Source organism: Ascaphus truei, chromosome 3, assembly GCF_040206685.1.
Source record: "Ascaphus truei isolate aAscTru1 chromosome 3, aAscTru1.hap1, whole genome shotgun sequence".
In the NCBI taxonomy this organism is placed as follows: domain Eukaryota; kingdom Metazoa; phylum Chordata; class Amphibia; order Anura; family Ascaphidae; genus Ascaphus; species Ascaphus truei.
In genome coordinates, this window is record NC_134485.1 from 78,787,573 (window position 1) to 78,915,523 (window position 127,951).

The 127,951-nt window shown below is 42.2% G+C and overlaps 2 protein-coding genes across 2 annotated transcripts; both read left to right on the forward strand.

Moving 5' to 3' along the window:
* The first annotated feature begins 4,409 nt into the window (after positions 1-4,409).
* LOC142490652 (uncharacterized) lies at positions 4,410-15,755 on the forward strand. Its single transcript, XM_075593068.1, has 4 exons — positions 4,410-4,710; positions 6,100-6,177; positions 6,541-7,002; positions 15,751-15,755. Exons 1-4 carry the CDS (start codon positions 4,434-4,436, stop codon positions 15,753-15,755), a joined length of 822 nt encoding a protein of 273 aa, XP_075449183.1. The 5' UTR covers positions 4,410-4,433.
* Positions 15,756-33,057: 17,302 nt separating this feature from the next.
* Positions 33,058-121,510, forward strand: PAFAH1B1 (platelet activating factor acetylhydrolase 1b regulatory subunit 1). The gene is made up of 11 exons (XM_075594369.1): positions 33,058-33,538; positions 61,296-61,515; positions 82,464-82,548; positions 84,129-84,203; positions 92,885-93,091; positions 101,308-101,476; positions 103,975-104,077; positions 107,911-108,139; positions 110,967-111,068; positions 112,301-112,457; positions 116,217-121,510. Exons 2-11 carry the CDS (start codon positions 61,484-61,486, stop codon positions 116,288-116,290), a joined length of 1,233 nt encoding a protein of 410 aa, XP_075450484.1. The 5' UTR covers positions 33,058-33,538; positions 61,296-61,483; the 3' UTR covers positions 116,291-121,510.
* Positions 121,511-127,951: the final 6,441 nt, after the last annotated feature.

The following is a 127,951-nucleotide window of genomic DNA, read 5'->3' on the forward strand; positions in this document are numbered from 1 at the left end:
GACTGGGGCAATGAGATTAGCATTACAACAAAAGGAAACATGTTTTTGGGGGTGCTTAAAGACAATTATATTACACAAATTATTGAGGAACCAACCAGGAGAGAGGCAATACTGGATTTGGTCATATCAAACAATGTAGAAGCAATAGCAAATATTCAAGTCCTGGAACATTTGGTTAACAGTGATCATAACATGGTCTCATTTGAAATTAATTATCACAAAACAGATTACTTGGGTTCAACAAAGACCTTAAACTTTAGAAATGCAGATTTTAATAAACTGAGGACAAATCTCCAAGTAATACATTGGGATGATGTTTTTGCAGGGAAAAATGTAGGAGACAAATGGGCAGTCTTTAAAACATTGTTAGAAAAGCACACTCATCCTTGGGTAATAAGTATAAAAGAAAGAAGTCAAAACCAATGTGGCTAAATAAACAGGCAATGGAGGAAATGGAAAAGAAGAGGCAGGCATTTAGATTCTTTAAGTCAGAAGGGACGAAGGCATCGTATCAAAATTATAAGGAATGTAACAAAAATTGCAAAAAAGGGCAATCAAATTAGCAAAAAATGGATAATGAAAAAAGAGTTGCAATAGAAAGTAAGATCAACCCTGTTCTTTAAATACTTTAATAACAAAAATAAATAAAAGGACACTTTCAGTGGGCAGGCAGATTATTGGAGATAAGGAAAAAGCAGGGATATTAAACAAATTCTTTGACTCTGTTTACCAGGAAAGAATCAATTTCAATTGTAGTGCCGCAGGAGGAAGCCACAACCTCCATATTAATGAACAATTGGTTAACTGAGGAAGAAGTTCATAGGTGAATTGAAAAAATGTAAGTAAATAAGGCACCTGACCCGATGGCATACATCCAAGAGTTCTCAAGGAGTTAAGCTCAGTAATAGCCAAACCATTACATTTAATATTCAAGGACTCCATTTCTCAGTACCACAAGATTGGCGTAAAGCAGATGTGGTGCCTACATTTAAAAAGGGAGCTAGATTACAACCGGGGAATTACAGACCTGTAAGCCTGACTTCAATAGTGGGGAAACTACTTGAAGGTTTAATACGGGATAATATTCATGAATAACTAATGGAAAACAAAATTATTAGTAATAGTTAGCATGGATTTATGAAGGATAGATCATGCCAAACTAATCTTATTTGTTTCTTTGAGGAGGTAAGTAGAAATTTAGACCAGGGTAATTTAGTTGACGTGGTCTACTTAGATTTTGCAAAGGCTTTTGATACGGTTCCACACAAGAGGTTGGTGTACAAAATAAACCAAATTGAACTCAGTAATAATATATGCACCTGGATTGAAAACTGGTTGAAGGACAGACAACAGAGGGTTGTCATAAATGGAACTTTGTCAGGTTGGGCGAAGGTCGTGAGTGGAGTACCTCAGGGACCGATACTGGGACCCCTGCTTTTTTTTTTTTTTTTACGTATATATTTTTTTATTTTTCAGGAAACATTGTAACATATAAAGGGGGGAAGGGAATGGGGGGAGGGGAGTACAGAAAATAAAAGGGTTATGAGGTGGGGGGGATAGGGCAGTGGGGTAACATCCATCACTGGCTTCATGCAGGAAGCAAACATTCCATGATACTTGTCACATCCTATGCTAGGTCTAGATCTACCTAACCTTTAGTAGTTGTTTCTGGTTTCCTTACTATTTTATGGCTCCTATTGGGTTCTTCCATATGTAAGTCTCCCAGGGGTCCCATGTTGTCAGGAAGGTGTTGTATCTGTCGTGTATTAGGCTTGTAAGTCTCTCCATCGTCATTATGTAGTTTATCTTGTGCAATACCTCATTGATCGGGGGGGGGGGGGGTCGTTCTGTTTCCAATATCTTGCTATTAGAGTTTTGGCTGCGGAGAGGATCTGCGTTATCAAAGAGTCTATTTTTCTCTCAAGTCCGTCAGTCGGTTTTAGTAGGAGTACTGTTTCTATGTCCCATGTTAGCTCTACCCCTGTTGTCTCTTCTATTAGGCGTCTAATTCTTCCCCAGAATAGGATGATTTTGGGGCAGGACCACCATATATGTTTAAATGTGCCTATTTGACTGCAATTACGCCAGCACATTGGGGAGGTTAGCTGGAAAAAGGAATGGAGGCGGGCTGGTGTGTAATACCATCTGTGTAGGACTTTCAGGTTTGTTTCTCTGATTAGGGAGTATCGGGAAGCTTTAGCTGTCCTTTCGTGTATTTCTGCCCAGTCCTCTCCCTCTAGGGAGTTTCCTATATCATGTTCCCAGTCTAGAATATTTTTGCTTGTTTGGTCATCATATTGTTTTAAAAGTACCTGATAGAGTTGGGCAATCGTCCCTTTATTGTATTGACCTCTTTGGAATAGGCTCTCAAAGTTGGTGAGTGGCCTATTCCAAGTGTCACTTGGTTGAATTGAGGAAACATAGTGTGCCAGTTGTATGTATTGGAATATTTGTGTGGTTGGGATGTTGTATTCCTCTCTTATTCCCATGAATGATTTAACTTTTCCTCCTTGTTGCATGTCTCCTAACTTAGAGGGCCCTTTCTCGTCCCATTGCTTAAAAATATTTGAGTTGTGAGCTGGTGTGAATTCGGGGTTGGATCCAGTGGGTGTTAGGGTTGAGGGGATGGAGGAGATTTGCCTGTGTTTGCAGTTTTTATCCCAGATGTTTAGTGAATGCAGTAAGACTGGATGGGCTCTATAGGCTGTTTGTCTGTTCCCCTTTTTTACCCATAGAAGAGACGCTAACTCCTTTGTCCCTGCTTCCGCTCTCTCTATATCCACCCACGGTTTTTTCCCTGGGGCTGCGGACCAATAGATTAGCGGACTTAGGGCCTCATGCAGTAAGCGACGATTATGTGAAATCGGCAAGCTTATCGATTAGTCATGTTATTGGCGTTTTTCCCTCTCCGTATGCAGTAAGTGCCGAATACATTCAAAATCAACCCGAAAACAAATCCGCCCACTCTCACGATGATGAGCCGATCACACACAGGTGTATCGGCGTGCGTGGCGGGGTGCAGTTAGGTTGCACAATCACAAATCTTGCTGAATCAGGCGAAACAAGCATGTTTTTGATTGCGCGCCATATTTAAAGGCAACGTGTACTGCTAATCATTCTCTGTGTTGTTGGGAGTGAGAGAGAGAGAGAGACGCACAGAGCTGGACGATTGAACATTTGCATATTGACTGAGAGACTTGTTGTGTATTGGGTGAGCTTTGTCCTTTGTTGTTTTGTTTACATCTTTGTCTTGTTTTATATGTGGAAGTGGGTCGTGTGATTGCCTGTACATTTATTGTCTGTTTTTTGTGAGTGCTGGAAGTATGCCCGCAAAGCGTGGGAAGAGTGATGCTGGTGGGAGTGGGAGTGCTACTCGTGGGAGTACGCGTCGGAGTGAACGTACTGTTCAGGGGAGTGATGTTGCTGGTGCACCGAGTGGTGTTGCTGGGAGTGGGAGTGCTGTTGCTGGGAGTGGGAGTGCTGTTGCTGGGAGTGGGAGTGCTGTTGCTGGGAGTGGGAGTGCTGTTGCTGGGAATGGGAGTGCTGTTGCTGGGAGTGGGAGTGCTGTTGCTGGGAGTGGGAGTGCTGTTGCTGGGAGTGGGAGTGCTGTTGCTGGGAGTGGGAGTGCTGTTGCTGGGAGTGGGAGTGCTGTTGCTGGGAGTGGGAGTGCTGGTGCTAGGAGTGTGAGTGCTGGTGCTAGGAGTGGGAGTGCTGGTGCTAGGAGTGGGAGTGCTGGTGCTAGGAGTGTGAGTGCTGGTGCTAGGAGTGTGAGTGCTGGTGCTAGGAGTGGGAGTGCTGGTGCTGGGAGTGCTGCTGGTGGCGCAGTTGCTGATGGGGTGGATGGTGGTGGCGTGCTTGCTGGTGGCCAGCTTTTGGAGGCTCTTCCATTGGAAGAAGGAGAGTCCAGTCAGCACCAGCCAAGCTCTGACCCTAAACCTGCTCGGAAAAAACGTGTGGAGAAGCCACGTAATCCTCGCTTCAATGACCAGGAAAATAGGGCTCTTGTCACTGGCATTCTGGAGCACTATGACAGTATATATGGACATTTAGTAGGTAAGTGTAACTTTACATTTATTATTCAAATACATGTGATCCTAGGTCATCTGAGTTTTGTTCATATGCAAATATGGGTACACAATATCTTTCTATGTTCATTAGTGTGGAAACACAGCTTTTTATCATGCCTTACAAGGACAAATAAACACAGGCGGTCAATTTGCCAGAACTGCATACAATATGAATGCAACCTTGCTTACATGTATAGGTTTAGTAGTGAATGCTCATGTGCTGCACATATTACACATAAAACAGCATGTTTGCTATCACTTGGAACAGCTAGCAGTGTAGGAAACTGGTGCTTATATTATTATTCATTTACCTCATATCTTTTATATGTTTTTCAAGGGCGGACAAGTGCAGCAAGCAAAAAAGAAATGTGGGACACAATAGTCATTGGTGTCAATGCCTGTGGGAATAGTGTCAGGGACAAGTATCATTGTCGGAAAAGATTTGATGATATTAGGTCCAAATTGAAAAAGAAAATACAAGACCAACGCGTGCATGCTACTGGCACTGGAGGTGGGCCCACACCACAACGTCTCATATTGACTCCATTGGAGGAGCTGCTTCGGCCAAAATTACTTACCGTCGTCGTGGAAGGCTTGGCTGGTGACCGTGACATTGGAATTTATCCGTCACAATTTCCAGCAGGTGATAAATATTACTGTACTAGGCGTGTCGTTGCTTACAGTTATTTTGCATATTTACACTGCTTTTTATACTGTCTTCACAATATAAGCATACCTGCATCTATATATGTATATGTCTGATTCTGTATATATATATCTCAAAATAGACATATATGTAGTAGTCCTACTAAAAGCAGTAACTAATATAGCACGTGCCATTGCGTGCTCATTTACATGTGAATTCCCAAAATGCATAGCTGCAGTGGAAGCAATTGATGGTGGGCGAAGATGGGGAACAACAGGGTAGTACACGTGTAACACATGTTCATGAGAAATTATTAGTAGCTACAGGTACAGAACAGAAATATGTATCATATTATTGTGTATTTTATTGATTTTACTCCGACAAACATGACATTACTGCCTATTTTAAGCATGCATCAAAGAAATTGCATGTAACGGCCTACAAACATCCCTGGCACTAACACATCTATAGTTGCTTATGAAAAGGTCCATTTTTGCTTTATGTCATATACAGACAGCATAATGAGGCACACGTATCATATGTTATGTCATTGTTTTCATAACTTAAACACTGCAGATGACTACTTAGCTCATCTACCATTGTGTTAAAGCAGCTGCAATTAATATCTCATCACAGCATACACTTCAACAGAGGGGGTGGGGTTCAGCACACACACTAATTACAGCCTCATTTCACGGTCAACTTAGTTCACACCATTTGCACCTGTTTCAAGTCATTGAAAGGTGTGGCTGATTAGGCTTTTTGGGGAAGGGAATACCTTTCTTACAACCTGAATAGCACAACTGAAGTTAATCACACTCATTGGAAAGCTTAACTCTAGCTACTAAATGCCCCAACAACTCATTACTTATCAAAGCGTACGTCACACATTAGTTCACTCATATCTATAGTTGAACTACTATGAAAGACACATTATCACACACTGCATGTGTTGTCTTGTTGAGTCACAGCCACATTCAGGTGTGCCACATCTTCGATTAATGTACCACACATATCCTCTACCAAAAACAACACTTTTTGCAATATGACCACCTTCATGATAACCATTGTGAATGGTCATCTCATGATAGTTATGTACATTATGATACTGATATCACTACACAACATATGATTTTTATGTACTCATTTAATCTATTTATCCTCACGCATTACTGCAGAAACATAGTATGTTGTATGTTAGGGAACTCAAAAATTCTAAGTACACAGGCATGTACAGTGTTATTACAACTATTTATGTTCACTTTCACACACATTTTCGGTTAAGGAACTGATGTTGTTAGTTAATCATAAATACAGAACATACAATAAGTGTTTGTTCAATATTTACACATGTAAATGTAAAACTTATGTTATTGTTATATATAGTTGCCCCTGGAGGACATGTGTCACCTGAGATGGAACAAGTGTCTTCACCTGGGTCAGCCAGCTCAACACTACTAGAAGGTGAGTGTATCATTTGCTGGCCATATAATATGTGCTCTTCTATATGTTATGTTGTCATGTGCATTATTTGTTTTGCACATCTTCTTTAAATAGGATTACTTAGTGTCAGTGAAAATTAAGTGTAAGGCAACATGTATTGTGTTAGTGATGTTAATTATCATGTAGGACTTCTGAGTTTAGAGCAACTTTTCATTCATTCATATTTCATACTGAGTCCAAACATTATTCGTAAGTCAAGGTAGTTTTTAATGAGGTTATAAAACGTATGCTAACATGTTAGGTGTTACTTAGGACACAGTACAATTACATAGTAACACAGCATACATTAACATGCCATTTAATAATGTGTACATTTCTTTTTAGAACATCATGGTGATGAGGATGATGAGTATGATGAGGATGACGCCACAGAAGAGACTGAAATACAATCATGTGACCATGAAGAGGTGCCAATAGAAACTGTTGTACCGCCAAATCGTCCATCAACTTCCACATACGATGCAATTGTAGCTTCAGAGGGAAAAATAGTGGACGCAGAAAATCGTCGCCATTCAGACATGATGACAGTGCTGGAAAGGATGATTGGACTGCAGGAAGAAACAGTATCACAATTGGCACATCTCCACAGAGTCTTCATTGAAGTGCCTAAACAGTTGCAAAAAATCAACACCTCATTCGAAGCATTAGTTGTTCAGCAAACACAAGCTAATTACTGGAGAATGACTAATGTACCACAATTCAACACCTCCCAGCCAGGATCTGTTCATGCAGGTCAGTTTTCACCACATTCATCTGAGATTCATTCACCAGGCCCAAATGTTACCGGTCAAGTAGCAGACATTGCTGTGCAGGTTCCTGATGACATCCTACCGCTGCCATCTCTACAAATTCAGCAGCAGACACCTACAAAGGAGGCGACAAAAACAAAACAAGACACACATGAAACAGACCAACCATCACTTGTGCAGTGTCTACCAACTTGCTCACATGTGTCACTGGGCACAAGCCCTGTCCGTGAACAGTCACTACCCAAAAGCCCTGTAGGTGAGTCGCTGCCCAAAAGCCCTGTAGGTGAATCGCTGCCCAAAAGCCCTGTAGGTGAATCGCTGCCCAAAAGCCCTGTAGGTGAATCACTGCCCACAAGCCCTGTAGGTGAGTCACTGGCCACAAGCCCTGTAGGTGAATCACTGCCCACAAGCCCTGTAGGTGAGTCACTGGCCACAAGCCCTGTAGGTGAGTCACTGGCCACAAGCCCCGTAGGTGAACAGTCACTGGCCACAAGCCCTGCCCGTGAAGTGCCAGAGGCCACTCAAAGTGGCTCTGTTGTGCCTAAAGTTGGTGGCAAAAGAAAAAGGAAAATTCAAGAGACAACAAGCAGGCCTGTTACTCGCTCGCAAAAGGAACAAAAAAAATAAATGTTATAATTCAGAAAATATGTGTTTGGCCTTGTTTTGTTGACTTCAGATTATCTAATTACTATTGTATGTATGCTGAAGACTGTGTTGTTTCCAAACTTTCAACTATGTTCTTGTACACGTGAAGTTTTGGAAATGTTAACACTCATAATTAATTGTGTTATAAATATTTATGTTGTAATCGTCTGTTCAGTAATGGTCCACCAGGAGCCAGTTGCTAAGTTTAGAGAAGCTGCCATTGACTTTGCAGCAAAACATTGCATTTGGGTGTGTTAATTGATGTAAGAATTGCATATGCATATTAGTCACATGCAATTATTAAAACACCTAAGTAAGTGCAAACATCTTTCTTGTACGTGTACAGCAGGATTATGTGTAAATTATTACTTACCTTTGCCTTGCTTGGCCATTGTAATTTTGTCCTTTAATCAGTTGTGTGTTCGTTTCTATAACATCTCACAATGTATAATAATATATATACACACACACACACACACACTGAGTGAGTGTGAGTGTGAGTGTGTGAGTGTGTATATATATATATGTATATATATGTGTATATATATATATATGTGTATATATATATGTATATATGTGTATATGTGTATATATATATGTATATATATGTGTATATATATATGTATATATGTGTGTATATATATATATATATATATATATATATATATATATATATATATATATATATATATATATATATATATATATATATATATAGTACTATATAAACTGGTATACACAAACTAATACACTTCATGCTTCCTTGTGAAAGCACACTATTTTAATAATACAGGCCTAATGTTTGAGAAATATCCTAAGTATGAGACTCTAACAGTATTGTGCTTAAACAAATGTTTATTACTTAATTCAATCATGTTTCTCACCATTTAAATAGGTTTCATACAAGGTATACTTAATGCCATCAATGTTGTGTGTACTCCTGCAATATAAAAAAAAAAAAAAAAAATTATATATAAATATATATATATTTTTATAAGAGATATATTTATATATATATATATATATATATATATATATATATATATATATATATATATATATATATATATATATATATATATATACACACGTATTTAAACTCATGCAGACAGGGAGTTAACCAGACTTTCACATACACACAGAAATGTAAGCGGGGAAAAAACATTTCTTTTTGCAGGTGTGTTTTTACTGATATGCCTGGCTAAGAAATATTTTCACACACTGGTCTTTGTTAGTTTTCAAAAAAACACTATGTGAACGCATTCACAGTCTAGGGATGTTTTTCACAAACGAGATAAAAGAAGGAGAAATGTTTCTCCCACAGTCCCATATCACGAACCACAACTGTTAACCCAATTAGACAACCAAATCCAATTGGCGTTTGAAATAAGGAGTCAAAGTAGTTACTTTTGTTGACCTTGACAAGGAAAAACAGGAGTTTGTTAGCCATTCAGCACATTCATTTTGATGAGCAAATAACACAGACCTGCACACAGCTTTTGTGCTACTCAGACATGGCTGATGAATTCGTTAACAATATTAATCCCCTTTTAGGGTATAAGTACATGATCTGTGAAGCCATCTTGAACAGTCGCGGACAGAAAGCAAGCACACGCCAAATCGATGATTTCATTCGAGCAAAATATCCTTATTACCAAGACCGTAAGCATGCACGGAATTTTAATTCCTCAATAAGATTCACTTTATCAAGTAATGACTTTTTTGAACGTGACCAGGATAAGCTACAACACACCTATGGTTTCTGGAAGATTGCCCCGGAAAAACAATTTATCCTGAAAGACGGCACTTATATTGTCGTGAAAGGCATATTTATTCCTAATTTCAATAGCAATGTATCCGCTACTACTGATCCGTTTGAATCGATACGTGCTGCAATATCTGCAGCCTCCATTCCTGAAACCCACATTGTACAAGAACAAAAGTACTATGATTATGTACCAAGCCTTTCAGCTGAAATTGCATTGGAATGGGAACCGGAAGAAATGAACCTACCTCCCGACCAATTATTTGAAGAAAGCAGTGGCGATTCCTATGAGCGCATCCTGGAGGAGATATGTGCCATACTGGATTCAGCGGTTGGGTTAAGCGTGGATGAAAATGGCTTGCATTTCTGGAGCGACCAGTTGCAGCCAGGCGAAGAGTTAATTCTAGAAGAATGGTAAATATAACAATCGTTATGCGTTGACTCTGCGTTTAAATTTTTTTTTTTTTTGTAACCACCATTTTCACTTTCAATGCGTGGATACAGCGTAACATTGCAGACTGCATAACATGTAGCGATCACAAACAAATTGTTTCCTAATACAATATAGTAGGACCTGAAAGAGTAGTACACATTGCTGACGGAATAAATATACGTACTTTCCTATCCCTTTAAACATATTAGCAACATTTTACCATTACTCTAACACATACCTGTTTTGTTATCATGCAACATCTACAACATTGAAAACCGGGTCCACCACGTATGACGTGGGACCCTTGTCATGGGCCAAGGCGTCCTTAAAAAGGATTAGTGATGTAAGTCCCGCCCCCAAGCGACGTGCGCGCCTCAAAGCCTATTGGCTGTCATGTTTTGTTATAGTAACGGTAACTGCAGTGTGTGATGCGTGCGGCTCAGTGTTTGTAGGCGTACCCTGGGCGTTAGCCGAATGTTAATTGAGTGGGAGGAGTGTTAGCGTGCGTTTCACGCTGGCTTAACATGACGTCACACGTATTGCATTTGCGCATTGTGTTATCGGCCGTGCTTTCTGTTCAAACACGTCTGTTTAAAAAGAATACAGATGTACTCGTTTAGAACGAATGTAGTTTCGTCTTCATTGTATTTGAAATAAAGATGTTATGTTTACTGGTATTTTCAACATGTATTGAACGCACAACGTACGCTTTGTTTTGCGCATGCGCTAACAGTTAGTGGAGCCAAGCGTGAAGTGCGTGCGCACACAAAGATGTGCGCGCACATCTTTCAGTATACAGGCAACGTTCACATCATATACATAGTTATGCCTGCTACAAATTTAAAGAAACATTACATACTGATGTACACTTGTAGTTCTAACATATAAGTGAGTGACGTGTGTATGTACACAATCATATAGAGCTGTGTAATGCGTTGTCACGGATACATATATAGTAAGGTGCCATATTTGACCATCATATGTTTGCTGTATTTCAGAGATGTCGGGGAAGATACAATCGGATCAATGTATGATTTCAGAAGAGTCTACCTTTATATGAGATGATTGTGAGGAGGAGCCACCGACTACTATACTACATATGGAACTAATTTTATATTGCTTGCAGCGCTTATTAACAAACAATTAAAAATGTGATACCCTTATGCCTATATTGCATAAGCACTTAATTAACATAATGATGTTGCAAAAGAGTGCCTCATGAATTTTTCTTGAGTGTTCTTTAATGACTACTAACATTTTATGACATGGTGTGTTTTATATATAACAACCATTCCCACTCTGCTAACACATTTGTGTATTCTAATATGTAATGGAACGTATGACTGTCGAAACTATGTAACAATAATAATAATAATATGAGCATGTTCATGTATAGGGCTGCTAGTTGTACGCAGCGATTTACAGACACATGTTTCAGCCTGAGGTCCCTGGCCCGTGGAACGTACAAATGTTTTTTTGCCGCATGAGGCACAGGGAGATAAAGTGACTTGGCCAAGGTCACAAGGAGCCCACACCGGGAATTGAACCAGACTCCCCTGCTTCAAACTATCAGTGCCAGTGTGTGTCTTTACTCAGTGAGCCACTCCTTCTCCCAATGTAAAGGACACTTACAACCAAGTAGCCATTTATTTTTAAAATCTCTTGTTACATGGGTATGTAGATAAAATGGTTTGGGACTGTAGCAAATAATGTTACTGGCCAGATGTTATGGTCCCCTCCAATGCATGATGTTCTGAATATGACATCACCATCATGTTATGAAGTACGTTTCTGTGTATATTTCATTAACCTAACTAACTATAGTTTACTGTGTTTATTAATCGTTTAGAAATACATAGTATAGTCAATATGATGATATAAGCTACCATAATAAAGCTGGTGTTATCATTTGTCGGTGTTATACATGGATCCTACACCAATTGATAGAGACACAAACAGTTGTCTTAAAAAGTGTGTCTATGCTAGTGATGAATGTGCTCCCGTAAGTAAACAAATAAGTACAGTTATCCCCTTTTCTCCAACCACCTCTATATTACATTAATGGAAATTATAAGGAAACATACATAAAATGTGATGAAATGTGAGTAATCATTTTGTAATACAATGCACATGAAAGCTCAAGAGTAGCTAAATGCATATACATGATACAGAAAGTACATATATGTAACATTTGTGTTTAAACCAATATGTTGGGTTTTTAGTTCCAATAATTATAGGAAGATTGAGGTAGGCACATCTTATGAGAGATGTCAGCAAATATACATACCATGATCAGTCATACTGGAGATATACCTATAATGCAAAGGAACAATATATAAATTGCAAACATTGACATGCCATCTTCAGTACCGTAAACAACACAGCAAAGTGTGTATTTGGTGTTAAATGTACAACACCATGTATATTTCATGACATTCAAAATGTAAATCAGCCTGGTGTACACATCATATGGATGTACATGTTACACTGCACCAATAACATTGTATGTAAGCATACTAGAAGCATGAATGATTATGGGCATAATATGTGTTTTGTCTTAGCATAAGGAATAACACAATGCTACAATATTATTGCTTTGTTACCCAAGTTGTATTCACATACACACAACTAAAGTACAATTGAAGAGGGATTATATAACCTGTGCAACAATAACATACCGGTGCCACATCCCTTTGTGCACACAGCAGAGAAAAGAAAGGTGTGCAACCCATATTCATCTGTGTCCTAACAGAAGGTTATATAAAGAAACATTATTGTTAATATAACATAATTAAACTATAAAAGTAGTACTAGGAACATATGAGTTTGTACTTACAAGAAAAAAATGAATTGATGAGATTCTGTCGTGTCTGGCCACCACTGGCTGTTTGTTCATTTTCAGCAGCTACATGGGTGGGATGCTCGTCTACCAAAGCCTCAGCTAGGTCTGACTGTACATTGTGCCTGAGTGCAACATTGTGCAAAATGCAACAGGCAAGGATAATATCAGACACTTTTTGAGGCTTGTATAGAAGAGCCCCACCAGTTCTGTCCAGACACCTAAACCTGGTCTTGAGTAGGCCAAATGTCCTCTCTATAACAGATCTTGTAGATATATGGGCTGCATTGTACCTGTCCTCTGCTTCAGTTTGAGGGTTTAGCACCGGAGTCAAGAGCCACGGCCTAATTCCGTATCCTGAGTCACCTATAATGAATGGAGCACACATAAGCTGACATTAGTGATCAAATTGTACAATGCCAACATTCCTAAATCAACATGTGTTTTGTGTTAGAACATGTAAATATGTACTCACCCAGCAGCCAACCAGGTTCAAAATGTCCCTCTTCGAACGCATGGAAGACTGAAGAGTTCCTCAGGATAGAGGAATCGTGACTGGAACCAGGGAACTTGGGTACCACATGCATTATCCTCATCGTCGCATCACATACCACCTGTACATTGAGTGAATGGTAGTGCTTCCGATTGCGGTACACATGCTCACTCTGACTAGGTGCAATCAAAGCAACATGTGTGCAATCGATTGCACCCAGCACAGATGGTATCCCTGCTATATTATAAAAGCCAGTCCTGACTTCCAGCCACTCTGTCGCCTCTGTAGGAAAATGAATATAATTCCTAGCGCGTCTATTGAGTGCATAGAGAAACTGGGTCAAGGCCCGCGAGAATGTAGATTGCGAGACCCCGCCCACTATGCCCACAGTTGTCTGGTATGACGCGGAAGCAAGATAATGTAATGAGCACAGCATTTTAACAAGCCCAGGGACTGCACGACCTCTGGCTGTGAAAAAATCTAAATCCCCCCTTATCTCCTCATAAAGAGCTAAGATTGCTGCTGAACTCAAACGATAGCGACTTACAATCTCCTCCTCACTCATCCCATCTAACAGGGTTCTCTCCCTGTACAGACGCGGACGAGGCACAAGTTGTCTCCTCTGTCTTCTCCTCTGATCTCCTGTCCCTCTACCTGTCCCTCGGCCTGTCCCTCTCCCTGTCCCTGTCGTATCCGCGTCACTGTCACTGTCCCTCGGTGTGTCCCTACCTTGCCCTATATGATTCTCTTGATCATCAAGCATGTCATAGAAAAGAATGTTCCTGCGTCTCCTAAACATTCGCAACATTTTGAAATGAGTAGCTGTGAATGAGCAGGTAATGTGCGTCCTTTAAATAGGTATGTGATGATGTCAGGTGACATAGTAAAATGCAAGGTGTTACATTAACATAATAAAGTACTTCTGTGGCAAGCTGTGTGCACTTGTTGTTCTAAGTATTTGTTGTGTGTATTCTGCAGGGAATGATGATATTTGGCAATGATGTGACGTGAAGCTTTGTACAAAGATTGCTTGCAAATAAATAGTTGCATGTGCAATGCATGTAACACTTGTGAACGCAAGAGTCAGTCATGTAATGAGACAAAAAGGCTGAGATTGACGTGGGAAAAGTTTTGTGTAACATGTGTAATTATCCATGTTATTGTGACATGTTGGCAACAATGAATAGTCGTGTGCATATGCATGCATTTGTGTAAGGAGGATAGTTGGTATAGAATGAGTTTACAAGGTGTCCCAATGATGAATTACTGTACATGTGTGTATAAGTTAGGTTGAAGTGCTTGTAATGCAACGGTTACAATGTAAACATGCAATGTGATTGAGCGTCCAATAAGTGACGTCATGAAAATAGGGAGGACCCAAAAGTATATGTAAACATGAGAAGACAGATGTACATGAACGTTTAAAGATGCGTGTCACATTACAAGCATTGTGTAATGTAAAGGAAGATGAATATACTGTGTATGAGTGACATGTGTGACATGTGTGACATCATGTAAATAATTGTCGCTGAGTTGAGTAAAATGTGTGATATGATGTGAGGTTCTCCTTTAAGAGTGTAGTATAGTATTTTCCCTTGCCACATCATCACATGATGAGTAATGTGACCCGCAAATGCTGCAAACATGTAAAAGTCGAATGTTATGCAAATAAGACACATCAGCTGTGACACAATGCAGGGAATGCCCCCACACTGTAATGCAAATCCCCCTTGTATTGTGAGCAATGAAACGTAAACAGTACTATACTGTTATACGTCCCCGCTCCATTGACTTCCATTGATGTACAGAATATTTTTTTTTTCTAAGTGCCGTTCCGGCAGCCTTAGCGATCGTTCTCCCGTCCAAAATGCCAACTTTAGTTGGCGGGAGAAATCGGCCATAACATCTCAATTTCGTAGTGCCGATCAGCCCCGATAAGCTGTTTTTTTTTGTTGAATCCAGCCGATTTAAAAAAGTGGCGATCAGTGTCGAAAACAGGCTTATCGGCAGGCGACTGGCCATAACCAAATTATCGGCTCCGAAACCTGGCGATATGAAGCACTTATCGGCGCTTACTGAATCTCAAACCCAATTTTGGCTATAACATGGCCATATTTCCCTTATCAACGCTTACTGCATGAGGCCCTTAGTCTAGCCGCTTCATAGTACTTTGCTAAGTCTGGTTGGCCCAGGCTGCCTCTTGCCTGGGAGAGAGCCATCAGTTTCTTCTTTATCCTAGGTTTTCTACCGTTCCATATAAATTTAGTTATCTCTTTTTCCAAATCCCTTATTACATAGGTTGGAACCGTTACTGGGAGCACTTGGAATAGATAAAGTATTCTAGGTAGTAGGTTCATTTTCACTGATATTATTTTACCCGTCCACGATATCTGGTATCTTGACCAGGATTCCAGGTCTTTTTTCAGGTTTTTAATAAGATTCGGGTAGTTTGCTCTGTACATATCATCATATGTTCTCGTAATGTATATTCCTAGATATCTCATCTTGTCTGACATCCATTTTATTGGGAATTTTTTCTTTAGTGCGCTTTCTAGTTCTGGAGGTATGTGCAGGCATATAGCCTCTGATTTTGTGTTGTTCACTTTAAAGTTTGAGAGTGTGCCAAATTCGTCTAGCGTGTCAAATAGGTTTTTTAATGAGGTATCTAGGTTAGTCAGGGAGAGTAAAGTGTCATCCGCAAATAGCGACACTTTATATATGTTGTTTCCTATAGGGACACCCTCTATCCCTTGGTTCTCTCATATTCTTGAGGCTAATACCTCTATGCACAAAGCGAATAGCATTGGGGAGAGTGGACACCCTTGCCTGGTACCGTTAGAAACTGCGAATGGTTCTGATGTTTAACCTGAGGTGCGAACTGTGGCTATTGGGTTGGAATATAGCGCCTTAATGCCTTTAATAAAGTTTACATGTAGGCCCATCTCTCTGAATACCCGGAACATAAAGGGCCAGGCCACTCGGTCAAAAGCTTTCTTAGCGTCTAACCCTAGAATCAGGGTAGGACGTTGGTTTTTGTTACTGTTGTGGATAATGTTGATTACTCTCCTGATGTTATCAGAGGCCTGCCATTCTGGGGTGAACCCCACTTGGTCGGGGTGTACCAAGGAATTTAATACTCTGTTCAACCTGGTTGCTAAAATTTTGGCGAATAGTTTTATGTCTGTATTTATCAGAGAGATGGGCCTATAACTGGAGCATAACGTCGGGTCTTTTCCTTCCTTTGGTATTACAATGATAGAGGCCTTTAGGGACTCTTTTGGTGGTGCTTCTCCGTCTAGGATCTTATTGAACCAGCGGATCAGATATGGCTTCAACGTGTGTTCGAATTTCTTGTAATAGAAATTAGTGAACCCGTCTGGGCCCGGGGCTTTGGAATTCTTGAGGGATTTAATGGCTGCTGAGACCTCCTCTGCTGTTATCGGGGTTCCTAGTTGGGCTGATTCTGACTCGTCTAGTTTGGATAGTTTTGTGTTTTTTATATATTCGTCTAGCTTTGCTTCGAGCCTCTTGTTAGCTTTATAGGGGTTTGTCAAGTTGTATAAGTTACTGTAATACTGGACAAACTCTTTATTGATTTCAACCGGATTGAGTGTTAGGCTATCTTGTTTGGTTTTTATGCTGTATATATTGAGGTTTACTGTTTTATTGCGGAGTTTTGCCGCCAATTGCCTGTCTGCCTTATTGCTTTTTTCGTAAAAGATCTGGTTTGTCCATCTCATTGCTTTTTCAGTATCTTCAATCAGTATATTTTTAAGTTCCAATCTATCCTTGTCTATCGCTGCTCTAACTATGTCCATTGGGCCTTGTTGGTAGGTCTCCTCGTTTTCTCTAATACTATTGTTTAGTTTATTTATCCTTTTGTTTTTCTCCTTTTTCCTATGGGAGGCAATACTGATTATCTTGCCTCTGAGCGTAGCTTTATGCGCCGCCCATAGTGTACAGTCGCTGATTTGCCCGTTGTCATTTATTGCGAAGTAGTCCTGTATAGCCTTTCCTATAGCTTTTTTAGTGTCTGGTAACCTGAGCAGTAGGTCGTTCATTCGCCATTGTGTGCCCGTCGGTCTTTGGTGTAGGTCTCTTATGATTAGTGTAACCGGGGCGTGGTCTGACCATGTTATATTGTCTATTTCTGCCTTTATTATCCTCTCCGCCAGTTCACTAGATACAAATATATAATCAATGCGAGTGTATTGTTTATGCGGGGGTGAGTAGAAAGTAAACCCTTTGGTTATGGGGTTCATTAGCCTCCATGCGTCGACCAGCCCACCCAGTCTTATGCTTTGTTTTAGAGCGGTTGAGCTTTTCCGTCTCCAGTATTGCTCTTTGCCCTTGAGCTTCGCCTGATCTTTATTGCAGTCTATAACTGTGTTAAGATCCCCTCCAATTATTAAGTAACCCTTATATTGGCTTATCATCTCGAAAGCCTCATTAATATAGCTTTCTTGATCTGTGTTGGGGGCATAAAGGCTTACAAGTGTTAGTTCTATCAGTCGCCCGGCCTTGTCCCTCTTTATTTTTTCTACTACAAAGGGGATACTATTTCTAATCAGGATGGCTACTCCTGCTTTTTTGTCTGTCGCTGGTGAGTGATAAATTTGGTGAAAATGTTTGTCTTTTAACCTAATCATGTCTGCTCTATTCAGGTGTGTTTCTTGAATCATGTGTATATTGCTTTGTCTGTTTTTGAGGTCTCTGAACAATAGTCTCCTTTTCATGAGAGAGTTCAGTCCTCTGACATTCTGCGTTGTTATTTTTAGTACTTTAGCCATATGTTGGTTTAAAATTTCGTGCGCAGGTGTTTGCCGGAGGGAGCTTGTTGTTAGGGGGTGCCCTGTAGAGATTTTTCGGATTGCGGGACCGTATCCCAACTATTGTTTTGGTTGTGCCATGTTGTGTGCCTTTAGATGTACTCCAGTGTGGATGTTGAAATCCAAAGATTCCTGCGGTGCACAGCAAAATAGGGTAGAGGACCAGCAAGGTGTAGTTTAAAAATATACTTTATTGAAACAGCATGGTACAGGGGACACACACTCTGACGCGTTTCGGACTGGTATAGTCCTTAGTCATAGAGCTGATCCGCGCCATTCATCCCCACTGATTTAAAGGGCTAAGCCCGCCCCCCTACGTCATCGCGCTCCCCGTTTTTGGCGCGAAAATCGCTGATATGTGATCTAATTGGCTTGGACTCCCAGCGCATTATACTAAGTGTCTTTTTGCTGCATTTATAAAGCACTGGGTCTCATTACTCTACCTGCGGGCCGATACAGTTTCCTGTTACCATGATATGTGGACTCATACTCATTATTGTCTAAAGGTTCAGATTTGGATTGAGCACTGTGATTGGGACTCATGCCCCAAACCACCGACTCCAGTGTGGATGAACTGGGGAGAACATTGGGGGGGAACAAAAATAACCTTGGGGAATTTTAACGTGGAGAGGGGTAGTGCCTTCTGGTGCTTTGGGCCTTTGACTCTGCGTTTGGGGTGTCGGGGACATACAGGGTCAAGAAAAAAGAGGGGAAGTGTGTGTGGGGTGCAATGTGATACTTGCAGTCTGGAGAGTATTGTTTGTAAACTGTAAACTGTAGTCAGCTCCACTTGGATTTCCGGCGGCTAGTCGTGTTGTTGAACAACCTACTTTTCTGCTATGACTGACTGGAACTAAAACACAGATGTGGTGGGGGGAAATACAACAATCAAACTTCTCGGTCAAACATGTTAAACAGTTTTAAGCACAGTAAATATAAAAAAAAAAATCTTTCTTTTTTTTTTTTTTCAACTATCTGAGCTAGATCAAATCTATGGAGGCTTAATAATGGCTTAAACCTTATGCTCTCAGTTATCTAGTTGTACTGTGTTTTTTTCTTTCTTTTTTTTTTTCTTCCTTCCCTTCTATAAAACCTTTTTCCCTCCCTCCTCCCGCTAGTTCGTGTCTTTGTATTTGGAACAGCATACAGTTTCGGGGCTGGGGATTACAGTTGAGGTAGGAATGTCTCTCCTATACTCTCGTAGTTTTGCCGTGTTCTGGTTGTTAAGCCTCAGCTCTTGGGGCTTGATGGGTTATCCTGGGTTAGTTGTCACCCTGGACCACCTTTCGCGTCTTGGTCGCGGAAAAGCTTTCCCTGTATCTCTTCGTAGTTCTTCCGGGATCTCCAGTCCAAGCGCTGTGATGAATTCTGGGCCTTCCTCCGGGGTTCATAGGGTGGCCTGTTTGCCTTTGTTGGTGGCTTGGAGACGGAAGGGAAGCCCCATCTATACCTGACGTCTCTGCTTCTCAGGTCGCCTGTGATGTTCTTGAGTTCTCGTCTTTTGGCCATGGTTGTTGGCGAGAGGTCCGGGAAAATTTGCAGTACCGTGTCCTCAAAGGAGATTTTATCTAGGTTTCTGACTTTGGTAGAGATTTCCTCTTTGGTAGAGAAATAATGGAACCTTGTGATTACGTCTCTGGGCCCTCTGTTTTCAAATTCTCTCGGCCTGTAGATTCTATGGGCTCGGTCGAGTTCCAGCTTTGCTTCGGCGATTTCTGGGAGTATGCTCCGAAAAAGTCTGTTTAGGTATGGCTTGATTTCCTCGTTAAGGACTGTCTCCGGGATGTTGCGAATTCTAAGATTGTTCCACCACGATCAGTTTTCTGCCTCTTCTTGGGCGTCTTGAAGGCGGGAGATCTGTTTTTTCATTTGGGTTATGTCCTCATCTGTCGCCGCTTGTCCTTCGGTAACTGTCTCCATGGCCTCCTCCAGTCCTGTCGTCCGCTCCTCTACCTCTAAGATCTTGGTGTGTAGGCTCTTCATTGCGGTTTGTAACTCCTCGTGAAACACCTGTTTAATTTCTTTAACCCAGGTTTTTAGTTCTTTCCTGATATCTGGGTGCCTATCTGCGTCTGACCCTGAGTCCGGGTCTGAGCGATCTTGGGCTTGTGCGGCTTTCTCTGTGCCCGTTGGTGTGGGCGCCACGTTCCTTCTGGAGAAGAACGTGGAAGATTCTGGCTTCCCTGTCTTTTTAGGAGGGGCCATGCCGTCTGTGTTCAGCTATGGGGTGTAGAGAGCAATCAGGTCCGGGTCTTCCTCTTCAATATTGGTTGCTGGTTTATCTTGGATATGGGGAGCTGAAGGTGGTTCTTGTCTGTTTTTTCTGGGCTCACAGCTATCTCACATATGCACCCCCACACTTGGGCATTCTGTTAGTCCATGGGACTAGTTGCTTGGTTCTCTGTTTCGTCTCCTTGGGTGGAGGGGGTAAGCGGGAGGGGCGCGGGTGCGCATTCGCTCTGCTCTTTGTTTGTTATTCGTCTTTTCCGCTGTGCGAAACTTGGGGGGCTGACCTTCTCCTAGGTAGGTAGGTGGGTAGGTATTGGGGCTGAGTCGGATTGGGGAGAGAGTGTGTTTGAATAGTTTTTACCAAGCTCTGTTTTCCAGTTTTCAGTCCCTGAATTTATTTGTGTGTGCTTGTACCTTTAATTCAGGCCAGCGGCGGCCATTTTGGATCCGGCTGGGACACTGCTGCGTTTCAGGCTAGAACGCATGGTACCTCTCCCTCTCCACCTCCTCGGAGCTCCCCCTTCCCCTCTCTCCGCTCCCACCGCTGCTCTGGGTCCCCTCTTGTATCCTGCAAGCCCCTCGCCGATCTCCCCCTCGAGGGACTGCACACCTTGGTTGGACGCAGGTGAGCTAGATAGCTCACACACCAGGCGGCGCCATTTTGCAAGCCTCGGCGGGAAAGCAGGGATGCGCCGCGTTTTCAGGAGAGGGGCTACTATTACTTGTGGTAGGTGCCGGGATTGACCAGCCTCCGTGTCCGCGGCTGCGACAGGGCTGCTCCCTACCTTTTGGCCGTTTGCCGTGGTTAGGATCGTCCCTTTAGATGAGCTGCGCGGTCCCGGCGGCCATCTTGGTTTCACCAGGGAGAGGGGAGCTGTGTATGATCCGCTCAAGTAAGGCTTTTTCTCCCCTTTTGGGTTGATGTGTGGGGCCAGGGACCGAGTTATCTGCACTGGGGGCTTTTGGGCAGTCTCCTAGGGGGTTTTCCCTCGGTTTTAGTGGGGTTCCTGAGGGTTTCTGCAAGTATGTTTGCGGAGCTATACAGATCTATGACCAGCTCGTTCAGCTCCTGGCCACGCCCCCCGGGACCCCTGCTTTTAAACTTGTTTATTAATAGTTACATAGTAGAGGAGGTTGAAAAAAGACATGCGTTCATCAAGTTCAACCTATGCTAAAATTAGACAACAGATACTTTATCCTATTTCTATACTTCCTTATTGATCCAGAGGAAGGCAAACAAAAAACCCCAGTGTCATATCATCCAAATAAATTCCTTCCTGACTCCAAGAATTGGCAATCGAATTATTCCCCGGATCAACATTCTTCCCATGTTTACTTATTTGGTATATCCCTGAATACCTTACTTTTCTAAAAAAGATGTCCAACTTTTTTTGAACAAATCTATTGTATCTGCCTTCACAGTCTCCATGGGTAATGAATTCCACATTTTAACTGCCCTTACTGTAAAGAACCCTTTCCTTTTTTTGCTGGTGAAATTTCCTTTTCTCTAACTTTAAGGGATGCCCAAAAGTTCTTTGTACTGCCCTTGGGATGAATAGTTCTTTTGACAGCTCCCTGTACTGTCCCCAAATATGTTTGTATATAGTTATCATATCCCCTCTTAAACACCTCTTTTCTAATGTAAATAAATCTAATTTAGCTAGTCTCTCATAAGTTAGATAGTCCATGCCCTTTATTAATTTGGTGGCTCTTCTCTGCACTCTCTCCAATTCCATAATGTCTTTTCTAAGGAGTGGTGCCCAAAATTGTACTCCATATTCAAGGTGTGGTCTTACTAATGCTTTGTAAAGGGGCATAATTATGTTTACTTCCCTTCCATCCATTGCCCGTTTAATGCAAGATAAGATCTTGTTTGCCTTTGCAGCTACTGCATGACTTTGCTAAGCCTGCTGTCTACAAGCACTCCTAAATCCTTCTCCATCAAGGATTCCGCCAATTTATCACAATTTAATTTGTAAGTCACCTGTTTATTCTTGCTTCCCAAATGCATAACTTTAAATTTATCTGTATTAAATCTAATCTTCCCTTTACCTGCCCACATTTCCAGTCTTTCCAAGTCCTTCTGGAGAGAAATTACATCCTGCTCTGATTCTACTACCTTACACAATTTAGTATCATCAGCAAAGATGGAGGATTAAGATTAGTATTGCTCGCCATGTAGAGTATGACGACAGGTCAGTTACTTATAAATGATCTGACCATTACGTCATTTGTTCTAAATTTCACTCCAAGCATGCACCAATTTGCACGATTTCATATTCTATTTCCTAACAAAAATCCTGGGAAGGGCACTCCCTCCCAAGACTCCTCCCCAGATATTTTACAAAACAGAATATAAATTGGTTTATACTTGGAGTGAAATTTAGAAACTATTATGTAACAGTCAGGTAATTTATAAATAAAATGTTTCCTCACAAACGATTCTCGCGCACGTCGCACCTTTCACCATTGTGTCCAGTATTTTTGGATAAGCCACCTGGCAACCCTACCCCTGTCCCACGGACTCACTATTATCAGTCCTGCCCATGAAACATGTGACTAGGGACCGATAATGGTGACCAAATAAAATATTTATCCCTTTCTTTCAGCCACGCCACCCCCCTCTCTATCTCTCTCCCTTCTCGCGCTAAGACCCTCTAAAAATATTACACAGGACCAGAATCGGCAACAGAGGGGAGCCATTGAAGGGCCCTGAGGCCAGGTGTCAAATTTGGGCCCGACTTCCTGATGCTACTGGCCCAGCGTGGGCCCTGCCCCGGTAGTACCTGCCTAATTCCTGCACTCCCAGGTCACCTACCACTATTATCCACACCCCACAGTATCATCCACTGAACTGTAGTAATTATTTACAGCTCTATTAGCCAGAGCTGGCTCATAGCACAGTATGCTATTGAACAAATACATATTAAACCAAACATTTTAAAAGCAGCAGTCCGCTCTGTTAGCCATTTTTTGTGTACAATTTTTTACTTACTTTAACAGATCTTCTTGTCCTTTTGTAAAACTGTTTTTATTTTAAAAACCTGATGCTTAGCTCAGGAGATATAAGTATAACCCATGGACCCCCATCCAATCGCAGATCGGGCCCCCTAAGGTGTTCTGAGGTCTGGCTACATGACTTAGTGTGGTGCATACCTGCTGGCAACAGGAGGGCCTGCGCCTCCCGCAGTGACATGGGGGAACAACAGGACAGGTTACTGGGGTTGGATGCATTCGTTCTTCTTCAATGGTGCAGAGCCTCCATCTGTAGTAAGCCCCAGGAATATGGGGTGGAATCCCTACCACAGAAATCCCCCTCCCAGGGATGAGAGATTCCAGTCTCACACGCTGATCCTATTAACAGCAGACTCCTTTATTCAGTCTCCAGCAGCAGACAGGTAAAGTTGATATAAATGTCCACTAGCTGTTGTCCTTTGTGATGGTCCCTGCCTCCACTCTGGACCCAAGGGCCATCCAGAGTGGGGCTAGCTTTTCCCTCACCCCCTAAGCAGGGTGAGAGGTATTTGGTCCACCTCACTACCTTCTATCAGCTCCACTCATAAGCTGCTCACTCCTCTCCTCCCTAACACTAACTCAGACTGTCTCGGACTCAGAGAGAACTCACTAAATAGGAAATGCACTGCTCTTTATATCAGCAGGCACCGCCCCTGTGTCTCTTGATTGGACACAGAGTCAGGTGACCTACCTCCACCATTCAGGGCAAGTGCTTGAAGTGGGGAAAACCCATGATAACTCCTGGCAACCTGCCCTTAGCAGGAATTATACCAGGAGGAGGATAGAACTATAGCCCCATTTCTTACCAGGGCTACATAAGCATTTGAATAATTAAGTGTCTGTGAGGTTTAAAATAAGTTCCTCCCAGAGCACATTTGATGCTAAAGTAACACCCAAAGTTAGAAATTGAGATATTTGTTTTTTAACATTAGAAAAGTGTTAAAAAAATAAAAGCAGGACATGCTCACGGGGACAGATATTAATATTATACAAGTTAAACTCACACAGGCTTCTGAAAAGAATGCTGTTTTAACATCTAGAAAATTCGACATACACTCAAGGTGTTCATGAAAAAATAAGACCATTTACACCATCAACATTGAGGTCTTTTACAGTTTTCAGGCTCACTGAACTCATGAAACTAATTCATGTGACAATCCAATGGACTAATTCCCAACCATCAAAAATAAAGCCATGAATGTATAAATATAATACTGTCTTGGCCACATAATGGACAAATATTAAAAAAAAAAAAAAAAAAAAACGTGATGCAAAAATAAAATAAGAGGCATCAAAAGCGACTTAAAACAGAGCCCGCTGGCTTACAGTAATCTGGAGCCATCCATGTCCCTGCACAACCCATTATAAACGTTGATTGGAGCCCATAAACCTCTTTGGCTAGTAAAATAATCCTCATCAAATTGTAGAAATCTAATGATTTTTTCTTCTATTTTCATGACGCGAGTCATCCTCATGTCCTTTGATAAATTGCCGCACCCGCCTCGTCGCCAATCAGCCGGCCGTCTCGCGCTAAGGTAAATTATTAAGAGGTTAACTTTATGGGTTTTAGGGTAAGGGATAAAGAGTTAAGGTTAGGGATTTTAGGGTAATAGCTCCAATTATGGGTTTTAGGATACAGGGTTAAGGTTTAGATTTTTAAGGTAAGAGGTTAAGGGTTAACTTTTTATGGTAAGGGTTAAACTGTTTAGGGTGAAGGTTAGAATTAGGATTTTAGGGTAAGGGGTTAACAGGTTAGGGTAAGGACGTAACGTTGGGGGCTCAACTCTGTCCCATGCCGCTGAGAATTCCACCTTTAAATTCCAAAAAGGGCTATCTGTCGCCCATATAAACATCTGGAGCCTGCTGCCCAAACTGGACGAACTAAGGGCATGGTGCCTTATGCATAAACCCAAAGCCATCGTTCTCACAGAAACATGGCTAACCCCTAAAACCCCTGATGCAAATATCGCCATTCAGGGATACTCCATTTTTAGGAGAGATAGGTCAAAGAGAGGAGGAGGGGTGTTATTTTATATTGCAGACACATTACAGTTTACACTGTTAAATTGCCCCCCAAGCCCACCCTCTTTTGAAATTCTAGTTGGCAAAATCTGCCTCCCCTTTTCTAAGCCAATCTTGCTCGCTGGTATCTACCGCCCCCCTAAAGCCCCTCTACAATCCCTGACTGATATCACCCAATTTCTTGGCTCCATTTCCTCTCTGAATGAGAAGAGTGAGCTGCTAGTTCTTGGGGATTTCAACTTCAATTGGCTTGACCCTAAAAACCACAAAATCCAGATACAACTCAAGTCACTTAACCTATCACAACTCATTTCCCAAGCCACACGGACAAACCTGAAATCGCATAACCATTCCTTGCTAGACTGGATTCACTCCTCAAACCCCAGCAGAATCCAATCCTCTGGCATCCTTCCTGATATTTTCAGTGACCATGCAATAGTGTACTGTGTAAGGAAAATTAAACCGCCCCATTCAAGCCCTAAAGTTCTCCTCACTAGAACATTTAAAAACTTTAACCCACAACAGTTTCTGGATGACCTTACCAACTGCCCATGGCACAGAATCGATTTAATTCCCGACCCTGATTCTGCGCTCGACTATTTCCAATCCGAGTTCTTAAAACTCTGCGATACCCATGCTCCACTACGCAAAATAAGGGTACGGGGGCCCACCTTCCATGGGTTAAAACTGACCTTATTCCACTCTACCAGCTCAGTGATACCTTGTGGAAAAACTACAAAGTAACTGGCACTACCAAGGATCTCAATCACTACAGATGCATGTGGAATATGTGCACAAGGCAAACAAGGCACGCAAAAGCACAATATTACTCTGACCATCTCCACCAAAATACATCAAACCCAGCTAACTTCTGGAAGGTTATCAACAATATATTCCAGCCTCCTAACCATCAACAATCCAAGTAATATCACTAAGACTATTAGTCTGACAAACCCCACTGACATTGCAAATGCATTCAATGATTAGTTTGTGGGGTGTGCCACTAACTTATTAGCGAAACGCAGCCCAAACCACAAATCTGAATCTCATCCTGGGAGTACACACATAGCTCCACCCCCTCCCAACACTGCCCACAATTTTCAATTTGGCCCAGTATCTGAAGAGGAGATTACACAAGCACTCCTCAAACTAAAACTAAGCAGCCAATGCGGACCTGATTTACTACAATCTAGGTTCCTAAGACTTGGTGCCCCAGCCATTGCCAAACCAATTGCTTCCATAGTCAACTCTATCCTGTCTGCAGGCCATATCCCTAAGGCCTTGACCCCACTGCCTACTACACCGTCCGCTGCACGGACGAGAGCCTTCCCCTCAATGGCGCCGGGCCCGCTGCGAGGGGGGGCCGCAGCACAGGGGCGAGAGTTGCTCCTGCTCTCAATAGAATTGAGAGCAGGACTCGCAACGAGCGATACGGCACGCCCCCCGGCGGTTCAGACAATGAGGGCGAACCTGCCGGGTGACGTCATGGCAGCGCCCCCGTCTCTCCCCCGCCACGCCCCCCCGGTCTCTCTTCCTGCAGTGAGCTGCAGACCAGGGAATCGGCTGCACGCGCCGCCAATCTCGCGGGCGCGCGTTGCAGAGGAGTTATTGGGGCCTTAGCCTAAGACCTGGAAAGCTGCCAGAGTTGTCCCAATCTTCAAAAGTGGGGACAAAAACACTGTCTCAAACTACAGGCCAATGTCACTTCTCCCAATTCTATCCAGAGTCATGGAAAAATGTGTCCACTCCCAATTAAGCGATTTCTATACCAAGACAAATTTTCCTAGTCAATTCCAATCTGGCTTTCGCCCCAAACACTCCACCGTAACTACCCTGCTAAAAGTTTGCAATGAAATCCAGTGTGGAATGTAACGGGGACAACTCATTGGTGCAGTATTCCTATATTTTGCAAAGGCTTTTGACACAGTTGATCATGCTATCCTGCTTAACAAACTCCAGAGCTCTGGAATAGGGAAGCATGCTTTAAACTGGTTTCAGTCCTACCTATCAGGAAGATCCCAACATGTGTCCATCTCAGGCTCTAACTCCAACCCCCTGGATATCACCTGTGGTGTCCCGCAAGGCTCTGTTCTGGGGCCCCTACTCTTCTCAGTGTTCATTAATGATCTTCCCACAGCTTGTAAGGAAGCCTCAATACACATGTATGCAGACGACACAATCCTATATGCACACAGCCATAGCCTCTCTGACCTTCAACACATACTTCAGTCTGACTTTTTGAGACTCGAAAACTGGATTTCTCAAAACAAACTGTTTTTAAACACTGACAAGACGGTAACAATGGTGTTTGGGACCAAGACTAAATTTGTAAAGCTTCCAGCGACTGAGCTCCTGATTAGAACCAACGCTAACACCACCCTAACCCCTGTCACTAGTTTTAAATACCTGGGCTTATGGTTTGACTCCCACTTAACATTCGGAATGCACATTGATACCCTGACAACCAAGACCTATGCCAAACTAGGGGTAGTTTACAGGAACAAATCCTCCCTAAGGCCCAGGACATAGTGAACCGCTCCCATCCAATGGGGCTGCAGCTGGTCCGGCATTGTAACTACAGAGCCACCAGACCAGCAGAGATGTGTGTGTATGTGTGTGTGTGTATGTGTGTGTGTGTGTGATGTATGTGTGTGAATATATTTATCAAAGTTGCACAATGTTAATAAATAATTTATTCTCACAACATGTCTTTTTTTTTAATTTTTAAAATATTATATAACACACACACACACACACACACACACACACACACACACACACACACACACACACACACACACACACACACACACACACACACACACACACACACACACACACACACACACACACACACACACCACTTCAAAGTAACACACACACACACACCACTTCAAAGTAACACACACACACACACTGACAGCTACCAAGTGACACACACACACACACACAGTGATACCCGCCTCCCAAGCGCGCTTGCTGTCTCCTCTGCCAGGACAGCAAAAAGCTCCTGGTAGAGCGAGTGGCAGCAAGCATCAGCACCAAAGTGTTTACTATGTCCCAGGCCTAAGTCTCCTGGTTAGAAAGCGTATCTCACAGCAGATGCTAATGCCAATTATTGACTATGGAGACATAGTATATGGCTCGGCACCTCAAACCCACCTTAGTAAACTTGACACCCTCTACAATTCAATTTGTCGTTTTGTTCTCCAATGCAACTACAACACACATCACTGCGAAATGCTCAAAGAACTAGATTGGTCATCACTAGAGTCTAGGCGCAAAGTTCACCTTTCCTGTCTTGCCTTTAAATTCTTCATGGGCAAGCTACCCAGCTACCTGAACAAGCTCCTCACCCCTACCATATGCAGCACCTATCACCTGAGATCAGACTCCAAAAGACTGCTCATGGTATCAAGGCTCAACAAAGTATCCGGCCGTTCCTCCTTCTCCTACCGTGCACCCCAAAACTGGAACAACCTACCAGAGACTCTCATATCCACCACCAGTTTAAGTTCTTTCAAATCTAAGGCTGTCTCACATTTTAATCTGGTCTGTAACTGTTTCATACGCCCATAATATATATTTTCTTTAACTGTGCACGCAATGTCTTGCATATAATGTATACCGTGTTCATTTATGTAACTGTATTTGTAACCATGTATTATTTGTCTTACTCTGTGCCCAGGACATACTTGAAAACGAGAGGTAACTCTCAATGTATTACTTCCTGGTAAAATATTTTATAAATAAATAAATACCTTCGCGACAAGTCATCCTAGACACATGGCAATATTCAGTCCTTCATCCTGTTCAGGGTGCTGGATCGGTGCAGACTGAGTGTGGATATGCAGATAGAATAATGATGGGTGCCAGGAAATTTTATAGTACAAACAAGAGCGTTATTCACAGCCGTTCATAATGCTCTACATACAAGGACATTTTTCACATTATACATACAGTATTAACTGGTGGCAAATCATAAAGTTACTCTGTGCTTCTATTGGTTAGAATGACAACCTCCTGTATAGCGTCAATAGTGCCCCATCTCAAGTGGGCCCCTACTGGGAATACACTCTGCTTTCTGGGATCAGCATCCCCCTACTGTGTACTGCATACTTTGTCAATGCATATTAGATAGTGAGTTTACTAAAGACCTTCCGCTGGGGCCGATCCGATTGTGCTCCGGAGCTAATACTCTGAGAACTCCTGCTAATAACATGCTCACTCCTCTTCCCGCATGAGAACAATCTTCGGCCATTACAATAGGCTCTAACTATATAGGGCACGTTACTTAACTGAAACCAATAAACAGGGGAAGGACACTCTTAATATACATATCTATACACTTAAACATATTTACAGGACTCAGTGAGACTCTCTGCCAGAACTTTTTGAAAAAGTACAGAAGTGTACGAAACGCGTAGGAGAGCTGTGTACCTCCTTTTTTTACTTATGATTCAATTAAACTTTTTTGTTTTGGATCCTACTCCCTTGGTTGTGCGCTGCCTTTTCCTTTTTATTTCGTACATTGAAGCAACTACAGCGGCTGGCACGCCACAGAAAGGCCTCCTGAAGTGGGTCATCAATTTCATGACAAATGTGAGTACCTTCCTGATTGAGGATTATATTTGTGGCAGGGTCTTCCTCTGGGCTCCCCTTAGTCCCCCTCACCTTCACTGTGGGTGGGGCGTGCGGCTGCTGGCGGAGGAGTGTGCACCAGGTGAACGCCGGTAGTGTGGGGAGGGGTGCGAGCAGTTGCAGAAGGCGAATGCATCACCGGAGGTCCCGGCGGCTCCCTCTGCAGGGCGCCACCATCTTGGCTGCAATTGCGACGTGCGAGCGGCCATTAGATAGAGAAGGCTCTGCGGGGACTACAGTCCCCAGCATGCATAGGGGAGGTAGTCAGGTGCACCAGAACAGCAAATAGGGCTGCAGCTTCCCCTGCAAGGGGAATATAGATACTTTTTCGCGCTCTGCAGCCACGTTAGTCGGAACTGGGACGCCATCAGGGTAGGGTGTATGTGGCGCCTGCACTAGGCCAGAGACCCCCATTAGGCTCCATCTAGGCCCTGACTCCCCTCAGCTTGTGGTTGCTGCAAGGAGAGGGCCATAGATAGGGACGCTGCCCTGTAGTACTAGAGTGAGGGACACAGCCAGGACGCAGCTGCATCCTGATCTCAGGTGATCTGGGACCAGATCTACTGACTGGGTGGGGGAGACAGTGTGTGGGTGAGTGGGTGGAGACAGTGGGTGAGGGGAAACAGTGGGTGGGTGACATACCTTGAGCGGGTGTGAAGTTGGCAGCTGGGGGGGGGGGGCACGAGCCTTCCCGGGCTGTGACAGGAAGCGCGCGCAGAGTAAGCTTGGTTGGCGCTTCCACTCCGTCCCAGGTTGGGAGAAGGGGGAGTGGCCGAGAATGGCGACATGGTGCAGGAGGAGGGCGCGGGGGAAGGCTGAAGGCGCGCTCCGGGGAAGGCTGGAGGCTCCCCGTGTCTCCCCACTGGCCGCCCCAGGCGACAGAGCTCTTTGATATTGTGAGAAACTTCGCACGAAACATGTCAGAGTGAACATTTTTTTTTTGCTGTTTATGTGCCAATAAATTTATAGTTTGCTGATCCAGAGGATTTCTCGGTCTGTTTCACTGACGTAGGCAGCTGCACCGCCTTCTTCTCTCCATTTGTTCTTTGCCAGCACCTTGGTAGGAGCACGCCGACAGCGCCAGGATCCCACACACCAACAGTGAGTCATGCATTGATTTGTTCCGGTTTCTTCTTGCAAAGTGTTCCTCAGTGAAGAAGTTATAGAGGGGCCGGATACCACTGTGTTATAGAGTGTGGCTACGTGGGATTTCTCTTACATTGCGTTGTATATACGTCTCAATATTATATTTGTGCCTGATCTAGTCTGAGTAGCGTCGCTGAGGGAAGTGGTGTCCCCATTTCTCCTGTGAGTCACAGGTAACGCACCACACACGGTAGCCGTCATATCTCCCAGGGGGTGGGGAAAATGCGCTACACATGTTTATATTTGCAACATACTAAAACTATATAATTGATTACTCAAATCATAAAACAAGTATACATAGCCATGCCTGGTTTGGCTACCAATCTGCCCTCCCTGTCATGCAAGTCCTTGTAACAGTGCAGGCAGTGACAGGACCAATCATGGGTTTTCCCCACAGAAGGCGCTTCCTTGAGTGGCAGAGGAGGAGGTGGGACTAGGCCTGTGTTCTGCCCAATGCTGGGTTCAGACCTGGTACCCTCTTCCCTTGTACTTAAGGGGCTGCACACTAAATTGTTTCAGTGCCTCTCCCGGCTTGACAGAGGCTGGTACACACAGGGGTGTCTGTGCATTGGCACCTTCTGTTCCTCTTCCCCTTGGGGGAGAGTGAGTGATACCATTCCTGTGGTTCTGCTAGAGGAACAGGGAAGAGTAAGGACTGCTTCAGATACCCTTGGTCTGGGGTGTAGGTCCAGGGACCATCAATAGGTTGAGGACCTGTATGTGATCTGTATTGGGCAGAACCCTGTGTTTACTGTGCTGAAGCAGGAGAATAAAGAAGTTCCAGTTTAATATACACCAGCCTAGTGTGCAATCTTTCTGGGGGGAGTGGAGTAGTTCTTTTGCAGGAGATTGCCTTCATACATCTGGAGCCTGCAGCAGATGGAGGCGCTGTACCTAAGGCAAAGTCCCCGCTAGCGCTGATCGGGCTGCGCTTACGGAGGAGACTTACATATATAGATATATGTAAGTCCCCGATCATGCGGTGCGCGTGCACACACGCTCAGCCGCAATCGGTGCTTAGCAAAACAAAAAATCTATACTTACCGCGCGCTCAGCCGGCCCGCAATGCCCCTTTCCTCCCCCGGTACCCCGTACAATAGGACACCCGGCGCTCATGCTTAGAGCGCTCTCCAAGCATGGCGCACTCAGCGCTAGCGGGGACTTAGCCTAAAGAGATAAGAGATCAGAAATGTACCCCTGAAGCCTGCCCTGTTCTCTCCAAGAACACTGGCGGAGACTCAAATCTAGTGTGAGCCAGCAGGTACCCACCATCAGACACCGTGTAATGGCAGAATCTCCCAGAGGGTCGGGGGAAACACCGTTACATATATATTTTATTTAATATTTTAGGGCTTATACTAATAATATGCGTCAACATTGAATTGTAAGGTGTGCTTTGCTGCTGTGTTTTTTTTTTGTGCTTTCACAAACTTTATAGTGCCAAACATCAATATTCTAACTGAAATTATTTTTTTTTTGCTCCAAAATATCACAGTTGTTGGGTCTTTTGTGGGTCAGAGGACAGGCTTGAAGATGTTCCAGCCCATGCTCTATAAACAACCCCTGTGCATAACTCTGACAGGCTTTAGAGAAGAGCAACAAGCCAGGCCTAGGTATCCGGTTACTAAGCAACGAGACACGTGTGACAGTTCGCGCGCGCCCGGCTGACGTCATAAGAGCATTGTTACACGCACTATTTGTTTAGTAATTATCAATACGGTATTTGTCACATATATATATATATTTTAATAACGCGTTACCATGCTCATCCAATTAATTTCCCCTTCCTGTTCCTATGAACGGCAATGGTTTCAATCGTATAACAATAACAGCTTCCCTCCACCACCCCCTCTCTTGAACGCCCAGCCGCGCGCGCCTCTATTTTTTTGTTTGTCACCGACGGCTCGCGGGACAGCGCGCTGACATCATAAGGGCGCACGCGCACTCCGCCCTTCCTGCGTCACTCGCCATTGTCATCTCCCCCCCTCCTCCCACTCCCCCGGCGTCCACGCCTTGGCAGCATTTTCTTCCCCCGCGCATGCGCACTGCGCCAAGCCTCTCCTTCAGCCGCCGGCCGGTCGCTGGGTTGCTTCCTCCCCTCCTCACAGCGGTTGATATGACGTCATCGCGCTTCTGAGCTCCGTTCGGTGACAGCGCGGCTGCCCAGAGCCCGGCGGGAGGGACGCGCGAGGAGAGGCGAGACACGGGCACAGGGCGCGGGACACGCACACAGGGGAAGGAGGAGGAGGATTACACAACAACAACAACAATAATTAATAAGAGAAGACCCCCCCCCCCAAAAAAAAACATAAGCTCCGCCTCCTGCGCCTGACCAACCTCCATCTTGTCTACCATTACTCCCCTCTACGCGAGGCAGGATACCTCTCCGCCCTTCCCAACACCTTTCTCCAGAGGAGCCGACCGCGGAGTGAGCAGCAGCAGCAGCGGGGGGCAGGCATCACCCTCCATCTCCCCCACCTTCTCTCCACACCGTGTGGTGGTTGTGCTTCCTCACGGTAAGTCCCCCCCCCCTTTCCCATAGTTGTATATGTGCATTGTAACCGTAGATGATGGAGGCTGGGGGAGGTGTCGGGCCCTGGCTTTGACGATGTGGCTGCAGCCCTGTGCGCCTCCTCCCTCCTTCATCTTCTCTCTCAAAATGGCGGCCGGCGGCCGTTACTCCACACAGACCGCGGGGGGGCAGGGGAGGCACCGGGGTCATATGTGAACCCCTCGGGGTGGGGGGGAGGTCCGGTTGTATTGGGATTGTCACACGAGCCTGGGTGCTTTGCTCGCCGTTTCTTGTCCTATGCCTGGCTGCTGCATGGAAGGGGTGTCAGGTTAGGAACCCCAGGCTATTTTAGAGGTATTGGAATAGGCAATGCTGATGGGGTCTGGTTAGTATTTCTGCTTATGTAGTAGACTGTAACAGGCCACGTTTTTGGCTCGTGGTATGTTTTTACTGTGGGGGGAGGGGAGAAATGCCCTGTTGGTGTCCTATAATAGGGAGTGTGTATAGGTGTTGGTGGCCATCATGCATGTTTATTTAAGTTGGATGGTGTAAATAGCAGGGGTCTCTTGGGATTCGCCTGCAGAGGTGCCTTATTGTATCTGCTTTCAACACAAGGCCACGGGTGGTATGTGCTGCCATTAGCTCTGCTGTCATCAAAACACACGGATGCGATCAGGGAAAATCACCCTTTTTTTTTTTTTTTTTAAGTAAATTCTAAAAAAAACCTCGCATTTCACCTTTTGCAGGTGAACGTGAGGCCTACAATAAGAGTGCATTTTGTTCCAGCTCAGATAATTGTCTATTGACTTGAAAGGAACAGGTACCAGGATTGGGATATTGCATCAAGGACATGGAAATTTGACACATATGTTGAATGTCAAGTTTATATTTCAGTGGTTCAAAAAAAAAAATCTATTTTTTTTTTAAAATTTATTTTTTTCTAGAATCATCCATATGTACACTCATGAAAAGGCGACACCCATATCCTAATGATCCGGTCTGGGAGAGATGTCTGAGTCGCATTCTCTGCAGTGGATGTTGGGGTGTGTGTGTAAGGGTTGCATGTATTTCTCAGCTGTGAAGTGCCTTTTTGGTCTTTCAAGGAGTGGCAATGTACTAGATACAAATTCTCATTCTTTTGTATTTTTTTAAAGATTTTATATGCTGTAAAAATCAGATTATCCTATAGATGAATTGTGCGAGGGAGGGAGTGGGAGGCGGCTGATTCATGGTGAGGTGTGTTTGCCGTGCACACCCTGTTTTTATGCATTGGTTATATCACCTGTTCATGCAGAGGATGCTGTCAGATCGCCCTGTGGATGCTCAGAGCAGGGATGGTTTGTTATTTAATAAACCATCCTTCAGCGTTAGTCGTGGGGGAGGGAGGATCTCTTCTTAGGAGGTATCATTTTCTTCAGTGAATTGGTCTAGATCAATCTACATGTTTATTAAGAATAATTCGTTCCGACTTGGAGTATCTTGTGCTATTTCAAGTAAATATGATGCTTTTAAAGCTTAGCTGGTCCCTGTGGTTTTGTCGGGATCATATTGATGGAGTCTGCGTGCAGCCATCAAGCAGAGAGGAGACTGGGTGGAGTAAAGGCAGAGGCTGCGAAATGGCTCGGTTACCACCAACCTCTTGTAATATCCTTACATCTCTACTAACCTAGAACATTGGTTTTTTTTCTTCCATGTTTGTCTCTACAGGAAGTAGATATGTTGGCAAATGTTGTGGTGCGGAATAGGATTTGTGGGTGTCCTTTATGCAGGGTTGAGCAGGGAGAAAGTGTCAAGTCACTGTTAAAATTGTAGTGTTTTTTGGTCTCTTAATGCCTTTCTTGAATGCACTTGTTAATGTTTTAACGTGAGAACTGCTTTGCAAACCACCTTTTAAGAGGCTTATTTACAGAACATTTTGGGCAAGAGCTTATATAGTATGTAACTCTCAATGGAGTTATTTTTTCCTGGTTATCTGTGGGAATAGGTAAGGTGATGGTAGCTCTATGGGAGGGTGTTTTTTCCTGGCTGTTTTAAACAAATAATTTTCATATAAAAATAACCAATTAGGTTGGCTTTGTACATTTTAATAAATTGTTGTATTCCATTTAAAAATGACTAGCCATCCTCTGTTTAGTATGGTACATGTGAACTTTGCTTTCAATTTATCCACACTATTGCTGAGTGATTAATTCACTTCCTGGTTGTCCCATGGACTTTACAACAATGCATCTGTGCAGTGGTGACCTGCTTCTTTGTGAAATAATGTCTGTACAAAGGTGTCATTCTGAGTTTTATTCTTTTGTGCCATTTCAGCGATGATCTAATAAATGCATAATGCTGAACTTCTCGGTGGCAAGGAATTGCCCTCAGTTCTACAATCCTTCTTTTTTTTTTTTTTTTTTTTTTTTTTGCCCACAATCATAGTTGTTAAACCTACAACAATTTTTCTGAATATTAATTGTTCTCCAGATGTCACAGAATAGGTAATATTTTGTTTTTAAGAATTTTATTTTGTGTTGTCTAACTGCTCCGTCCAACCTATTTTAATAGTAATGTCTGGTCATTTACAGATCTGTTTATAAATCCTCTCATTCTTTGTCTTATTGCATGCCACTCCTCTAATGCAGTGCCTATCTAATGCTTTGAAAGTTCTGTATTTCATCAGTGTAGTTTGAAATGCCTTTATTGTAACTGTCAATCTCATTGCATTCATTGAGGTATTTGTGAGTCTTAACCTTCCATAGTATTTACTTACTGTGCCTGTTTTGTTTCACAGTTGCCTGTTAATTATGCACCAATAATACATTTTCTTATTTAACTAACTGAAAAATGCAAAAGGAGCGTTATACTTATTAAAACCTAACTTGGAATTGTTTTTGTCCAATATTTTTTCTTTCTGTAGTTTTTTTGTTTTTTTTCAGACACAAAGGATATTTGTGAAGCCTGCTTAAGCCATCATTTTTTGTGGTCTGTGAAATTGTCACAGAGTTTGTCTTTGTTCAGTTCATGTGCATAATAAATACTACTACTAAATATTATTATTATTATTATTATTATTATTATTATTAATAAAAAAAAAGCCAAAACAATTCTTTGAGGTTAACATAGCTATTTCAATAAGGTCATTTAATTTCTAGGATATTCTGTTTTTAACATGACCTGATATTACAACTTGCTAATATTCAAGCTTACTTGTAATGTTTAAAAGCATCTTTGGAACAATCATGTACTTTTGCAGTTCTAAGAATTATTAAATTCCTTTTAAACATTTTAATAAAAGTCTTTCACGACTATATTTTTCTATATCCTTTTGTTTTCTGTTCAAACTGAAATAACTATGCAAACAAGTTGGAATGTAATTGGAGGGGTAAACCACTCCATTATTTTGGGTTGTAGGTGGCCATAAAATGGATTCACCAATCTTATGATCTCAAAAATATTATTAGTGGGAGCAGTCCCACTTATTTCAGAAATTGTACAACAATGTAATTTGCTCCCTTTAAAAATAAACTGTCCTTACAATAACAACTTCCTCAAATGTATTGTTCCCCAAGCATAACACATTTATTTTAAAAATTCCTTTTGCGTTTTTTTGTTTTTTTTTGTTACTGTTTCATTTCTTGTCAACAATTTGAACACATCCATGAGAATCAGCTCTATCTCTGGAATGGAAAATGGCATAATTATGATAACATGGTCTAGGAAAGTAGCATTAATACTTTAAAAAGTACCAACATTATCTGAGTTTAGTGTCTCTCTCTCTCCCTCTCCCCCCTTTCCCCCCTATTCCCCCTCTTCCCCCTCTAATCCAACTGGTCCATTAAAGCAGAATTTCCTTAACCCATTGGTTCCCAATCTGTTTTGGCTGAACAAAACCCAGTTGCAGGTGACTACCAGCTCATGGCTTTAATGCTTTCTGCACCTTTGGCCTAGGTTTGGACAATATACCGATATTTAGTAATATCGCGGTAACAATCTCCCGGAATGCCGAAATGGGAGATGACAATTATCGCAATATTACGGAATGTTGGTGGTCAGAGGTGCAGCTTTGAAGCTGCCACTGTGCTCTGACTCTTTTTATGACCGAGTCCCCCCATCCTTCCTGCTTCTAAACACAGACTTAAAGGGATGGGGAGGAACATCGGCAGCATGGGGAATGAGCATGTGAGCAGCGTGCTGCAGCAGGGAAAGGTAGGAACTACTCTCCCTTTCCTTTTTGTTAAGTCCATCCTCCCCCTGGGCACTTAACGCATCCCTGCTATGCCACATTTCACCATTTCTCATACTAACATTTCCGTCACACTAACATCCTCCACATCCTATTACTCACCCTTTATGAAAAAGTTATACATTAATTCAAACAGATTTTATTTGACCATTTTTAATTCTCGAAATATCGGTTTAATGTATCTTTTACATTTTATAAATGAAATGTGTTTCTAAATGGAGGGAGTATCTCTGGGTGAGAGGGATTGGACGGGGTGATTTTTGGGTGATGGAAGCAGTGTAGGTGATGAAAGGTGAAGTGCAGAGATGAAAAGGGGTCTGGGAATGAAGGGTCCTTTGTTCTCCAAAAAATATATTTTTTCTTTTTAGATTTATTAGAACACATTTGATTTAGATTTACTAGAACATTTTCAGGCTTATTTTAACAAATTTATCGTGATACATTTCTAAATTGTTGTTATTGTGGTTGAAATTTTTTATATCACACAACCCTGGCTCAGACTGCTCAGTATATTTTTTCGCTTTCACTCTAAATGCAAACAGAAGTAATTTGTTTGAGTCTTTCATATTACTTTCCTCTTCATCCTGGATCCTTCTTTAAGATCAGTAGAATCAAGAGTCATTGTTTTTCTGTTCAAAACAGTTTGTGTACTTGCGCGCTCCTCTCTCGCTCTGCTGCGGGGGGAACCCGGCCGGCGCTGGTTGGGCCTCTCGTTGCCGGCCGGCATCTCCCCAGCTGCTTGCCTCATTATCCCACGCCGGGCAGTTCTGTGACATCATCGCGCTCCAGAAGTTGCGGCGCACACTAATGGTGCACGTCGGCATCAGAAAGACCTAGTGTGGGACAGTGCAGGCGGTAGCCTCGCAGCTCTGGAGATGCCGGGCGGCAAATGGAGGCCCAACCATCGCCGGCCAGGCCCCCCTGCAGCACACAGTAAGAGGCAGCAGCCGGGGAGCGGCAACCTGCAAGAGCCGCATGTAGGTGCTGGAAGAGCCACATGCCGCTCGGGAGCCGCATGTTTCCGACCTCTGCCCTAGACTGATACAAAAATAAGAGTACCTGCAGCACTCATAAACAGCTATGACACTAATAGTGGTCAAACACAAAGCAATTGAATGCAAAGAGAGCAAACAAGTCTCATAAACAGCATATTACACAGGTCACTATCGAGATGCACTCCTCTTGCATGCTGGATGGTGGGGTGATGAGCTGCAGAGCAGCGTTAGATCATTTCTACATCACCTTCCTACTAACGAAGATGTTGTCCAAGCTGCCGAAGATCATTCAAAGGCGTCTGCATGCAGCGCTATCACATTGCCTTAAGGCATTGATCGCACACATAGACCGCGACAGCAGGAGGTGGCGCGCGTTGCGCAAGAAATCAGTTGGAACTAATTTCTTGGTGCGGCAGGCAGGTCACGTGAGTTGTTTGCCCAATTAGGGCAAATCAGCTGAGTGATGTCACACGCCCCCCATGGTGCGTCTACCATGTCCAAAAAATGCACCCGCTTCACGCGGGTGACATCACTGATGCGCAGGCTGTATGGACACAGCCTAAGTATTCACAGGTTACATTGTCGCTACGGGGCACCTTTTTTCCTCCTGACGGGAAGAACCACTCTTATGTGGGAACGGGCCCAGAAGGTCTAAGTGCCTGAGACGTAGCCACCCCCCATGATTTTTTGGGGGTTGTGTTTTTTCTTTTTTGTGTTGTCTTTTTGGCAGTGTGTTGCACTTTTTTCCACTTTATTATGATATTTGTAGTGTGTGTTTTTCTTGTCCCCCCTCCTCCTGGTTATACCCCTCTCTGGGGAGTATTTGTCTGAATAACTGCATCTTGATAGCTGCCTGTTTAATACGCTGTTTGAGATTTGTTTCCTCTCTTTGCATTAAATTGCTTTGTTTGACCACTATTGGTGTCAGCTGTTTGAGTGTTGCAGGTATGCTCTTATTTTTGTACTTTAAGATCACCTCTAACCAGGGATGGAAAAATCCTTGGTGCCTACCTTTTCCGGCCTGACCCTGATAGTGCTGATTTACCTGTCACTGCTGCAACTGGCAGCAGTGCGCTCAATCATGCTTTACTAGAGCAAGCAGAAAGCATGACTGAGCACCGATGTATTGTCATCACTGCTGCTTAGTCTGGCGGAGAGAGGGGAGGGAGACGGTTGAGGTGAGAACAGCGCTCCGGGACCACGTCCTTGCAATTAAGGACGCAATTGCAGTACTGGCGCGCGCCATCGCGGGTGCTCATTTAGGATGTGCGACGGCGATGCGCAGCAACAAAGCTACCAAAATCTCTGAAGTCAAGGGAATTTTAGATTTACAGTGGCACGTGAGGAGTGGTTCAGCCAATGAGGGTGAACCTCTCACGGCCATGCCCCCTGTCGCTCTCCCTTGTTCTCCTGCACCAGAGTGCAGGAATCGCAATAGCGTCGGCTGACGATCGTGTAGCTCTGGGCGCATAGTGTGGCGGGGAGGGGGTGACGGAGAAGTTTGTGTCATGCACACTGGCTCCTAAAAAAAATTCTGTTATTTCTAATCCTCTAACCAATATATCCTTACATCCATTTTTGTGTACTTGACACATATTGGTGCAAATCTTTTAATGCTATGGTCCATTCATGGAAACATTTTATCCCATGAGGAAGAGTTTAACCCTCCTGCTTTAACAGCTGGAAGTGTAGTGGTGTTACACATTCCAGAAATATAAAGCAACGAAATCGTAACATTAGTTCAGATGGTATTTGTTCTCTAGACAAAAAGTATACATTTTTGTTTATTGCGACAATGTAACCTTGCCATGTTTTGGAAAATAATTGCCTGAACTCTTAAAGTTGGTGTATTAAAGCTGCAGTTCAGTCTTTTTTTTTTTTATTTTTTTTTAATTAATTTTTTTACTTCAATAGTTTTGTGTGCAATCTCTAATTACCTAAAGAACTGTATAGCTGCAGGTCAATTCGTTCTCCATGTATTGATAGGTCGAAATTTGGTGACATAATTAGTGAAGGGATCTGTTTATATTCTGCTTGTCTGTCAGTGGAAGCTCATGAATATTCATGCGCAATCCTGCACTGAAGTGCTAGAGGGAGGGCAGGGCTGACAAAGGGGTGTGCCAGGGCTTGTGACAGGACATGAAGGGGCAGTGCCTTAGCAAATGGCTGTTAAAATAGAATACAAGAAAATTGGTCTTTAAAAGTTGTTTTTTTTTTAAAACAGAAAATGCTAAAAGTATTTTTTCTTACTACAGAACTGATTTATTAAAAAAAACACACGCAGGATATTGACTGAACTGCAGCTTTAAATTGGGGAACATTTTCTCACAAATTTGCCAGTTTGTCCATTTCTTAGCAGTGAATCTCCCATCTACTGAGTAGCTTGGACTGCTTATTTTGTGGTTCATATTTTTAGGTGGTATTACTATTTGAAGCAATAACAATCTTTAGTTTTCTGTACCACTTGGCTAACAAAAAGAGTGTGTGTGCCGGGCATGCGTGTTCTAAGTGAAACTTCTTTGCGTTTTGTCACTGAAATTGTATTTTGATTTTTATGAGTTTGACTGAAAGACGTGGCATTTAGATACTTTACAATCCAAAATATGTATCTAAATGCCGTTACACTCGTCTTTCAGTCAATCAAACTCATAAAAATCAAAATACAAATTCGGTGACAACGCAAAGAAATTTGTGCTCGGCACACCCCGTCCTTCTTTTTTTTTTTATTTTTTATTATAAATGGTAGATGACTTTTTTTTGTTGCTATTTTCACTTTCATATATGTACTCATTCCTTTTTTCCTCTAATTTCCTACTCAATTCCTCTAATAACACTGTTCCTTTTGTTTACACTCTTTCAAACTACCCCATCCCCCGCCCCCCCCCCCCCTTCACCTCAGACAGACAGAAACTCTCACACCATTCTGAACTGCATGATGAGTTTCCTGCACCCCAAAGCATCATTGGAACTGTAGTTTGTCTCTGCTATATATATTGTTTTTTTTTGTTCAGCTGGAGCTGAAGGAACTTTTGTTGCGAGCGTTTTCATCTACATGAAGGAGTTTTAGTCCTATGAGAATTAGGTAGGTGCCAGCAAAGAAGTTTCACTTCAAAAAAAGGCATTTTGAAAATTGTTAAACAAATGTAAGTGGTCAATAAAGCAAATCTATTTGAAATTACAATGTCACCTTGGTAGTGTTCTTGAAATGAAGGTTTCTTCTCACTGGGAACTAGAAATGACTTGTTTCCTGTTGGTGCCCTCATCTGGTTAATTGGTTAATAGTCCTTCTCAGGACACCAAGCAGTAAAGGAGATCCAGCCTTTAGAACTAGTGGTGCATTAAAGCTGCAGTTCAGGCAATATCCTGCATGTGTTTTTTTTTTTAATAAATCAGTTCTGTAGTAAGAAAAAATACTTTTAGCATTTTCTGTTTTAAAAACAACAACTTTGAAAGACCATTTTTCTTGTATTCTTCTATTTTAACAAGCATGCTTGTCCCTATAGCAACGATTTACATTCCTCATATTTAAAGATGTCGTCAAACTTTGCCGATCAATAGACGGAGAACGAATTGGCCGGCAGCTATGCAGTTCATTAGGTAATTAGAGATTGCCCACATAAAACTATTGAAGTATAAAAATAAACTAAAAAAAAAAAAAGACTGAACTGCAGCTTTAAGGTCTTGCTGAAGGCGGTGACACTATATAAAAGGGAAGGGCTAAAGGAAGCCATCACTAACATCTTAATATATAAAATCGAAAGGTTAGTGCTATCTGCGGTGAATCTGATTGGTCCTCAGCCTCTGGCCAATCAGATTGGTGGGTCTGACGTCACCCAACTGCCACTCTCTTCCCCCTCGGCCACACACCACACATACACACACACACACACACACGCCTCTCTCTCCCTCCCCGGCGCTCAGCTCTCTCCCTCCCCGGCGCTCAGCTCTCTCTCTCCCTCCCCGGCGCTCAGCTCTCTCTCTCCCTCCCCGGCGCTCAGCTCTCTCTCTCCCTCCCCGGCGCTCAGCTCTCTCTCTCCCTCCCCGGCGCTCAGCTCTCTCTCTCCCTCCCCGGCGCTCAGCTCTCTCTCTCCCTCCCCGGCGCTCAGCTCTCTCTCTCCCTCCCCGGCGCTCAGCTCTCTCTCCCTCCCCGGCGCTCAGCTCTCTCTCTCCCTCCCCCGGTGCTCAGCTCTCTCTCTCCTTCCCTCCCTCGGCGCTCAGCTCTCCTTCCCTCCCTCGGCGCTCAGCTCTCTCTCCCTCCCTCCCTTGGCGCTCAGCTCTCTCTCCCTCCCTCGGCGCTCAGCTCTCTCTCCCTCCCTCCCTCGGCGCTCAGCTCTCTCTCCCTCCCTCCCTCGGCGCTCAGCTCTCTCTCCCTCCCTCCCTCGGCGCTCAGCTCTCTCTCCCTCCCTCCCTCGGCGCTCAGCTCTCTCTCTCCCTCCCCCGGCGCTCAGCTCTCTCTCTCCCTCCCCCGGCGCTCAGCTCTCTCTCTCCCTCCCCCGGCGCTCAGCTCTCTCTCTCCCTCCCCCGGCGCTCAGCTCTCTCTCTCCCTCCCCCGGCGCTCAGCTCTCTCTCTCCCTCCCCCGGCGCTCAGCTCTCTCTCTCCCTCCCCCGGCGCTCAGCTCTCTCTCTCCCTCCCCCCGGCGCTCAGCTCTCTCTCTCCCTCCCCCCGGCGCTCAGCTCTCTCTCTCCCTCCCCCCGGCGCTCAGCTCTCTCTCTCCCTCCCCCCGGCGCTCAGCTCTCTCTCTCCCTCCCCCCGGCGCTCAGCTCTCTCTCTCCCTCCCCCCGGCGCTCAGCTCTCTCTCTCCCTCCCCCCGGCGCTCAGCTCTCTCTCTCCCTCCCCCCGGCGCTCAGCTCTCTCTCTCCCTCCCCCCGGCGCTCAGCTCTCTCTCTCCCTCCCCCGGCGCTCAGCTCTCTCTCTCCCTCCCCCGGTGCTCAGCTCTCTCTCTCCCTCCCCCGGCGCTCAGCTCTCTCTCTCCCTCCCCCGGCGCTCAGCTCTCTCTCTCTCCCTCCCCCGGCGCTCAGCTCTCTCTCTCCCCCTCTCCCCCTCTCTCTCCCCCTCCCCCTGCGCTCTCATATCTCTCCTTCCCTCTCTCCCTCTCCCCCGGCGCTCTCATATCTCTCCCTCTCTCCTTCCCTCTCTCCCTCTCTCCTTCCCTCTCTCCCTCTCTCCTTCCCTCCCTCCCTCCTTCCCTCTCTCCCTCCCTCCCCGGCGGGGGGACAGGCAGTAGGCAGGCGGCGCCGAGTACCTAAGATGGCAGCGCCCGGAAGGACCCCTTCCTCCCTCGCGGCGCCCGGAAGGAGAGGTGACATATGTGTGTGTGTGTGGGACACTGTGTGTGTGTGACACTGTAGGGTGGGGGGTGGGGACCCCCCCCTCCTGTCCACTGTCGCCCCCCCCCCCCCCATATAGCGGAAATTTAACTCACGGGCAACTCTGGGTCTCTCAGCTAGTTGATACTAAAGATGCAACTGTCATTAAGTCTCTTTATTTTTTTAATTTTTTAAATAGAATTCAAATTACAACAGGATTCGCTTCCTTTTCCCTTTCTAACTATTTTAGTGCTTTGTTGAAGTAGTTCTTAAATGACTTAAACTGCATTTTCCCCATATGGTTTCATGTACATTTGCATACTTGGCTTATCTGTAAGCATCTTGATACATTTTTATAAAGCAGCAGTGGTATGGCAAACAATGTCATTATGGGTACATGTTAGTGTTTTCATATCAACAAATTAACTGAAATTATAATGGTATTATGATGGCTTTTTTTAACAGGAATACATAACACTATTTGACAAATTCAAAATTGTAAAGTACAAGGCCTCAGGTCTCTTACTTTCTAGACCTCCACGTTACACAAGTCACTTTAAGTTGAAAATTATTTTAAAGAATTGCTTGGTATCGCACTAAAACAATGGCTGACAAATGTCTCATATTGGACATGGATTTCATGTTTCTTCCTATAGAAGAATAATTAAAATGATGGGTTATTAGCAAGTGGTGTCTTCAACTTGGATTGATCCTCCTAACATGGGTGGGAAGCAGGGCATCTCTGCTGGGAACGGTAGCTCAGGTTTTGTTGCTGGTTTAAATCCCCTGCCTTGCCCAGGCCAATAGGAATATGCAATTTACAATATTCCTATAGGCCAGCATAACGCTGGATATTTAAGATGCTCATCTGTTTATCCTGGAGGGAACCGTATCAACACTCTAACACTCTTTACAGGTAGGTAGCTCTAACAGAAGGCCCCCGAAACTGACATTACAACATTTAAGGTTCGAAGACTCCCTGCTTCCAACTTGTGTATGAAAGAAGAAAACGAGAACTGAACCTTTTAGTTCATTTGCAACAATCGTGGACGTTTCTGTGATTTACTACATTTGCCCTAGGTTACAACAGCTTGTTGTGGTGGTTTCTTTCTTGGTAACCTCAAATACAGCAGAAATGCCTGTAAAAAATACTATGACAACACTGAAATATTAGCTGTTGATTTAGAGCCTTGAATGTGGAGATTCTGGTTGACGATGAGCTGCATAAACCGTGCAACATGAAATTGTTTTACCGATTTTGACACATTTTTAAGCTGATAAAGTTGTCCAGAACCTGTATTGTCATTTCAAGTCTAAGACCTGAATCAAGCTTGAGCATTTGAGGTTGAAGTGCTCGGTGTGAATTCTTGCATTTTCCCCTTTCCATTAGTGAAACTGCTGCCTGAAAGAAAAGCACAAATACTCTGTCTATGAACTCTTAACTTTTTGTAAAAAAAAAAATTGTACGTTTAAAATGTTAAGGTACAATTCGAAGTTGCTACAGTACTAAATAGTATCTGCCTGTTGCAACAGGAATATCACGTTTGAAGCTTTGCCTGGTATTTTTTTGTTTTTGTTTACAGCCAACATGGTTTTCAATAAAATATGAATTGTTTGATTGGGTATGGTTTAGCAATCATGATGGATTGGTTTTGGTGAATGGATACATCTGTGCCCAAAATTCTTTGGAAAACCTGATTAGGCACACTTGGGAAGCTAAATTGGCTAGAACGAATGAGCCGAGCATTGCCATGGAACAGCTCTGTAAATATGAATTCCTGCAGTTGAAATAAAACCGTTTTGAACCTTACATTTTTAGTTCAACTGGCTGCTTTTGTGCCACAGCAATGACTGCTTTCTTGGTAAATGCAGCTGAATGTACCGTACTTTACTTTTTTTTTCTTTTTTGCTGAATCTTGACAATATTAAACAGTTTTGTTATTATTTGTTCAAGTGTCAAGAAGATTTTAAGAGTGCATATATACAAACTATTCATTCCCAGCAAATCTTCAGGAAATAGTTTCCCCCGACTTTCCTTGACGTCTTCTAAATGTGTGGAGTCAAATGTACATTTTTTTTAAAAACAAACATAAGCGTTGGAACCAAACTGGCAAACATTTTTCTTTTTGTCTGATCATAATTTACATTTGGGTCAAAAAATGGTTTACCAAATGTGTTCTAGTCTTTGTAGCAATTTAGTCCTTGAGTGTTTAAAAATACACATTTTCTAGACTACAGATTTTTGCTCCATATATCAATATATTCTGGATTAAACACTTCGTATTGGGAGCTCCTACTTTAGAAAATTCACAATTGGGGTCATAGAATTTTCAGAGATTTATTATTTCATAATGTCTCCTGAAAATGAAATTTTTGTAACCATGTGTCCTGTCTCCAGGCCACCTATATGTTGGTTCTGGTGCCTATGTTGCGCAGTGCTGATGGACCTGTTGGTAACGGCCGTGACTGGCAACAGTGCACTCCATGCATTACTGGCGCAAGCATAACGCTGAATCAAGTGTGCTGGGACTGGCCGTGGCGGTGACTGATGGGCCAATCGGCATTTGCCAGCTTAGTTAAGACAGCCGGTAGCAGCGAGCCATGAGAGGGAGGTGCAGACCTCTAATCTCTATTCTGACACTGCTGTCAATAAAATGACATGTACCCAGGCTAATTGTATTCAACAATGATCATATATATGCAAGTAGTAAAGATATTAATCCAATTGTGTTTATATACTTTGCAGCAATATGACACAATCTATATATGTCTATGCACACAATTTGAGAAACTACTGCAACATCTGTGCCCTAAAAGTCGAAGCGTAGAAAACAATAAAATAAATATAATTTAAAGTGAATACATGCCTCGATCAAACAGGCTGCTACATGGACGCACAGACGCGCGTCCGCAAGCCTCAGTCTGCTGGGCGATGTGTGAACATCCCCAGCAGACAGAATGACGCGATTGGGGTCGTAACTTTAAAAAAAAAAAAAAAAAAAAAAAAGTGTTTTGTGATTGGCTGTAGAAGTACACGTGACGTGGCTGCTGCTTGAAATTTTCAGTTGAAAGCTTGAGTTGCAGCCGCGACAACTCTGCACTTTGCCGCTGGGGGTTCTTTTCTGTGTGAAAACTCCCGCGGAACACAGCGAAAGAGTGGCGCACGTCGAGTTCTGTTTGGGCGAGACCTTATAAAAAATGAAATGGAAAGTCCAATAAAGAAATGGGTCCTAAAGGATATTGTTTAAAATAAAAAATATTTCCCCCAAGTCATTTAGTCCCAGAATATAATGGACCTTGACTCCAAATAAAGCATCAATGAAGATGTAGCAGCGTCTGTTAGGATCAATCTCATCCACATAGGAAATGTAGAAAACAAAACCAAGAAGCCCTTGTTCCATAGTATAAATCAATTTAATTTAAATATTTAGACGTTGTCGATTAAACACAGAGAGAAATAATCGCCATAATAGAACTTGGTATCGGGAAGCTTCAGACTGGAACCATATCATTTATTATTTTTATTTCATGCTACCATCAAAATGACACGCATGAATTAAATCTGTTTCAATTTATTTGACAAAAATAAGATGGTCCAAAACCGTAAGGACATATATTTTTATCAGTCTTTACTTTAAAATGTATGTACAGCAGTTTATATTTACATACATTGCATCATAAGTGTACAATAACTCAGTACATGATTTTATTTGGCATTTGAGGCTAGCAGTTTTTGTCTCCTGGCTTAAAAATTTTTTTTTTTTAAACTTTATTATATAAAAGTCAACCATGTAATTTCTATGTATAACAATTACATTGGAGTAATTAGAAAATGATGAGTAACATAATTAGTATAGGTTAATGTTCAAAATTGGCATCTCTTGGGCACAGGTGATTGACCAATGATTACGATCTACATGTTAAGTTCCTGAGATCTATTTCTCACATACACTTTTTGTCTAGTGGAGACAACGTAGCCTCTGGGGTCAGCCTTGTGGTGGACAATAGAGCTGCAACAGAGGCCGGCAGAATTGTTGATTTTTTTTTTTGTGACAATAGTGCTGCCATTGGTATATAGGCAATGAACCCTGAAACTTTACATTGCCAAATATCATCTTTCCGTCATATAGATTTTGCATTCATAAAATCAATATATTCGGGAGGAGGGGGTGCAATGTGAGCTGTAAGAATATACCATTGCGTATCCGTTAAGAACGTTTTTTTTCTTCCCCTCTTGTTTCCCATTGCACATTTCCTTATGTTTACCGATTTGGCCTGTCAAGTATTTTGGTTATACTCTATCAAAAATAAAGACAAAAATTATTTAAATAAACAATTATGCTGAACATTTTACGTTAAAATAAATGTTGAGGTTGTTTTGTTAATGCCAGCTATAGACAGTTACAACAAATTAAATTGGAATGCTATTGCCAATGTATACATAGGGAGTCAACCAAATATATAGTCCATGCAAATGTCTACATAGCTTCTGCAAAATGTTGGGAATAGCTTTACAAGCATTTTTCTTTTCAATTAAATAGGGTAACAGCTTGTCCGTGTAATTCCTTAATTATAAACGCTCCCTAGTTGTCCCTTAGCATTAGAGGTTCTGCCTCTCCTGATCTATTGAGTGACAGGTAGTCCCTGATCTATAAATCAGATGGGTTGTGCTTCCCTTTAAAATGAACAAACCTAACTACTTGCTAGTTTGTAACTAAATCGGTGCAACCTACAGTATGCATTGGATGCTTCAGTGGCAGCAAAAGGAGTGTGAAAATATTCTGGTTACACTTGTTTTACTAACACTATCTCATGAATGTGGCAGCAAACTGGGTGCTTGTACAGCAGCGACTCAGGTATTTTAATGATTTTTTTTTTTTTTTAATAAAATAGAAGAATAATGAGCAATGCCTCTTAATGGCATGTTTGGAGTTAAATGTGGTTGATGCCATGTTACAAAAAACATGAGTAGAAGTGTTTTTAAACTCTGGGTTGAGTGGAAATAAAATTCATCTGGGACAGGGAAAAATTGGTGAGGGGTACGTGGAGCTGAAACAGCGGCTTCTGCAGCAGAACATCTTGTCTGGGATTGTCAGATCCGCTTGTTTCCATAGTCACACTCCAGAATACTTTGCACAGCGTTGTTGTTGAGATATATATATATATAAATAATAATAATAATAATATATTTTTTTTAATTACCAGGAAGTAATACATGGAGAAGTACCTCCTTGTTTTCAAGTATGTCCTGGGCACAGGGTTATGATGATGGATACAGAGTTCATGGTTACATTAGGTGAATAGTGTTATACATTTATGTATAAAGACATTGCATGAACAGTTCAAGATAAAATGTTACGTATGTAACCGTTACAGACCGGATTAAAATGTGAGACCGCTTTAGTTTTGAAAGCATTTATACTGGTGGCGACTTTGAGAGTCTTAGGTAGATTGTTCCAGGTGTGAGTGAGGTGCATTGTAAGAGAAGGCGGAGCGGCCAGATGGGACTGTGAATAGTCCCTTGAAATCAGATCTCAGATGATGAGTGCTGCATGTGGTAGGGGCGAGGAGCGCTTGTTCAGATATGGGAGTAGCTTGGCAAGAAGTATTTGAAGGTAAGACGGGAAAGCTGAACTTTGCGCTTTGACTCCAGTGATGACAGCTCTGCTTCCAAAGGTGTTGTGCAGCAGTCGTTGTCTTTCCTGCACCGTCCTCTGCAGTGGATTAGTGGCCTCCCACGGGAATCCGCTGTATGCTTTTTTCCAGCCCTGTAAACTGATCTATAGATTTTGGAATCTTTTAATATTTTCATAGAAACAAAATGCATTGTAGTATTATTTAGATTTGGGAAAACTGTTCTGTATATTGTTTATCAAAGGGTCATGCTTTTGTTTTGGCTAAACTACTTATGCTGCCATTGGCCAAATCGATAAATACCAGATAGAACTAGTTACTTGCCTGAAAAAATATCAACTTATTAATATATGCACTGGAAACAAATTTTGATCACACGGATCATAACATTAGTTACAAACCCGTACATGTATGTCTATTTGTTCCTGCCTGGGATGAAGCAAGTAAGATGTAGTGACCTGTTTTGCCATTTAGGACATATTCATGCTTAAGGTGAATTACTCTACTGCATAAATTTTCATTATGATAATGTAATTTATTTGAAATGAGAAGCAAACCATAATTGGCTTCTGTGAATTACCCTTTTTTTGTTTTGTTATAGATGCATTAGGCTGCGGCCTCGCTGGCGCTGACCGTGCTCATGCTTGAGTGCTTGAGCGGTGACGTCACCAGTTCACCAAGAATGAGCGCTGGGTGTCCTAGCTATTTCGCAAGCGCGCGCGGGGGGGGGGGGGGGGGGAGGGGGTTGGCGGTGTTGCAGGCAAGCTGAGTGTGCTTGAAAGACAATTTTTTTTGTTTATTCAAGCACCAAGCTTGGTAGAGTGTGTGCGCGCACCGCGTAAGCAAGGACGGGACAATTTGAATTGCCGAAAATAAACTCTGCAAGCGCCGCGCGCTCAGCGCTAGCATGGCCACAGCCTTAGGCTGCGTCCAGGGTTGCAGCAGCAATACGGAGGCGCGCTGAGGCTAAGCGGGTGCTTTCCCTTGCCTTGGTTAGCGCGCCGTCCGGGGGCGGGCCAGTGACGTCACGGAGCTGGTTCGCCCTCATTGGGCGAACCGCTCACGTGACCGGCCCTGCGCTCCCTTGAGCGCTTGAATCTAAAATTCTCCTAAGACCCACGCTTCCGCACGCTTGCGGAAGCGTGCGCAAGCACCTGCTAAAGCCGCTCTCATTGCGGCTGCTGGGGTTCACTGGTAAGCACCAGTGCGCCTCAGCACGGGTCAGCGCTCATGCCCGAGGCCTTAGAGAAGTTATTTCTATTTTCTACTACTATTTATTTTGTACATGGTCATTTCTGATGTAATGAAAAGGCAGAACAGTTTTCAATTTATGGACTGAAACTAAACTAAAGCTAAACGCCTGCTTGCCAAGAAACATTAGTTGAACATTGCTTAACCCATTCACTGCTTCTTTATTGCAGTTGATCAGTGACTTCAAATTAAAATGCTACCTTTCCGTTCCATAGGGCATGGATACATTTCAATCGCCGTGAAGCTGTTATAATATACTAATATCCATGTTCTCATTGAAGAAAACCAACATTACGTTTCCTGGCTTATCAGCCTCACTTCATCTGAAATGTATGCTGAGGTGTGTGTTTTGACATTTGCTTGGTTGCCAAGCAACATCTGAACCATTTTTTGATCTTCATAATGTTCAGAAATTATTTGTCATCGCCTTACTTATCTTTTGGTTACTGGAGATCGGCAGGGCGAAGGGATTGGGAATGGGGAGGATGGAGAGATTACATCAGAGTGATTTATATCATGTTGCCCACCACTGGTCTAAGTAGTATGTAAGCGAACTTGGAGGCGGTCTACGACGTGTGGCCACTGCCAAACCGCCGCCAGGACAATGGCCGCTTGATATGTCGCCATTCCGATCCCTGCTGCTGTTGAGGTCTCAGATGTCCTGTCTGCGCTCAGATGAAGCAGTGGTGATTGTGAGAGCGGTGACATGTCAAGTGGCGAAGTGTTCTGGTGGAGCTCAGTTGGTGGTTACCAAGCATCCCATTCCAGTAGCAGGGACAATATTGGTTGCTCATAGGCTCAAGCTGTTTGTTAGCCTGTACCTCCTAATACCGCTCTAGCATTTTGTTTCGAGCAATGATTTGTCTATCTAGATGACAATCCGGATTTTCCTAAAGCTATTCTTTTCTCATGACGGAGTCCTGACTATACATAATCTGTTATATGAAGCTATACACTTAATTTTTTATTAGATATACGCACGCGCACACACTCGCCAGTCCCAAAGTTGCATGTATAGGTGATTTGAGAAGCACGTAAGCCCTTGGTACTACTGCTCTACATGAACTTGAAAAAAAAAAAAATGAATAAAGGAAGCAGGTTCTTTCTAGGTGGTCCATTGATACACACAACAGATTCACGGGAGACTTTATTTTGACTGGTCCGTTTTGGAATTTTCTACTTAAACCTCTTCAGGACCCTGATCCAAAGCCTGTTTCAGAAGCAATCGCCCAACATTTAGGCAAATAGTTTATTTACTTTTGTGTAAGAGCATTAGTTTTTTTCCAAAAACCTGCTGAGGTCGGTGGTCTCAGAGGGAGGATAAAGACCCTCTGCTGAAAATAAAATGAACTAATATCTGCAAATATTGGCGTGTGGTTCCTCTTGGCAGAGGTTCTGACTTTCTATTATCTCTGCAAAATACCAGCAGGCAAAGGAAGCCTTCCTAAGATGCGATTGGGATAATATTTAAACGTCATAGCTATAGGCATTGGCTTTCAAGTATCATCTGTAGATCACACACAGCATTCCTCTTACATGCTCCAGGGATATACTGGTTACTGTACAGAATGGGGCATTCCTTCCTTCTCTCAACCATCGCTTAAAGCTGCAGTTCAAGCTGCCGTTTAAAAATGAAAAAATAAATATTTTTTTTCCCATTCAATATGTGCATCAATAGAATCTGCACACTGACTGACAAGTGATTAGCTAAGCTGCAGATCGATCTGTTCTCCTGTAATCAATCGCTTGCTTGGCTATTTAATTCAGTTCTTGCACAGCATTTTGGGCAATGTAGTTCCTGGAATATGATTGAATGGGCAGTTACTAGATACAATTGGTCACTGTTGGAGAGAGGGCGGGGCTCAAGAGCCAGATCCTATCAGAAGGGGAAGGGGGCTGTCACTTTGGAAATGCTTCCTACATTAGAAACATTAAAAATGTCTTTAAAACATTTTTTACATTTTAAATGCTACAAGTAATTTCCCATAGTACAGAACTGATTTATTAAAAAAAAGCACACACATATAGGATATTGCTTGACCTGCTGCTTTAATGAAGCACTTATGTTTTATTTAAAAAAAAAAAAGTGTGTGCATCATCATTTTACATAGTTCTGGTATATAAGCATTTGGGACTCAATGCGCAAATATTTGACTTGATGCCAGAATTTGTTGTTTGATTTGCATATCCGTGTGTGCTTTGTTTACTTTTTGTCTTCCAATGAAAGCAGCTGAGAATTAAGGTAAAACTCCTGGTAACTTCACAGCGGGGGTGTGATTAGAATGGCTGAAAGTTGTTTAATCACTATCTAGATCATAAAGCAGATTTTTTTTTTTAATATATTTCTATCTATTGCTATCTATCTATCTTTCAGCCATGCTGTTTGCAGATGGCAGTCATTGGAATTGAGGGTAATTAAGTATTGGTTATAACGGCTTGTTACTCATACGTGGATATGTCAACACTCCTTTTTCTATTAACAATTGTTTTTGTTAATGTTCCTTCTGATAAATTACTTTTCCAGGAGCAATTCAGCTTGAAATAAATTTTTTTTTTTTTTTTAACTGGGGTTTGTTTCTCCAGAGACTATTTAAACCCTGCACTATTTTTAACCCTTTGTTCCCCCTGCTTACAGAAATGCTCAGATTCTGGTGGTAGACATGAAAACTTGCATTTAAATACAGGCTGTATTTTCCTTATGAACTCTTAGGCTGAGGCCCCAGTACCTCCGCTGTACGCGCGCCCCCGAGACTGGCGGCACGTGCAGCCGATTCCCCGGTCTGCAGGGAGCTGCAGACCAAAAGACCGGGGGGCTTGGGAGGGGGGGGGGGGGCATGGCGAGGGAGTGACGGGGGCGCGGCCATGACGTCACCTGACCGGTTCACCCTCATTGGCTGAACCACCGGGGGCGTGGCTTAGTGCTCCGTTGCGAGTCCTGCTCTCAATTCTATTGAGAACAGGAGCAACTCGCGCCACAGCGCTGCGGCCCCCCCTCGCAGCGGGCCCGGCACCATTGAGGGGAGGGCTCTCGTCCCTGCAGCGTCCGCAACAGCAGGCGCTGCAGTAGCAAGCAGGGACAAGCCCTTATGTTTTTAGAGCAGTTTGTTGCAGACTTTGTGATGTGTTCCTTTTTGAAATGTGGTCCTTTAAAAGGACAGTCTCACTTGGTGTGCAAAAATGGTCTATGAACATTTTATTAATGTAATTTGTTTCCTTGCAGAGTCCTATGAACTGTATAAAAAAAAAGTAGTGTGCACAGTAGACAAGTTTTAATTTTGCGTGTCCAAAATAGCGTAAAAATGTTAATATAAAATGTTCAGAATTGAGAGTGAAAATCAAAACGATTCTGAAATATTTTGTTTCCATGGGATCTTTCAAAGTAGAAAACAGTTACAAATGTATTTTTTTTATTTCAAAATGTGTCCATAAACAAGATTAAACTTAATATGCCAGTGCTGTAAATTCACTGTTGCAAAAAGGGTCTTGCTTAAACTTGTATGAACACTGGTGGACAATGTGTCGCCTTTATTTTTCAGAGGCAGTTAAAAGTTGCTTTTAGAACAGTGGTTTCCAACAATATTTTTAAACGTATTTTTTTTTTTTTAGGAACCCCATAATTATATTATGAAATTCTGCAGAACCCCAACTCCTTTGTGCATTGTAAGGAACCCCAACCCTCCCTAATGGTGTCTGTTATCAGATGCATTGTAAATTTGGGGATGGGGCGAGGCTCAGTGAGTAAAGACACTGACTGGCACTGAGTTTGAAGCAGGGGAACCTGGTTCAATTCCCAGTTTCTGCTTCTTGTGACCGTGGACATGTCACTTTATCTCCCTGTGCCTCAGGCACCAAAAGCATAGATTGTAAGCTCTACGGGCGGGTCTGTCTGCAAAAATGTCTCTGTAAAGCGCTATGTAAAAAACTAGCAGCGCTATACAAGAACAGACTATATATATATATATATATATATATATATATATATATATATATATATATATATATATATATATAATTAATTAATTTTTTTTGCTACAATTTTCAAATGACTGGAAAATTACAGGGAACCCTTTAGGGATGCTCCGGTAACCCACGGGTTCCTAGGAACACCTGTTGTAAAACAGTGGTTTAGAAAAATACTTTCAGCACTACTCCCTGTCTCCTTGATCTGCTTTGCACATGGAAGATTCCTCCCTGAATGCACTCAGAAAGGCCAGTAATTTGTAATATTGAGTATATATTTAAAAACCTTTTAATCACAAGAGAAGGTTAAAACATATTTGTATAGAGGGGCATGGTATATACAGTCCAGGACCAGCCCCTTATAGGCAAACCAACAAAATCTTCCTCAGTCGTAAGGAGATAATGATATTACACCACCTTAATGTGGACTGCTTCGCTCAGATAACCCCCTGTATGTAGCTCCAGAGTGGGAGGCCCATATCAGCTATGGAAATCCCAATATCAATAATTCAATAAACCTGACATGATGTAGGTCATTGAAGCTAAATCTGGAGGGGTGATTAACTCAAAGCCGAATGGTCAGATAGTATACATCTGTGTGATGTCCCTAGACCACTTATACGGTGTAATATCATTATCTCCTTACGACTGAGGAAGATTTTGTTGGTTTGCCTATAAGGGGCTGGTCCTGAACTGTATATACCATGCCCCTCTATACAAATATGTTTTAACCTTCTCTTGTGATTAATAGGTTTTTAAATATATACTCAATATTACAAATTACTGGCCTTTCTGAGTGCATTCAGGGAGGAATCTTTTTTCTGTTTGTTTACATATACCCTATCCTCTTTTGCACCAGTATTTGGCACGATTCATTAGTTACTACTGTTTTCATTCTCGCTGATGCGGGAGCATCCCCCATCCCCTCCCTTCCCCTCCTCCCACTCCTGGATTTATTAATTTGCACATGGAAGAGGCTGCACGACACTTCACACAATTAAACCTAATGACTGTAAATCGGGTGCAAAAATCGGAGGCGCCTAAAAATCCATTCCTGGCGCTTGTTTCCTGCTGTGCTGCTTGTCGTGTGATCTCCCTTCTCTGCAGGCACTTCTGTGAGTTGTAGTACTATATCTCTTCCAATAGTCTTGTATTTACAGATGGATAATCTACAAATTCCAGAAGCCTTTGTGTAAAATGCAATGACAACCAGGGATCAGCCAATGAGTGCATAGCTTTGGTAATCGCACCCCTTCCTCCCACAAATAGCTGCAGCAAGGTGCTTTGTTAATATTCACATTAAATGCATTGCAAGACTAAAATACAGCAGCTATTGTACGTTTGCAGTCACTGTTACACACACACACACAAGTTGCACATGAAGTGTGTATGTATCAATTTCTCTTTCTACATGTAAATACAAGCACATTGATAAATTAAACATACATATATTTTATCTGGCATGAAAAGATTAATTTATAGGGATTATTAATTGTTGTGCAGTCTACATTTAATATTAAATGATAATTAGGACAAATACAGGAAATATGTTAATTGGAATAGTTGCATGTATGTGTATACAGACATACAATACAGAGGGAACCCAAAAGAGATGAGTTCAAAGCACCCCACTATTTGCACTCATTACCATTATTAACAATTAGATTCTCCTTTTAGCCAAAAGTCAGATCCCTATCAGGGGAAAAGTGAGCAGCAAAAACAAAAAAGTTTTATTTAAAAAATAATTACGCATTAAATGGTTAAAAATTGTAAAATTCCCCTCGCTTGCACCTACCGTCTTACTCAGGACACAGAACACACATAGGTGAGCAGTCATATTCATTGATTTTTGATCTGTATACAGACATATCTGTAAATGTCTTGCAGACATCTACCCCCCAACCAGGGGTAGCTATAGCCCGTGCTTTAGGGGGGCAGTGTATTCAAGCAGCTGTTAGAGCGGACACCGGAAGGAAGAGACTTCCGTGCCAGACCACTAGAGCGGGTTCCTGCTCGGTCGCTGTAAGGCTGTGCCTATAGTGCTGTCGATGGCGACACGACGGGTGACGTCGCCACCGGCGAAAGTTTTATTTCGCCGGGCGGCAGCGTTGTGGGTTTCCGGCCATTTGATTGATTGGTTCACGGGCCGTCACATGAGGCGACAGCCCTTGAAAAATCTAATTTTGCCGGCTATCAGTTTTTGCGACGTCGCATTGTTGCCGTCGCGCACTAGAAGCACACACAGCAGCAATGCATTTGTTTTCGGGCGACGTCGCGTAGCCGACACTTAAAGCGCGGCCTAAGGCTGCAGCCAGGGTGACGCTGAGCGGGCGCACTTCGCGATGAAACGCATTGCTGCAATTTGTGGCCACACTGCACACACACTGCACACACTCCCAGCACTCACTGCGCGCGCTCTACCCACTGCGCGCGCTCTACCCACTGCGCGCGCTCTACCCACTGCGCGCGCTCTACCCACTGCGCGCGCTCTACCCACTGCGCGCGCTCTACCCACTGCGCGCGCTCTACCCACTGCGCGCGCTCTACCCACTGCGCGCGCTCTACCCACTGCGCGCGCTCTACCCACTGCGCGCGCTCTACCCACTGCGCGCGCACTCTAAACAGATATCTCTCTCAGACAGGTAGGTCCCCTACCGACCCCAGCACCTTAACCCCTTGAGTGCCACAATGAACACCTTAACCGCTTGAATGTCAGTGCAGAGCAATGAGTGCTGTCTCTCTCCCCCTCCCCTGACATGCATGGGGTTTAATGTAGCCCTACCTACAATAAAAAAACCTCACACCCGCACTGAAGTCATATCCCCCCTGTTACAGCCATATTAACCCCTCAGAGGATGAGACTTCCAGTGAGGGAAGCACACCCCCTCCTCCCCCTTTAGTCCTTATCTCTCCTGACACGGGGAGGTGGTGATCAGGACAGGTCCCTTGCTCTGGTGTCCTTCCTCCCTGCGGCTGCATGTCAGGACCGGTATGTGGGTCTCCCCCTCCCTGCATGTCAGGACCGGTGTGCGGGTCTCCCCCTCCCTCCCCGGTACCTGGAGGATAAGACGCTGGAGCAGCGCACCCACTCGCTGAGGTCGCACATTGCCTGGTAGCCGGGGTCCCTCTCCTTCTCCCTCTCCACGTGGTAGGCGTAGAGGGCCAGCAGGATCCCCAGCGCGCACACCGCGTACCGGGCCCCGCTCTCCCACCGCGGCACAGACACTCTCAGCACGGGCGCCGCCATCTTAACCCCCGCTATGCCGCGGAGGGCCGGTAGGTGTGGGGGCTTGGGGGGGAGGAATTGAATGCCGGTGGTGGGAGGACTCGCCGTTGCTAGGGGACGTGTAGGGCTTCCGGACACCCCTTCCTTCCCTCCTCACTCCCTCCCTCCCGATCAGGCGCGCGGCGGCCATTTTTTTTTAAATTAGCGCGACCCCGGGTCTAGCGCGGTCGGATCGGGTTGGCCCCCGAGGACCGCGCTATAACGGGGTTTACCTGTACTAAGTGTAGGCAGGTTAAAGAATGAAACAGATGTGTACTGTATGTTATGGCACAGAGGGACTAGTGTGGAAATTGCGTAGACGCGATTCTAACTTGCCGTTGTGTTGTATACATGTGGATTTGTTGTAGGAAGGGTTTCAACATTTCACCTAAGTGTTTTTATTATTACTATTTTGACTATCCACGTTTCCCTCCCTTAAGTGTGACACTTGGCAACTGCCTTTTAAAATAGTTCTTGAAAATATGGATCATGGTGGTTTTGAGCTGTTTAAATTTTAATTTATAGCTTGGGACAGGTGGTTTTGGTAAAACCACAGACCCATTTAGCTCCTTTTGAAACTTCTTAGCTGGCAGTGACCCTAAAATAAATCTCATAGGGGGAAAAAAAATGATCTTTAGGTGAAACGGATGTGAGACAGCCCAAGTGCGGAATCAGCCTGCGCACGTATACAGCACTGCCTGCGCATGCACAGATGGCATAATCAGTGGGTTTCTTACTGAACAGCAGCTAGCTACATAGAGTGTACACAATGCAGGCGCAGATCAAATAGCTCAGGGCCGCGCATGCAGACATCAATAGTTACACGCTTGCACCGTCACCGCCATTATCATGCTGCATTTACGCAAACCGTTACTGGCAAAAGCATTTACACCCAACGCCTGCTCAGAAGCCGAAACTCATGGCCACGCATAGGAATCTGACACAATTAGATTGTAAGCTCTTTGGAGCAGGGACTCCTCTTCCTAAATGTTAATTTTTGTCTGAAGCACTTATTCCCATGTTCTGTTATTTGTATTTGTTATTTATAATTGTCACATGTATTACTACTGTGAAGCGTATATAATGGCACTATATAAATAACATAAACAAGGGATTTTGCTGCACAATAATAAGATAAAGTACTTATATTCACCGGTGCGCCTGGTTCAGGAATCCCTGTCTGCACTACGAGTTTAATAAGCTATCAGATGAGAAACAGGTGCCCCACGAATTTCTGCAAAACGATTAGTCAAGTAACAACGTTTCGGCAGACCAAGCTGTTTTTCTCAAGTTTGGCTTGCTTGCAGCCAAACTTGAGAAAGGCGGCTTGGTCTGCTGAAACGTTGTTACTTGGCTTAATAAATCTTTTTGCAGAAATCCGTGGTGCCCTGTTTCTCATTACTTGCATGCATGCATGCATACATACATACATACATACATACATACATACATACATACATACATACATACATACATACATACATACATACATACATACATACATCTCACCCATGCACAGCAGAGGCTACCTGACGTATCACGTTCGCCCATCAGTCGCGCTGGCGCATACAGGCCAATGAACTCCACTGGTTACACACTGAAAACTACTGACCGTAGCGCATGCGCCGCTTGAAAAATCCATTATTCAATGCATGCGCAAATACGACCTATGGCGCCACCCCAAGCTTTAGACTATGCAATCGCACTCACGCATGCGCGTACCTCTTTCCATTCATGAATAGATAACTTCTCATGGGCCCCATATCCAACTTGCTAACGCCCCCATGTTTCGTCATTACCCTTAACAACTCAATGCACCTCACACCCACGGCACTCTGAGGAACCAGGACAACATCGTCCGTCTTAACTATTGCTTTACTAGTCATGAACTTATGTCCCACTCACCAACAACAATAATGCGAATCCAAGACTACATACCTGTCGCAGAACTATGTGGTAGTTCCTACGCTCAATACGATCACATTACTGATTTACAATAAACTTAACAGTGCTACTATACCACACACACAATATTCAGCTGAGCAGGCATACTTAATTATTTCTTTGCAAATGTAATGGCAGAAAAAAAACTCTTGTGCACAAAAACATATTCAATTGTATAGCAGACTTCACTGTTTCAATTTAATTTACATCGCCCTAATACGTTTCACTTGCACACCCCACAACCCCCCCCTTTTTTATTATTTGGGGTGTCATGGCTTTCCAGCTTTAGACCTCAACTTAAAACACAGAATAAATAAGGTATAGCGCAGTGGTGTGCAAAGTGGGGGGTGCGCCCCCCCTTGGGAACCTCATGGGGGGGCCGCGGGCGGTGAGAGGTCCCGCACTCTTCCCCATGGCATTTAATTAAAATCTGTAACTCTCTTACCTGGTCTCTGCCCGGTCTTGGGCAACATGTCACCATGGCAATGTGGCGTGAAATGACGCTGCAGGGTCATGTGACGTCACACCGCCATGGTAACGTGCATCAACTGACGGGGTGACGTCACATGACCTGCGCCGTCATTTGACGCTGAGTCTTAGGTGAGGGGACGCGAACGCTGCGGCTCCCGGCAGGGGGGCCGCAGCTCGAAGTTTGCACATCCCTGGTTTAGAGGATAGTGCCTTCCCATTTATTAGATGCTCGTTCGATTTAACCAAAACTCATTCTATCCTCCGTTAAGTACGAGTGTTGCATTTTAATGTATCATTTTCTTTAAAGCACTTTAAGAGCGCTTCACAATATTTAGTTTCTCTTTCAGGGAAATATTTATCTATAAACATTTTTGATAAATAAAATGAAAGCGAAGGTAAAATAGATGTGTAATTTAATAGATGAATGGGGTGGAGGGGGTTTAGGTGTCTAGGTATGAGTGGGGCTTTACATTAATCAGTATACATTCACAGTATTGTGCATCAGGAGCTATCTTGAAGTGGCACTCAAGTCACAGAATATTTGCACGTTCACTTTATTCACATCGGAACCATTTATGAGGACTTGAGGGTTGCTGGTATGACTGTTCACGTAATGTTTGGATTACTTCACCTTGTTTAGACTGAAGCAGACCACATCTTTCACATGGTCAAATGGAGCGCTTATTTGTTACTTTCTGTTTTCTAGGTGGAATGAACCTTCCTTGTTGAATGCCTCCAAGTTCTCTCTGGGAAGTCACCTGTGGAGAAGCGGTTTTCATTCTACTGAAGCCACTCTGTGGCAAACTTCACTGCAGATCCGGGGTTCCTTAGGAATTCTGAGCTCCTGAAGGAGGTGTCACTGTTGTATCACGTTCCTGGGACTTCACATTCATCATGGTTCTGTCACAGAGACAACGAGACGAGCTGTAAGTTGCTTTTTCTGAAACTAGAAAATGCCCATCTATGTAAAACCAAGCCAGTCCCCTTTTTTGTATAGCAGACTAGCATTGGGCGATCTACTTATATGATGGGTATACAGCAATAACAAAACCAGTATTTTTTATTGCCGTTGCTATGTTATAGCAATGTTGCAGTTATTGATGTTATGCCGTGAGAGCTAGTGATGTGTAGTTTGAGATGAGGCAGAATTGCCAATGTAAAGTGAATTGATCACCACCATCCATCACTTGAGATAGTGACAACCCTTCCATGGAGGATGATTGCTTTGCCTTTTTGTGCCCTTCTTAATCCGTTACCCAACCGCGTCTTATGTTCAGGGATAGGAACAACTAAAGGTGATTTTATTATAAAATGTAACTTTATTTAACTTTTGCTACCTTTTCCAACTTTATTAAATCTATTCTAAAATGAGTATTTAGCATTCCTTGTGTGTATTATATGTATATGACATTAACTTGCAGTCATTTCTAAAATAATAATGTGAGAATTTTAAGTGGAATGCTAGAATAAGAAATAAAAGGACATTAACTAGAGAGAACATGAAAATACTTGCAAACTAGCCGGGAAAAAAAATGCTATTTTAAGAACGGACATGTGGATGTATCCTTAATGTAACTAAACGTAAGTTTATTTTGTTTAACATTGCCTCATCTCTTCCCAAAACCTCCAAATATTTGGGAATGGTTTCTTTCTATTGAAAGACAAATGGCACCATTTGCTCTGCAATGGATTGGGTATTTTTTTGCCACCTTTCATACTGACGCTAAATCGCCATTACAAGTCGGTCACCGTAGCAAATGTTGTTATCCTTTGCTGTGTAATTTGATTGTACGTAACTCGGACGTGTTTCTGCTTTCCTCTCTTGTTCACACTTTAACAGGTGTACGAGTCTGCAAAAACATTCCACTTTTACATATGCTGAAAGAGGTTCTATAGTACATTGTTACATTATCTTTGTTACAAACATTTCCTTTTCATTGCCTTTTCTAATTCGTTCCTAGAGAGCTGCACTGGTTTTTTGTTTTTCTTTGACACATTCAGTCACAAGGTAGACATGATGTGAAAACCCAAATGAGTGCAGGGTGGGCTGGGCTTCTCTGCTCCAGGCTCCCCTTCCCTCCTTCCTGTGATTCTTTGTTCTGAGCTGTCTATTCGGTGTTAGATATTCGGTGTATGTATAATAGCAATAGGTTGCTATTAAACCTAAAAATGTAATTCCTGCGTATGGTGTCATTTGTAGGTCAACGTTTAATGACGGTGCCAAGGCATTGTGCCCTTTTATTTATATTTTAGTGGGTTTGTTTCTGTGATATTTATTAAATACATTTTGGAGGTGGGCGGCTTTATTAAATAGAACGTCCCAATATTTTCAGCTACACAAATAGACGAGGGATACTTAAAGGTACATTTGATAACACATGATTCAGCTGTTTTGATGTATGAGCCCCATAACGATTGTATATACTGGTGTAGTGTTTAATAATTTTCTAAATTGTTATTTATTATTTGTGTAGTCCCTTTGTTCTAAAGTCCATTATTTGTGGATAAGCCTTTCACTTGACACTAGTAAGCGTTTGAGATGGTGGAAACCAATGGAAAGCTTTTGGTAGTTACATTGCAACACCCACCGTAAATCAATTGGAATACTCTTGTTTTGGAAAAAAAAGATTAATCGTTTTAGTGAAAGTAGCATTTGGACTTGGGTTGAATCCATCTTTTAAGATAAACGTAGACCCAATCACAAATCTGGAAGTCGAATATTTAAACATTTTCAGTAATTGAAATTGAGAATTTTAGAAATGCTGTTATAGTGGTTCTTTTTTCGCACCCCACAATTCAGAACTGTTTTTCATTGAGGTGTAGTAAAAGAATGGAAAACCATACTGAAAAAGTATTTGCTATTATAGCTGCATCATAAGGTGCCCTTTTCACCTAATGTAGCACGTGCATTAGGAAGATATGACTTGCTGATAAACCTTGGTTGGCCCGTGGGTGTAATCTTTTTGGCTGATTGATTACTGAATAGGTGCACTATTGGAGCAGTTCACATTGTCTAAAAAATAAAAAATAAAAGTTTCTCTGGGAGCCAATATTTACCTCCATGAATGGGTCGTGAATCAACGAATCTGGGTAAAACTATTCATGAATAAAACCGCACATTCATAAGATTTGGATGCTGGAGGTTAGATTCCCAAAGAGGTTTCAGATCAAAAACTTTTAAGGCTGCCAAGGGGATGTTTATCATTACTTGTACATCTACCTGATGCCTTTTATTTTTGCAGAAACACGCATTTTAAAGTTGTATTGGAGCAGCACTCAAGCAAATTTTGTCTGTAGCTGAAGGCATCTATAAAAATATAAAATATTTTTAAAATATATTTTGAAGGTCTGTTTTGTTTAAAAGTACTTTGCAGCTTAAGTACTGTAAAATGACTGGGTTGCTAAACGGTTCATTTATGCTATAAAGTAAATCAATAACTTTGTATGTGAGGTATAGCTCTCACATCAGGTCCCTATATATTGCACTCAAAGTACATATTTTAGTGTCATGAATGTGATGTAATCAGGAATCCCATTGATCCTATAGAAAAGGGTATTCAATACACCTTATATGTACCACTTACATTATTTTATTTTTTTAATTATTTTCATTATATATTTATCAAAGACGTTTTGTGAAAATATTTACTGTGATTTTTAAAATCCCCAATAAGGGACAAACCGATACTGACGAAATATGTTTATCAAAATATATAGTATGTAGGTCTAGTAATAACGATTTTGGTATCTGGATTAGTATAGCAGGCTCCCTCTATATCTTGTAGAAGATGGTAAATAATTTACCGTGGGACATGTAGTAGCTGATAAGAGAATATATGGATATAACAATTCTCTAATTAGATCCACTAATTAGTGTTAATGGAATATACCTAGCATTTGTTGATAGGCAGTGTGCACTTTTAAGCCATTTGTCTGTATATATCTATAGATGATTCCCATAGATACAGTATCTAAAACCACATATATTGTCCGCTCTGATATTAAAGGCTAAAGATTACAGCTTAATCCTCAAATGAATACCTAGAGTATAATTGGGATAGTCTTAGTGTATTAGGGTAGATATGTATAAATAGATATCAGTAGATATATATATATATATATATATCTATATCCTTAGGTCTATTGTGTGCCATGGCATCACAATCGCATTAGTGGAAAACAAACCAATATCTTCTTTACAATGTCAGAAAGATCTCAATAGACACAATCCGACACCGATCGTCTCAATAGTCTGTGTATATTCAGCTACATATGCCACCAGTGAAAAGCGGAGACACTAGCTAATAAAACATAAACATACTGTCAGAGGGAGTCTATTTTGTCTACCACGGTGTGCAAGTATGTATCGCCATACAGCCTGGTCTAGAAGAACTTCCGGATACCGCCACCTCATGTGTTGACGTCACCGTTGTGGTGTCGCTAAAAATCCCTACGTACACTTCGTCAGGGGAGAAGTGACTTTGAGTACAATATTTAGGGACCTGATGTGAGCGCTATACCTCGCATACCAAGTTATTAATTAACTATATATTTTTCCCTGTGAACATTAGTATTTATCCATATTGACGTACTATACGGCTTTAGGAGTGAGCAGATGGGTATATACAGTAGTTTATTGCTATAAAGTAAACTCTTAACATTTTAAAAATAAAAGTATGAAAAATAGCAAGAAAGGTGGTGCACTTCTAGCTGGTCAGTGAAGGACTGAACGCAATCTTGAAAAAACGAAATTATTCAATGTCGGAAAAAACACCTCTCCAATCCAAACTCTGACGTGTTTCGTACCACACGGGGTATTTTGTCAATCCTTTGGATTTTTTCCAACATTGAATAAATTTAGTTTTTTCAAGATTGTGTTCAGTCCTTCACTGAGGCTGGCAGTGCACCACTGCCTTTCTTGTTATTTTTTTGTGACCTTACCACTGCTTAACTGGATACAGACAAATAGCTGTCATCTATACCAACACGGCACCGGAGTTGTGAGTAATTCCTCATCTGTCGGCATTTGAGCCAGTGTGTGACATCAGGTTACATTGAGTCATTCGGGGCTTGTGGGTTAGTTCTGCACCGGGAGTCTCACTTGCGAGTGAGCGCTATGGTTTTTGTACGTTCCCTTTCCCTGCCATATTTTTCCCCCGCCCCCCCACCCCCCCCCGTATTATTGTCCACATGCATATGGGGCTCTGTGCTTATTCATACACAATCGGCTTTGGGTTATACTGTATATAGTATTTTATATATTTTTTGCCTGCCACCAGTTACGGGGGCTATCCCCATTTCTTTCTATCTTTTAATTTATATATATATATATATTTTTTTTAGCGGTAGGGGTTAATAGCGTAGACTTATAGAGAAGTGATTTATTGTTTTAAGTAAACAAGTTTGTAAGTTTGACATGCATGTGATCATGCTGTAAAAGCAAAGGACCAGGAATTAATATTTTGATGGGTACTGTTTAGATAATTTTCCCTGAGAGAACTTTTCTCATAAAATCTGTATTGTGTTTTTGCACACGTTACTATTACATTGACAAAGCATACAACTGCTATTACCAAGTTAATAGGTTTATTGCAGCCACGTTAAGATATAAAGTTGTGTCTGGATTAATTTGTCAAAATGATAGAAATTCCGCATTTTAAGTATAAAATCATAAAGGCATACATTTTTACATTGTTACATCTCTGCTACTGCTTTTCTATAATATTGGACAATAGGTAAGTGTTTCTATCATTACACATGCAAGGAGGAACTTGCCAGAAGTAAGGACCCATATTGTTCAGGATTAGAATGTATGAGTGCTCTGGGTGTTTCACTTCTCATATAACTAAGTTGAGACAAAGTCCTCAAATAATTGTATGGGGAGTTGTGATCACCAAACAGATCCTTTCTAAAACCCCAATGCTGCATTGAAGCTTGTGCACTACTATCCCAGAAAAATAACACAAAGTCTGAAACTGTAAAACCTTGACACTCCCATCATGTTAATTCATAAGTTAGATTTTGGAACTTGTGTATTTTGGCCAAGAAATGGAAAGCGGTGCCAAATGCGGCCAACTAAGGGTCTTGATGTGGCCATTGGACTCTGCTCCTGCCGATATCATTCTGGTTGCTTAGGCAGCTGAAAGTGAAATTGCTTACACAAACTTGCGTACAGTATGTTAAGCTTGTGTATGTGATTTATTTGCAGATAGTATAAAGGCTTGCAAAATTTTAAATGTGTCTAAAATTACATTGCAATAATCTTCTGGCACTTCTACTTCTAACTGTTTTCTTAATGCCATTTTGAGAGTTTTAAAGCTGCAGTCCTAGCAATATGGGGTTTAAAAAAACAAACATTCTGTACTATGAGAATACTTGTAGCATTTAAAAAAAAACAACTCTAGACTGCATTTTGAATGTAATTATAATGTAACCAGCATTTTTGTTTCTATAGCAACCATTTAGTAACATCCTCTTCTGAACCTGGCTCTCTCTCTCTCACACACACACACACACACACACACACACACACACACACACACACACACACACACACACACACACACACACACACACACACACACACACACACACACACACCTTTTTGAGCCCCGCCCCCTCTCTAGCAGTGCACTAATTGTATTTAGTGACTGCCTGGTCACATGCTCTTCCCCACAGAACTTTGTCCACATTAATATGCAAATGCATTCCACTAACTGCAGAATACTCCTCTGCAGCCATTTAGTGAACCCCCGAGCCAAATCTTCGCTGATCGAGTGGCAGTTTAGCTAATTACTTATCATTGTGTGGATTGTATTGATGCACATATTAAAGGAAAAAATAATTTTTAAATTAAAAAAACAGCTTGGACTGCTGCTTTAATATAGTGTACTGAGCACCCTTTGAGGTCTCTAGCAGGTTTTGGCACACCTCCCCACTAGTGCAAGATCTTTGCAACACTTTCCGGTTTGTGATAATTTGTTGCCAATATTCCTATTAGTTTGAGTTTAACTGTAACAATAGATAGTCTCCATAGTAATATAATAGGCCACATCCATGGTGAGCACGACGGCGCCGGCAGCACGATCAAAATACCGTGCCTCTGAGGCAGGCCATAGAGCGTGCCACCGCTCAGCGTCGCGTCTACCCCATGGCCACAAATCTCTCCTGCTACAGGCATGCGTGACGCCGCGCACTAACCCTGGACGAGGCCTTACACTGACTGAAGGCTGGATTGATTGACTGAAAGGCAACAATTAGTGAACCCTGGGAAGCAGGATCTTTGCTGATCAATCACAGGAGAAGAGTGTTGTAGCGGGTAACAGGTACCCGGGCAAATTGAATCATTTTACCCAGCTGGTTACCCGGACGGCACTTGCCTGCGGGGTGAGGAAGACCGCTGCGGAGGGTGAGGAAGACAGCGGCGACATCTGGAGGCAGCAGCAGACGTCCTGGTGGCAGCGGCAGAAGTCCTTGTTCAGCCGGCGAGCAGCAGGAATACAGCACACAGCTGATACCGGTGGGAGCCGGGGAACCATGTGACCAGACAAGGAGCGTTCCTATTGGACAGCTGGCTCCTCCCCGGCTGTTCAATAGGAACGCTCCTGCTCCGGTCACATGGTGTCATGTCTCCCACCGGCAACCTGTGTGTGCTGTATTCCTGCTGCTCCCGCTGGCTGGACAAGGACTTATGCCGCTGCCACCGCCACCAGGACGTCTGCTGCTGCTCCCAGATGCCACCGCTCTCTTCCTCGCCTACTGTCGCTGGCTGCAGGTTAAGTGTTGAAGTATTTTCAGCTACTCTGAAATTACACGGTGCCGATTCCAGCCCCCATGCTTCCGAGTCTGGGCAATTTCCGGGTAGCTGAAAAAGTGCAGAGTACCAGTTAATTATTCCGGTGTGCGGTACATCACTACAGGAGAAAGAAACGATTGGCAGTTTAGGTAATTAATTTTCGATAAAGGCAATCAAAGGCTGCATATATTAAAACAAAATATATGTATAGGTATATGTGCTGCTTGAAATGCCTCTTTAAGGCTCAAGTGAATCAACAGGTTGTTTATGTGGAAATTGAAACAAATATGAGAAGACACAATCCTTCGTTATCTAAAATCCATAGATTATCCTGTCTCATACTGTAGTATGTTACCACAAAAAGATACAAAACACCTTACCAAAGTATTTTTTTTAATACCCACCTTGCTGCAGATAAGACAGCAATCCAATTTGATTAACCCTTTATAAAACGCTGCATGCAAATTATCAGTATCATTAACGTTCCTATTTGGTAGTTTTTTGGTTGTATTTTGGCCAAATATAGAAACCCTGATACTGCTGTTGAAAAGGACTAATCTGCCAATTTAAAAGTAAGTGACATTGACATTATCAGAAACCCCTGAGAATCCTGTGATAGAAACCAACACAATGGCTTTCACATGTGTTTGGAGATGGGGAAGAAAGTGTCAGCAAATTCTCTGGAGATAAAATCAAGCTTTACTACTATCTAGTCAATAGTTCAGCAACACAATAGTCAGAAGCTGCTACTTGAATAAATGTGGATGGCAATTGTGATTGATTTGAACTTCGATGGTGGTGTATAAATGCATGTTCTTTGTACATATTTTATTTGCACTTTATGATGCACTTGAATTAAATTTGACGTTTTATGATGAGAATGTGTCCTGAATGGATCTGTTCTTGATCTTTGCTCTCCTGTATTGCACATTGTACTTTATTCAGAGTTCTAATCTGCATTCAGTCGTATTAGCAGGTTTTGCCCTCTTCTAATCCTGATATTACACCCACAATAATTTTCTCTGGGGCTAAAAATATTAAACTTCTCTATCAGTAGTCCTAGTGACACTTTATTTTTGTTTATTTTCATTTTTATTTCTAAATAGGTTTTGAGGTGGGGTCTGCTGCTGAACAGTGTTAATTTCAGATCTGGTGACCCACTGCTTCCCAGGATACTTTCCTTGCATGGGGATGCCGGTAGCAGCCCAGACAGGTAGTCGGGACCATCAATAAGGCGGCTTAAATGTCCCGCTTCCTGCTGGCCAATAGGAAGCCGTGACTGCTTCCTATTTGCCCACTAGATGCGGGACCGTCAAATTGCACAGATACCGGCACTCTCTTCCAAGCTAAGTAGTCCGGGAAGATAGGGGGTCCCCAGAGCTGAAATTAATGCAATTCAGTTCCTGAGACCCCTGCTTCAAATTTTATATATAAAATATAATATATAAAAAAATGTTTTTGCCAGGACTACTTTAATCTCCACTTATCCACTTCTCTGTGCTCTATGCCTAGAGCTAGAGTGACTATCTGAGACTGGCAAGGAGAGCTGTGATTAATAGAGGTCTCACATAGTGTATTGTGTTGGCAAAACAGTGATTGCAGAAAAACAGTGCTGGTGGCATAGCTGCCACTCACCGCTCTTTGCCAAAGTCACCCTGTGCAGGACTAGCCATGGGGAATGACTTGGGCATGCACAGCAGTGATCTGCCACCCGTGTGCTACTTCTCCAACCACCATTTTTTCAATACAACTTGCCACCCTCCATATTTCACTAGTTACAGACAAATAGCCAAGAGAATTTCTCAAGCCCTGTTTATAATCATAATTCCTAATCAAAGTGCAACTGTGAAGTGATGAGGTCGGATTGTTGGAGCTTCAGCCCCTTTGTTACCATATTGCTTTTTATTGACCCTCACATTATTGTTTAAATGTTGTGGGTGTTGAAATTGGAGGTTTTATACATGATATTGATTCCAGTGATCCTTGAGCCATTGCCTAAAAGTACAGTACTGAGTCGCTCTAACTGAAATGTTTACTTGACAATTTTATTCCTTTTCGTAAGAGTGATTTTGCCTTTAGAATAGTTATTTCTAGAATCGCAATTGCTCAAATATTATTTTTTCAGGAGGTATCCTCCACCCCCAGCAGCTGCAATGTAGATTGCTGAACAGGATTGGAGTAATCAAATGTAGAGATGAAACTTGCCTTTTTCCTATGTTTACGCAGTGGTTAGTGAAGCTGATTGCAGTGTGGGATGACTTCTAAGTGAAGTGCAGTGAGGTGCTAATTTCTGCTAGTCCTTTTTAAACCATTTAGTTGCGATATAATCTTGAGCTAGTGGACCTTCCTTTAGGGCCCCTCAGTTCTAGCCTGTTGTAGAAAATACTGCTTCCTGATGATTTCCTTAGGCTGTTGAGAGCTCAAATGGTACAATTGGATCGAGGGTCTCATATTTTTTTGAGTTTCCATGCTAGAGTTGCATCACTAGAGTAATGAATGTTTTAATTTTTGTTCTGCTGGTAGACCATTTATATTCCTTAACTCCGGTATCTTCCTTGTATGTATGTCTTCATTTATATGGCGCCATTAATGTACATAGCGCTTCACAGCCATAATACACGTGACAATCATATAGATAACAAACCATATAAATAACACAAAGGGGAGAAGTGCTTCAGACATAAAAGTAACATTTAGGAAAAGGAATCCCTGCTTCAAAGAGCTTACAATCTAATTGGTAGGTAGGAAGGACGTACAGAGACAGTAGGAGGGTGTTCTGGTAAGCGAGTCTGCAAGGGGCCAAGGTTGATGTATGTGGTGTAAAATGATCACTCATAAAGCTACTGATATGCTTCCTTAAGCAGGTGTGTTTTTAGATGGGTCTTAAAGGTGGATAGAGAGGGTGCAAGTCTGATATTGATGGGAAGGGCATTCCAGAGGTGTGGGGCAGTCAGTGAGAGGTTTAAGGCAGGAGAGGGCTTTAGAAATGGGTAGAGAGAAGACATTCTTGAGCAGAATGCAAGAGTCTAGATGGTGTATAGCAAGAAATTAGGGCTGAGATGTAAGGAGGAGCAGAAGAGTGTAACGCTTTAAAAGTGAGGAGAAGAATGTGTGTAATATGGGATTTGATGGGAAACCAGGAGAGGTATTTCAGCAGGGGAGACGCCGAGACAGATTTTGGAAAGAGTAGAGTGATTCTGGCAGAAGTGTTTAGAATAGATTTGTAGGGGAGACAGGTGAGGGGCAGGAAGGACGGACAGCAGGAGGTTACAGTAGTCGAGACGGGTGAGAATGAGGATCTGTATCAGAGTTTTTGCAGTCTAGCAACAGAGGAAAGGGTGTATCTTTGTAATACTGCAGAGGAAAAACTGCAGGTTTTAGCTACCTTTGGAGTGTGAAAGAGTGTGTGACCCGTAGGCAGGGTGCTTGGGCTACTGGGTGAAAGTACTTTCAATGGTTGCAGTAAAGACTGAGCAAAAATACTTTAGATGTGTTTTTACTCATCTCCTGCTCTATGAAATGATCATGTTGCAGTTTACAGAGAGACTTGTCTGTTGGTTGCATGAACATTTAAAATATAATGTTTTTACATTGAAATACATGCTAATATTTATTGATGGTGACAAACATCCCCATTTCCTGATCACCCTGGCAGTGGGCACCATTGGGTTAATCCCTTCTCACTCTAGGTAGGACAGGAAGTAGACTTTTGCAGGTAGGCCATATAAGGCCCCTCCCTCTACCTGCACACTAGTCTTTTTCCTGTCCTCACAGCTAGGTGTAGGATTTGTTATTTTTTAACAGGGCTCACCTACTGCACTTTGTGCAGATAACCAGGGTCTCAACCTCTCTCCCCTGAAGCTCCGCGGTGCGCCCTGCGGGGGGCAAGTCGGAGACCCCTTAGAGTCGGGGGTGCCCCTGTTGGGTGGGGGGAAACGGCTGCAGCAGGAGGAACTTAGTGCAATGCCCAAGACACGAGGCGCACAATGCTGCAGCAGGGACCAATGGAGGCCCAGACTCACCGCATAAGCGCCAGTACGCTGCGGTAAAGTACCCGGCAGCCCGCCACAGCGGAAGGGGGAGCAGCAATAGCTGCGAGCGGAGGAGCTCTGAGACCGCAATAGCGTAGCAACGCGGCGGTACTACCCCAGGAAGCCGCGGGAAACCGAGGAGGTTCAGAGGACCGCAGGATACTGCGGTGAAGGGTACAAGGCACGTAGCCGCTCGGGAGCGCGCGCGTGCAGGCCGGCAAGTGCGTGCAGGGACACGCGAGCCGCGCGGGTGCATGAGCACGAGCACTTGATGACGTCAGGAATGCGACGGCCACACGATGTATGTGTGAGTGAAGCTGCAGCATGGAACGCTCAGCAGGGAGAAGCCAAGTGCTGGATATGGAGGCAAAAATGGAGACACCCAAAACATCAGTTCCCAAGACTAGGTGAGTCCTTAGTTTAGTTCTACAATGGGAAAAAAGAGATGGTATATATATATACATTAGGGTGTATGTTTAGCATTTATTTTGTTTTTATAAATTAGTTCAGTGGTTACCCTCCCAGAAGCAGGATCTTCAAAAGGGACGGGGGAATCCCTGCAACATAAATGAAGGTTGCTAAGAAACTAAATGGTGTTCAGCTTGTGAGAAACCAGCCCTAATAGGGAAGTAATTATGTGAAGATTGTCTTAAGACACCTGCAGGTGATACCAGTGAACAAATGAGCATTTTCTTTATTGATGAAGGAGGAGAGTTGATGCGGCAGTGCAGCAAGCTGTTAACCCTGCGCAGGAAAGATCTATATCCCAGACCAGTCTGGATAAGGGGAAAGGTTTTTCATCATATGGGTCTGAAAGTGATTGTTTTCATGTGTCAGAGAATGAAATGGATTCATCAGATCAAGATATTCAGGAATAATCTGAAATTGATGTAGAAAGGGTGGATCCACTCATCAAAGCCTTGATACAGGTTTTTGAACTGAAAGACATTTAGGAGTTAACACAATGGTGATCTTGTGGCTCACAGAGTTGGGGTGTGCAGTGTTTGAGCTGATACTTGGAAGAAGTTGTGGGATCGAATCCAAACAGGAGGAGGTTGAAAACAGGCACCTCTGAAATTTAAAAAAAAAAAAAAAAAAAAAAAGTGTCCTGGCTGCTTCAAGAGTTGTACTGGCCTGCTTTGACAGGCTAGGCGTGCTACTACTGCTGCTACTACTGCTGCTACTGCTGCTACTACTACTGCTACTACTGCTGCTACTACTATTGCTACTACTGCTGCTACTGCTGCTACTGCTGCTACTACTGCTACTACTGCTACTATTGCTACTATTGCTACTACTGCTACTAGTAATACTACTGCTTTTACTGCTGCTGCTTTAAAAGGTAGAGTCTTTACTATCCATCAAGTAATTAAGCACCTCATTCAGGTGGAGTTGGCGCAACCAGACGCCGGAGTATTACGCCTAAAAGGTTTGGGAAGATGTATCCATTCCCACAAGAGGAAATGAGAAAGTGGGAGGTTAGCCCAAAGGTGGATCTTGCTATTTCCAGAATAGTAAAAAAGACCACAATTCCCTTAGAGGAGGCAGCGTCATTAAAAGACGCTATGGATAAAAGGATGGATTATGCATTAAAAAAAAAAAAAAAAAAAAAAGCATATGTTACGGCAGGAACAGCCTACAAGCCAGCCATAGCAACTACATCAATTGCTAGAGCTATGCGAGTGTGGATTGCCAATATTGAAGAGGCAATAGACAAGGGTGTAAAAAGAAGTACTATTCTTAAGGCGTTGTCAGTGGTGAAATGGGCAACTGATTACATAGCAGAAGCCTCATTGGATGCAGTAAAAATAGCAGCCAAGTCTATGGTACGAGCGGTATCAGCAAGAGGAGCTTTATGGCTCAGACAGTGGATGGCTGACACAGCATCAAAGAACACCTTATGTACATTACCATTTGAAGGTGAATTCCTATTCGGCAGCAAACTAGATGCAATAATAACAAAGGCATCAGGACAGAGCCAGGAGATTCAGTCTCCAACAGATGAATAAAATCAAGATAAAGAGATGTTTAGCTTCTGAGAATCCAGCTGTTATAGGAATACGGCTTTAAGGAAATTACTACAGGCAGAAGTAATAGAAAAGGTAAGAGGAAGCGGAATTTTTCCAGAATAATTTTGGTAAAGATGCCTACAGGGGATTACAGAGCAATACTAGACCTAAGAAAGGTAAATTCAGTCTTGAAGATAAGAAAGTTCAAGATGGGGTCTGTAAATCTGATTATACAAGAGGTACAGCCAGGAGACTGGATGGTGGCGATAGACTTAAAAGACGCTTATTACATGTACCAATAGCAAAAGGGCATCAAAGATTCCTAAGGTTTGCAGTAAATCAAGAGTATTATCAATACACAGCACTAACATTGGTCTGGCAACTTCCCCAAGGTCGTTTACAAAGGTTCTAGCCCCTCTAGTGGCAGAGATGAGAAAGGGGGGTAGAGATATACCCTTACCTGGACGACATCCTGGTAAAATCAAAGAATGGGGGGAAACTCCAACAAGACCAGAAAATGGTAATAACCTTCCTAGAACATCACGGTTGGTTAATAAACAGAGACAAGAGCATTGGGTACCCACTCAGCTCTTAAGATTTCTGGGAGTGAGATTGCCAGAGGCAAAGGGGCTAGACATAGCCATGCGAACAAGGAGGCTCAGAAAAGCTACCAGGACTTCTGCAGAAGAATGCATGAGACTCCTGGGGAAATTCGCTTCAACATTAAGCGTTGCATATGAGACCTCTGCAAAAACAATTTTCTGCAACAATGGAACGGGAATCACAAAGACACAAGACAAAGAATCTTGTTACACCCACAAACAAAACAAGAGTTAAAAGGGTGGGAAGATACCTGAAACCTGGTCAAAGGGAAAACGCTACAACCTGTGCACTGGTTAAAAATTACAACAGATGCGAGCAAGACAGGTTGGGGGGCTCAGATGGGAGAAGAAGTGGTGCAAGGAACCTGGGGAAATCAGGTAAACCACTTACCATCAAATCTGCTGGAATTAAAAGCAGTACAAAAGGCCCTAGAAGTTTTCCAGGACAAAATAAGAGATGGCTGTATAAGATAGAATCAGACAACAGCTCTGTGGTCAAATATATAGCCAAACAAGGAGGAACCAGGAGCAGAAAGCTGATGAAGCTCACAGCAGAAATACTCGGTTGGGCAGAGTGCCACTTGTCGGATATCACAGCCATACATATCCCAGGACTAGAAAATGTCACAGCAGACTTTCTAAGTCGCAATATCATTCACCCAGGAGAATGGGCGTTAAATCCAGGAGTGTTCCAAGACCTGGTAGAGCGATGGGGTCAACCAGACATCGATCTGATGGCGACACACCAGAATCGCAAAGTAAGGAACTATTGTTCCAGACAATTTCACCCAAGCGCACAAGCTACAGATGCTCTCAGTCTCAAATGGGACTTCAAATTGGGATACCTGTTCCCTCCAATTCCTCTGATTCCAAAAACAATCAGGAAAATCAGAGAAGAGAGAGCAGAGGTGATATTCATAGCACCATACTGGCCAAGAAGGCTTTGGTTTACACAACTGGTAAATATGGCAGTGGATACACCATGGCACATACCAGATCAAAAAGGCCTGATGCAACAGGGGCCAATAAGCCATCCAAATACCAAACAATGGGCTTTGACGGCATGGCGATTGAGCGGGAGACATTGAGACTGAAGGGTTGTTCAGAGAAAACAATTCAAACCCTCTTACAAGCAAGGAAAAGTTCCACATCAAGAGTATACCATAGAATCTGGCTCTGCTTTTGTGATTGGTGTGAAAAAGAGAGAAAATTTCCTTTCACCAAGAATTGTATCTATAGTGGAGTTCCTGCATAAAGGATTTGAGAAAGGTCTCAGTCTCAGCTCATTAAAAGTACAAGTGTCGGCACTATCAGCTTTGTTGGAAAGAAATCTGGCAGTAGAAAGACTGATAATCAGGTTCTTTCAAGCAGTTAAAAGGTTAAAACCTCAAATTAAGAACAGAGTACCTACATGGGACTTGTCGTTAGTCTTGGATGTATTAACAGCAGCTCCGTTTGAACCAATACAGGACATTGGCCTAAAATGGTTGTCGGGGAAAATGGCGTTTCTGATAGCAATCACCTCGGCAAGGAGAGTGGGAGAACTACAGGCGCTATCTGCTAAGGAGCCATTCCTAATCATACATCAAGACAAGGCAGTTCTTAGACCGATACATCAATTCCTGCCAAAGGTGGTATCACAGTTCCACATAAGTCAGGAGATGGTGATCCCGTCATTTTGTCCAGAACCAAAAAATGAGAAAGAGGAAAGGTTACACAAATTGGACGTGGTAAGATGTCTTAAGGTGTACCTAGAAAGGATGAGAGATATCCGAAAGTCTGACAAATTATTTGTCATCCCAGAGGGACCAAAGAAGGGACAAGCGGCATCAAAGACTACAATTGCACAGTGGATGGTGTCTTGTATCAAAGAGCTTATGAAAGCAAAGGACAAGATAAACCTTTGAAGGTGAAGGCCCATTCTACAAGGGCCATGGCTACTTCATGGGCATTCAAAGCCCAGGCCACACCAGGGCAGATATGTAAAGCAGCTGTCTGGTCCTCATTCAATACATTTCTGAAATACTACAGACTAGACGTACAATCATCAGCTGACGCAAGCTTTGGACGTAGAGTCTTAGAAACTGTAGTGAAATAAAGTGTAAAGGGTATTAATAAAGGTTGAACTGATAAGACATTAAACTGGTGTTGTCTATTCTGATGTTCCCTCCCTAAAAATTGCACTGCTTGGGTATGTCCCAATGGTGCCCACTGCCAGGGTGATCAGGAAAGGAGAAAATTTAAACAACTTACCGTAATTTTCTTTTCCTGGAACCATGGCAGTGGGCACATAGTTACCCTCCCTATGTATGTCTAATGCCTATCAGTTATATATTTTCAGCTATGGAAGAATCGTAAGACTAGTGTGCAGGTAGAGGGAGGGGCCTTATATGGCCTACCTGCAAAAGTCTACTTCCTGTCCTACCTAGAGTGAGAAGGGATTAACCCAATGGTGCCCACTGCCATGGTTCCAGGAAAAGAAAATTACGGTAAGTTGTTTAAATTTTCTCCTTTCCTAAACAATGTAAAAACAAAAATCAAAAAACATGTGTTTTTATAATATGGTTGCAATGAGGTTCTCCTTGAATCCAGGGATTAGCAAAAGACTTCTTTAAAATGTTTATGATTTAGCTGCAATATGGCACAAAGTTAGGAATGTGTCTAATCAACTCAATCATGTATTTTTTTTTTTTTAAGTTCCTAATGGGGTTGGCACCTGATTTATCTAAAATGTCCATAATACCAAGTATTGAAATGGACCTGGTTCGTGCAAAAGTCAAACTAGCTGAAAATATCTCACCACCCAAGAATACAATATTTTGCTACTCTGTAAGTTTTAATCAACCGCTGTATAAAAGAACAAAGGTGTTAAGGATAGAAAATAAGTTGTGTAGACAGAATAGTAGTTTGGTTATTTAGTGCAAAATAAGGTATTCCACCTTTAATTTACATTGTCTGAAATGAATAAAGGATTGACTACTTATGACCTAGGTTATCGTGCAAGCATTTCTGACACATTCTGGGATTTGGAGACTGGCAGTGGATCCATTTTGATTTTAATTTACAAACCTTATCACAATACAGTATTGATCCGATCCCATATTGAAAATGTGAGCTGCAGTTTGTGTTTCTGTTTAAGCGATGACTTTTCATTGTGTGACTTTGTCAGCTTTTCTAGCTAACAGGATTCCCTTTATCTTAAATGACCTAGTGTGTGACTGGTTGGAAACAATACAATTCCACCTATTCCTGCAGGCTGCTCATCATAAAAGCTGCACACCAGCGTGTCGGCTGTCATGAGGCAGACAACCTCTAACCGACCTTCCTGGTTGAGGCTGAACATTTGTGTTAATGGAATGAGTTTCTCATTCGGTTTAGTCATTTCATTTTTGGTTCTCAAATAAAATGTATTCTATAGCAACCTACTGCAGAGAAGCATAGTGAACATGTTTAAGTAAAAATATTAGGTAAGCATTGTTTGTTAATTTCTAGAAATCTTATGGGATTCCCCCCCACACTATGGCTTTGTGTAATCGAAAATTGCAGTTTGTGTTGACCTGACTGTGCTTGTCAAATGCCACAGCATATTTTGATAATTCTGTAATGCTTCCAATTTTAATTAAGGCATTTCAATTTTCCTTTTTGCAAGTGGTGACCTGTTCAAAACGACAAACCACCCTCCTTCCCCCCTCCCCCCTGTTTTTTTTTTTTTTTTGTTTCCTTTAAAAAAAAAAAGAGAGAATAGCTTATTGAATGATTCTTATTTCCCCCCTTCTGAGTTGTATGTATTTGTTGCCACACTTCATAATAGAATCCCATTCTACAGTATGTGGCCTGGTTGCAAATTTACTACAAAGTCTATTTCCTAAAAGGTCATGCTTGGCAAAATACTAAAAATGTTTGTTTTTATTTTTTACGTCTTTTTTCATATATAAAGGACTGATGTTATGATGCAATAGATAATCTGTTAAGGCGTTTGACATTAATCTCTCCGTTATATTTCCGTCCGTTTGAAGAAATGTTTTGTCTGAAATAAATTGTCCGTACGCACTTTAAGGGATACATTTGCCAGGCCATTTTTGTCATTAAATATTTTATTTAGTGACATTTTAGACACCAATAATGACAATCTGACTTCTCCCTTGATCAATATCCTTCCCATGTTTACTTATTTGTTATATCCCGTGTGCGCTTTTTTTTTTTATTATAAAGCGGTCCAACCATTCTTTGAACATATTTATTGTATCTGCTATCACAGTCTCCATGGGTAATGAATTCCACATTTTAACTGCCTTTACTGTAAAGGACCATTTCCTTTTTGTTGCTGGTGAAATCTCCTTTCCTCCAACGTTAAGGGATGACCCCGAGTCCTTTGTACTGCCCTTGGGATGAATAGTTATTTCGGAAGCTCTTTGTATTGACCCTGAATAGATTTGTATATCGTTGTCACATCCCCTCTTAGATGCCTCCTTTTTATTTTTTTCTATTGTAAATCTAATTTAGCTTGCTTCTCCTCATGTCAGATTTTTCCACCCCATTTATTAATGTGGTGGCTCTTCAGTGCACTTTAAGGAACTACGGTCCGTTTATGAAGTGGTGCCCAAAACTGTACTCCATGTTAAAGATTTGCTCTTACTGCTTTATACAGTAGCATAATTGTTTACTTTCCTTCCATCAATACCCCTGTTTAATGTAATATAGGATCTTATTTTGCCTTTGGAGCGATTGCATGACATTGGGCACTATTGCTAAGCCTGCTGTCTACACTCATAAATCCTTCTCCAAGGATTCGCCTCATTTTGCCCATTTCATTTGTAAGTTGCATGTTTGTTCTTGTTTCCCAAATGCATAACTTTACATTTACCTGTAATAAACCACATCTGCCACTTACCGGCACAAGTTTCCAGTCTATCCAAGTCCTTCTGGAAAGAAAGTCTGTCCTGCTCTGCCTTTTTTTTTTTTTTTTATTTTTTTTTTTTTTAAATGCGATGTATTGTCTTCAAGTTTGTCTTCCTATAAATGTTTTTTACATTGCATATTTGGAGCTGAACAGTGACCCCACAATTACTGGAATAATCAACACGTTTGTTACATGTGCTGCTGTTCCAGCTGGAGAAACACTATGGCTGTATAAATCTTGTGTGATTTGCAGGTCAAACATTGGTGACCATATTGGAGTTGCCACGAGGGACACCTGCAACAAAAGCAGGCATTATCTCCGTAACCGCGGTGTCCCCTCAGTTGAAAGAAACGTGGTTCATCTTCGGCGGCCACCTAGTTCAAACAATATTAACAAAGCAAAGACTTGTTTTCCTGCGGACGGCTTTATTTTTCAAGGCAATTTTAATAAATCAGTTCTGTAGTAAGAAAAAATACTTTTAGCATTTTCTGTTTTTAAAAAAAAAAACAACTTTGAAAGACCAATTTTCTTGTATTCTATTTTAACAAGCATGCTTGTTCCTATAGCAACGATTTACATTCCCCATATTTAAAGATGTCGCCAAACTTTGCCGATCAATAGACGGAGAACGAATTGACCGGCAGCTATGCAGTTCTTTAGGTAATTAGATATTGCCCACATGAAACTATTGAAGTAAAAAAATAAATTAAAAAAAGACTGAACTGCAGCTTTAAATATAGACCGGTTAAATTTTTTTTTTTAATTACAGCTCTCCATGTAAGCTGTGATCCAGTTTGAAATGTATACCTTGTCCTACAGTGAACTGTTCATTTAGGCTCATATGGCTATGCTGTTAACCAATTTTAATCAGCAACCTGCTAAATAAAACCCCCTTCATGTGAGGACATCGCTGCTTCCTATTGTCCCGTGAGACCTGGGACCTTTTCAATAGACATTTTGTGTGACAAGCCAGAGCTTCTACCAGCAGCCACTTCAGAATGTAAGGTTTTGGGAAGCAGTGCGTCCTTTGAGCTGAAATCAACACAGTTCAGCTCAGGATTACCCCTGCTTCAAATCTAGTACCACAAAAGAACAAACTGCCCCAATGGTCAATGCCCCATTAATGTCTGACCTTTTTAATGGAGCACTTAATGTGTGCACATTACATGCCAATGCTTATAATAAAAAAAAACTTAAACCGTAAAATGAAATACAAAAGTGATCAACTGTGTCTTAAAGGTTGCAAGTACCAAAATGAAGAGTGCCCACTTTATAACTAAAATATCTGAGATCACAGCCTTCATTTTTCTTTATCCTTCATAATCCAAAGTCAGATCAACTAAACGCAAAGATTTCCGTTTCATAGTAGAAAATACTGTACGTACATATACTTAGTCACCATGAAACTAAACTGTTTTTAGACGGTTTTGAAACTGCTTGTGGCAGAATAAGCAAATGCATAGAATGTGTGAATCTGTCCTGCGCTTCAGTGTGCAGTGTGGCAGTCTGAAATCGTGTCAGACACTGAGACAGCGCATGAGGGAGCTCCGCTTGGCCACAGAATTGACCGATGCAGGGGGCTGTTGTTAACTTACCTCACCTGCATCTCCGGTCTGGGGCCTGCTCACCTCGGCTGCTTCTGCGTGCCACCGTCTGGAAAGGTACTGGAAACAATGGAGGATTCGGGCGCAACTGCGCATGTCTGACTCAGAGAGGCTGCTGGGATCTTCAAAAAACTTTATTCGTGGAACACACAAGGGCTAGCACCGCATTCTCTGAGGGGGAGAATGCGGTGCTAGCCCTTGTGTGTTCCACGAATAAAGTTTTTTGAAGATCCCAGCAGCCTCTCTGAGTCAGACATGCGCAGTTAAGCAAATGCATAACCTGTTATGGTTTGCTTCAGGGTATGAACCAATCCCTGTCTAAGCATTAATATTGTTTGTTTGACGTAACAGCTATGTTAAAGGAGAATGCTGGTTTTTATTGAAAATTGTCATGCTGCATCATATCGGCTCCTAATACTTTGTAAAATCCTTTCAGATGCCAAGACATAAATCGCTGCAGGTGAGGATTAATATATTGGTTAAAGTTACACAGGCAGCAAACCGGGAGCTGTTCATTGCGCCACACAATGCCATGTGTAGCCTTATGCAAGACGACATGGCTTGCAGTTTCGGTACTTGCATTGCAGGTCTTTGGTCTTTCATGTTCTGCTCTGGTCCTTTCCATGTTGCATTCTTCAGAGGTAGCTGCAAGGATTCTTTCCAACTAATCTGCAGAACCTTCGCCTCCAACCGATTGCAGCATACAGGTAGACATGTAGGGAGGGGTGTGTTATGAGAATTTAGAACTACTCTTGGTTCTCCGTGAGATTAATCAAGGTCTTGGTGTGATATTTCCTGGATTGAATTCTGTTCAAATCTCAAACTTCTTCTGAAGTCTTGCATAGTTTATTTTTTATATACAATAGCTGCACTTCATATTGCCATTTATAAATTTGTGTTCCTGTTCATAAATCTGTGTTTTTCTCCTTTCAGAAATCGAGCAATAGCAGACTATCTTCGTTCCAATGGCTATGAAGAGGCCTACTCGGTTTTTAAGAAGGAGGCAGAACTTGATATTGTGAGTACCAAAGTGTGTGTGTGTGTGTGTGTGTGTGTGTGTGTGTCACAAAAAGATAGACCAAAAGATAGTGCTAGAGGGGCCTCCCACCTCCGTGGCCATGGACCCTCCGACACTTTCTCATCACATGACCGCTCTTCGGTGCGATCCGCTCTTCGGTGCGATCATAGGATCCCTCCAAGATTCTGTCTCCCGGACCAAATGGAAGGTGTGCAAAGATTTACCAGGTGGCTTATCCAAAAATACTGGACACAATGGTGAAAGGGACAACATGCTTCACACCTAACCACTCCCCTACACCTCACCGCTCCATGCAGTTTATTCCTTGGTCCAACACCCAGGGATCCTGTCACCTCCTGATTGACTGCATTACCCAGCAGCAACCAGTCGGGATGCGGGGTGCCCTGCTCAGGGAAATCTCGCAGCCCCCAAGCCCATAAGGTCACTATGTCCAGAGCGATAATGCCTGACACCTGTCCAGTGTCCAATTAGATTCCAGTTCAATACCCACCCTCACTTCCTTCAGTGTAGTACGAGATGGACAGCGCTGATCGCGTACAGCCCCAAGAAACGAGCAAAAGCCAATGACGTCCAGTGGACATAAGGGCTTATGGGGGGTGGCTATTTATGACGTAGAGTACGTATGGACAATTAAGGAATTAACCGTGTACCAAATTATTATTCATGGATTTCCCTAGTAGATGTTCACTTTGAGGAATATACAGTTATCCTGTACATTACTTTTTTTATTTTTTTTTTTTTTTAAACTAGCAAAGCATTCCACCCCTTTATTTTTAAAAAAAAAAATTAAGAGAGCATTTTGTGACTTGGAGTCTGCATGTTGGTTTCTGATTTTCATTTTACAATGCTAAAATAGTTGCATTGAACAGACACTACCTGGATCAGTTTCTTATAAATCTGGTGATCCTTGCCTTTTTTTTGTGTATGTATGTGCAACCCCTGTTCTGAGCACAGAAATGCCAGCTGCTCCTTTTATTTAAGTTTACTTAATTTGATTGCAATGGGTAACATGTCAAAGGTAACCATTTAAAATGAGCGGGTTTTCATTACTTTTGCCAATGCGATCGGTTAGTGAGTTCCGAGTCCTTATTTCTCTCCCCTCCCCCCCTTTCCCCCCTAACCGATGGTGAAAGATACGAAACGGGTTTAATTGTGGCAAAAAAACAATGTGTCTTAGTGCTCAGTCCCGGGTGACATCATGGCACTGAGAATATTGAAATTCTAATTACAGTCTCTATTCCTGGGTTTTGGTTTTTGTCAAATGCTAACTAACAAGAGCATGTTGACTGACTATGTATTTCTATTAGGACTATTATAAAATAATTGTAATTTCAGTTTTAAATGGCACAATTCTCGCCATCTAGTGCATGAGAATGTAGTCCTGTTTTTTGTATTTGAGATTACGCCTCACGTCACTATAAGCCTCTTGCAGCAACTGTAGGAGACAAACATGTATGATATATCATCTGTTTCTGGGTGCCATTGGGCCTTTGTGATTGAAATGACCCAGAATCTGGCACATCCACAGTTGATTGTATAAAACTTTTTTTGATTTTCAGAATGAAGAGTTGGATAAGAAATATGCTGGACTCCTGGAAAAGAAATGGACATCTGTTATCAGATTACAGAAGAAGGTAAAATGAAGATATCGTTTTTTAGGGAACTTTCACTCATTCATAACGTGAATGAAGTGAATCAATGGAAAATGTCGTGCGATAGTGCCCCAATCCGCACTATCCTTTAAATGCATAAAACCCTAGAGCTGCATTATTGTGCTCCCTGCCATCAAAGGGATTAAAATCAGGGACTCTTCCCCCCCCCCCCCCCCGCCTTGAAATATCTAAAAGTACAAATTGACAAGATTTACCTTGATTATAGCCCAGTTTTCCTCAGGATTGGGCTCTGAATTGGCTTGGTTTCTGTGAAGCTGCCATGCTTTGTGGCAACATGTGACACGTGTAGGTCACGGAGCATTGATGTTGAAACAGCACAGACACAATGTGTTGGGTATCCATTTATTTTGTTATAAATAAATTAACAAATCAAGAAGGGTGCATGTGCTGTGCTTAATGGCAGCCTGTTGGTTCGGTCGGTGACGGGGCTTCATAGCCGAAACACAAGGTTCCTCACCAAGGTCCTCCTGTTCAGAACTTGCATAATTCCTACGGCAGGCCTGCACAACTCGTAAAGCGAAAAGGGCCGAACTGCTCCAAGGAAAAAAAATTTGGGGCGCACGGGTAAAATCATCGTCATCATCATCATCTCTCCTCCAGCACCCTCATCATCATCCTCATATCTCCCCCAGAACCCCTCACTATCAACCTTTGCGATACTCCCCATCTATCTCTCATACCCCCATCTCTCCCCCTTACCCACACATATAATACTCCCCCTCCACATCAAACACACAATACCCCTCTGCACACCACACACATGCCACCCCACCTGCACCTTACATCATTCCCCCCCCCCGTGCACCTCACATCATTCTCCCCCCCGTGCACCTCACATCATTCTCCCCCCGTACACCTCACATCATTCTCCCCCCTGCGCACCTCACATCATTCTCCCCCCTGCGCACCTCACATCATTCTCCCCCCTGCGCACCTCACATCATTCTCCCCCCTGCGCACCTCACATCATTCTCCCCCCTGCGCACCTCACATCATTCTCCCCCCCTGCGCACCTCACATCATTCTCCCCCCCCTGCGCACCTCACATCATTCTCCCCCCCTGCGCACCTCACATCATTCTCCCCCCCTGCGCACCTCACATCATTCTCCCCCCCTGCGCACCTCACATCATTCTCCCCCCCTGCGCACCTCACATCATTCTCCCCCCTGCGCACCTCACATCATTCTCCCCCCTGCGCACCTCACATCATTCTCCCCCCCTGCGCACCTCACATCATTCTCCCCCCCCCTGCACCTCACATCATTCTCCCTCCCCTGCACCTCACATCATTCTCCCTCCCCTGCACCTCACATCATTCTCCCCCCTGCACCTCACATCATTCTCCCCCCCTGCACCTCACCCCCCTGCACCTCACATCACCCCCCTGCACCTCACATCACCCCCCTGCACCTCACATCACCCCCCTGCACCTCACATCACCCCCCTGCACCTCACATCACCCCAACCCCCACCCGCCCCCAACGGCACCTCACGGAGCAGGCAGGACTAGCACACTCGTGCAGTCCTGAGAGCGGGTTCGCGGCTCCCGGGCGGGAGAGGGGGATCGCGGCTCCCGGGCGGGAGAGGAGGAGGGGGGGGACTCGCGGCCGGGAGAGGAGGGGGGGGGGGAGCTCGCGGCCGGGAGAGGAGGGGGGGGGGAGCTCGCGGCCGGGAGAGGAGGGGGGGACTCGCGGCCGGGAGAGGAGGCTCGGGAGGCAGGACGACGGGGAAAGCCGCTGCGGGCCGCACAATGAGTGCAGACGGGCCGCGTGTTGTGCAGGCCTATTCTAGGGGAACCCAAGCTCAAACTAAAAAGGCCCAGAGGCGGTAGCAAACACTACCTCGCGAGATGTTATTGACTTCTTAAAGAGCGCAAAGGGCCACAAGGCACCCGTGCCTCCAATTATGGCGCCCGTGGCATGGCTGATTTCGCCTCTTGATACCCCTCTCCTTTTCCCAGGTTAAATGCCTTTCTCCCATACAACCCTATAAAGCCTTTATTTTAATACTAAACGCAGTATGCCCTGCCCGGTAAGAGTAAGCACGTGCACACCATACTTTGAGTGCACAGATATCCGGGTTACCCATTACTTGCTCCCTAGTTATATTCCTTTATCTAACCCAGGCTGACCCGTGGGTCCCCATTCATTTCTCACTTCGTTTCCCCCCTCCGCCAATACCAACAAACCAACTTTATTTTTTATACCTGACAAGATAACCCCATAAAGAGTACGCAACCTTAGAGACCCTAACTAACAGTCCACAAGCTCTATAGTCCCAACCTAAAAGTATATACGGTGCCTCAGCCCTTTTCCAGGTAACCCCAAAACGGGGCTTAACACTAGACTAATGACTATCCCTACATAACTACTCATACCAACAGGTCTATTACATGTAAGCGGCCTGAACAGTCTGCAAAAGTAGAATGACCCTCTCTAACTATAAATACAAAAAACAAACCAAAAAAAAACAGCATGGCAATCTGTTTCTCCCCCCTCCTCCCCCCCCCTCAACGAGACCCACTTTAAATGAACAGCAGCCCTTACATGTTTCGACAAACTGTACCCAATGATATTTCACAGAAATATATAATCCGGACGGACAAAGCCTGTCTTTTAAAAAAAAAAAAAAAAAAAAATTTTTAAATATATATTAATGTCTTCGACCAATGTAGACCAGGTCAAGTGATTTTAGCAGGGCACTTCAACGAAGTCTTGGATGCCAAAATATATCCACCAAGGCCCAGAGTCCACACCAGTTGGCTATTATTGATTATAGACACTTCAGCGAGAAACTACTCCTGATTGACACATGGAGATACTGCTACCAGCAACAGAAGGATTATATTTTTCTCATCACCACACATTCCAAACTAATTTTATCTTCGAATCTTCAATGTTCCCACTAGTCACGGGATCAAAGATCCACGTCCCCATGGTCTCTGATCATGCGATTGTCAAAACTCAAATCAAAGATCTTGTCTTCCAAAACAGCCTGAAGGTGCAGGGAATGAATAACTCCCTCATGACCGTCCCAGAGGTTCTTAGGGAGGTTGGTGAGGAGTTGAAATCTCTTCAGAATAAATAACACCGCTGGGATCTCCCCAGCACTTCTGTGGAGAACCAACAAAGCTTCAAGTAGAGGGGTCCTAATAAAAATAGTTGCAGCAAGAAAGGGGTTACGGACAGAAAATATTAACTCCCTCACATCCTAATTAGAAAAGGCCCATGAAAAGAATCATTCCCACCAACTCTTCGCAGAAATAACCTATAAGAGGATAACATTGCCTCTGTCTGACCCTACCGAGAAAGTGATGACTTGCACCAACCAAAAGTTGACAAAGCCAATAAGGCAGCCATTATGTTGGCCAATAAACTAAACATAACCCACGATAGGCACATCTCCGCCATTACACACAAGGGAGACAACAAACCCCATTTTAATTGTAAAATAATTTCATAGATATTACAGTTCCCTATACAGCGGCACAAGTACTGGCCAGAAAGGCTGTCTCCATGAATCCCCAGACGCTATACTAAGCTCCATTAAATGACCAAATCTAAACAAAAAGGCCCAAAGTGAACTGAATGAGGAAATAAAGATTAAAGTGGGGGAGGTCATTAAGGCCCTAAAACCAAACATGGTTACCACAGATGATTACTAGAATCAATATAAGAAATTTTCAGCAATACTGCTCACATCTCACAAATCTCTAACTATATTTTAAAAGGAGCCCCCACCCCAAGTGAAATACTAAAAGCTAATATAGCTCTGATTCCCCCCAGTTTCTGATTCTTCTCTCGCCTACCATCTCCCCCCCTGCCTGTCTCTACAGCGGGGGGAGGGGGGAGCAGAGTGGGCCCTCCAAGAGCGCGGCCGCCCGGGCTATAGCTATGCCCCTGGCCAGGAGCTCTGTAACAGTTTTCCTTTTGTTAAGGTGTTGATAAAGTCTTGTTTCGGTGGTACCTTTATCCAATCAAACTGAACATTATATACCCCTCTTCCTCTCCACTATGTTTTAGGAGCTGTCGTCAACCTGGCACAATTTTCCATATCTGGTGAACATGTCGGCAGATACAGAAAGCTTGGACAGGTCTTTAAATTTAATTAATGGTACTCTAGGTACCACATTTCCCCTGGAGCCAGTGTCTGCTCTCCTCAATAGACCACTATAACATAAATAGCCCTCCAAAAACTAGGCACACATGTTTCCGGCCACTAGGTGGCATATCTCGGCAACATGGAAATAACCACCCCTGATCATAACTCAAATTACCAAGAAGGTTTGGGTTATGAGTGAAAAAAATCTGATCAGTTTCATAAATGACAGGTCTCCCTTTCTTCAAAACCTGGATTCCACGGTTGGCAGATGGGTGGGAAAGACGTGGACAACAACTTACTACCTATATGAGCTCCGGACAAAACCTACATTTGATTTCAAAGTGCCTGAATTATAGATATACAATTACTAAGAGCACTCCATACCCAGAGATAAGACCCCCGTTCTCTCCATTTGTCACAATTAATATACCTATGCTTAACTGATAAAACTGTTAACCCCCTTCCACCACCTTCCTTCCTTCTTTTTGTACCCGCCTCCCAACATATAAAATAATTAATTAATTGGTTATAAAATCTTAATCTGTAAAAAATCAGACTCGAGTACTTTTTAAAAAATTTTTTTTATAATTGTGCTGAATACTTTTTATGGGGGTGGAAGAGATCTGAATATCTATCTAGGTCCTCCATCCCAGTAAGGCTGCTTAATCGTTTTCTTTTAGAAAATGTCTCTTCCTGGTCTCTGTTTTTAATTCTGTGTCACTGGAGACCAGGAATTTACACCTTAATACCATTTTATATCACTGAGCAAAACAAAGTAGTAAAACAAATTAGTCATTTATTCCATAGAAACAAAGTGAATTACATTAAACAGGAGGAAAAACAGTTATAACCTTTCCTAGTTGCAATAGCACAGAAACCAGTCTTTACAAAGTCTTAGGTGACCGGGATTAAGCTTGAAAAGCCTGGAACCGAAATTGGCATGCAATTCCTGATGCCACCGCTCTGGAGGTGCATAAATCCCTTGACCAGGAGTGAGTAACAATCGTCCTTGTACTGTTTACGGCGTGCAGTTCCAGCCACGACTGCTACAAAGTATTCTGAGAACTTTTCCCTGAAAAGTGGGACTTGAAACTTCTGAAGTCGACTCGCGTCTCTTTCTCTCAGAGCATCTTTTGGTCAGTTAAAATTTGCTGCTGCTGTCTTGGCGCTTAGAATCTCCTGAGCTGATTGGCTGCTAGGTTTCTTATAGGATTTCAGTCCCATTCACAGAATACCTCAACCAATCTGAGTGTGGGAATATTCCCACCAGCCTATCAGCAATTTGCCGGTACCCTGAAGCTGTGCAGGCACGGATTTCAATTCTGCAAAGGGGCATGCGCCAACCTGGCACCTCTGCCACTTAGCATATTGAACCCCCTGCTGGGCCAGGCTCCTCAGTCTGGGTCCGGGCAAATGGTCGCCGGATAGCCTTTATTCATGCCAGAACTCGTGGTTACTTAAATATAACTCTGGTACTCCGCCCTCCCTAACACCGTGGCATCTCTGAGACTTTCAAGTCCGGGACCCGAGCAGACCGTGGCACCAAGCCTGGTGGCCATCGGAACCAGGGACTTGGAAATTCCCCAGCTCATATACAGTGCATACAACATATATACCTTTATACACCATGTTAATAAAAATCTCACAAAATTCTTCTAAGTCCCTCGCCCCCCAGTATCTACTGAAAAGACGCGCACGTTCATTTTCAGAGCTCCCAGACCCTCTTTTATATAAGAAGTTTGCTTAAAAGTTGCTTCAAATAACAGTTAGGTTAAGTTTCAGAGTTGCTTCTATTGTACCGAAGTTGGACCTAGAAATAATTTTGCACTGCCAAGCTCATGGATGGTTGGAGACACTCCGAACCTCTATACCAGATTCGGGTGTTTGGGGCATATACTGTGGGGGACTCCCCCCTAAACCAGGTACCCCTGACTATACCAGAGATACGCGTATCCCTATGCCCCCTTTTACCTTTCTGGTCTGTGCTGAAGCAGGGCATCCTGGCGGTGAGCCGTGTAACTGCTTTTCAGGGAGGACTTTGTCCGGAGATCTGTGTCTACATGTACCCGGGAATCTGACTCTGCTCCCGGATACATTTTTGGGGTGCCCAGCAACTCTGTTCCCCGGCTAGCTAGATACAATCCGACAACACATTCACTGCAAAGTACACCCTGAAACGCATAGCCTGAAAATCTGCACTGGTTAGCACTCCTGGAAAGGCAAAAGACACACATTCTTTATTGTCGCATATTTTACATACAATGCATGGCAGTACATATACAACGGTCAGGCCAAGAGCTGACCCTCTAAGACCCAAAACATGTATCATGGCCAACAAAGTCCTCAGAGCATCACAGTTCAACACGAACAGTTTTAGCAGAAAGCAATGCAGGATATTATTTTTTTGAGCAGTTATTTTCACCGGCGGACTTAAACACCATAGAATTGCAGTGGTAATGAAATGCTTGTTCAACCTATTCATGACCATACAGACAACGCACAGTCATTGCTATTGCATTCTTCGTGGTCTTGTCCAGTTCTCAAATCCCATTAAATAAAAGTTGTATTTAGAGACAGATGTAATAAAGTTGGACAAAATGTTACATTGATCTCACTCTGCAAAAGCATTGTTATCAAGTGGGACTTCACAACTAAAGTAGGGGTTTGGTGAGGAGTTAATGTAATAGGAAGCAAACCTCTTGGTCTTTCTAATTTATACACCCACACCTCTGTGTTCAATGCAAAAGCCATAAGACCCGTTGTCAACTGACTTTAGTCACAAGTCACTTCTAAAGAACTAAAGTGTTGATTGAGAGGCCAGAGTATTAGCTATTGACTGGCTGCTACACGCGCTGCTCAACAAACATGTTTCCATGAGTACAAGTTTCTATATTTTGAGTGATCAGCTCGTATTTCTATGTAATGTATGCAGCTATAAATATTCATTATATGAAACTCCTTGTCAGCTATGTCCATGGCTACCTCACTGTTTTGACTTTGTGATTTTGCTGTGTTAGTTTGTACAAGCAATTCTGATACAGTAATGTTCTACTAAAGAAAATAAAAACTTGCCAGTACCTCGAGTAAATCACTGGCAATTCTTTGTTTTTCTTCTGGGTTTTAGCAGCATTATAGCAATTCAAGCACTAATGGGAGGGTCAAGAATTGTACTTTGTTCAACCACAGAAAATTGAAATGCAGATTATAAGCAGCTCTGCCTGTCTGTTTTGTTTGACTTGGATTGGAAACGACGTCTCCGGAGTTGAACTGTGCTACATTTGACTCTGGTGACCCCCTTGGTTCCCGAGAAATTTACCGGGGGAAGGTGCATTCAGCAGCGGCCCCTCCAGGGGACAATGAGGGCGAACCAGCTCCGTGACGGCACAGCCCCCCGGCGCCCCGACACGCCCCCGGACGGCGCGCGGTCCAAGGCCAGGGAAAGCACCCGCTTTCCCTCAGAGCCTCAGTGCGCCTCCGCCCGGCTGGATCCACTATGGACTTAGCCTTATGCAGACCTATAGAAACCTGCAATGCTATCCATCGTGGCTTCCTATTGTCCCGTGTGACAAGAGGGGATTTAAATACCAGCCGCTAAGGCTTGAAATGATCTGTAGTGTAACGTGGCAAGCCAATCAGCCTTTGTTTAACTTGTATTATTGTCACATTTTACCCATATAATCTGCTACATGTACAGCCCCTCTTCGCAACATACTTTCTAAATTTAGATTTGTTTTAAGTATAAAAAAAACTAGGGCTGGTTTACAGACTCTCAAAGCCTGTGTATTTAAGGAAAGGGAAAAAAACAATCCCGAAAGTACAACAATATGAACGGTAAAAACTTTTTCTTTCTTTTTTTTTTATCAGTGTTTTGGTCATCTATCCAGATTTGCAATGCTTTAAAATAGTGGTACTCCACTCCAGTCCTTAAAGACCCCCAATAGGTCATGGTTTCAGGAAATCCCTGCTGAAACTGGGATATCCATAACCTGACCTGTTGGGGGTCTTGAGGACTGGAGTTGGGCACCGCTGGCTTAAAGCACCAATCCTCCCTACTTTATTTATTTTTCCCCTACAGGATGGGAGCCAGATGGTCCTATGGAGCTGTCCCACGCTATTATCAGCTCTTGGGATTCCCTGCTTCTAGAGATACTGGTAGTCACCTGGTTTAAATCTTCCCTGGAAAATAAAATAGCTGCCAAATCTTGCGCCAATAGGAAGCTGCAATAATAGTTTCCTATTGGACTGCCACTTAAATCCCCCTTTTTAACCAAGAACCAATACTGGTAATTTCACCTGTAAATATCTCAATTGGATACCTCTCCCAAGCAACTCTGCAGGACACCCGGTTCCCATACTATAAAAGAAAAAGGTGGTTTAGCTAGAGGGGGTTGGTCTTTTATAACAGAACTATAAAGCAAGTCCTGGTAATGTAGTGTAGCATGTTTAATTTGCCCAAAATATAATTTTGGATCCCAAAATAACAGCTAGTGGGAATTTTGCTACTTTTTTTTGTCCTATTAACATTGTGACCCTTTGACAGGTTATGGAACTAGAATCAAAACTAAATGAAGCAAAAGAAGAGTTTACTTCTGGAGGGCCTATCGGTCAGAAGCGAGACCCCAAAGAATGGATACCTCGCCCTCCTGAAAAGTATTCTCTGAGTGGCCATCGGAGTCCTGTCACCCGTGTCATTTTCCATCCAGTGTTTAGTGTTATGGTCACCTCTTCAGAGGATGCAACAATTAAGGTAAACTTAGGGTCTCAATTATACTTACTACTTGTTCTTACTGTATGGTAGTGAAAATTGGAGGCTACTGAGATGACCTAAATATGACCATTTGCTATAATACTGCATGGATATTTATTTTGCTACCTCTGCAAAGGTATCTGTACAACATGTTGCTGCTGCGCTGGTCTTCATGGCAGTCTCCAGAAAGCAGACTAGGGATATTACCCAGTTATTGAAAGGTTACCTGAGGTATAAGGAACTAACCTCCCCAAGATGAAACCATAGAAGTTCCTCAGGTTTGTGTATTCTCGTATCTTCACTTTCTCTTATAGAAGACCAACTTGTTTGAACATAGAGAGATTATTCGTAGCACTCCACACATGCTTTTATTTTAACCCTTGTGCTACCAGACATACCTGCAGTGTTGCAGTAAGACTCCCTGTAATGGTTTTACATTTAAAAATAAACCAAAAGAATAACTTGTAGGATCTGAAAATAGCTTAAAATTAGTTAGTCGGGGCAAAAGAGATAGCAGGACTTCTGACAAGTCTCCCTTTTAATATATTTAAGCCTCCCTGAAAAGAATTTTTCTTAAAAAGGCCTCTGCAATAATACCCTTGTGTAGGAGAGCATCTTGAAGGCTTTGTTTGTGTTTTCCCTAAGAGGAAAGAGGGGGCAGGCAACAAGTCACCAGTAACAGTTTGAAAATATGGGATTACTATTTTTTTCTTCTCATCTGGCTAGTCACTGCAGCGGTTAAACATGTAATACATGATACTTTGAATGTGACTGTTTCACATCTGGTCACACTACTAAATATTATCAAGGTGTTCAAGCGATTGACGAGTATTATGTCATGCTGCGGTAAGGTTTCAGCAATGGGTCCTTTCTCCAGCTGCATTGCAGTATCCATTGATTGTATTGGGAAAGTGTTGTTACCTGTTCTCCAAACTTTAGCTGGCTCTGTTACAGAGATTACATAGACATTTGATCTCGTGTGTGAAGCTTAGATTTACATTTCCTGAAGGCAGCAGTCGGTGGGAAACATGGTCACTTGGGTGATGCTCTACTTACGGTTTAGTAAACACAGGCTGTTTGAGGCAGTTAGAAGGTTTAGTGTTACAAGTTAAACTTCAGCTTTCACTTACACTGGCCCAAGTATTTACCTGTGGCGGTGTCTCCAGAGCCTTTGTCCAGCCAGTTCAGGCCCTTTTGGCATATTGGTCGAAGAGCACAAATATACATGTCGTCTACTGTGATAGTCGCAAGAAGTATTATACCAACATAAGTCTCTAGGGCAGTGGTGGACAACTCCAGTCCTTAAGGGCCACCAACAGGTCAGGTTTGCAGGATATCCCTGCTTCAGCACAGGTGGCTCATTCTTCGACTGACACATCCAGCCACCTATGCTGAAGCAGGGATATTCTGAACCTAACAAGAGACAGGGGGTGCCCAATGCTGCATCCAATTGACAAAACATATAAAGTAAAATACTTCAATAATAATAATTGGTTATTTAGTTAACCCTTTGGCCAAAGGCATCATAAGCCTGCATACCAACGTCAAGGTATAACCAAAATAATGCAGGTCCTACACTACACTGTGAAACCTTTCCTTTTACCTCTGTGAGAGGGGAAAAAACCATAATGGGTCTTGTTCCTGCAGCAAGTGAAATGACCTTCCAAGTTAAAAGGGTGAAGGAGGAGGAGTGAGCTCTGGGGGGAGGTGCCACAGCCTCCAAAGAGACATAGGTTAACACAGATACCCAGCAAGCTCAAACTCCCCCACCCACCACAAAGTGAATATATATTTATGTCAACCAGAGAGCTACTGAGCGTGGCAATTGTATATAACAAGAGACAGGGGGTGCCCAATGCTGCATCCAATTGACAAAACATATAAAGTAAAATACTTTAATAATAATAATTGGTTATTTAGTTAACCCTTTGGCCAAAGGCGTCATAAGCCGAACCTAACCTGTTGGGTCTTGAGGCCTGGAGTTGGCCAACCAATCTCTAGGGTGAGACCACCTGAGGAAACGTACTTTAGAGTACTATTTTGTTCATTTTGTGTTGACTTTTTTTTTTATAACAGTTTTGGCTATACGAACTTTGTAAGGTTATATTTTTTACAAATTTTATATCAGGGAGCAGTAAGTAGAAATACTTGCCCCATTTGCTGATTTCTGGCATGTAGGTGGGTCAAGGATGTGAAAAGAAAGGCAGGTTGTCGCACAACTTGTGGCCGGTCACTTTTCCCCCAGAATAGTTAGCGTGACCCATATGTGTGTGTTTCAAAGTTTAATGATTTTAATTTTGCCGTAATTTTAGTTTGCTTAATGTTGAGCAATAAATAGTATTTAGTTGGTCACCCTGAATTCAAATTTTGCCTTAAATTTCGATTAATTTTAAAATAGTTTTAGGTATATTTTGTACGTGGTCGGCAGCCTTTGTGACGTGAACCTATCATTACAGTGGTTAATGGTCAAAAGTAAGTACTATCAATTCAGAAGTCGGGTCAAAAATCTTACGCTGTGCTCATACATTCCGCTTGCTTGCGAGTGAGAGTGCGAGCTCCATCTGTGCCACGCTGCTGTAGCACAGGAGATCTGTGCTCAGTTTTCCAGGCGTTTGGAGGTGTGGCTGACTCGTCACGAAACTGGTTCGCCCTCATTGGCTGAACCAGGTGATGTCATGTGGCAGTCGCCTGAGAAGACAAAATGTATTATTGACTTAAAACGCTGCCGCGTCAATGCACTACATCACTGGCAGCCAGTTGGCTAACTACTATAGCCAAGTACTTAATTGTGCCTGACTTGCTCACGTAGCGACGCCGGCAGCATAATTTCGGCCTTACTCTGTGTACACTACTGGTTTACAGGTACTCAAAGGTTTCCCCCCCACCCCCCAACGCTGTAGAAAGTGTTGCATCAAACAAGATTCGTGTTAAACATGGCAACAGTTTTGGACTCATGTTCCAGCTTTAAATGGAAATGGCCGACATCTTATATAGTGAGCTTCCTAATAGAAGCAATCCATCAGCGCTCTTGGTGTCAGTCTTCACAAACATGTCAGGACACCTTTTTGTTTTTGTTGCTAATTATTAATTTTAAGGTCTAGAATTTCCTCCCAGCTAATTGAGTGGTGTTTAGTCAGCATTCCCATGATAATTGCTTGTCTTCACCTTTTACATGCGAGATATCTGATTTGAATTTTTTTTTCCCCTACTGTCACACTTAAGCATATTTTAAACGGGGCTACCCGTAAATTCATGGTAAATGTACTATTCTGGAGATGCCCAGCTTATTTGTGTGGAGCCATCCTTAACCCCTCCATGTCCAGCTCCAAGTCAAATGCATTCAAATGACTAATTCTCTGTAGTGTTCATTTAATTTCTTAAAATAGCCATATACATGGGCAGTTAGACTTTATTTTACATTTTTTTTTTTTTTTTTACACGCAAGTAAGATGAACACACAATCAATATGATGTGTGAGTATTTGACAAATGTAAATGCCAGCAGAAAGGGTACCTAAGAAGTCAAAGGCATAAGTTGTCAATGTTGGAATAACAGAACAACAAAAAACATGCACAGTTCTCATCTGGTCCAAAGTAAATGTAATGATATATTTTAGAGGCGATTAGAAATAGCTGAAGGTACTTTCATTCTAGATTGCAAATCTTGTAAATAGAGTGGAAAGTGTTGCACAAGACTTGTGTGGTCCCTCCACTAAAGTACCCCTTTAAAGTGCACTCTCCTAGTATGACAATATACTATAGTAGTAGAGAAAGCATCAGTGTTAATACTAAGTAACCCCTAGTATGTAGTGTACAGTAGATATGGTTAAAACCAAGTTTATTAAACTCAAAACTAAAAGCTGGGTCTAAAAGTTTGCACATACAAACAGATGGTGTGTTAGGTTTACAATACCCCTTAGGTGTTTATATTATAACTAACACACCATCTATATATGTTTGTATGTGCATAAGTTTTACATCCCGTTTTGAGTTTAATAAAATTGATTTTAACCATATCCACTGTACACTACATACTAGGGATTACTTATTAGTATTAACACGGATGCTTTCTCTACTACTCTAGTCTCACTATAGTATATTGTCATTATACTAGGAGAGTGCACTTTAAAGGGGTACTTTAGTGGAGGGACCGCGCAAGTCTTGTGCAACACTCTCCACTCTTTATTTACAAGTTATATTATTTACCCTTGTGCACCCCTATTCTTTGGTAATAGGCAGAGGGGAGGGGGGGGGATTATATCTACGTTTTAGATTGCAAATCTGTTTTATTGAATTGTAACCAAGTGAGAGAATTAATTGATATCCATTAAATAGCACCTGAATATAATAAACGTGATATTTTTTTTCACTTCCTTATTCATGCATAAAATGGATAAGATTCTGCGCGATACTAGAAGTTTTAGTAGATCGAGATGGTGATTGGGAAAATTATGTGCAATGTTTAATGTATAGAGAAACTGTTGTTTGTTTTTTTTTTTTGTAAATAAAAATATAGCTGAAGTAGCTTCAACAAACATACCATTGGTTTGCCTGCCATGTTATTTTGTTACCTTTCCTGTTGGTCCAACTGATGTCTTCTCTACACCAGTAGTTTTTTTTGGGATGGTCTTTCAGACTACATTCTCAAAATAGAAAGGGCAGTGGCTATTTGGACACAGTCAGTATTACTTGATTGTAGAATGTAATTTTCAAATGAATATATTATTTGAACTGCTTTAGCACCTTTTTGAATTTCTATGTGCTACTCCTCTCAGGAGAATGATTCAGAGCAGCTGTTTGACTGAAAATTGGTGGTTCTGTCTGGGCTTTGTTTTTGTTTTTTTTAACTAGGTGGGTTGCAGGGGTTTTCCAGAGACAAATAATGGAGATTCTCATGTGGAATTAAAGAGCTGCCAGAAATAAACATGGCAGAAATGCCAAGTATGTGTGAAATATATATTTGTGTACTTATGACCCTTTAAAGGTAAAATATTTATTTATTCTTTTCCTCAATAATCAGTCATGGCTATATTCAATTTTGTTTTACACAAGTGATGTCCTTGGTTTTATTAGTTGACATTAAATCCAGGGTAAGCCTGTTTCAGAACCATAGATCAAGGGAGCAGAGCTTTGGCAGTGTAATTTCTTCCATGCAATTTGCAGGACTCCTCGAGGTTTGAGTTCATTTGACACAAATATTTCTTTGTCTATTGAACAAAACCTACATTGAGCTACCCAATTTGTCCATGACACTGGTGTACACAGAATATATTAAACTAGCAGCTCAGTTGACCTATGCTTCCCTGCATTGTGAGATACCAGTATACTTTACAAAAGGCAAATCTGAAATGAATCCCAGTTTCCCTTCTTCCCAGATAAAGAGAGAGTGTTGCAGTTTGTGAAGCTCTGCTTTGTTTTGTTTCGGAGCTGTATTCCCAGTGACTGCGAGGCAGTTTTAATTTTGGTATAGGAGATGATGGGTCTTTACAAAAGAGTACAAAACTCTTTTATAAACATGTTGTTTTTAGCCCTAAAGGGATATGAACCGTTTCAATGTTCCTAATGGGGGATATTCGAGTATTAAACAAAAATGAAGGGGCGTTTATCAAAATCACCCAGCTGAAGTGGTGCAAAAGAGGGAAGAAATGTATGTCCTTTGAATCTGGTATGTTTTTTTGCATCCATGTCTCACTGTGCAGCATTGAATAATAACACACATTGTTCTATTGGAAGATTACCTAAACTGTGGGTCCCCCTGTCGTTTAGGGGACCCCCTTGTTAGGTTGCAGCGAGCCCACGGTGGAGCAGCTGCTCACTTGGATAACTGGGGAGACAGGATGGCAGGTGGGGTGGCTACTCGTTCCAGCACGCGATAGACATGCCACAATGTAATCTGGAGGATGTTGTGGCTTGCTATTGGTGTCCCCTGGTGGCCATGTGTGTGCGTTTTTTGTTGTTGTTACAAAACTAGCAAAAATAACTAACAAATCTCCGGTACCAGGGTTTCCCTGGAGCAAATCAGGGGTTCACTCATTTCTGGGGACCCACGGCTAGAGATTAAAAAAAGAAAAAAAAGAAGCAGATTGAACATGTTCCTTTTTTACCGAATCGGAACGAAGGACCCACAGAGCTGTACCACACACTATTAAGCGTCGACACTACCTCTCACCCTCCAGAGCCTGTTTTTTTATATCCCATTCTCTGGTCCCTTTTGGGGAATAAAGATCACTCCCATGGACCAATAGGAATTTGCAGGGTCAGTGTAGCCACTTCCTATTGGGTTACCCTGTTGGCCATCTTTGATTTTATTTTAATTTTATCTTTTACTTACAAAGGCAAAACTCTTGTTGGCTGGGGTTCCCCAGAAATAGAAATAGTGCTGATCAGCTCTAGGGAACCCCACAATTTCAGTAAAATCCCGCATCTCACACTCAATTCTCCTCACTTTTAAAGCTTTACACTCTTCTGCCCTTCCTTAGGCCAGGGCCATGGTCAAAAAGACAGCGCTGAGGCGGAACACTTACCCCCATCATCCCTACTGAGGGCGGCTTTAGATGGCGCTTTCTGAAGCGTGTGGAATTGCAGCCGACAGTAAAATGTTAATTTTCCCGTGGAGGGCCGGTCACGTGACCGCCAAAAGCCAATGGCAGTCGGTGACGTGCGCGCTAGCCCTGCCTCCTGCCCCGCCTCTCAAACGCGCTCACTGATGCTCATGCAAGGACAAATAAAAGCTCCTGCTTGGGCAGGAGAGCATGAGCGTCAGCGCTGTATTTTTAACCATGTCCGAGGCCTTATATCTCAGCCCTAATTTCTCACTATGCACCATCCCGACTCTTGCGTTCCACTCAATTACGTCTTCTCTCTACCCCCTTTGTATCTAAAGCCCGCTCCCACCTTTAAACTTTCCTCCTGACTACCTCACACCTCTGGAATGCCCTTCCCCTCATTACCCGACTAGCACCCCCTCTAGCCACCTTTTAAAACCCACCTTAAAACACACCTGCTTATCGAAGCATATGAGTAGCACCGTGGCTAATACTATACACCTAATACATAAAGCTTGGCCCCCTGCAGATACACTTACCAGAACGCCCTCCTACTGTCTGTACGGTCTCCTTACCTACCAATTAGATTGTAAGCTCTTCCGAGCAGGGACTCCTCTTCCTAAATGTTACTTTTTAAGGCTGAAGCACTTATTCCCTTGATTTGTTTGTATTATTTATTATTGATATAATTGTCACGTGTATTACTACTGTGAAGCGCTATGTACATGAATGGCGCTATATAAATAAAGGCATACATTATGCAAATAACTGGATTGCTGCTTTTGGTCCAGTGGAGGAGGGTGCAGAACTGCATAATTAAAGCCGCAATAAACCCAGTTTTAAATGAAATGTAAAAAAGTTAACCAGCCAGACTTAACCACCTAAATATTTCAATGTCATGGCAACGACCTGTGTAAGGGGTTAAGCCTGGGTGATTTAACATTAATAATAATTTATTTCATATAACGCTCTTCTCCCTATTGGACTATAGCGCATCACAATTAGTGTAGTGCATGCCGCACAGCACAGGATTTTTACTAAAAATACTTACTGGGTCCACGAGCATCTGTTTTTAATGCTCACAATAAGTATCACGGTTACAGTACTGTAGTTGGTAAACTTAATGCGATTTTGGGGGGGGGGTGGGATTTTACTCTGGTTGCTCCCTTTTTATATGATGTCACTGAACAAGTTTTTGGACAGTCAAAGCTCCCCTTTCTCTCTATTGGCTCTCTGATCATGGTGGTGGAAACAATTGATCAACAAATACTCCCCCTTTCCGTGGCCTAAAAAATAATGTGCTCCATTTCGAAAGCAACACAGACGCTGGCTAATCTTTGCTTTAAGAATGGTTACAGTAAGGAAGACTATTGGATTGTACAATTCTTTACAAAATGTTATTTTCTTGTCGGCTGTCGGGGATTGCAGGTTTAAATGTTTTTAGAACTCATAGTTTCCCTGTTTTCGGCTTCCTTGTCAGCTTGGTTAAAAGCTTCCGAAATGAAATGTGCTCAATTATCCTTCCAGCGCTGGGATTTTCCCAAGACAGGCTTCCTTTGTGTCTGTGCCTAATTAATTATTCACAGAGGTGCCAGACTACCCTGCCGAGTGTAAATGAAAGCCCGCACAACCTGTCAAACCATGCTAACATATTTCTTTCTCCCCATGTCAGGTGTGGGACTATGAGACGGGAGATTTTGAACGCACACTCAAGGGACACACAGACTCTGTGCAGGATATTTCCTTTGACCACTCTGGCAAGTTCTTGGCATCCTGCTCTGCTGATATGACTATCAAGCTATGGGATTTTCAAGGATTTGAGTGCATCAGGACCATGCATGGTAAGATCAACAGTGCAGATTTAACGGCATAATGTGCCCAGCATTATAATTCTTTCTCCAATAATTCTGCTACTCCTTGCATTGCCAAACTTGAAACCAGGTATTTTAACTTCCAAGCGGTATAAACCTATTTCTTTTTCTATAAACGAGGCCTCTACCATCGTAATAATAATAATAATGTGCTTTGATTGTTATCCAAGTAATGTGTTATGATGATCATTGCACTTCTAAAGCTTGGACATGTCTGTGCTTGTATCCTATAGTTTGTTTTTCATTACGTGGTTAGTGCTTGTTTATGGTTAAATGTGCATACACATACTGTTGTATAACCATTAAGAATCAAGCTGACGTTCTACGTCTCAAATATCAAATACTTTGCCACGGCACACAGTGACATGCCATTCTTGTCTGTTATGGCCCCCGTGTGTTTTATTGTTTATTGCACAAACCGCGGGCCTTTGATCAATAGCATTACATTCCTTTCATTGCTCAGATCCCTTGGATTAAAACAACTAAAAGTAATGTGCAGCTTGGCAAATATTTACAACTGATATTTAAAAAAAAATTTTTTTTTTTTTATTGTATTACATACTACTAGCTTAATTGTTTTTAGAAGTATTGCTTAAAAATGACTGAATATATTTTACAAGGTTTTATATGATCTGGATGTGGTTTTGCACATAGCAAGTGTTGACAAATGTTGTCCTTTAGCAAGTGTTGACAAATGTTGTCCTTAAGCGTTACTGCAGATAATTTGTACCAAGTAGAACAGTCGAATATTACTTGTCGGCACACTGTGTAAACTATTGTAGCTTAGTGGCATTACCTTGAAGAAACTCTATGTTGCTATGCGTCCCCTCTTTTCCCCCTTACCTGAATCGGGAAGTTGTCGGGAGCTGCTCCATAATCCTCTAATATCCCAGGTAGAATCTGCCAGCCGGAAACAAAATGGCCTCGGGGTCAGAGCTTGTTCCAGCAGCCAATAGAAAGCCATGATGTCGCAGCTTTCTAATGGTGGCCCTGTAGCCATGTTAATTAATTCTTCCTTTTTTTAATTTTTTTTTAATTATATCTTTTTTTCAAAACCGGCACACAGAAACCCCAACAAATATCTTAAACCACTGGGTTTCAAGATGTCAGGGGACTGCGGATGAGCTCCGGGGGACCCCAGGCGCGGAAAAGTTAACTTTTTTTTTTTTTTTTTTTAAACTGCTCCTTTAACAGATCTAAATTGGAACCGTAATCAGTGCTGTGGCATTAACTTTTCTCCATTGTAAGCAAACATTATGTTTTGCTAGTTTGCTGCTCTTCATAAATCCTTACAGCATAATATAGGGGAAAGGATCTCTAATGAATTTTAGCAAACCGTGATTGATGACTAATTTAGTCTTATTTGATCTATGATAGTTATGTAGTCGAGTAAAATTATCTTTCGTTTTTATATATCAAGATTTTGGCCAAGACCTAATTACATTAGGAGGCCAAAAAATGCATTATAGCCAAGAGGTGCGAGTCAGCTGTGTTTTTTAGCGTTTCTGGTTGATTTTTAAAGGCGAGCTGCTACCGGCACCTAATTCGCAGGTAAGTATCTCCGGAAGCAGGGGGTCCCTGGAGCTGAAATGAACAGGGTTCAGTTCAGTAGACCCCCTGCGTCAACCCTGTATAAAATATATTACATTTGCCCCTTGAATTGCTGCATTAAAGGACAGGGGGGCTTTGCAGACTAAATTATTCAGTGCTACGCAATACTTTTTTCGTTTGACTGTTTCCAAGTAAACTACATACCAACATGTACAGAAACATATTTCTTATTCATTCGGCCCTGTAAGGAATGCACAATTTAATAAAAAAATATGGGCATTGGCCATTTTCATGTTAAGTATGTTATAATTGAATAAGGTTCAAGTTTCTGGTTTAAAGTTATACATAGTAGCCCCAGGTTTAGGTGGAAATTTAGATGGCGGGTGCATGAATTGGACAAAAAAAAACTTTTGAGCAGTACAGGGCATGGCAGAGTTGGAAGCACAAGATGAAAGGGCTGTTAACCATGGTGTGATTGGCAAAGACAAAAATAGTGTGTGTGTGTGTGTGTGTGTGTGTGTGTGTGTGTGTGTGTGTGTGTGTGTGTGTGTGTGTGTGTGTGTGTGTGTGTGTGTGTGTGTGTGTGTGTGTGTGTGTGTGTGTGTGTGTGTGTGTGTGTGTGTGTGTGTGTGTGTGTGTGTGTCAAACTTTTTTATTTTTTTATTATGTATTCTTACAAATGAGACGAGTGACCTGTTTGACACACGGGCTCATCTTATGCATGAAAATAGCCTGATACGGTGCTGTTTCTAAATGTTCTGTCTGAGCTCTAGTGGTAATACAGCGATGGTTGCTGAATATGGCATTCTGATTCTGCCCGGTCTTCACGTCATGAGACACATATGTCATGTTGTCCGAGATGAAAGAAGCTTAGAAAAGGAAATCTACCATGTTCTAATTTAGTTTTTTTGTTTAAGGTCATGATCACAATGTTTCTTCAGTAGCCATCATGCCCAATGGAGATCACATAGTGTCCGCCTCAAGGGATAAAACCATTAAGATGTGGGAAGTGCAGACTGGGTAAGTGTCTTACTTCTTATCTGACAGTTGCTAGAAAGGCCTCTGGTCTACCGGAAAATGTATATTGTATGGTGAGGTCTACCAGGAAACTACAATATTAAAACAAATTGTGAGCTAAATAATTCATACTTTAATTTATTTGAATCATGTTAGGGTAGTGGGGTTTAGGTTAAGGGCAGCACCATCTAGTGTACTTGGTTACTCTAGTGCAGGGGTGGGGAACGTCAGGCCCGAGTGCCGTATAAGGCCCTCGAAATCATTTGAAGAGGTGTAGGTCATCGGGAAGCGCAAACCATGCAAAACTGAAAAATAATCTGATGGTGCAGTATACGTGATAAATCGTGAGTTCATATATTTATAAGGTCTGTGTGCAGAATACTCACAAACATATAGTGAGTGATGTTCACAAAAAGGTATCTTTAAATCACAGCCCACCAAGGATGGTAATCACAAGGAGCTTCTGGAGACCTTAATCATAAAAGAAACGGACATAGTGCAGACTGGAAGGACAATTTATAAAAAAGCAAGTGGTAAGGGATACACTCACATAGTATTAGAATTAAAAAAGCATGTAGATCCTGCGATCTGGATCTCGGCAAGTGAAGCGTGTGTTCTCTGCCTCCCCTGTGTCTCGGCGTGCGTGTCACTGGTGCGTCTCACCGGATCCGGAAACCGGAACTGACGTCATCCGCCTGCAGGGGCTCCACTCGCTTAGGGATCTCTCTGGTCAGCGTCACTCTACGCGTTTCTCCGCATTCGGTTTCTTCAGGAGTGATTTGCTGACTGATTCTGATTGACTTATATACGCTGTGCTACAGACTCATTGGTTATTACTGATTAGATAATCGGGTACTGGCCATAACATTGGTATAGTAATTAAGAGATATTACGTATAGTTATGAGTTAATAGTCACACATCAAGACATATGTGTGACTCCAAAGGATGCAGAAATTTATTAATACATGCAACATTGATAAAAATTGGGTTAAAAATATTTAATAAACGCAACAAGAGATATACTATTACATTAAACTGACTAATTCATCTAGTATGCTGTGGTGAAAGAGGCATTCTAATAGGGAAATACAAAAGCAAAGTTAGAATGGATTATACAAAAGGATTACAAAAAAGGTTTAATATCAAACTCAAGATTTAATCCCAATGGAGCAATGGTTTTCAATTCATACATCCAAAAGGATTCTCTTTTTATCAAAGTTAGGTCTCTGTTGCCCCCTCTCCAGTAAGGCATCACCTGTTCTATGGCCTTAAAGGAAAAACTGGCAGGATTGGAATTGTGTGCTGTTATAAAATGATTGGAAACACTGTGAGTTGTGAGTTTCCTTTTTATGTTACTGAGATGCTCTAATATACGTGTTCTAAGCGGGCGAGTGGTCTTACCAATATATTGTAGACCACATTCGCATTCTGCCAGGTAGATTACAAAGTTTGATTGACAATTTAGATGTTGTTTTATATTATACATTTTATCGGTTACATTTGATTTAAAACTTTGAACCAACTTAGAACTATGCTGACATGCAGTACACATTTTACACTCATAAAAGCCTTTAGGGGGATCTAACCACGTTGAGCATCTCTTTGCAGTGTTTTTTAGAGCGCTTGGGGATAGATAGCTTTTAATGTTTCTCAGTTAGTCAGTTTAATGTAAAGCTATCTATCCCCAAGCGCTCTAAAAAACACTGCAAAGAGATGCTCAACGTGGTTAGATCCCCCTAAAGGCTTTTATGAGTGTAAAATGTGTACTGCATGTCAGCATAGTTCTAAGTTGGTTCAAAGTTTTAAATCAAATGTAACCGATAAAATGTATAATATAAAACAACATCTAAATTGTCGATCAAACTTTGTAATCTACCTGGCAGAATGCGAATGTGGTCTACAATATATTGGTAAGACCACTTGCCCGCTTAGAACACGTATATTAGAGCATCTCAGTAACATAAAAAGGAAACTCACAACTCACAGTGTTTCCAATCATTTTATAACAGCACACAATTCCAATCCTGCCAGTTTTTCCTTTAAGGCCATAGAACAGGTGATGCCTTACTGGAGAGGGGGCAACAGAGACCTAACTTTGATAAAAAGAGAATCCTTTTGGATGTATGAATTGAAAACCATTGCTCCATTGGGATTAAATCTTGAGTTTGATATTAAACCTTTTTTGTAATCCTTTTGTTTAATCCATTCTAACTTTGCTTTTGTATTTCCCTATTAGAATGCCTCTTTCACCTCAGCATACTAGATGAATTAGTCAGTTTAATGTAATAGTATATCTCTTGTTGCATTTATTAAATATTTTTAACCCAATTTTTATCAATGTTGCATGTATTAATAAATTTCTGCATCCTTTGGAGTCACACTTATGTCTTGATGTGTGACTATTAACTCATAACTATACGTAATATCTCTTAATTACTATACCAATGTTATGGCCAGTACCCGATTATCTAATCAGTAATAACCAATGGGTCTGTAGCACAGCGTATATAAGTCAATCAGAATCAGTCAGCAAATCACTCCTGAAGAAACCGAATGCGGAGAAACGCGTAGAGTGACGCTGACCAGAGAGATCCCTAAGCGAGTGGAGCCCCTGCAGGCGGATGACGTCAGTTCCGGTTTCCGGATCCGGTGAGACGCACCAGTGACACGCACGCCGAGACACAGGGGAGGCAGAGAACACACGCTTCACTTGCCGAGATCCAGATCGCAGGATCTACATGCTTTTTTAATTCTAATACCATGTGAGTGTATCCCTTACCACTTGCTTTTTTTATAAATTGTCCTTCCAGTCTGCACTATGTCCGTTTCTTTTATGATTAAGGTCTCCAGAAGCTCCTTGTGATTACCATCCTTGGTGGGCTGTGATTTAAAGATACCTTTTTGTGAACATCACTCACTATATGTTTGTGAGTATTCTGCACACAGACCTTATAAATATATGAACTCACGATTTATCACGTATACTGCACCATCAGATTATTTTTCTGTTTTGCATGGTTTGCGCTTCCCGATGACCTACACCTCTTCAATCTACATGGGAACGTGAGAAGGATCCTCAACTGGGTTATAGCGGCATCCATATTTGTTTGTATTGGTATCACTTTTTATATTACTTTATCACACTGTATATTACACTTAGTAAGATGGGGCTTTAGGCAGGTTGTATGTTATTTGGTTATTCTAGAGCGCCACTATTGATAATTTTTGTCTGTATCCCTCGAAATCATTTGGCCTGGCCCTGCTAAGGCAACTGCTATAACCGGGGTCGCGCTAATTTTTTTTTTAAAATAGCCGCCGCCCGATCGGGAGGAGGTGGTGTGATGCGCCGGCAGCCCTACACGATCCCCAGCACTCCCCGCACTCCCCCCGCAGCATTCCCCGCACTTCCCCCATGCTCCAGCAGTTCCCCCCGCACTTACCCCAGCATCCGCCCTACACGATCCCCTCAGCAGCAGCAGCAAGTACCAGAGGTAGGGGGGCAGTGTTCTGTGTGCCTACAAGCCTGCTGTGTGCCTGCCTGTTTGTGTCTGTATGGCCCGCGAACGATGTTATAAATATCCAAATGGCCCTTGGCAGAAAAAAGGTTCCCCACCCCTGCTCTAGTGTGCCAACAGCTGCTCCACTTGAAGCAGTGCCCCATCTAGTGTAGACCGCACCCACAGTTTGGTAGACAACAGATATCCACGTAGACCTCATGCTATAGTAGCACCCCTCTGTAGGTGTAGGGGATTAACTTTTGGTAGCCTCCTACAAAATATTGGTGTTGGTCCAAAGTGTGTATATGTATATGTAATTTAATATATTTTTATTACAGGTATTGTATCAAGACTTTCACAGGGCACAGAGAATGGGTCCGCATGGTGAGACCAAACCAGGATGGTACACTGATTGCCAGCTGTTCCAATGACCAGACAGTTCGTGTTTGGGTGGTAGCAACGAAGGAATGTAAAGCAGAGCTTAGAGAGCACGAGCATGTGGTAGAATGCATTTCCTGGGCCCCGGAAACGTCCTATTCTACCATATTGGATGCTACAGGATCTGAGGTACTGAGCTTCTTTGCATTTGTTTTTCTTTACTTAAGCGGCTCGAATTCAATAACCCAAACTTGGCTTTACAAGAATTTCAAGAAGATGCCAGTTTTTGGGAAGTTGTTGGACACCTAGTGTGCAGGTTTGAATGTTCACACCCAGTGTTAATATCGGAAGCTGAAACATGAAGATGTTGAAGGGACTTGAACAAACTTGAAAACCTGTTATTAAATAGTTCCCCAATATAAGTAAATTGCCATACAACATTGTAAAGATATATTTACTGACTTTTTGTAATAAAGCGGTCTCTCTGAATTGAATGCAAGCTGCCATAAACTGATGCCCCGTTGTCTAAATCACATTTTCTTGGAGACCGCAATAATGGCAAAATGATGAGCTTGATGTTGCAGGCTTTTCAATGCTGATGAACGTGCCCACTCTTCCCAAATAGAAGTCATAATTGATGGTTGTCTACAGAAAGTGTAAAGCACAAAAGACAAACACCTTTAAAATATAACAAGATTTAATCCATTTAAAATATAGAACTGAAAAGAACTCTAATGCACAAGAGTTTCTAAAAAAGAAAGTTTATCTGGATTGGAGTCTTGCTGTTGATCTTAGATTGCAGTGGGTTCTTCTGGCTTTGATTTCACCTAGTCCTAAGTGGTAAAATATTTTAGTCTTTGTGTAGCAGCTTTTCGTTTCCACTCTGGCTGGCGTCGCCCATGGTTTTGCCTGGTGTTCGTCTGCTCCACAAGTAGGCTCGGTCTGCAGTGAGGCAGGACCCCCTCACTCTCCGGTGTCTGTTTCCCTCAGTGCTGCTCAAGATGAGCGTCTCAATAAGTCCCCCAGCAGGTTCACAATACAGCGTCTCGGCATCGCAACCAATGGCAGCTTATCAGCTTGGTATACTCATACAAACCCTACGAGTTTCGCAGACTATCTTCTGCTTCATCAGGAGTAAGTTCCATAGCTGCAATCTCTGTCTGATGATCAACCGTAGTGAGGATCATGCTAGATGTATATACATATATAATGAGGAGCAGTGAATACTAGATAAAATGTATCTTGTATCAATAATGGATGTACTGAATAGTGAAACCTAATCTTATGTCGCAAAATTAGTAAATCAATTAAAGCAATTTACAGCCGGTCCTCTCTTATCCGACGTAATGTGTCCCGCAAACCATCGTCGGATTATGGACCGTCTGATTGAGGTTCCATGTTAATCGGTGACGTTGACTGGCGGATAGTGCGTCCAGCGGGCTGCATTGTGTGGCATTGGATAAGGCATTTGACGGAGAGCGGGCCGCCGTATACCGAGGACCACTTGTACATATAGTGCTATATTTAGGTTATACCAAGTATAAAATGCATGCTGAATGAAAGAACGGTGTACAGATGTGTACAGATACAATGCATGATTTAAACAAGTCACACACGGGTACTGGCAACAGCTCTGGTTGTGTGGTCCATGCAATATATCAGAAAACATGTAAATGACTGCATGAACTTAAAATGTTAAAATAGCCAGTAGTTACAAAAGACATAGGATCATTACAATACATATGTATGATGAATGTCTCTACAGACCCGTAGTAGATACAGCAGTTGTCTTTTGGATCTAAAGGAGAAGAAACATCTAAATAGTTACCGTATTATGTATGTAAGTTTACTCCAAGGGGGAGGAATCCTTTAATGACTAGTATATTATATGGATAAGTTAAAATGTTGATACAATGGTTGTTGGATGTGCCTATTAGTTCTTCAGTCTAGTATCCACAGAAGCCACCCTTCCCTTAAATAAGTGTAGGGGTTAAATCAGGTTTACAACACTATTATATGCCATGTCAAATTAAGTAACGAGAAGCCATTTGTAATAGTCAGAATGTGAATCACTCAAGCTTTTTCTTTTTATAAAAATGTAAATCCTATTCAGCTACTTACCCAAGATCTTAAAATATACCAATAGTAAACAGTATTTCAGCTACTAGATATAATGCACTGGTTATTTTATTCTGATGGGAAGCAGGACTGTAGTTTCAAATGGTTGTTCCAAGTTCAAGCTGCTTAGTGAAAGCAGTTGCTCCAAAATTAAACTGCTGTTGGTCTCTTGGTATAATAGCCTCAGGCCATAACGGAGTCATAATATAGCATTCAGTGCCATTATAGTGGAAGGGAACCTTTAAGTACAGAAGTTTGGTGTGAAGTAGCTTGCCAGCTCCCACGTGTGCTGCGCCTGTTCTGTGAGTCCCTTGAGAATTTCACTTTTGTTCTCTCTTTCTCTGTGAAAGGTCAAGTTGTAGTCCTTTCTGCCTGCTTTGTACATATTTTACCAGTGTGCACTGTGCTGTATAGAAAGGTACATATACAGATTTTTCTTTTCTCTTGTTTGCATTATATCACACTGAACCACAATCCTAAAGTGCAACCATAGCCAACTGGATGGCAAAAAGTAAAAATTCAGCCTTTTAAGTGTCTTAAGGAAGCTTTTACAACCTGCATTACAAGAAATACCAGTCACAGCCAGAATACGATCTAGTGGAATAGCTGTACCAGATGGGATCCTTAAACTTGAATTGTCCAAAACATCCCCTTGAATGCTATTTAGTTCCTATAATATAATAGTAACAATTTTATTTGTTTTTTTTTTTTTCATATGAAATGGGCAGTGTTCGACAAACCTATACATTTGCTCGCCCCGGGCGAGTGGATTTAACCCCCGGGCGAGTAAATATTGGCCCAAGCAGCACACGTTTGGTACTAGGTGGCGAGTAGATTTTTTGGTGATTTGTCAACCACTGGAAATGGGTATACAGTAACTTTGCTTTTTGTTCCTCAGACGAAGAAGAGTGGTAAACCTGGACCTTTTCTGCTTTCGGGATCCAGAGATAAGACCATTAAGATGTGGGACATTAGCACTGGCATGTGCCTAATGACACTCGTAAGTTACTTTAGGAGTACACCGCTTAACAGGTTGCAGCCAGTGATTCTGGAGTTTGGGGATATGAGTAAAGTATGGAAGTTTAAATAGATGTTTTTTGTTTCACATGGTCTGCTTAAGTATTCACATTATCTTGTGTAGTGGAAAAGTATGCCGAAGTGCTGTCAGCTTGACCATACTTAGACCAACTTAAAAATGAGTTGTTTCCTTTTATAAGTAAGAAAAATGAGATTTAACTGATGAAAAAATAATCAAATGTATCTTTCAGAAAATGTTTAAATTGGTCAAACTGGTACTCCAGAGCAGCAGCTCGGTTTACCTTGAGATATATGGCCACGTACATAGTGCTTCTTCTGGTCATCTGATCAGCAGAAAAAATCCTGGTGTTTATCTGTAAATCCAGGTGATTGACTCAAAGATTTGATGCGCAGAAACTATCTTCTGGTTACATATTTCAGATACTGTAGTGTCCAAGAGGAAATTAAGCCACCATGCTGTAATCTGTAACTATATCTTCAATGAGTACACCTTTAAATACCTTTTGAAAGATACCAAACCCGAGGATGCCATGGTTCATGTAACTCATAGCGGCACTAACTATTTAAAAAAATAGGTTTCAAGCTGGCGGTTTTTGCGTTGAATTGCATTGATTTTTAGCTCCGAGGACGACCTGTTTCCTGAGATATTTACCTCCTTAGGTGCTGGCAGTGTGTGCCGTTTTTAAAGCTCCTGCTTCACGTGGGCCAATAGTAAGACAAGGGATGACGTTGCTGCTTCCTATTGGCCCACAGAACTTTAAAAACAACCATTTTGTCAACCTAGCCAGGCCTCCTATCGGCATTACCTACAGAGGTTAGTATCTCGGTAAGCAGGGGGCCCCGGGAGCTGAAATAGAGGTGGTTCCGCTATGGAGACGCCTTGCTTCAAATGCACTCCTCGCGAGATATATCTATAGCGCTATGTATGTCTCTTTAAATGTAAGTGGCAATTAAACATTGACAGATGCCTATATCTTTCCCTGAAATGTTTTAAGTAAACAGGATATAAACGGGAAGATATTGATGTACATTAGCAATGATCTGTTATTTTATTGCAGCTGTAGATTGCACAGAACTAAGCTGCTTTAAGCTAGTCTCCTGCATGTACAGTAGTAACTCCTTACCGTACCTCCAGTAGATAGGTGTATCAGAAACGTTGCTTAGAAAGTTAATTTCTGTTTTTCTCCCGATAAGGTTGGCCATGATAATTGGGTACGTGGTGTTCAGTTTCACCCGGGGGGAAAGTTTATACTGAGCTCTGCTGATGATAAGACCCTTCGCATTTGGGACTACAAGAACAAACGGTGCATGAAAACCCTGAATGCGCACGAACACTTTGTTACCTCCTTGGGTGAGAATCTTTTCTTTCTTTTTAAATTGATGTGGTTTGTCCATGTAATCCAATGGCTTTAAGCCAGTGAATATATACAAAACATATGAATAATAAGGCAGAGGTTAATAGCGCTATCAAAGCAGAAAACCGTGACAAATATATCAAATGACGCCTTGGGGTCACGTGACATCACGGGACCCCGTTGCCATGGAGACGGATGTGTGTCGTCACTCCTCATGACACCGCGGCGTCATTTGATGCCGCGTTGCCATGGCGATGCGTCACAGCAACGCGTCTGAATCCCGGTAGGTGAGTTGCAGAGGCCTTTAATTGAAATGCCCCCGGGAAGAGCGCGGGGGCCTCTGCGACCGCCCGCGGCCCCCCACTTTGCGCACCATTGCATTAGGACACAGCAAGTATATTGCTTGTAATATTTTACCTGTTAAAAAAAGATATACATTGAGTTACCCTCTTTCAAGTATGTCCTGAGCACAAACTAAAGTTGAGAACATAAGTTAGTTACAAACATGTGTAAAGTAGGAAGCAGCCAAAGTCTTGAAGGAACTTGGGAAGCTGATTTGAGGGACTCTGGTGACTTGTTCCAGCAGTGCGGTGACCGGTACGAGAAGGAAGAGCGACTTGATTCTTTATTGAACCATGGGACTATAAGCAGGTTTCTGAAGGCGGATCAAAGGAAATAAGTGCGGTGTGCAGTAGGGGTGAGACGTCTGATCAGATAATTGGGTAACTTGTCCAGAAAGTATTTGAAGGTGAGACAGGGAAAAGGGAGACCAAAAAGCGCACCAGCACAAACGGAGCAGGAAGAACCCAGGACAAAAAAAATGATTAAAAGGGCACTTTAATGTGGCAAAAGACCCATCCAATGCATTTCGAACGTCGCAGCGTTCTTTTTCAAGGTGAGACAGGAAAGATGTTCATTACATGTGGACTCAACGGATAGCTTTACCTAGTTCAGTTAACATATAACAGTTGTGGGTGTTGAAGTTTCATAGTAAGGCAAAACTGCATATTGAGCTGTAAAGAATGTTAAGTTTGCTGAGGTGAATTTGGGGTGCTATACCATACACCATATCCCCATAGTCATTAATTGGAAATGGCATCTGCTGTGCAATGCAGTTTGACAAATGGGCATAGGCAGGATTTACTTCTATAAAACACACCCAGTTTGGAGTAGATTTCGATTGTCAGGTTGTCCATATGCAAACCAAATGTTAGTGGAGTCAGGCCACGTACCAAAATATGTAAAGCTAGTAACTGAGGCAAGATTCGTTTTAGAGCTAGTTATAATCAACTCTGTCATGGGAAGCGTACGATATTAAGCTTTCGCCGCAAACACCTTAGATACTGTTTTGTCAGTGTTTAAAAACTGATTGTTTTGGGTTATCTGATCTTTCAAAAGGTTGAAAACTAGATTGTAGTACATTTTCAAGGCCAGAGAGGCTGGACTGCGTGCATATAGGATAGTAGCCACATACATATGCTGAGAAGTTGTCTTGCAAACGGTGGGCAGGTCATTAATAAAGACAAAAAAAAAACGGACCCCTCCCCGACCCCCCCCCCCCCCCCCCGAAAAGAGCTTTGGGTGACCCCAACATCCTAGTGGTTAGAGTTGAATTCTTCCTGATGAGTTAAACCAGTTTAAAGCATGTGCTCCAATACCAGAGTACTGGAGCTGGTTTAACACGGTGTGGTCAACAGTATGAAAAGCCTTTGCAAAATCGTGGAATATTGCATCCGTCAACTGTCTGTTCCACACCACATTGGATCTAATTGCAAATTTAACAGGATTGTTAATGTGGAATGTTTGGCTCAGAAGCCCGATTGGAATTGACTTAGCAAATTAGACTTTATTTGTAAAAGTTGCTTAGTTGGGAATTAATGCATTTTTCCATGACTGGATAATAGATGTATAATAGAGGTAGGTCTGTAGTTTGAGACTATGTATTTGTCACCACTTTTGAAGACCGTTTTTCCGGCCAAACCTCCACGGCCTGAAAGACTAAATAAAGACTTAAGACTAGAGTTGATTTATGGAGGCAATTGATTTTGCAATATGTGGGCACCAAGATGTTGAAATTTAGATTGCAATTGGTCAGGTCCACATTGATTTAGCTTTAGGGTCTCCTGGACAATCGCCTCTTCAGACACTAGGCTAAGTTGAAATTCATGAGTACAGTGAGGGGGTTCTGATGAGTTTGCTCTGTCTGGGCTTCCAGACCAAGGTCACATTTGTGTCTTGATAATGAAGTCGTACACCCCACAAAGTATTCATTGAATGTGTTGGCAATGGCTGAATGATCAGACAAAATGACAATCCTTTTTGACTCTGGAAGGTTCTTGATGGCTACAGTGCTCATGTTAACCTTCTAGATTTTTCCAGGATTTGCTGTGTTTTGATGAACATTCATTAGTCTTTTGTGATTTTGCAAATATAGTTTGCCTTGTGCATGTATTACACAGGGCTCTAGAATTTTCGAGATCTTGCGTAGCCAGTTAATTTGTTTATTCAACAAAGCATCTCAAGTGGTAAAGCTCAAGATTGGATGACACCCAGGGATGATGGGCCCCATGGACTGACTCGGTGGAGCATGGATATTACAGATCTTTAGGAATTCTGACTGATACCAAGCACTGATATTAAAATAATTGTCACAGGAGACCACAACTTTTAACAAATTTGTACCGGGATCATTCACTAGGCAAAACACTAGTGGAATAAAAATAAAATTTATTCGGGTAAACCCGTGTACACACAGTGAAATACAAAGATACAGGAACTATACACACTTTCTGGGGATGACCTCTGGGCTAAACTAGGTGCAGGCGCCTGCTTCGGAAGGCTTACCCTGAACATCCACCCGGCTCCCCTGGTCCTCCTTTCGGCTAAAAACCTTGGCCGCGACTGCTACGTTCTAAAATGAGAACTTGGACCTCGCGTCTAACTTAGCCTCAGCTAGGCAGGCTTTCTTAGCTCCCAAAATGAAGCCGATTGCTCTGCTATTCGCAACAGAGCAACTTTGAAAAGCCCGCCTTTGCATCACTGGACCAAGACACAGGATTGTCTCGTTCTCTGAATGGGGCTTCTCCTTAGATACCCTCTGCTGAGCTATCTTCAACATGGAGGAAGGAGGAGCGACCAATCGGAGTATGTGTATGATTACATACCTGAGCTCACAGAACAATAAGGTGCTAAAGGTTGATTTGACTGTAATCTATCTTGTTTAAACATGTCCCAGTAATTTAAATATTTAATGTATATATCATTCTAAGAAACTTTTAAAGATTGACAAAACAATAACCATTTCTGATCCATTATAACCGGAAACAAGTCGAATTTGAGAAAAATTACAATCCTTTTACTAAAAAATTATATTTTATGTCTTAGATTAATGTTTTTAGCTGTTTTATTGCATTTTACTATTTGTTTACAAAAGTGGCTAAACTTTATAAATATGTTACTAAAACAGATGACAAAGTGTAATTTGTGTGAGTATATACATAAGTACATCTATGTGCTTACTGGTTACTCTGCATTGTGGGAAAATGTTAAGGGCACTTCCTGGTATTACAAGTTAATGCCGAGTAAAAAAAAAACGGGCGCTTTCGTGGTACGATACAGACACAGTATTTTTATACAATTTGACATATTGTAATAAAGAATGAACATGATTTCAATGGCCTTTGCATGTGAAGATGTGTATTTGGTTGAGGGTAACCAACTCGACATAACATCCATTTTTTATTTTCCTGTTTCAGATTTCCACAAGACTGCACCCTACGTGGTCACTGGAAGCGTAGATCAAACAGTAAAAGTGTGGGAGTGCCGTTGATTTGATTTCACCTTCGATCCCTTCGCCTCCCCCCTTTCCTCTGGATGCACTCAGATACCATGGTTACCCATTGAGCTCTGTTAAATACCTATTGTCCTTTCATGTAAATTATTCTGGATGTAGATTGAGCTTATTAAATGTTACACAAAAAGTATTCATGCATGGTGAATCCAAATTGTATACTGTAAATTTACATACGTTGTTTAGAAGTACCATAGGTTTAAGAACATGGGCAGGCATTGGTCACATCAGACCTAAGAGGCAAAAACGGTGTGATTTTGGGGGCTTAAGAATAACTGACAATGTAATTCGCTCTACCTGCAGGTATCGTGCCAGTCACTCTATCCTTGGTTATGGTTACCTGAGTCAGTGGGCTCAATTCGGAAGCACATACTTGTGGGGCTTTTTGAAAAGTAATGTTTATCTGCTGCATTTTAGTGTGCTTTAAAATCTAGCATTTGGCTTTGGAGTCTGCAGAACTTGAGAACTTGAAGCAGCAGCATAAACTGATCACTAATCTTTCATGTAAGGATAGCAGCTTTCCAGATTGTGTGTGATAAAGCATAGCATTAAATACTTTATAGGCATTGGGGGAAAAAGAACCGTTGTTAAGGATTTGAGTGATGTAGGCGTTTGATTAATATCTAATAATCACCACACTGGACATTAGACATTTGATAGCCAATAAGGTGATTGTTGGATGTTAACTAAAGACTTATCATAGATCAAAGAACGGTCGCAAGCTTAAAGTAGTTGCCTCCATAAATGTTTGTGCTTTGTTACCATTTTCCTTGACTGGTACATGTTAATGTCTTTACCTCTTCATTTATCACTTCAAACAGCCATTGTGTGCCTCAAGGTTAAGTTACCATCATGCCTTTTCCTCTAGAGGCTTTGGAGATCTCATAGGCTTCTTCAGTACTACAATTTCAAAACCATTCACAAAAGCTAAGCTTTCTAATAGCAGGCCATGTGCAAATCATACCACTAAAAGCTACTTAACCTTTCAGAAGTCCGTGTATAACAAAGTAGTTTAGTCTTAGGCAGGAATTGGCAGCTTTGTAACCAATGCCCTATGAACATATCTGCTTTCCTGTTCTGAAGCACTGCCACTTTTATCCTTGTGCCTGGTTTGCCTTGTTATCTAGTTGAGTGGCTCATTGCCAAACAGTCCAATTGTGAACTTCGCATCTTCTGCTGCTGCTGCTGCTTCTTGTGCACAGTACAGTGTCTTCTTTTTCTACTATTTAACTGCAGTAGTATGTGAAATGTGTTTGGAGACTAAGACTAGATTATCTGTTGTTCACATGGCAGCCTATAGCCAAATATGGTCATTACTCATTAAATTAAGCTGATATGAAATGAGCTTTTGATTTTCTACTTTTATTCAGGTACACTGATAATTAATTCAGTACTTAACTGCCTGGAAGGCTGAGCATGCTTTTCTTCTGGGGATTTATTTAGAAAGCAGAGCAACTGATGTTTTGACGCCCTTTTTTATAACATCCTTTTTTTTTTTTTTTATTCTGTGAAAAATGATACGTGCTGGTTTGTCATGTGGCTGCTTCTGTACTCTTGTGCAAAATACTCTAGAAATGTCTCTCGTATCTGTGAGGAATATTTACATCTGCACCAGTTTGTATCATAATTTGCACATGGTCTGCAATGGCATTATGGGGTTATGAGAGGTTACGGATGGCTTTGTGTTATTCACGCACTGAGGGAATGGGCTATCAATTTACCTTCCTTTTACAAGGTGAATTTGATGGTTACACCACTAAAGTGCAGTCAGGCCTTTGGTAACAAGAAATGAAGAGGTTAACACCTCTGACTTGCCCTGTTGGCGCTGCGGCACCGGTTTTTGCAACGCTGTCAAAGCTACTATAGAAGTACTGGTTATGCAGATCTGCATTTGAACAACGTTGAACCAACAATTCGCTCATTGCCTCCTCATGTGGCTCTTTAAAAGACATGCATGTGTTGCTATGCTATTGCAGGATCTGTGCTTTTTTTTCTTTTCTTTTTTACACGCTTGTATCGGTTAACCCATTGCTTTTGTCCGCATACAACTGTAAACCTTTTTGTTCCAGTTCTAGCGAAACCCTTGACAGATTGCAATGTGACTAAGGAGCTAGCAGTGATGTTGCTAAACAACTAAAGGAAACAAAAATATTGAATTTGTGGATTTTTTTCCCCCCTCACACGTGTGCCTGATCTACCTTTTACTGAAAGACCTTGGAGTTTTTTTGTAACAGTGACATATGGTACACAACATATCAGACACTGCAGGACCAACATTGCTTTAGTACATACCTTTCCTGATGTATCTCGATTCTAGTTATCGGTGCTCTGAGTTGTATGTTGCATTCCAAAGCTTTTAGTCTTTGGTTTGACATACCCAGAATAGTCTCAATAAATATTCTAGTCACCATGCCCCTAGAAATAAAAGCAATTTGTGTAAAATTCCCTTTGTGGAATAGGTTTTTTTTTTTTTTAAATAATAAATATGATCATTCATGTTTGACATAGATTTTTTTTTTCTCTCCCTCTAATCACTCGCCTAAATAAATCAGAAGAGCAGAAGCAGATTATCCATGTAGTTATTGCAGAATCTAAACTAAAAACTTTACAATGTTTGCATAGAGTACTAGTCTTTAGTTGCTGTGAAGAGAATAATCCTTTACCTCAACATTTTTATAATCCTTGCTCACTGTAGCAGAGCTACTCAAAATACCCTTAGTGGGTTTTTGCCTAATGGCAACGCATGTCTGCAAGATCTTTAGCCCTGTATTTTGGACACAGCATTTTTGTCCTATTGTGCTGAAGTGTGTAAACTATCAGGATTGCGGAGGTCATCCAACAATAAGTTTGTTTCCAAAGGGGAAATCAATGCAAGCTCTTCAACCGTGATTATGCAACAGATCTCTTGTAGTGTTTTGGATCAAATATTATCCATTCACTAATACTTGGAAGACAATACCTGTGGTTTAACAGTAAGACGTGTTTCCCCCTTTCTGTCAATCACGTTTGGGTAAAGAACAAGGTCCATCCTCTCAACATTGTTAAATGCATTTTACTTAAAAGACGAAGATAAATAAACATGCCTAAGAAAAGATTGCTCTATTGACCCTATTCAAATCCTAGATACTTAAGATACTTACCATGTATATATAATTCATACTTGTCATCTCCACGTAGGTATGAGAAAATGGGGTGACAGCTTCCTCTGTTATGCTTTGAAGTCCTCTTCTGCAGCGTTTATGTAATGGTTCCCTCAGCTGCAGCTAAGATGTTATACATATATACAGTCAGCATAAAAGTCATCTCCCGCTGCTGATTTGGCAAGTGTGAGTGCCTTATTGCACATTTATTTGTAACGTGTGACCTTTCTATAGAATGTCAAAGCATTAGTGACTTTGTAGAACTGTAGTAATTTTAAGATATTGGAGGTACATAACGGCCTTTTAGTCACAGGAAACGAATTGTATAGACCTTAGTAGGCGCCAAATCAAAACAACGACCAAGAAGAATTCAAGTAGTTGATGCATTGCAGTTAGCTTTTGGTCTCTGAAAAAAAAATCTTCTTGACCAATTAGTGTAAAACTGTATATATATTGAGGTACATTTTGTGTCCCAAGAACAGTGGATGATAAAGAAAATGGAGACATGCCCATAACAACAAAAGGCATCTGTCAAAATCTGCTAAGCAGGCTATGAACATGGATGGACAGGCTGACGGAACTAAGATCAGTCTGAACAAAAGCACTTAAAGTGTAGAATATAGAAACTGCGTATTTTATGAGCAAGTCAATTTGCTGTTACTACAACCATATAATGCAGCAAATATTTCAGTAAAGCCATTTGAAAAGGTGAACGATTTTAGTATAGCTAATAAATTATTGATCTCATCCTTTTTAACTTGCTACTCGTACACCTTGAAGCAAAGCTCTTTAACTTTTGTTCAGCCAGTGCCTCTGCTTGCTATGAAGAGGATCACGCTTTATGTTGGAACTTCATTAAAATGTGGCAAAAAAAGCAGACACCTGCCTCAATGTGTAACATTTCCATTTAGCTGTAGGTAGACATTCCTTTGCCATGTGTTGGTTATAACACTTTTTAGTGTCTCCCTGTTCTAGAAGTGCAAATGTCTAGCTCGAACATGTAGCTAAAAAGAAAAAAAAAGTTGGGCGGGGGAAATAATAGAAACAAAAATGTTGCTATTATATTAGCATTTTGCACTTTAGAAGAATAAGCCGTCCTGCTTTTGTGTGGTGTGACCAATGATGTGCCCAGGCACTAATCAAAGAGAATAGCTAGTTACTAGCAAGTTGTTCAAGGACTGTGGAGCACTGTAGTGTTTTTGAAAGCTTTGGCTCTAGACTCAAAGCCCAGTCTACTTATAACTGTCAGTCCCCGCTTCTCCTATTTTGCCTCTTTTCTGTTTTATGTGAACTGCCTGATGAATTTCATTCTTTAAGTAGCGCCCTGCCAATGCCCTTCACAAAACCTGTTTTAAAAGAGTTTATATTTTGATTGTCGTACAGTGGTGGCTTGATGATCCTTGAAATGGTTTAAAACTAAAAACAAGTATTTCTAAATTTAACAAAATATCAGTAAGGCACTTACAATATCTCAATTGTCTAGCTGTAGATAAACACACAGGTTAAATCGAAGTCTGTGGTACGAGATGAATTGTGGGGAAACGTGGAAAATTTGTACAAAATCCTTCTTGCGTACATATGAGTTTGTGCGATTTGGATTTACAAGTCACAACTGGGACTTACTTGTCTTTTTTTGCTATTCCACTGTATCATGTAAGTGGCTGCTTTCTTGTCCTTCAGGCTTCCATTGCCCAACACCTCATTCATCACCTCACTTTAGTTCATTTTGAAGAACACTTAGTCATCTGTTTAGGAGTTGACCCTTGACACGGACATGAAGTAGTGTCCATTTTCACAAGAAAAACTGAGGTTTTCTTTTGAAGGAAACAGTTTTTTTGTTTTTCAGAACGTAAGAGTTAACCGAAAAGGAAGTGACACCATTAAAAAGACCAATAATAATTAAAAAAAAATCAGTAAAGGAATGTATATAATACTGCTCTGTGTTTTACAGTAAGATTTGTTGCTCAGACTGTGTAAAACAAAATTTATTCATGTTTTCTGCATATTAAAAAAAATCTTATTGTACCAATTGGTAAACTATTAAATGCATATAAAAGTAGATGTGTCTTTTTTCTTATTTTTCCGCTGCGATTGCAGTTGACATTTCTGGTCCTTTATTTTTAACATTTTTCTCTGTTTTATGAAAGCACAATCACTTTATTTAGATGTAGAGGTTTGCCTTTTTTTATGGAGGCCCCTTAGAAGCAGGATGTATTCATTAATGGTCTCCCATGATCCCATCCCATTCTTGTCCGACACTATCAGGAGAATGGAAAGACACATTGTGTAATATCTCTTCTGGTGGGCCTAAGGGGCAAACTACCAATACCTCTACTAAGTTTGAGCTTAGTAACACTTAATATGTTAAATATTTGTAATCAAAGCAATTTCAAAGGTTTAATCCAACCAAACAGCAGAAGAAATACAACTTAAAACTATCAAAACGCGATATCCAAAGTATGGTAATGTCCTTTTTGTGTGCTTTGAGTGTTGTCCACTTGCGTACAATATACTGTCTAAACTGTTGATTGTGGATCTTGCGCTATCATAGTTTGGCACCCACATGGTTCAAATAACTACAATGAACTTTTCTGCTGTCGCTTGCTTTCTCCACCTATAGTTGCAGTCGGGTATTCTCCCATAGTGCTAACTTAAATAAAACTGAAATGACTAAGGGAGTTCAGTTGTACACACGTTGACCAGCATTGTATACATCAGGTGTCCCTATGTAAACACCTTTTAGATTTTAGTAGATGGACACCTTGCATTGATATATCAGGCTTACAGTAACAAAAGTAAAGCATAAAGGTAGTCGGTCCAGATAACTGGGACCACTACAGCTGTATGTTAGTACTTAGGAGAGCACCTGCTCTACCCCAGGTGTCTTCTGGACTAGATCCAGTAAATACTGTGATTTACTGGTCTCGGTCCAGATAACCGTTACTACCACGGTTGGGTTGGTTTGGTCTACTTTAACCGTTCTAACCGCTGTGTTTAAGTCTGGGAGTCTTTTTAATCCCATTATTTCACTCTAGTAGTGATCTGAGTCAGCTATGCATATTGTAACAGTTATTACCATGGTATACAAAGATTTAATATAGTTTGAATAGTAGTGTGGTTCTTGGGAGGGGGGAGTTGGTTTAGAAACTCCCTTTCTCTTTGACTCAAATACAGTTCACTTTGCCTATTCTAGGGTTACATTTGCCTTCACCTACTGCCTATTACTATATATAGATAGATATAGACATCTCATTGGCAGTCATTTCCGAATTACCTACCTATGATTATACTGAGCAGCATTGCTGTTGCACTCGGGACATGGTTTAAAGCCCTGTATTTTAAAAAAAAATGTCTGAAATAAAGACTTAATATATTATTGTTTCGTACTTAGGATATTGAGTGCATATTATTAGGGGACCTTTTCTGAATCACTGGCCCATCTGGACCACGTGTTGTTCAGCTGTCTTTGCACATATCGGTTTTATTCCCCTAGTGCACCGTTCACCTTTATTTTCTCCTCCCCCCCCCGCCCTCTTTTGTTGGAGTGGTGGTATCCCATCTGTTCTATATTATATATCAGGGTTGCAGTACTAAAAGGAAAGCATAAAGGTAGTGGTATAGAAACTACAGTATTGGCAGAGCAAGACCTGCTCGTTTTACAGTTCAGTGACACATGCCTTGTGAGGAATACAGCTGCAACATTAATGTTCTGGTTCTAAGACTGTTTCATCTGTATTCAGTTCAATGGTTTTGTTTGACAATGACAATTATGGAAACTCCCTCAGAGTTGGTCATTTTTAAACACTAGGTTGGTAACACACCAAAAACAAGCAACTCTCACTTCTGGATAGGGTTACCAAGTGGCTTCTCCAGAAGTATTGGTCATAGGTGCAACGCATTAGAGACACAATTCCACGCGGTTTCTGCCTCCTTGGCCCTACCCCCAGGTTCCTGAAACCACTGCTTCAAAAGCTGCATTACCCAGCAGCAGCCAATCGGGATGGAGGAAGCTGCCCTGCTCAGAGAAATCCTGCAGCCCATCCCACCCTCCCCCCCCCCCCCCCCCAAACCGGTCAGGTCACGATGTCCAGAGGTTATACCGGACACGTACATTTCCAGTATTACCTCTATATATTTTTTTATTGGACAGTGTCCAAATACAGGAGTCCGGTTCAATGCATGATACCTGGCAACCCTACTTGTGGAATGTTCTTCCACTCTATTCGATTAGCACACCCCCCTCTACTTTTTTTTTTTTTTTAAGGCTTATTTGTAAAGCATGTGACAATGTATAATTCTGGTCTTGTATAAGCTGGCAATCTTTGGTGCTTATATATTAGATGTATATGTATATATTTGATGTGTATATGTATGTTTCTTTGAGGAGGTAAGTAGGAATTTAGACCAGTGTAATGCAGTTGATGTGGTCTACTTAGATTTTGCAATGCTTTTAATATGGTTAGTGTACAAAATAAAGCAATTTGTACTCTGTAAAAGTAGTTGAATCTAGATTGACAACTGAAGGATAGACAACAGACAGTTATCATAAATTGAACTTTTTTTTAGGTTAGGCTAAAGTGAGTGGAGTACCTCAGATCGGTGCTGGGACCCCTGCTTTTTAACTTGCTTATTAGTGACCTTGAGGTTGACATAGAGAACAAAAGTCTCCATCTTTGCTGATGGCACTAAATTGTGTAAGGTAGTAGAATCAGAGCAGGATGTAATTGCTTTCCAGAAGGACTTGGAGAGACTGGAAACGTGGGCAGGTAAATGGCAGATGAGGTTTAATACAGATATGTAAGGTTATGCATTTGGGAAACAAAAATAAACAGGTGACTTACAAATTAAATGGGGATAAATTAGGGGAATCCTTGATGGAGAAGGATTTAGGACTGCTTGTAGACAGCAGGCTTAGCAATAGTGCCCAAAGTCATGCAGTAGTTGCCAAGGTAAATAAGATCTTATCTTGCATTAAACGGGCAATGGAAGGAAGTAAACATAATTATGCCCCTTTTATAAAGCATTAGTAAGACCATACCTTGAATATGGAGTACAATTTTGGGCACCATTCTTTAGAAAAGACATTATGGACTAAAGAGTGCCAAGAAGAGCCACCAAATGAATAAAGGGGATGGGTAATCTGGTTTTAAGAGGAGAGGCGATCTAAATTAGATTTTGTTTACATTAGGAAAGAGGGTATATGATAACCAGGGCTTGGCAAATGCACTGTCCCACTCGCCTGGGGCCATGTGCGGTTTTACTGGCATTCTCCCCCTGCAACTTCCGTGTCACCCCTGTAACTTCCTTAAACATGGCTGGGCAGCGTCAAATGACGCCGCATTGCCATGACAACAGGACACTAAGTGACATCACACGGCGGCAAGTTACCATGACAACTTGCCGCAGCATGATGCCTTCACGTCACATAGTGTCCTGTTGTCATGTTAACACGGCGTCATTTGATGCTGCGCAACCTTGTTTATAGGAGTTAAAGGGGAGACACAGAAGCTGCAGGGGGAGAAGCAGGAGAATGCCGGGAGATGCCACCACACCCCGCCGCTGGAAAGTGAGGGAATGAGTGTGGTTTTTTGTTTGTTTTTGGGAGGAGCTGGCAAGTGATTTATTTATTTGTTTTAAAGATTTGTTGAGCCCTTAAGATAGAACTATAAAAATATAGTTGGCACAGTACAAGGAGTACAAAAATAATTATTCATCCCAAGGGCAGTACAAAGGATACGGGGTCATCCCTTAAGGTTGGAGGAAAGGAGAATTCACCGGCAACAAAAGAGGTTTCTTTACAGTAAGGGCAGTTGAAATGTAGAATTTATTAACCATGGAGACTGTGATGGCAGTTACAATAGATTTGTTCAAAAAAAGTTGGACATCTTTTTAGAAAGGAAAGGTATTCAGGGATATACCATATAAGTAAACATGGGAAGGATGTTGATCCAGGGAATAATCCGATTTCCCCCCCCCCTTATGAGATATCATTGGATGATTTTTCACTGGTGTTTTTTGTTTGCCTTCCTCTGGATCAATATACTGTAAGTACGGATATAGGATAAAGTATCTTGTATAATTTAGCATCAAACTAACTAAATACACTCTATCAGCGCTAGATCCAACTGACAATAATGTGATGAGTGATAATGTACACAAAACTGTGTGTGTGCAAAATTCAGCTGCCAAGGGGACTACAAACCTCAAACAGTTCCAAATTCACTAAACAAAATACATATACAAAAGTGTCCCGGCGCTAGTGGGTAAATGTCCACAATACCATATTCCAACAGTCCTTAGTTGAAAGGCAGTCCTGGCAGATGGATGGATTCACCAACAAAGTTCTAGATGGAGTTACTCTCTGAGGACTACATAATCCAAGTTGTTTCTGCAATCAAACAAAAACAAAGACACACCAATTGCGCAGTATGATTTAGAACAAAACCCTATCTAAAACGGGAAAAACCCCAACTTACAAGATAAATTCTTGTTTGTTCAGGGGAGAGAATCTGTATTAGGCCACGTCTTCACCTCGATATCCACGGACCCCACGTGGTTGAACGGGATGATTCTCCTGGCTCACGAACACAGCATGAACAGCAACAGCCGATGTAGAAGGAAAATAAAACACAGCCTAGTGTAATACGCAACCACACTTTAATAACCTTTAAAATAACACACTACCCACACTTACAATAAGTATGGGAGGGTGGTGCCACTCACGAATGCGTCCGCAACCTGCTTCCGACCAGACAGGAACGGAGACCCACACAATCACACGCGACTCGCCGATTGATGACGTCAGTGGCACGGGTCGCTTCTCCGGCGTCAGATGGTATCAGCAGTTGGTCGGCACGCACGCACAATACTAAGCTCCCTACGCGTTTTGTGACCGTGTCACTTCCTCAGGGGATGGTGGAGCTTAGTGGATAAGGTACTTAAATACAAGTGAGATACATAGAAACAGTGCCCTAAACGCTTCTGAGGTCACGAGTGCCCTAAATACATCATTTTATTGTTTTTTAGTGACAGATATGCAATTTAGAGCACTCATGACCCCAGCAGCGTCCCGTTATACTGTTTGACAGGATGCCATAAGAACAAGAAACGGCAAACAGTATAACGGGACGCTGCTGGGGTCATGAGTGCCCTAAATTGCATATCTGTCACTAAAAAACAATAAAATTATGTATTTAGGGCACTCGTGACCCCAGAAGCGTTTAGGGCACTGTTTCTATGTATCTCACTTGTATTTAAGTACCTTATCCACTAAGCTCCACCATCCCCTGAGGAAGTGACACATGGTCACAAAACGCGTAGGGAGGAGGAGCTTAGTATTGTGCGTGCGTGCCGACCAACTTCTGATACCATCTGACGCCGGAGAAGCGACCCGTGCCACTGACGTCATCAATCGGCGAGTCGCATGTGATTGTGTGGGTCTCCGTTCCTGTCTGGTCGGAAGCAGGTTGCGGACGCATTCGTGAGTGGCACCACCCTCCCATACTTATTGTAAGTGTGGGTAGTGTGTTATTTTAAAGGTTATTAAAGTGTGGTTGCGTATTACACTAGGCTGTGTTTTATTTTCCTTCTACATCGGCTGTTGCTGTTCATGCTGTGTTCGTGAGCGCACCATCTATTATAAGGAGAATCATCCCGGTCAACCACGTGGGGTCCGTGGATATCGAGGTGAAGACGTGGCCTAACACAGATTCTCTCCCCTGAACAAACAAGAATTTATCTTGTAAGTTGGGGTTTTTCCTGTTTTAGATAGGGTTTAGTTGTAAATCATACAGCGCAATTGGTGTGTCTTTGTTTTTGTTTGATTGCAGAAACAACTTGGAGTTACTCTCTGAGGACTACATAATCCATCTAGAACTTTGTTGGTGAATCCATCCATCTGCCAGGACTGCCTTTCAACTAAGGACTGTTGTTGGAATATGGTATTGTGGACATTTACCCACTAGCGCCGGGGACACTTCTTTTGTATATGTATCTAATTTAGCATCAGTTGAACTTGATGTATGTCTTTTTTTTTAAACCTCATCTACTATGTAATTATAAAGCGCTATGTACCTGGATTGCACTATATAAATAAAGATATACGTACAAAACATTTTATTGGTGTATGGCAGGGGGGGGCACAAACTTTTTTCTTGTGCCCCCCTTCCGGTGGTCCCCTCACTTCCGCGCACCCCCGCTCCGGCATCATGTCACGTTGCCACAGCAAAGTGACATCACATGACCGCGCCGCGTTGCCATGGCGACGTGTGTGAAGTCACCAGAGCCAAGGTAAGTTAGGTTTACAGAGGCCCTGCAGCTCCCCCGGCACTTAAAGCGCATTCGGGAAGCGCGCGGGCCTCTGTAAACCCCGCGCCCCCAGTTTGCGCACCGCTTGTGTATGGAAAGCTGTAACAACATTTTGGGGTGGGAACAGCTGCTCTATTGACCATATCTAAAAATGTTACAAAATGCAAAACAATTTTTTTTTTTTTTTTTTTTG

What these genes read in the sequence shown, in the direction of transcription:
- LOC142490652 (XM_075593068.1), top strand. Translation starts at nt 4,434, where the DNA reads ATGTGGGACACAATAGTCATTGGTGTCAATGCCTGTGGGAATAGTGTC. An exon ending in TCCGTCACAATTTCCAGCAG is followed by an intron (nt 4,711 to 6,099) that starts GTGATAAATATT and finishes TGTTATATATAG; the next exon opens with TTGCCCCTGGAGGACATGTG. An exon ending in CAGCTCAACACTACTAGAAG is followed by an intron (nt 6,178 to 6,540) that starts GTGAGTGTATCA and finishes ATTTCTTTTTAG; the next exon opens with AACATCATGGTGATGAGGAT.
- PAFAH1B1 (XM_075594369.1), top strand. Translation starts at nt 61,484, where the DNA reads ATGGTTCTGTCACAGAGACAACGAGACGAGCT. An exon ending in CAGAGACAACGAGACGAGCT is followed by an intron (nt 61,516 to 82,463) that starts GTAAGTTGCTTT and finishes TTCTCCTTTCAG; the next exon opens with AAATCGAGCAATAGCAGACT. An exon ending in ATGTGGGAAGTGCAGACTGG is followed by an intron (nt 104,078 to 107,910) that starts GTAAGTGTCTTA and finishes TTTTTATTACAG; the next exon opens with GTATTGTATCAAGACTTTCA.